The 121,896-nt window shown below is 44.6% G+C and overlaps 2 protein-coding genes and 2 pseudogenes across 4 annotated transcripts; 1 reads left to right on the top strand and 3 right to left on the bottom strand.

Annotated features, from left to right (window-relative positions):
• Positions 1–1,541: 1,541 nt before the first annotated feature.
• Positions 1,542–3,903, bottom strand: LOC128574496 (60S ribosomal protein L7-like 1; annotated as a pseudogene).
• Positions 3,904–19,792: 15,889 nt separating this feature from the next.
• PPT1 (palmitoyl-protein thioesterase 1) lies at positions 19,793–68,220 on the top strand. Its single transcript, XM_053575081.1, has 9 exons — positions 19,793–19,948; positions 29,056–29,165; positions 29,394–29,521; positions 30,245–30,315; positions 34,695–34,797; positions 60,946–61,036; positions 62,734–62,832; positions 65,596–65,667; positions 66,839–68,220. The coding sequence occupies exons 1-9, from the start codon at positions 19,825–19,827 to the stop codon at positions 66,959–66,961; spliced, it is 921 nt and encodes a 306-aa protein (XP_053431056.1). The 5' UTR covers positions 19,793–19,824; the 3' UTR covers positions 66,962–68,220.
• LOC128575437 (mitochondrial import receptor subunit TOM20 homolog) lies at positions 36,774–37,203 on the bottom strand (annotated as a pseudogene).
• A 67-nt stretch (positions 68,221–68,287) lies between the features above and the next one.
• On the bottom strand, positions 68,288–101,359 carry CAP1 (cyclase associated actin cytoskeleton regulatory protein 1). Of its 3 annotated transcripts, none has more exons than XM_053575065.1 (13): positions 100,702–101,359; positions 83,157–83,278; positions 82,210–82,310; positions 79,707–79,784; positions 77,660–77,803; positions 77,474–77,559; positions 74,311–74,416; positions 72,072–72,249; positions 70,936–71,120; positions 70,637–70,760; positions 70,407–70,489; positions 69,927–70,070; positions 68,288–69,493 (listed from the first exon to the last, which is right to left on the bottom strand). In XM_053575065.1, exons 2-13 carry the CDS (start codon positions 83,266–83,268, stop codon positions 69,410–69,412), a joined length of 1,425 nt encoding a protein of 474 aa, XP_053431040.1. In that variant the 5' UTR covers positions 83,269–83,278; positions 100,702–101,359; the 3' UTR covers positions 68,288–69,409. The 3 variants fall into 3 exon arrangements, with proteins under 3 accessions (XP_053431040.1, XP_053431039.1, XP_053431041.1); XM_053575064.1 differs by having other exon boundaries at positions 100,720–101,358; XM_053575066.1 differs by lacking the exon at positions 100,702–101,359 and adding an exon at positions 100,312–100,330.
• Positions 101,360–121,896: the final 20,537 nt, after the last annotated feature.

Here is a 121,896-nt window from a genome sequence, read left to right as displayed (position 1 = left end):
CTGCCACCCTCGGTATATGGGGCCGGTGCCCTACTCACTGAGCCATAGGCGCCGCCCCCTGACCTCAGTTTTAAGGAGAAAGCTGACTGTCAGAGAAACCAGGAAATTCCATCCTGAAGCCTAGGCTGGTGGGGGAATGGTGTAACACAGTCTGCCACTGAGAAGGGAAAAAGCTATCTTGGTCAGCTTTGGTCTTCCACCGGACAATGGAACCAGGAACTAACAAGATCAGGGCTTGTGTGGGCAATCCTGGTAAAAGCAGGACTTCTTCACAATGAAGGGCAAAGGTTCACAGGGAGAAGAGTCTATAATACCCTCAAAACTTAAGGAAAATTTTGTGTACGTGCGTGTAGCTAGCAAAGTGGTCCTTTGTTCTCTGATACTGAACTAGAGAAAGAAACTAAATCCATTTGTAGGCTAGAATACAAAAGCCATCAGGTAACACTTAAAGCCAGCCATGTCTGAGTGCTCTCAAAGCTATCACTGAAAACTTGGAACATGGGTTCACAGAAGAGACAACTAAGGGCTTGCTTTTGTACTCTTCCTCTTTTTATTATTTTATTTTATTATTTTTTGAGACAGAGTCTCACTATGTCACCGTGGGTAGAGTGCTGTGGCATCACAGCTCACAGCAACCTCAAACTCTTGGATTTAAGTGAGTCTCTTGCCTCAGCCTCCCAAGTAGCTGGGAGTAGGTGCCCGCTACAACGCCTGGGTGTTTTTTGTTGCAGTTGTCATTGTTGGTTAGCTGGCCCCGGGGGCCAGGTTCAAATCCGCCAACTTTGGTGTATGTGGCTGGTGCAGTACCCACTGTGCTACGGGTGCCAAGCCTGCACTCTTCTTCTTAATTGTATTTCCAGTCTTTTCAGAACAAGGCCCCGGGTGGCGCCTGTGGCTCAGTGAGTAGGGCGCTGGCCCCATATGCCAAGGGTGGCAGGTTCAAACCCAGCCCCGGCCAAACTGCAACAACAACAACAAAAAAATAGCTGGGTGTTGTGGTGGGTGCCTGTAGTCCCAGCTGGTCGGGAGACTGAGGCAAGAGAATCGCATAAGCCCACGAGTTAGAGGTTGCTGTGAGCCGTGTGACGCCATGGCACTCTACCTGAGGGCGGTACAGTGAGACTCGGTCTCTACAAAAAAAAAAAAAAAAAAGAATGAGGCCCCATGATTATTCAGATTCAAATATGCCCCTGTGCTTGGGCTGCTGTTGCAGGAGTCTTAGGCATCCTCTTACACATGCTTGAATCATTCACTGACATCAAACCCCAGGATACCAGATCTGACAAAGCAGGACTCCTTTCTCCACGGTGTGTGCTAACTTCAGAGCTGGTGGTAGCCAAAGTGAAAAACACTGGGATGTTCCTTGAAACTGGACTGTGATGAGGTTCCTGCCATGAGCATAACTTACTGCATTTTCCATGACCCTTCCCTTTGTTTTTGAAGACAGAGCAGAAAATAATCTTCTCTGAAGATACTTGGTAACAGTTTGAAAACTCAGGAACACATGCTCCCAGTGCACCGTGCTTTCAGATATTCTGGATCTAGTTCAGCTGGTAGATGAGCTGACTGATGCGTTCACACCAATAGCCTGGTGAGCCCATCTTCTTGAGGAAGCCCACTATATTCTTGGTAGCATGATGGGCCACTGAGAGTTGGAAAGGATGTAAGAACTGGAAATACTTCCCTGGGAAGGCAATTTCATGAGTGAGGTCTTCCAAGCAAATGACACCAAATCTCACCAGGTGCTCTTCAATCACTGTGTTATCTGTTAGAGGGATGGTCTTTCTTTCTTTTCTTTTCTTTCTTTCTTTCTTTTTTTTTTTTTTGTATGTGTGTGTAACAAAGAGATTTTGTTTAGGAAGAACAAATAGAAAGTTTAGAGGACTTCCAAAGAGAGTTGGAAGTGGGTATCTCTCATGGAAGAGAAAAGGTGAGAGAGACCCAGTGGGATTGTCTTATTCTTCACTTTGACTTGTCCACATTTCATTCTTTTCTTTTTTTTCTATTTTCTTTTCTTTCTTTCTTTTTTTTTTTGAGAGAGTCTTAAGCTGTTGCACTGGGTGGAGTGCCATGGTGTCATAGCTCACAGCAACCTCCAACTCCTGGGCTCAAGTGATCCTTTTGCCTCAATTTTTCTTTTTCTTTCTATTTTTTTTTGTTGTTCAGACAGAGTCTCACTTTGTCGCCCTGGGTAGAGTGCCGTGGTGTCACAGCTCACAGCAACCTCAAACTCTTGGGCTCAAGTGATTCTCTTGCCTCAGCTTCCCAAGTAGCTAGAACTACAGTTGCCTGCCGTAATGCCCGGCTATTTTTTGTTACAGTTGTCGTTCAGCTGGCCAGAGCCGGGTTCGAAACTGCCACCCTCTGTGTATGTGACTGGCACCATAACTACTGTGCTATGAGTGCCTAATTTTTCTATTTTTAGTAGAGATGGGGTCTCACTCTTGCTCAGGCTGGTCTTAAACTCATGACCTCAAGGTATCCACCCGCCTCAGTGTCCCAGAGTGCTAGGATTGCAGGCATGAGCCATGGCGCCCGGTTGACTTGTCCACATTTCAAGACGAGTTCCTGGACAGACTTGAGATTTGGAAATCTCCCAGGTCACATAAGTCTCCACTATATGCAACATTTTCAGGCTCTGAGGGGTGACTAACAAAGACACCACTGAAATTTTTCTTTAGGCGGTCTTGTGATGGTCTTTTGCTCCAGTAAACTCACCCCATTAATCCTTTGGATGTGTACAACAAAGACCAAGGAATGTTTATACAGCAATTCTAAGGCATGAGGTTTCACTTCCAGTAATCTGAGATGTACCCTGGCCCATTGCTGTGTTATGGGGCGAGATAAGGACCACTGACTCAAATTAGAATTTCAAAAAGGACTCTTTTATTAACCAGGGCTGTCTCAGCAAAGTCTAAAGCAGACTAAGTGAGAGAACATTGAAGGGCTGAAGTTGGGGTTTTTCTAATCTGAAAGTTGGCAAAGGGCCAAACACCAAACAGGTGGGCTGAAAGTTAGCAATTAGAAGTAAAAAGATAGTTGGCAAAAGAAGCAAAAAGCGAGCTCAGGGTCATGATGACTCCTTTATAGAAGCGAGCTGTTTAGCCAACAGGTAACACAAAGGGCAGTTAGATAACAATAAGGTAACATAGTGCAGATCTAGCAACTAATGGATAAGTAAAACAATTTGTCATGGGCAGTGCCTGTGGCTCAAGGAGTAGGGCGCTGGTCCCATATGTCGGAGGTGGTGGGTTCAAACCTAGTCCTGGCCAAAAACCAAAAGAAAAAAAAAAAAAACAAAACGATTTGTCACAACACTTAGCTTGTTAACTTTCATTGTAACAGTACTTGGCCCCCTTTCTTTTTTTAATTTTTTTATTGTTGCAGTTTGGCCAGGGTTGGGTTTGAACCCACCACCCTCAGTATATGGGGCCAGCACCCCACTCACTGAGCCACAGGCACCACCCAGTACTTGGCCCTTTTTTTTTTTTTTTTGGCCCTTTTTTTTATCTTGTCCTGTTCCGGCCTGATCCGGACCGATCTAAGAGTAATGGTGCCAGTTATCATTTCAGAGTTAGGGTATTCTCATCTTTTTGTCCTTTCATTTTTTATCCTACACAGCCCCCTGGTGCATGTCAGTGGCAGGCAGTATCTATCTTATGGGGTTGATGGGGCAGTTGGCACCCGTGAGGCTGCTGGAACCCATCTCAGCTGTTGCCAGAAATCATGTAGAAATTATTGCAGTTCTTTGAATCTGAGCTCTTTTCCTTTCCTCTGCTCCTTATTTGCCAAGAGTTGCCTGCTTTGGATGGGTGGCTTTGGGGCCTGATAAGCCTTCCTCTTTCTTCAAGAGATTTTTGGGAACAAAGGGATCTTTTTCCTTACCTCTTGCTCCACCATCTTTCTACTACTCGGTACCTTCTTCTTAAAAGTTCTTAGGCTTCCTAGCCGGGCATTGTGGCGGGCGCCTGTAGTCCCAGCTACTCGAGAGGCTGAGGCAAGAGAATCGCTTAAGCCCCGGAGTTGGAGATTGCTGTGAGCTGTGTGAGGCCACGGCACTCTACCGAGGGCCATAAAGTGAGACTCTGTCTCTACAAAAAAATAAAGTTCTTAGGCTTCCTGTTTTTTGCTGTGAGCTTGAGTGAGTCAGCCCTCTCTTATCTCTTCTCAAGAGTTTCCACAGTTGCCTTCACTGCCTGGGAACTTCTCTTGCCAGTTTTGTCTCAAAGTAAAATTGTATCTCCCCAACTCTCACTGACCTTTCATTGTGTTATTGAGGACCAGGCAGGGAAACAAGCTATTCTAGATATTTCAAGCAGGAAGCAATGTAAATACATTGCTTCCTGCTTGAAATATCTAGAATAGATACATTTTTTTTTATTGTTGGGGATTCATTGAGGGTACAATAAGCCAGGTTACACTGATTGCAATTGTTAGGTAAAGTCCCTCTTGCAATCAACTCTTTCTTTCTTTCTTTTTTTTTTTTTGTAGAGACAGAGTCTCATTGTACCGCCCTCGGGTAGAGTGCCGTGGCGTCACACGGCTCACAGCAACCTCTAATTCTTGGGCTTAACGCGATTCTCTTGCCTCAGCTTCCCGAGTAGCTGGGACTACAGGCGCCCACCACACGCCTGGCTATTTTTTTGTTGTAGTTTGGCCAGGGCTGGGTTTGAACCCGCCACCCTCGGTATATGGGGCCAGTGCCCTACTCACTAGCCACAGGCACCGCCCTATTTTTTTTTTTTTTTAAAGTTCCTTTTTTTTTTTTTATTGTTGGGGATTCATGAGGGTACAATAAGCCAGGTTACACTGATTGCATTTGTTAGGTAAAGTCCCTCTTGCAATCATGTCTTGCCCCCTTTACAACTATTTCAAGCATGAGAAGGGTTGGTTGGTTGAAAGTCAGTGGAAGTTGCTGACTGTACTACCCAACAAAAAAAAAAAAAAAAAAGAAAGTCAGTGGAAGTCATCCTTCACTCTTAGATTTCATACTAGTCTTCAAAGAGTCAGATGTGTTAGGACTTGAAATATTCACCCCTGCTTGCAAAATCAAAAGCGAGTGATTTGTGGGGAAATATTTGGCGGCCACTGCAAAACCTGTCTTCCTGCTGTTGCTCAAGGAGCCATAATATCAGGCTTCTACTTCTCTTTTACTTTCCAGATATCATCTGCATGCTGTTCTCTGGTGGGCACTAATTCAAACCATATTGATAAGGGATTTTGGAAAGTGTAGATCACAAACTTCCAATCCTTACGATTTTGGATGACACAGAAGTGGGTAAACTGCCAACAGGCAATCTGATACAGCCATCTACCAAAGGAAGAACTCAAACTTTTTTTTAAAGGGTTACCTTTTATTTTTTTTTTTGAGACAGTCTCACTATGTTGCCCTCAATAGAGCACTAGGTCGTCACAGCTCACAGCAACTTCAAACTCTTGGGCTTAAGAGATTCTCTTGCCTCAGCCTCCTGAGCAGCTGGGACTACAGGTGCCTGCCACAGTGCCCGGCTATTTTTTGTTGCAGTTGTTTAACTGGCTTAGGCCGGGTTCGAACCTGCCACCCTTGGTGCATGTGGCTGGCTCTGTAACCACTGTGCTACAGTTGCTGAGCCAAAGGGTTATCTTTTAATCACAGGATAAGTGCAGTCAAGAGAGTCTCAAAGCAACAAAGACAATTTTGGGAGATTGACTCACAGCAATTCACCCAGAGGCCTGTGTGATCTTCAGGCTGTATGTGGCAGCTACCCCCAGTTCTCTCCCCCATGCCCTCCAAACTCTTTACTATTTTACATTCTTCAGCTCCTGGCCTGGACTTGCATGTCTTAGAGGGCTTCCCTTAGGCTGAAAAGCCGTCCTTGACTGCTGAAAAGCCAGAAGTGCCTGGAAATACAGGAACTCCTAGTGGCAGCCCTTCACTGATTAGTGCCAGGATATTAAGATACTCTAGTTTTCTTGCCCCAGTTGGAACAACTCTGAAAGGTTACTATAATAATCTACAGGGGATATCTGTGGGCCTGGGCCAAAGCGATTCTCTGTGGGACTTTCCCCGATATTGCACTCTTGCTTGGCCTCCTTCTATTTCTACTCCTACTTCTTCTTCTTTTCTTTTTTTTTGTAGAGACAGAGTCTCACTGTACCGCCCTCGGGTAGAGTGCCGTGGTGTCACACGGCTCACAGCAACCTCTAACTCTTGGGCTTACGCGATTCTCTTGCCTCAGCCTCCTGAGCAGCTGGGACTACAGGCGCCCGCCACAACGCCCGGCTATTTTTTTGTTGCAGTTTGGCCGGGGCTGGATTCGAACCCGCCACCCACGGCATATGGGGCTGGCGCCCCACTCACTGAGCCACAGGCGCCGCCCATACTTCTCAGGATACTTTCTAATAAACCAGTTTCACATAAATTCTTTTTTTCCTTCTTTCTCTCTCTCTCTCTGTGTGTATGTGTGCATGCATGTGTGAGACAAAGTCTCACCTGTTGCCTGGCTAGAGTGCAGTGGCATCATCAGAGTTCATTGCAGCCTCAAACTCCTGGGTTCAAGTGATCCTCCTGCCTCAGCCTTTCAACCAGCTGGGATGACAGGTGTGTACAGCACTACATCTGCCAATTCTCTATTTTTTATAGAGAATAGAGAGGCTGGTATTGCTCAGGCTGGTATTGAACTCCTGGTGTGATCCTCCTGCCTTGGCCTCCCAGAGTGCTAGGATTACAGGTTTGATCCACCACAACCTGTCCTTTTCGAATTACTAAATAAGAATTTGCTGAGCGTCAACTTTGTGCCAGATCCTCTGAAGCCTCTGCTCTTGAGAACTTGCCAGTCTAAAGGAGAGATAGGGCAGTAAAAGGATAACATTGAATAAGCTGAGCATGGGAGACTAAAGGAGAATACAGGAAACAGGAATGAGCATCTAGGAAAGAAATGCTGCTTGAGATGAAGATTAGAGGACATGGAAGTTCTTCTCAGAGTCAACACATTTTTTAGAAATTTAAGTGAGATTTAAGGCAGGGTGTGGTGGCTCACGCCTGTAATCCTAGCACTCTGGGGAGGCCGAGGCAGATGGATTGCCTGAGCTCACAGGTTCAAGACCAGCCTCAGTAAGAGGGAGACCCCCCGTCTCTAAAAATAGTGGGGCGTTGTGGTGGGTGCCTGTAGTCCCAAGCTACTTGGGAGGCTGAGGCAAGAGAATCGCTTGAGCCCAAGAGTTTGAGGTTGCTGTGAGCTATGAGGCCACAGCACTCTACTGAGGGCGACAAAGTGAGATTCTGTCTCAAAACAAACAAACAAAGGCTCGGCGTCCATAGCTCAGTGGTTAGAGTGCTGGCCATATACACCGAGGCACACAGGTTCGAACCCGGCCCAGGCCTGCTAAACAACGACAGCTGCAAGAAAAAAATAGCCAGGCCTCGTGGGGAGGCAGCTACTGTAGTCCCAGCTACTTGGGAGGCTGAGGCAAGAGAATTGCTTAAGCCCCAGAGTTTCACATTGCTGTGAGCTGTGATGCCATAGTATTCGACAGAGGGCAACATAGTGAAACTCTGTCTCAAAAAAAAAAAAAAAGTGAGATTTAAAGCATTTTTTTGAGACAGAACCTCAAGCTGTCACCCTGGGTAGAGTGCTGTGGCATCACAGCTCACAGCAACCTCCAACTCCTGGGCTCAAGCAATTCTCCTGCCTCAGGCTCCCAAGTAGCTGGGACTACAGGCACCCACCACAATGCCTGGCTATTCTTTTTGTTTTGTTTTTGGTTGCAGCCGTCATTGTTGTTTGGTGGGTCCAGGCTGGATTCGAACCTCAATGCTCAGGTGTATGTTGCTGGCACCTTCACAGCCACTTGAGCCACAGCTGCTGAGCCTAATTTTTTGTTTGTTTGTTTTTTGAGAGAGAGAGTCTCACTTTGTCACCCTCGATAGACTGCCGTTGCATCACAGCTCACAGCAACCTCCAGCTCTTGGGCTTAGGCAATTCTCTTGCCTCAGCCTCCTGAGTAGGTGGGACTACAGGTGCTTGCCTCAAGGCCCAGCTATTTTTTTGTTGTTGTTGCAGTTTGGCCGGGGCCGGGGTTGAACCTACCACCCTCGGTATAAGGGGCTGACACCCTACTCACTGAGCCGCCCATGCCTGGCTATTTTTTATTGCAGTTTGGCCTGGCTATTTTTTGTTGCAGTTTGATCGGGGCTGGGTTTGAACTCACCACCCTCGGTATATAGGGCTAGCGTCCTACTCAGTGAGCCACAGGTGCTGCACGAGATTTAAACTGATTATTAGGCCATAATAAAACAATTAAAAAACAATTGGGGCACTTGGGCCTTTATTCCTCTACCCTTATAAGAATACCTAAAAAAAAAAAAACAAACCTGATACTGGTACTTGATGCCCTAAGGCAAAAGGATAAGAATGGCTCCCTAGGGCGGCGCCTGTGGCTCAAGGAGTAGGGCGCCGGTCCCATATGCCGGAGGTGGCTGGTTCAAACCCAGCCCCGGCCAAAAAAAAAGAATGACTCCCTAAGACAGTGGGGCCTTGCCTGGGAGAGCTCTTAGAAAGAGTATGTAGAGGGCTGTGCCTGTGGCTCAAAGGAGAAGGGGGCTGGCCCCATATACTGGAGGTGGGGGGTTTCAAACCCAGCCTGGCTAAAAACTGCAAAAAAAAGAGTATGTAGCTTAACAGAAAGTAGATCAGATTGAGGTAAAAGGAAGGAAAAGGGTACTGCAAAATAAATAAATAAAAATATTAGGGGCAGCGCCTGTGGCTCAACAGAGTAGGACGCCGACCCCATATGCCAGAGGTGGCGGGTTCAAACCCAGCCCCAGCCAAAAACTGCAAAAAAAAAAAAAATTATAAAAAAATAAAAAGGAGCAGCAGCTTCACTCAGGAGTGATTCATGGAATGTACTTCATCATCATGATGGAGTCAGTTATGGAGGTCAGTAGACTGCCTGCCTACTCCCCACCCTTATCATACAAAGAAGCCTGTCTGATGCTGCTCCTGTTGACATAGAACCCATGGTTAAATGGATGGGCCTCTAACGCAGGTGCAGAGGAAACTCATTCTTTTTTCTTTTTTTTCTTTTTCTTTCAGTTTTTGTGTGAAACGCGGGTTTGAACCCGCCACCTCAGGCATATGGGGCTGGCGCTCTACCCCTTTGAGCCACAGGCGCCACCCTTTTCTTTTCTTTTGAGAGGAAACTCATTCTATTTCTATTTATAGGAATATGAGTTGGCAATCAAATATCCAAAAAGAAACAAAAACAAAATGGGTTTCCTATAAAGGAATGAAACTTGTCAACATTAATGATGAATGTCTTCAGATATGTCAGAGTAAAAGCATTTTGTTAAAATTGTTAAAGCAGGGAGGTGCCTGTGGCTCAAGGAGTAGAGCGCCGGTCCCATATGCCGGAGGTGGCAGGTTCAAATCTAGCCCTGGCCAAAAACCACAAAAAAAAAAATTGTTAAAGCAAAAGATAATCAGACACTAGTTAAAGTAGTAAAGATAGATTTTTTTTTTTTTTTGGTGATTTTTTTGGCCAGGGCTGAGTTTGAACTCGCCACCTCCAGCATATGGGACCGGCGCCCTACTCCATTTTATTCAGTGCTATTGCAATAGAGGAGAGAGTTTCGGTAAAATGGAGCTCAACTTCTAACAGAGCAAAACAGCTGAGGATTCACAGCCAACAAGCAGAATGGATGGGTCAGTGGATGGAAATTTACCAAGAAGGGACATCAGGGAGAGGACGATTCTTGGTAAATGCGGCCTAATAGGATCCTTGCTAAAGGTAGGCCAAAGACTTGGATATCAAGAGTGGGGAATGGGGAACATAATCAGAAATCAATAGTGATCAGATATCAAGGATGAGGGGATTCTCACTAAAACTGACTTAGTGAGATTCTTGCTTTAAACCTGGGCAAAGCAAGCTGAGGACAGGGACAAAGGATGAGGCCTAGTTGAAAAGAGGGCTCAGAGAGGGCTTTCTAAAGTTCAAAGCAAGAGTCTCTTTCTCAGAATTCTACGCCTACCCAAACTGCCAATCAAATATGAGAGCAAAGTAAGAAACATATAGCAAACCAAATATTTAACCACACATATTTTATTTATTTATTTATTTTATTTTACTGTTTTGTTTTTTTCATTTTTTGCAGTTTTTGGCCAGGGCTGGGTTTGAACCCGCCACCTCTGGCATATGGGGCCAGCACCCTACTCCTTTGAACCACAGGCACCACCCTATTTTATTTTATTTGAGACACAGCCTCAAACTGTCACCCTGGGTAGAGTGCTGTGGCATCACAGCTCATAGCAACCTCCAACTCCTGGACTCAAGCGATTCTTCTGCCTCCACCTCTCAAGTAGCTGGGACTACAGGTGCCTGCCACACGCCCGGCTATTTTTTGGTTGCAGTGTCATTGTTGTTTGGAGGGCCTGGGCTGGATTCGAACCCACCAGCTCAGGTGTATGTGGCTGGTGCCTTAGCCGCTTGAGCCATAGGCGCCGAGTCTTATTTATTTATTTTGAAACAGAGTCTCAAGTTGTCACCCTGGTTAGAGTACTGTGGCATCACAGCTCACAGAAACCTCAAACTCTTGGGCTTAAACGATTCTCTTGCCTCAGCCTCCCAAGTAGCTGGGAGTACAGATGCCCACCACAACGCCCTGCTATTTTTTGGTTGTAGTTGTCATTGTTTTTTGGCAGGCCAAGGTTAGATTTGAACCCACAGCTCTGGTGTATGTGGCTGGCAGCCTAGCCGCTGAGCTACAGGTGCCGAGTCTAACCACACATATCCTGTGTGTAAAATCTCTCAAAGGTATATTTTAGCAAAATTAAAATGGAATCTAACAAAGAAAATCATATGAGATATAAGTAAGTAGGTAAGTAATAGAGCTATATGAAAAAAATTGGGGGGAAATCCATTAGGTATTGATGCACAGAAAGCTCCCTTTTAAGTTACAAAGTCTTAATGACATAGGAATATATTTTCATTACTATGAGTCTAATCACCCCAGTTGGTTCTACAATAAATATATATAGAAGTATAAATGGCAAATTCTGAGTTTGGGTTTTTAGTTTTTAGTCTGTCTATATACATATCACAGAAGATTTAATTGAGTCACAGAAGAAATATAAATATTACTTCTTTTTTTTTTGAGGCAGAGTCTCACTATTAGCCCTTGGTAGAGTGCCACAGCTCATAGCAACCTTAAACTCTTGAGCTTAAACAATTCTCTTACCTCAGCCTCCCAAATAGCTGGGATTATAGGTGCTCCCCACAATGCCCAGCTATTTTTTTGTTGTAGTTGTCATTGCTGTTTGTTAGGCCTGGGGTGAGTTTGAACCCACCGGGCCTGAGGTATGTGGCCGGTGCCCTAGGCACTGAGCTACAGGTGCTGAGCCACAATTTTTTTTTACAATGACTAACCAAAATTTAGAGATGGAGAGGAGAGGTAGAAAGAAGGGAAATTTTGTTAATTTATCTTTCACTGTGGAGAGATACAACTTAAAGTTGGTAAATCAATAAATAATTAGATTGATTAAAGAAATCATGATAAATATTAGGACAACAAAAAAGCAGAAATTGGTAACAGAATTGTCTCTAGAACATAAGACTTAGTATGCAATGTAAGAAGAAGACTTTACTATCTTTTATGCCTTTCTTAAAATCTAAACATTTTGGGAGGCGCCTATGGCTCAGAGAGTAGGGCGCTGGCCCCATATACCAAGGGTGGTGGGTTCAAACCCGGCCCCGGCCAATCTACAACAAAAAATAGCCGGGCATTGTGGCCGGCACCCGTAGTGCCAGCTACTCTGGTGGCTGAGGCAAGAGAATCACCTAAGCCCAGGAGTTGGAGGTTGCTGTGAGCTGTGTGATGCCATGGCACTGTACCGAGGGTGATAAAGTGAGATTCTGTCTCTACAAAAAAAAAAAAAAAACTAAACATTTTGTGTGTGCATACATGCGAGAGAGAGAGAGAGAGAGAGAGAGAGAGAGAGAGAGAGAGAGAGAGAGAGAGAGAGTGTGTGTGTATCTGGTAAAAATTTTCAAAAGTTGTCTCAATGCTACAAAAAAAGAATATTATTTTCTATTAGGAAAAAATAGATGAATGTATTTTCCTTTGTATTCTTTTTTTTTTTTTTAGATGGAGTCTCACTCTGTCACCCTGGGTAGTGTGCTGAAGCATCGTAGCTCACAAAACCTCAAAATCCTGAGTTCAAGGCTCGGCGCCCATAGCTCAGCAGCTAGGGCTCTAGCCACATAAACCGGAGCTAGCTGGTTTGAATCCAGCTCTGGCCTGCCAAACAACAATAGCTAGAACTAAAAATAGCCGGGTACTGTGTCAGGCGCCTGTAGTCCCAGCTACTTGGGAGGCTGAGGCAAGAGAATGGCTTGAGCCCAAGAGTTAGAGGTTGCTGTGAGCTGTGATGTCACAGTACTCTACTGAGGGCAACAAAGTGAGACTCTTGTCTCAAAAACAAACAAACAAAAAAACAAATGAGTTCAAGTGATCCCCTTGTCTTAGCCTCCTGACTGGTACCTGCCACAACACTCGGCTAATTTTTCTGTTTTTTTAGTAGAGATGGCATTTCACTCTTGCTCTGGCTGGCCTCAGACTCCTAAACTCAAGCAATTCACCTGCCTTAGCCTCCTAGAGTGCTAGGATTACAGGTGAGAGCCACCATGCCCAGCCTAAAAGTATTTTCTGAAAAGTTTTTAAGATAAATGGCATGTCTAATGTAACTTTTTTTGCTTTTAATATCACATTTGTAGCCCTCAATACTTAACGAATGAAGAAATCTTTTTTTTTTTTTTGAGACAGAGTCTCAAGCTGTTGCCCTGTGTAGAGTGCCGTGGTGTAACAGCTCACAGCAACCTCCAACTCTTGGGTTTAAGCGATTCTCTTGCCTCATACTCCTAAGTAGCTGGATAAGAAATCTTGCTGTTGTTTTTATCCATTGTTGCCAGCAGGAGCTGGTGTCGTTGTTGTCTTTTTTCATGGCCCAGATGATGAAAGTATATTGTTTGTTTCTTTTTCTTTGCTTTTTTCTTTCTTTCTTTTTTTTTTTTTAAGCAGACTCACTTTGTCACTCTTGGTAGAGTGCTGTGGCATCATAGTTTACAGCAACCTCAAACTTTTGGGCTCAAGTGATCCTCTTGCCTCAGCCTCCTGACTGGCTGGGACTACAGGAGCCGGCCTCAGTGCCCAGCTATTTTTACAGACAGGCTGATCTTGAACAGAGCTCAGGCTATCTGCCACCTCGGCCTCCCAGAGTGGTAGGATTATAGGAGTGAGCCACTGTGCCTTGCCCATGAGGCAACACTTTTCTTTTTTTTTTGAGATAGATCCTCAAGCTGTCGCCCTGGGTAGAGTGCCATGGCATTACAGCTCACAGCAACTTCCAACTCCTGGGCTTAAGCGATTCTCTTGCCTCAGCCTCCCAAGTAGCTGGGACTACAGGTGCCTGCCACAACGCCGGCTGTTTTTTGGTTGCAGCCGTCATTGTTGTTTGGCAGGCCTGGGCTGGATTTGAACCTGCCAGCTCAGGTGTGTGTGGCCGGCACCTTAGCTGCTTGAGCCACAGGAGCCCAGCCTTTTATTTATTTTTTTTTTTGAGGCAGAGTCTCACTCTGTTGCCTAGGCTAGAGTGATATGGCATCAGCCTAGTTCACAGTAACCTCAAACTCTTGGGCTCAAATGATCTTCCTGCCTCAGCCTCCCAAGTAGCTAGAACTACAGGTGCCTGCCACAATGCCCAGTTAATTTTTGTATTTTCAGTAGTTATGGGGTCTTGCTCTTGCAAGGCTGGTCTTGAATCCTGAGTTCAAGTAATCCTCCTGTCTCAGCCTCTCAGAGTGCCAGGATTATAAATGTGAGCCACCATGCTCAGCCTAGATTGTTTGTTTGTTTCTCAGTGCAAAAGATTTTAATATCCTTAGTCACTTTCAAATGGATGAAATTTCTACCTATTTTTATTGAAATGTTAGTAGGAGCAACTTAAAATTTTTTTTCTAAAACCCAACTATAACATATTATAAATTTTTAATCTATTAAAAGTTTTATTTCTTGAGCCAAAAATATTAATTGTATTAGTGTAGATGCCCACAAAAAAAAAAAATGAAAAAAAAAAAAAGAAAATTGAAACCTGCGTGCATCCGGGGTACTTCTTTATATTCCCATTGTTTTCTGAATTACAGCTTCTTGAGGGGACTGATATGCACCTTATTAGCTTCCTGTACTCTTTGAAGTTACCTGGAAATTCAGGCTTTGCAAGTTCTCACTTCTTCTTCTTCTTCTTCCTCTTCTCCTTCTTCTTCGTTTTTTTTTTTTTTTTTTGTAGAGATAGTTTCATTTTATTGCCCTCGGTAGAGTGCTGTGGTGTCACAGCTCACACCAACCTCCAACTCCTGGGCTTAGGTGATTCTCTTGCTTCAGCCTCTCGAGTGGATGGGACTACAGGTGCCCACCACAATGCCGGGCTATTTTTTTTGTTGCAGTTTGGCTGGGGCTGGGTTTGAACCTACCACCCTTGGTATATGGGGCCGGCGCCCTACCCACTGAGTCACAGGCACCGCCCAAGTTCTCACTTCTTATTACTTATTTAATACACTCAAGAGGCTCCTTATTAGTAACAATCTATAATTGACTTACATTGAGAGAACTTTCCTTGTCTCCCACTATATGGTTCCTCTTAGAACTAAATACAGAGGAAGTAAGAACTCTCTATATTGGTACTTCTCTACATGGATACTTTTAACCATTTAATTAAGAAATATTGGGGGGGGCAGCGCCTGTGGCTCAGTGAGTAGGGCGCCGGCCCCATATGCCGAGGGTGGCGGGTTCAAACCCAGCCCCGGCCAAACTGCAACCAAAAAATAGCCGGGCGTTGTGGCGGGCGCCTGTAGTCCCAGCTACTCGGGAGGCTGAGGCAAGAGAATCGCGTAAGCCCAGGAGTTAGAGGTTGCTGTGAGCCGTGTGAGGCCACGGCACTCTACCGAGGGCGCTACAGTGAGACTCTGTCTCTACAAAAAAAAAAAAAAAAAAAAAGAAATATTGGGGGTATCTGAGGAGACCAATGAAAGAGATGGTCTGGGAGTTGAGCTTTGTGGGATGGGTTGTATTTGCTTAAGTCGAATAAAAATGGCAAGCCTGGGCGGCACCTGTGGCTCAGTCGGTAAGGCGCCGGCCCCATATGCCGAGGGTGGCGGGTTCAAACCCAGCCCCGGCCAAACTGCAACAAAAAATAAAAATAGCCGGGCGTTGTGGCGGGCGCCTGTATTCCCAGCTACTCGGGAGGCTGAGGCAAGAGAATCGCTTAAGCCCAGGAGTTGGAGGTTGCTGTGAGCTGTGTGAGGCCACGGCACTCTACCAAGGGCCATAAAGTGAGACTCTGTCTCTACAAAAAAAAAAAAAAAAAAAAATGGCAAGCCTGTTCTAGATGGTAAAAATGATTGGGGCAAAAGGAGCAGAGGTAGAAAATTTTCAAGGAATTTTCCTTAAAGAGAGATCAGCCCTGTTAAATGGGAGAGTAAAGGAAGATAGGTTCGGGTTTTTATTTTGAATCCAAAAGCTTGAACTTTATCCTGAAGAGTAGGGAAAGAAGCATTGAAGGTTTGTTTTATGTTTCGTTTTAGGAAATATCAGTTTATTGTTTCCGAAAAATAATACATTTTCACTGTAAATAAGCAATGCAAAAAAAATACCCTCTAAATTTTGTTATTTGACAATTATGCCTCAATAAAACTGATGGAAAATTAAAAAAACAAACAAACAACTAAATCTCACCATCTAAAAATAGACAATATTAACATTTGGATAACATCATTCTAAATATCTTTCTATGCCTTCATATACTCACAATGATAAACAGGTATATAGATAATATGTATTTTAACTGATTTCATAGTATATGTGTTATTTAAAAAGTATTAAAGTTTACTTGAACGTAACAGAATTTAAATTAATTGAATTCAAGAATTCAAGTTCACCCAGCTGCTCAGGAGGCTGACGCAAGAGAATTGCCTAGCTGGGCGTTGTGGCGGACGCCTGTAGTCCCAGCTGCTCGGGAGGCTGAGGCAAGAGAATCGTAAGCCCAAGAGTTAGAGGTTGCTGTGAGCCGTGTGACGCCACGGCGCTCTACCCGAGGGCGGTACAGTGAGACTCTGTCTCTACAAAAAAAAAAAAAAAAGAGAATTGCCTAAGCCCAGGAGTTGGAGGTTGCTGTGAGCTGTGTGATACCACAGCACTCTACCGAGGGCAATAAAGTACAAAAAAAAAAAAAGAATTCAAGTTCTGTGGCAGGCACCTGTAGTCCCAGCTACTCTGGAGGCTGAGGCAAGAGAATTGCTTAAGCCCAGGAGTTGGAGGTTGCTGTGAGCTGTGATGCCACAGCACTTTACCGAGGACCATAAAGTGAGACTCTGTCTCTACAAAAAAAAAAAAAAAGAATTCAAGTTCAAGCTGGGGGTGGTGGCTCATGCTGGTAATCCTAGCACTCTGGGACGCCACGGCAAGTAGATTGAGTGAGCTCAAGAGTTTGAGATCAGGCTAAGCAAGAGTGAGACCCAGTCTTTAAAAATAGCTGGCATTGGGGCGGCGCCTGTGGCTCAAAGGGGAAGGGCACTGGTCCCATATGCTGGAGGTGGAGGGTTCAAACCCAGCCCCGGCCAAACACACACACACACACACACACACACAAATAAAATAAAATCTTAAAAAAAAAATAAAAATAAAAAAATAAAAGCAAAATGGCAAAAATTAAAAAAAAATAGCTGGCATTGTAGAAGTTGCCTGTAGTCTCAGCTACTCTGGAGGCTGAGGCAAGAGATTCACTTGAGTCCAGGAGTTTGAGGTTGCTGTGAGCTATGATACCATGGCACTCTACCCAGGGTGACAGAGTGAGACTCTGTCTCAAAAAAAAAAAAAAGTGAGTTTGGGTGAAAAATCTTTGAGTGCAAACATTAAACACTACAACCATCTAGAATAATCCTGTATTCAGATTGTTTCACAAATCTTTCAGTTACTGCTCTACTGTACAGAAATCTTTAAAGAAATCATAGATGAAAATAAAAAGAAATCATAGATGATTAATTAGAGGCAAGAAACTTGAATCTTACCTTAATTACAGGAAAAACCTGAAGCTACTTCAAAAGACTGGTGAAAGAATCTATATTTTAAAGTTTTAGGTTATAGCTGGGCACTGTGGCGGGCACCTGTAGTCCCAGCTACTTGGGAGGCTGAAGCAAAGAGAATCACTTAAACCTGAGAGTTTGAAGTTGCTGTGAGCTGTGACACCATAGCACTTTACTGAGGGTGACATAGTGAGACTCTGGCTCAAAATAAATAAATAAAGTTTTAGGTTAAATAAAAATGCTTAGGGCGGCGCCTGTGGCTCAGTGAGCAGGGCACCGGCCCCATATACCGAGGGTGGCGGGTTCAAACCCAGCCCCGGCCAAACTGCAACAACAACAACAAAAAATAGCCGGGCGTTGTGGCGGGCACCTGTAGTCCCAGCTACTTGGGAGGCTGAGGCAGGAGAATCACCTAAGCCCAGGAGTTGGAGGTTGCTGTGAGCTGTGTGACGCCACAGCACTCTACTGAGCGCAATAAAGTGAAACTCTGTCTCTACAAAAAAATAAATAAATAAAAATAAAAATGCTTACATACAAGTACTGGGATACTCACAGGTTTCAGTTTTCTTTGAAAAACATATAATAAGCTTATTTTTATGTATTGATAATGCCTATGATTCTGCATTTTAATTGACATTTTCAACTAAGGGAAAGTGTAACCAGTTTTTCTTTTACAATACATTCACATTTCTCATGTGACTATATATAAATCTACTTTATCCTTTAAAAACTGGCCTTGAGGTGGTGCCTGTGGCTCAAGGAGTAGAGCGCTGGTCCCATATGCTGGAGGTGGCGGGTTCAAACCTAGCCCCGGCCAAAAACCACAAAAAAACCAAAACTGGCCTTATATTATTTCATTGTACATGGGCTTCACTCTAATTTCTTTTTTTTTTTTCTCTGTGACAGAGTCTCACGTTGTCACCCTCGGTAGAATGCCATGGCATCAGAGCTCACAGCAACCTCAAACTCTTGAGTTTAAGCCATTCTCTTGCCTCAGCCTCCCGAGTAGCTGGGACTGCAGGTGCTGTCCACAACGCCTGGACATTTTCAGAGGTGGGAGTCTCACTCTGGTTCAGGCTGGTCTGGAACCTGGGAGCTCAGGCAATCTACCTGCCTCGGCCTCTGAGAGTGCTGAGATTACAGATCGCACCTGGCCTTCTAATTTCTTAATAAATTCCCTATTTAAGTTATGTTTGATGTTTTTCTGAAAAAAGATTGAGCAAGGAAGTGAGATGAGGATTGAGAGATTGAATCTGGCAATAGAATATAACATGAATTAAAGAGGAGAGGATGGAAAAGGGGGGAAATGATTGATGAGAGGCTCTTGCAATATTCCAGTTCTGAGACTAGGAAGTGGTCTCAGATTAGACTAGGAAGTGGTTTTCCTGTCACCCTTACGCTTCCAACAGAGGGTCTTGAAATCTCAGGGTTTCTAGAAAATACATGGCACTCCTCTTTTCTACCTTAGCGGGTGTCAATCTTTTGGAATGTCATCTTTGTTGAAATCCTTTCTTTCCTTCAAGATCCAGAATAAATACCACACCCTGCCATCTCCTCTTTGGAGATATCTCCCCTTCCATCTCTAATGGATAGCTGAATCCTTTCTTTTTCTTTTTTTTTGAGACAGAGCCTCAAGCTGTCCCTCTGGGTAGAGTGCCAGGACACAGCTCACAGCAACCTCCAATTCCTGGGCTCAAACGATTCTCTTGCCTCAGCCTCTCAAGTAGCTGGGACTACAGGCGCCTGCCACAATGCCCCGCTATTTTTTGGTTGCAGCTGTCATTGTTGTTTAGCAGGCCTGGGCTGGATTCCAACCCGCCAGCTTGGGTGTATGTGGGCTGGCGCCTTAGCCGCTTGAGCCACAGGTGCCGAGCCTCTTTTCTTTTCTTTTTCTGTTGCAGTTTTGGACTGGGTCAGATTCGAACCCCCCACCCTCAGTATATGGGACTGGTGCCCTACTCCCTGAGCCACAGGCGCCGCCCTTCTTTTTTTCTTTTGAGACAGAGTTTCACTTTGACGCCCTGGGTAGAGTGCGGTGACATCACAGCTCACAGCAACCTCCAACTCTTGGGCTCAAGTGATCTTGCCTCTGTTTTTCTATTTTTAGTAGAGACGGGGGGCGGGGGGGTCTCGCTTTTGCTCAGGCTGGGCTCTAATTCATGAGGTCAAGCAATCAACCCGCCTCTGCCTCCCAGAGTGCTGGGATTACAGGCGTGAGCCACCGCGCCCCGGGACCTCACTTCTTTTCTTTCTTCCACCATTTTTCTTACCAAAGCAGTACAGCGAGTGCAGTGGTAAAGAGCAATGCCTAAGCAATGGACTAATTGCTCTTTACCCCTAATTTGTTATCTCTGTGACCTTGACACCTTACCCAAGTTCTCAGGGCCTCAGTGTTCTTACCCGTAAGGTGGGGAGAAGCCTACCTAGCGTTATTATGAGTCTTAAGTCACCTACGGGATGTAAAGCACTTAGTGTAGCACCGGTATCTGGAAGTGCTGAATAGACGTTGGCAACTGTTTTGACTGACCGTGGCGGGCGGTCTGCTAGGGCGCGGAATAACGGCGCGGTAGCGCAGAAAGCCACAGGGCCGCCGCCCTCCTGAGAAGATGTCCGCACGGGACGCGGAGGACTCGGTCTGCCTCCTCCACGCCCCGCCCCGCCCAGGCGAGCTGGGGGGCCGGAGTCGCGCGCTCGCGGTCATATGACACTGTCAAGATGGCGTCGCCCGGCTTGCTCTGGTTCTTGACTCTCTCTCTCCTACCCTGGTCCTGCGCTGCCCGCGCGCTGGGGCATCTCGACCCGCCGACACCGTGGCCGCTGGTGATCTGGCATGGGATGGGTGAGTGAGTGAGAAGAGGGTCAAAGGCCTCGGCGATCTTTTGTCCTAAATTGGGTTCGCATCTGCAAAATCCGAGTGTGGAGGGCGAGGAACTTGGTCCCACAGCAACTAGACGTCTCAACGTTTTAGGATTTGCAGGGCTACCTTGCATTGGCGAGGAAAGAAGGAGGAGCGTCTTTTAGCGAGCTCTTAGAGCTGTGCGCTGCGTTGAGTTTTTACTTGCTGTCTTTGTTTAATCCTCACAGCAGCATGCACTTGAACGGGCTTGAGTGGGCTGTGGCAATGTGACTGGCGCATCTGTATGTTTATTCCTTCACACGTAGAACAGAGATTTGAACTACAGTTCAGTTACAGTTTAAGTATCTATTTATTTTTTTTTTTTTTTGGTTTTTGGCCGGGGCTGGGTTTGAACCCGCCACCTCCGGCATATGGGACTGGCGCCCTACTCCTTGAGCCACAGGCGCCACCCAGTTTAAGTATCTCTTATCCGAAATGCTTAGGACCAGAATGTTTCAGATTTTGGATTTTTTTCTTTTTAATTTTGGAATATTTGCCTATACATAATGAGATGTCTTGGGTTGGGACTCCAAGTCTAGACCGAAAATTCATTTATGTTTCATATACACATAGCCTGAAGGTAAACTGATTTCAAAAAAAAAAAAAATATATATATATATAGAGAGAGAGAGAGAGAAAGAGAGAGAGAGAGAGAGAGAGTGAGAGTCTCACTATGTCGCCCTCAGTACAGTGCTGTGGCATCATGGCTCACAGCAACATCAAACTCTTGGGCATCAGCGATTCTCTTGCCTCAGCCTCCCAAGTAGCTGGGACTACAGGCACTGGCCACAATGCCCAGCTGTTTTGTTGTTGTTGCAGTCATCATTGTTGTTATAGCAGGCCACCGGCCAGCTGGTGCCCTACCCACTGTGCTATGGGCTTGGAGCCTGATAAAATATTTTAAATAATTTTTTATGCATCCTGTCACATGAGGTCATGTGTGGGATCTTCCACTTGTAGCATCATGTCAGCACTCAGAAACTTTTGGAGTTTGAAATATTTCAAATTTTGGATTAGGGATGCTCACATAGTTTAAACACATAGTTACTGAGCACCTCCTAGGTGCTGAGGCTATAGCAGTGAGCAGAACAGACTAAATTTGCTGCTCTTTTGGAACTTACTCTCCAGTGGGAGAGATGAACTATAAAGAAATAAGTAAAACATAATATGTCAAATAGTGATAAGTGCAAATGAGAAAAATAAAGCTGGGAGGGGGATAAAGAATGGAGCTAGGGGCTTGCATTTTTACAGAGCAAAGTCAAGAAAGAAGCAACTTCTGTGCAAAAATCTGAAGTGGATGAGGGAAATTGCCACTGGAATATCTGACAGAAGGAACAGCAGCTGCAGAGGCCCTGAGGCAGATGTCTGGTGTGTTCACAGAACGACATTCAGATCAATGTGGTTGGAAGTGAGCAAAGGGAAGAAATTAGGGGTTTAGGTTAGAGAGCAGGAGAGGTGCGTACAAATATTGTTGGACCTTCTGAGACTAATGCAGGGATTTTGGCTAGAGTGAGAAGGGAAACTTTTTTTTTGAGACAGAGTCTCAAGCTGTTGCTCTGGGTAGAGTGCTGTGGCATCATAGCTCACAGCAACCTCAAACTCTTGGGCTCAAGTGATCCTCTAGCCTCAGTTTTTCTGTTTTTTAGTAGAGATGGGGGTCTCGCTTTTGCTCAGGCTAGTCTCAAACTTGTGAACTCAAGCAATCCACCCACCTCTGCCTCCCAGAGTGCTAGCATTACAGACGTGAGCTCCCGCGCCCGGCCAAGATGTGAAACTTTTTGAACAGATGAGTGACATGATCTGACTTAACATTTTATTTTATTTTATTTTTTATTATTTTGAGACAGAGTCTCACTATTTTGCCCCTGGTAGAGTGCTATGGCACCGTAGCTCACGGCAACCTCAAAGTCTTAGGCTTAAGCAATTCTCTTGCCTCAGCCTCCCTAGGGGCTGGGACTACAGGCACCTGCTACAACGCCTGGCTACTTTTTTTGTTGTTGCAGTTGTCATTGTTGTTCAGCTGGCTTGGGCCAGATTCTAACCCACGAGCCTTGGTGTATATGGCTGGCACCGCCTGACTTAACATTTTCAAAGGATCACTTCAGTTGCTGTGTTAAGAATAAGTGGTACAGCTCGGTGCCTATGGCTCAAGCAGCTAAGGCGCCAGCCACATACACCTGAGCTGGTGGGTTCGAATCCAGCCCTGGCCCGCCAAACAACAATGATGGCTGCAACCAAAAAATAGCCGGGCATTGTGGCAGGCACCTGTAGTCCCAGCTACTTGGGAGGCGGAGGCAGGAGAATTGCTTGAGCCCAGGAGTTGAAGGTTGCTGTGAGCTGTGATGCCACAGCACTCTACCGAGGGCAACATAGTGAGTCTCTGTCTCAAACAAACAAACAAAAAAAACCCCACAATCCCCCCAGTATCAAATATTGATGGATTAAAGGAGATAGGGTTGAGAATTGATTGCTGGATTTAGCAATAAGAAGATAGTTATCTTTTTTTTTTTCGAGACAGTCCTACTATGTTGCCCTCAGTAATGTGCCATGGTGTCATAGCTTATAGCAGCCTCAAACTATTGGACTCAAGCTATCCTCTTGCCTCAGCCTCCCAAATAGCTGGGACTACAGACACTTGCCACATGCCCAGCTATTTTTAGAGACAGGGTCCGCTCTTGTGTAGGCTGGTCTCGAACTCACTAGATCCACCTGCCTTGGCCTCCCGGAGTGCTAGGATTACAGGCCTGAGCCATTGAGCCTGGCCCTAATTGTCTTAATAAAAGAAGTTTTGGAGGAATGGTGAGAATGAGAGCTTTATTAGAATGGGTTGAAGAAAAAATATTTGGAGAAGAATTAGAGTTAGCAAATATATATTCTTTTGAGGCTCTATTCCACACCCTGGGACAGGGTCTTCATGCTGTCTCAGAACACAGTCCACAGGGGAGGTGTTTAGAACCAGCTGTTATAGGTCTCTGGGATAAATGTTGTTATGAGAGAAATAGTAAACATCCAAGATTCTCTAGACCAGGTGTTCTCAAACTATTTAAACAGGGGGCCAATTCACTGTCCCTCAGACCATTGGAGGGCCAAACTATAGTTTAAAAAAAAAATTATGAACAAATTTCCTATGCACACTGCACATATCTTATTTTGAAGTAAAAAACAAAATGGGAACGAATACAATTTACACTGCTTCATGTGGCCCACGGGCCACAGTTTAGGACGCCTGCTCTAAACTATAGCTTTTCTTTCTTTAAATATTGGTTCTTGGCGCCCATAGTGCAGTGGTTACGGTGTCAGCTGCATACACCGAAGTCAGCGGGTTTGAACCCGGCCCAGACCAGCTAAACAACAATGATGAAAAAAAAATAGCTGGGCGTTGTGGCAGGCGCCTGTAGTCCCTTGGGAGCTGAGGCAAGAGAATCACTTAAGCCCAAGAGTTTGAGGTTGCTGTGTGCTGTGAGGCCATGGCACTCTACCGAGGGTGGCATAGTAAGACTCTGTCTCAAAAAAATAAATAAAATAGGTTCGGCACCCATAGCACAGTGGTTAAGGCGCCAGGCACATATATGAAAGCTGGCGGGTTTGAACCCGGCCCAGGCTAGCTAACCTACAATGACAACTACAACAAAAAAAAAAATAGTCGGACATTGTGGCAGGCACCTCAGCTACTGGGAGGCTGAGGCAAAAGAATTTCTTGAGCCCAAGAGTTAAGAGGTTGCTGTAAGCTGTGATGCCACAGCACTCTACTGAGGGTGACATAGTGAGACTCTGTCTCAGAAAAAAAGAAAATAAATAAATAAATAAATGAAATAAAAATTGGTTCAAGGTGGCTCATGCCTATGATCCCAGCACTTGGGAGGCCACGGCGGGTGGATTGCCAGAGCTCACAGGTTTGAGACCAGCCTGAGCCAGAGGTAGACCCCCATCTCTAAAAAAAAAAAATAAATAAAAATCGCTACAGCTCAGCGCCTGTGGCTCAAGCGGCTAAAGCGCCAGCTACATATACCTGAGCTGATGGGTTCGAATCCAGCCTGAGCCTGCCAAACAACAATGACGGCTGCAACCAAAAAATAGCCAGGCGTTGTGGCGGGTGCCTGTAGTCTCAGCTACTTTGGAGGTGGAGGCAGGAGAATCTCTTGAGCCCAGGAGTTGGAGGTTGCTGTGAGCTGTGATGCCAAAGCACTCTACCCAGGGTGACAGCTTGAGGTTCTGTCTCAAAAAAAAAAATAAATAGCTGGGCATTGTGGCAGGTGCCTATAGTCCCAGCTACTCGGGAGACTGAGGCAAGAGGATCACTTGAACCCAAGAGTTCGAGGTTGCTGTGAGCTAAGATGCCATAGCACTCTACCAAGGGTGACCAGGTGAGACTCTGTCTCGAAATGAATAAATAAATAAATAAAATAAAATAAAATAAAACTAGTTCTTAAGCTCTCTTTCAGGTTGAAATGGGATGATTAAGTCCAATGGGCAGGGGTGGCGCCTGTGGCCCAGTGAGTAGGGCGCCAGCCCCATATACTGAGGGTGGCGGGTTCAAACCCAGCCCTGGCCAAACTGCAACAACAAAAAAAATAGCCGGGCGTTGTGGCAGGCGCCTGTTGTCCCAGTTGCTCGGGAGCCTGAGGCAGGAGAATCACAAAAGCCCAAGAGCTGGAGGTTGCTGTGAGTCCTGTGACGTCATGGCACTCTACTGAGGGCAGTAAAGTGAGACTCTGTCTATACAAAAAAAAAAAAAAAAGTCGGGCAGTGCCTGTGGCTCAAAAGGGTAGGGCTCCAGCCCCATATGTCAGAGGTGTGGGTTCAAACCCAGCCCCGGCCAAAAACTAAAAAAAAAAAAAAAAAAGTCCAATGGGCAGGTGGGTACAGTAATTAGTGTCACATGCCTGTAGTTCCAGCTACTGAGGAGGCTCAGGCAGGAGGATCACTTGAACCCAGGAGTTGGAGGTTATAATGAGCTATGTTGATACCATTGCACTCGTGTCTCACTGACAGAGCAAGACCCTGTCTCAAAAAGGAAAAAAAATGAAAAAGGAAAAAAAGAAGCTCAAAACGAGAATTGGTCCCAGTCTACTTCGCCCACTCAGTGGCCAGTTTGCATCTAATTCCTAGTTCTGGTTCCTTAAAACAGAAAAAGAAATTAGGAAGAGGCAAGGAGGTTCCTGGACTGCAAATTTAAGGAGGCACTCACTCTTTGTATAAACAAATTTGACTATAGGCGCCTGCCACAATTCCCAGGTGCAAGTTTAGCACTTGCACAAACCTGGAAGTGAGTGCTTCCTTAAATTTTGTGCCCTGGGCACTAATCTGCTTGCCCCAAGTATCTCCCATGACAAAGAAGGGGAATGTGCGCTTCTCCTTATTTTCCAGTTGTAAATTGGGTGTCCCAGTTATATTGTATGGGCTGGCTGTAGAAGCTTGTTATTTCTTTTCTTTTTTTTCTTTTTTGAGACAGAGTCTCTCTATGTCACTATGTGGCCATGGGTAGAGTGCTGTGGCGTGACAGCTCAGAGCAACCTCCAACTCTTGGGCTTAAGTGATTCTCTTGCCTCAGCCTCCCAAGTAGCTGGGACCATAGGCGCCTGCCACAACGCTGGGCTATTTTTTGGTTGTAGTTGTTGTTTGGCAGGCCTGGGCTAGATTTGAACCCACCAGCTCCAGAGTATGTAGTTGGCACCTTAGCCGCTGAGCTACAAGAGCTGAGCCAGAAGCTTATTATTTCTTGATGAGAGCTAAGCAAAAAAATGTTCTTTTGTCTTTTTTTTTTTTTTTTTTTTTGTAGAGACAGAGTCTCACTTTATGGCCCTCGGTAGAGTGCTGTGGCCTCACACAGCTCACAGCAACCTCCAGCTCCTGGGCTTAAGCGATTCTCTTGCCTCAGCCTCCCAAGTAGCTGGGACTACAGGCGCCCGCCACAACACCCAGCTATTTTTTGGTGGCAGTTCAGCCGGGGCCGGGTTTGAACCTGCCACCCTCGGTATATGGGGCCGGCACCTTACCGACTGAGCCACAGACACTGCCCTCTTTTGTCTTTTTTTAAGTTGAGGTGATATTCATATAACATAAAGTTAATCTTTTTTTTTTTTTTGAGACAGAGCCTCAAGCTGTCACCCTGGGTAGAGTGCTGTGGCATCACAGCTCCAACTCCTGGGCTTAAGCGATTCTCCTGCCTCTGCCTCCCAAGTAGCTGGGACTACAGGCACCTGCCACAATGCCTGGCTATTTTTTGCTTGCAGCCATCATTGTTTGGCAGGCCCGAGCTGGATTCAAACCCGCCAGCTCAGGTGTATGTGGCTGGCGCCTTAGCTGCTTGAGCCATCGGTGCCGAGCCAATAAAGTTAATCTTTTTACAGTGGCACTTAGCGTATTAACAATGTTGTGCAAATAGCCGGGCATTGTGGCGGGCGCCTGTAGTCCCAGCTACTTGGGAGGCTGAGGCAAGAGAATCACTTAAGCCCAGGAGTTGGAGGTTGCTGTGAGCTGTGTGAGGCCACAGCACTCTACCGAGGGCCATAAAGTGAGATTCTGTCTCTACAAAAAAAAAAAAAAACAATGTTGTGCAACCAACACTTTTCTCTAATTTTAAAACTTTTCAGCACCCCGGGCGGCGCCTGTGGCTCAAGGAGTAGGGCCCCGGTCCCATATGCCAGAGATGGTGGGTTCAAACCCAGCCCTGGCCAAAAAAAAAAAAAGAAGAAAACTTTTCAGCACCCCACAAAAACATACCCATACTCATTAGGTACTCACTCCTCATCTCCCCCTTCAACCATGCGCTAGTAACATTATCCAACCTACTCTTTGTCTCTTAATAGATTTGCCTATTCTGGATTTATCATATAAATGGAATCAGATAATATGAGACCTTTTCAGCCTGGCTTGTTTCATTCATTTAGAGTAATATTTTCATCTTACATTGTCGCACCTGTCAGTACTTTATTCCTTTTTACAACTGATATTCCTACCAGTGATATTCCATTGTGTGGCTGTACTTACATTTTGTTTTTTCATTCATCCATGGATGGACATTTGGATTGTTTCCACCTTTTGGCTATTATAAACAATCCTGATGTTAACATTCATGTGCAATTTTCTGTGTGGATATATATTTTATTTCTTTTCTTTTCTTTTTTTTTTTTTAGAGACAGAGTCTCATTTTATTTATTTATTTATTTATTTATTTATTTTTTGGCCGGGGCTGGGTTTGAACCCACCACCTCCGGCATATGGGACTGGCGCCCTACTCCTTGAGCCCCAGGCATCGCCCCAGAGACAGAGTCTCATTTTATTGCCCTTTTAGAGTGCTGTAGCATCCCAGCTCACAGCAACCTCCAACTCCTGGGCTTAGGTGATTCTCTTGCCTCAGCCTCCCGAGTAGCTGGGAGTACAGGTGCCTGCCACAATGCCCGGCTATTTTTTTGTTGCAGTTTGGCTGGGGCCGGGTTCAAACCTGCTACCCTCAGTATATGAGGCTGGCGCCCTACCCACTGAGCCACAGGCACTGCTCTATATTTTTATTTCTTTTGGGTATATACTTAGGAGTTGAATTGCTGGGTCATATAGTAATTGTATATTTAAGTTTTTGAGGAACCACCAAATTATTTTTCAGGGTCACTGTATATTACATTCCTACCAGTGATATGCAAGGGTTCCAATTTCTCCACATCCTTACCAATACTTTCTATTTTCCGTTAAAAAAATTGTTATCATTAAAGCCATCCTAGTGAGTGTCAAATAGTATCTCACCGTGGTTCTGATTTGGATTTCCTTAATGACTAACGATATTCAACGTTGTTCATGAATTTGTTGGCCATTTGGATATTTTTAGAGAAATATCTGTTTGCATCCTTATCCATTTTTAAATTAGGTTGTAGTCTGTCTTTTTGTTGAATTATAAGTGTTCTTTATATATTGAGGATATTCTGATTATTAAACCCTTATCAGGTACATATATATGTTTTGCAAATATTTTCTCCTAGTCTGTACATTGTTTTTTCACATTCTTGATAATGCCCTTCGAGGTGCAGAAGTTTGGGGGGATGAGGTTTTGATATTTTCATTTGTTTTATTTAACAATGAGGTGATATTTATATGTTTTTTATTTTATTTATTTATTTATTTTTTTTTTTCTGAGACAGAGCCTCAAGCTGTCGCGCTGGGTAGAGTGCCGTGGCATCACAGCTCACAGCAACCTCCAACTCGTGGGCTCGAGTGATTCTCCTGCCTCTGCCTCCCAAGTACCTGGGACTATAGGCACCTGCCACAACGTCTGGCTATTTTTTTGGTTGCAGCCGTCATTGTTGTTTGGTGGGCCCGGGCTGGATTGGAACCTGCCAGCTCAGGTGTATGTGGCTGGCGCGTTAGCTGCTTGAGCCACAGGCGCTGAGCCATATTGTTTTTTATTTTTACTTTATTTTTATTTATTTATTTATTTATTTTGAGACAGAACCTCAAGCTGTCACCCTGGGTTGAGTGCTGTGACATCACAGCTCACAGCAACCTCCAACTCCTGGGCTTAAGCGATTCTCCTGCCTCAGCCTCCCGAGCAGCTGGGACTACAGGCGCCCGCCACAACGCCCAGCTATTTTTTTTTTGCAGTTCAGCTGGGGCCTGGTTTGAACCTGCCACCCTCAGTATATGGGGCCGGTGCCCTACCGACTGAGCCACAGGTGCCGCCCCTTTGGTTTGTATTTTTCTTTGAGACAGAGCCTTAAGCTGTCACCCTGGGTAGAGTGCTGTGGCATCACAGCTCACAGCAACCTACAACTTCTTGGCTCAAGTGATTCTCTTGCCTTCGCCTCCCAAGTAGCTGGGACTACAGGTACCTGGCACAATGCCTGGCTATTTTTTGGTTGCAGCTGTCATTGTTGTTTGGCGGGCCCAGGCTGGATTTGAACCCACCAGCTCAGGTATATGTGGCTGGTGCCTTAGCCACTTTAGCCACAGGCACCGAGCCTGTTCCAAGTTTTTTTGTTTTTTTTTTTCTGTTGCAAGTTTTTAAAAATAAATAATGTTGTTATGACTTATGAGTTTCTGTCATTGTTTTTGTTGGCTAGGTGACAGCTGTTGTAATCCCTTAAGCATGGGTGCTATTAAAAAAATAGTTGAGGAGAAAATTCCTGGAATTTACGTCTTATCTTTAGAGATTGGGAAGACCGTGGTAGAGGTAAGGCTTTCACAGTTCTGTTCCTTTGAAAGTTTGCTGAATATACTATTAGTAGAATGTACTATTAAAATGCTTTACCTTGTGTTTTTAGCAGCAAATTATACAATGACATTTTCCCGCTTGTGTGCCTTATGGGAGGATACCAACCTCAATGAGTTCACCTCTTACAGAAGGCATCATTATTGTTTATAGTCGCATCCTTTCATTTCTTGGTGGCTCCCTTTTTAGGATGTTGAGAACAGCTTCTTCTTGAATGTCAATTCCCAAGTAACAACAGTGTGTCAGATTCTTGCTAAGGATCCGAAATTGCAGCATGGCTACAATGCGATGGGATTCTCCCAGGGAGGCCAATTTCTGTAAGTACCTTTTTGTTATATCTTACCATTTACATGGAATTGATTTTTTTCTCTCTCTTTTTTTTTTTTGAGACAGAGCCTTAAGCTGTTGTCTTCTGTAGAGTGCTGTGGCATCACAGCTCTCAGCAGTCTCCAATTCCTGGGCTCAAGCAATTCTCTTGCTTCAGCCTCCCAAGTAGCTGTGACTACAGGCACCCGCCACAATGCCTGGCCATTTTTTGGTTGTAGCTGTCATTGTTGTTTGGCAGGCCCTGGGCTGGATTCGAACCCACCAGCTCGGGTGGCGCCTGTGGCTCAAGGAGTAGGGCACCGGTGCCATATGCCGGAGGTGGCGGGTTCACACCCAGCCCCGGCCAAAAAAAAAAAAAAAACGAACCCACCAGCTCTGGTGTATGTGGCCGGCGCCCTGGCTGCTTGAGCTACAGGCACTGAGTCAATTTTTTCTCTTTTATTGAGATAAATCCACTCCTCTAATTCTTTCGATATCCTCACCTGTCTTGGAAGGGAAATTTTCTAAAATGGTCCCATGTGAGAAGCGTTAATGAAACTTAATATATTTTCTATAAACATTTAAATATTTGTGTTTGGCCATATCAGAGGAAAATCCTGAAACTCTGTGCCTTTGTGGAACCCCAGAGGATTAGTAGCTTAAACCGTGACTCTGATTGTGGATGATACATTTCCACGTGACAGTTGGAACTGATAATCCCATATTCTCCACAGGAGGGCAGTGGCTCAGCGGTGTCCGTCACCTCCTATGATTAATCTGATCTCAGTTGGGGGACAACATCAAGGTTCGTTGGCCTCTTTGCCTCCTTTTTCTCTATTCTAATCCACATGAGTACTTGATTTTTTTAAATCAAACAGCTTTCTTTGCGTAAGAAATCAGCCATCTTTGTAAGACTTTGTTTCTCTAGCTTATTAAAAACTATCCAGGATTGATGAAGATATAGGAAGAGACTTAGGATTTTAGAGGCCTGGAACACGGTAAATCATTAGGTTGCTATCCATGCCTCTTTAATCATGTCAATTAAAACATGTTTAATTAAATCATTTCAATTAAACATGATTTAATTGACATGATTTCATAGAGGTGAGAGCGTTAAAGCCTTATGGCAGGTGGTGGTTAAGGAGTTAGAAATATCTAATGACCTTTCCTGTTTTCTCTCATTGGTGATATCCTGTTGAGTTTAGGCTTAGGCAAAAAAATGTGTGTAAGCTCTTTTGTCTATTAATTTAACAGTAGAGATTAAACCCTTTGAGAAATAGCAGGTTTTCTGTTTATGCAGAATTATATACTTTGGGAGAAGGATATATTTTGGGGCTGGGCTTGGTGGCTCACGCCTATAATCCTAGCACTCTGGGAGGCAAAGTTGGGTGGATTGCTTGAGTTCACGAGTTCGAGACCAGCCTGAGCAAAAGCAAGACCCCCATCTCTACTAAAAATAGAAAAACTGAGGCAAGAGGATCATTTGAGCCCAGGAGTTGGAAGTTGCTGTGACCTATGACGCCACAGCACTCTACCCAAGATGACAGCTTGAGACTCTGTCTCAAAAAAAACAAAAGGATATATCTTTGCAATAGAATTTTCTATTGTGATGGATATAGCTGTTAGCTGGTATAGTGTATGACTAGAAGGATTCTCCTTATAATGAGGAAACGTAGATTCACCCAATTAACTGTTTCTTTTTCTTTCTTTCTTTTTTTTTTTATTTTCACATATACATGTGTTCATTAGGCTTCCACTTTTTCCCTTCACAAAATTAAAAAGGCTTAAACTTCACCAACAATAACAATGTTTAAGATAGGGACCAGAAACAAAAACCTTGCAAAGAACCAGCGAACAAAAACAAATATATTCAGAAAAGAAATCAGACGATTGCTGCAACAAAGTATTAAGCAATAATAATAGTAATGCAAAGAAAGTAACATTCACATTGTCAAATAAGAGTATGTCTATTATAGAATGCTTTGCCCCTCAGTATGGAGTCATCAATTAACTACTTATTATTTTTTTCCCAAAGTATCAAAGAATAGACAACTAATATTTATAAATAAAGATAATTTCCTTGCCGTGGGGTCTGTCACAGCTCACAGAAACCTCCAAATCCTCGGGCTTAGGTGATTCTCTTGCCTCAGCCTCCCAAGTAGCTGGGATCACAGGTGCCTGCCACGACGCCCGGCTATTTTTTTTGTTGTTGCAATTTGGCCGGGGCTGGGTTTGAACCCACCATCCTCGGTATATGGGACTGGCGCCTTACCCACTGAGCCACAGGCGCTGCCTGATAAAAGATAATTTAAAAAAATAGATCATGCCAAATCTTATAGACAATAGAAAAAGAAGAAATATTTCAAAATCATTCTACTTTTACAGGTAGAATCTATCCAGATTAAAAAGAATGGTTTCTTTGTTTTTTTTTGAGACAGAGTCTCATTATGTCACCCTTGGTAGAGTGCTGTGGCATCACAGCTCAAACTCTTGGGTTCAAGTGATTCTCTTGTCTCAGCCTCCAAAGTAGCTGGGACTACAGGTGCCCACCACAGCGCACAGCTATTTGTTGTAGTTGTTATTGTTGTTCGACAGGCCTGGGCTGGATTTGAACCTGCCAGCCCCAGTGTATGTGGCCAGTGCCTTAGCCATTGAGCTACAGGCGCCAAGCCCCAATTAACTGTTTCTTATGGGGTGTACTTTGGTGTCCTGGGTCCTTCTCCTAGATGAAAGAAATGTAAAATATGGCCCTACCCATTCCAGGAATTTTTCAGAGGATGAAGTGAAATTATAGGTAGGAAAATACTTTTAAACAGTGTGTTGGTTAGGTATGCTGGCTCATGCCGATAATCCTAACACTCTGGGAGGCCAAGGTAGGACAATCCCTTGAGCTCAGGAGTTTGAGACCACCCTGGACAAGTGTAAGACCCCATCTCTAATAAAAATAGAAAAATTAGCCAGGCCTTGTGGCAGGTACCTATAGTCGCAGCTACTTGGGGGACTGAGGTAGAAGGATCACTTGAAGACAGGAGTTTGAGGTTGCTGTGAACTTGGCTGACACTATGGTACTCTAGCCTAAGGCAACAGAGTGAAACTCTGTCCAAAAAAAAGGAGTGTAAGTTGATAAAATACCTTTATTCATTCATTCAACAAATAATTATTGGCTGGGTGTGGTGGCTCACACCTGTAATCCTAGCACTCTGGGAGGCCAGTGCAGGTGGATTGCTTGAGCTCACCAGTTTGAGACCAGCCTGAGCAAGAGTGACCCCCATCTCTACTAAAAATAGAACTGAGGCAAGAGGAGCGGTTGAATCCAAGAGTTGGAGATTGCTGTGATCTATGATGACGCCATGGCACTCTACCCAGGGCAACAGCGTGAGACTCTGTCTCAAAAAAAAATTATTGACCATCTATTATGTGCCAGGAGCAAGATATACAAGGTCTCAGCCTTCATGAAACTTCCCCTTGAGTGGTAGAAAAATAAACATGTAACAAGTAAACAAAAAGCTAGGTACAGATAATGGTAACTCTGATTTAAAAAAAAAAAATCTAGATGCAGTGGCACATGCCTGTAGTCCCAGCTCAGCTACTCAGGAGGCCAAGCCAGGAGGATCACTTCAGCCCAGGAGTTTAGGGCGGCTGCAGAGAGCTATGATTGCAGCTATGAATAGCCATTACACTCCAGCCTGGACAACGTAGCAAGACTCAGACTCTTAAAAAATAAAAATTAAGGCGGCACCTATGGCTCAAAGGAGTAGGGCGCTGTCCCCATATGCCAGAGGTGGCAGGTTTGAACCCAGCCCTAGCCAAAAACTGCAAAAAGAAAAATAAATAAAAATTAAAAAATAATTAAAATTAAAAAAAAAAAAACCCAAAGCAGGTTATTGTTTAAGTATAGATTAGTGGTTATACTGGTTAAAGGTTGCCCCGGCCCGCAGGGAATTCAACGGGGACCTGGGAAACAAAGGGGTCAGTCGAATGAGGGGACAAGAGACACGAAAGAATGAGAGCAAGTCAAGAGTCTGATCAAGCTCCGAAGAGTTTATTTTTTCAGCTGGGCTTATAAGCATTCAAAGAGGAAGTAACTAAGGGCTGTTCCTAGCAGGGCGGGGAGGGGGCTTGTTTCTGGAAAATTACTAGGAGAAGGACTCTAAGGCGGGGGGTGCATTTTTGAGGAGATACGCAAGGGGAAAGTACCGTTGCTGTTTACGGTTGAATTCCTGAGAATAGTTTGCTCCTAAAATCAAGATAGCAAGGGGCATTTTTGTGAGATGTTTTGGCTCCTGGCAAAAGGTGTGGGCTCTGAAGCCAGACTGCCTATGTTCAAATCCTGGCTCTGTCCTTTATTGTCTAACCTTAGACAAGGTATTAAACTCTCTGTTTTAAAGTTTCCTATCGGGCGGCACCTGTGGCTCAGTGGGCAGGGCGCCGGCCCCATATACCAAGGGTGGCGGGTTCAAACCCAGCCCTGGCCACACTGCAGCAAAAAAATAGCTGGGCATTGTGGCGGGCGCCTATAGTCCCAGCTACTCAGGAGGCTGAAGTAAGAGAATCACCTAAGCCCAGGAGTTGGAGGTTGCTGTGAGCTGTGTGACGCCACGGCACTCTACCAAGGGTGATAAAGTGAAACTGTCTCTACAAAAAATAAATAAAGTTTCCTATCAGTGATATAGGCTAAGTAATGATACTCTTCTCCACCAGGTGGCTGTGAGGATTAAATTAATTATTGTCAATATATGCTGAGAACTGTGCCTGGTACTCAGAACAGTCTTACTGATGAGCATGCTGAGAGTGATGTATAACTGGGGGAGGGGGAGGTGGGCACTGTTTGAGAGAGGTGGTCAGATATAACTTCTCTCACCTAAGACTCGAGAGATGGGAGTGGGTCCACCCATATGACACAAAGGCGAGGCAGTAGCTCCCCAGGGGTGGGAGGGTGTGTGGGTCTTCAGGCAGAAGAGAGTGTGGGAGCACCAGGAGGAAGCTGGTTGTAGGGCTGGTTCTCTATGCTTTATTTTCTTTCTTTCTTTCTTTTTTTTTAATCTATGCTTTATTTTCATGAAGAGTAAATGAATGAGATCAGAATTTAGTCTTGTTGGTTTTGTTTCTCATACTACTTTGCACATAGTAGGTACTCAGTACATGATTATTGAAGGAAGGGATATTTGTTGTCTACTACTGCAGGTGTTTTTGGACTCCCTCGATGCCCAGGAGAGAGCTCTCACTTCTGTGACTTTATCAGAAAAACACTGAATGCTGGGGCTTACTCCAAAGTTGTTCAAGAACGGTATGTGTGGTTAGTTGAAAAGGATACAGACCTGTCACCGTGTGAAAATGTCATGCTGACTTTCATACAACAGTGATTCTAGGAGTAGTTGGTAGGAATACTCAGATGAGATTTTTTTTTTTTTGAGACAGTCTCACTTTGTCACCTTGGGTAGGGTGCCATGGCATCGTCATAGTTCACAGCAACCTCAAACTCTTGGGTTCAAGTGATCCTCTTGCCTCGGTCTCCCAAGTAGCTGGGACTACAGGCGCCTGCCACAACACCTGACTGTTTTTTCTTTTAGAGATGGGCAGCTCACTCTGGTTCAGGCTGGTCTCCAACTCCTGAGGTCAAATAATCCACCCTCCTTGGCCTTCCAGAGTGCTAGGATTATAGGCGTGAGCCACTGTGCCTGGCCTGTCAAATGAGACTTTTTTTGTACTATCTGCTCAATTGTATTGTAAACCTATAATTGCTGTAAAAAGTCTATTATTTAAAAAAAAGAAAACAAGGACATTTTCTATGTTGGAAGAGCATAATTAGTACAGAGTAATTTTCCATCCTTATAAAACAAACAAAGCCTTTAGAAAGATAAGCTGAAGGAATTACTGTTAGTATTTATAGGACAGATTATGTTATGAGTAAGGGGTTAGTCACTCCTATATCAGTGTCCCCACTACTCAAATGTAATTGGGTATTTCAAATATACTGGAGTGTATGCTTCTTTAGTTGTTTCCAAACTTAGTTATACATCAGAACCATTAAAAATGGATTCCAGGGGTGGGGGGCGGTGGCTCACGCCTGTAATCTTAGCACTCTGGGAGGCCAAGGCAGGTGGATTGCTTAAATTGAGGAATTTGAGATCAGCCTGAGCAGGGGCAAGACCCTGGGCTCTACTAAAAATAGAACAACTAGCTGGACATTGTGGTGGGGACTTGTAGTCCTAGCTAAGCCTCCAGCTACTTGGGAGGCTGAGGCAAGAGGATTGCTCAAGCCCAAGAATTTGAGGTTAATGTGAATAATAACACCACGGCACCCTATAGAGGGTGACAGGGTAAGACTCTGACTCAAAAAAAAAAAAAATTACAGGGCCCTATCCCTAGAAGTTCTGATTCAGTATGTCTAGAGTATTCTAGGTGATAGCTGGGGTTTGGGATCAACTAATATGGTTATGGTATCTATCCTGTGGGTTTTAAGTGTGTCATTTTTTTTTTTTTTCAAATTTGTCTGGGGGTGGGTTTGAACCCGCCACCCCCATATATGGGGCTGGCACCCTACTTTTTGAGCCACAGGCATGGCCCAAGTGTGTCATTCTTGTCAAATAATAACTCTTTGTTACAACACATCCTTCAAGCTATTTCTTATATTGGGACAACTTAATAGCTTGCTGTTTTCCCTTCCTTCTCATTGGCTACCCAGACAGCTACAAAGCTGTTTTGGGTCAACAGTGCCACCTAATGGTCATTACAGAAAACTAACCTCCTTTTTTTACCCTTAGGCAATTCGGACCACGCCTAGCTTTATTTACCCTTTGCCTGGTTTGTCTAGTACCAACTCTTATTCTTCAATAGAGAATTTACATGTTTTCTGTTCCCATGCATATATATGGTGTTTTAAACTTCATTCTTTCTTCTTTACTCTTTATTCTTCTAACTTTTTAAAAATGTTATGTTGTAAGTACATTTTAATTGCATATTTTAGAAATAAACAAAACCTATGGTATTTCAGTAACTTGTAGTGTATTTATAAAATGAAAAGCTGTCTATCAAAATACACTTTTCACTGGGAAAAATAAATAAATCAGATAAAATGGATCTATACAAAGTAAACATTAACTTTGGTAGATTTCAGTGTAGGACAATCCATAATAAGCATATTTGCCCTTATTCCCCCAGAGCTGCTCAACTTCCGAGTTAAGAATTTTTTAAATATTTTAAACTGAGATTTTATTATGTTGAATGTTTCCCATTCCACATCATCTTCAGCCAAGCTCATCCTCAGCCAATAATAACAATAACAGTTGTTATTATTACAATTGTCTGACTAATTGTCAGGAGCTTAGTCAGAAGCATCTGGAACACTGGTGCTGGCAGTCTGCTACAGTACCTGCAGTAACTGCTGTGGCTGTCCACACACAGCAATTGCATTTGTAAGATGGTCCACACCCTTCTCATATTCACCTTGAGCTAGTAGCTCTTCACCAAGCTGTATTTCTTCAAGGAAGAATTTCTGAACAGCTTCAGCATCTTTAAGGTCAGGTAACTTGGAAAGTCCAGCTCTCTCCTTGGCAAGCTTCTGTTTCTTTCTTGGTTCTCAAAGCCTGTTCTTGAAATTGGGGTCACTCTGTCTCTTGCAACCAAAGTGAATGCAGTACCCGATGAAAAGGGCCCCGCATACCCTGGCGGCGATACTGTTCTGGCCCACCATCTTCTTCTCTCTTTCTCTCTAGAACAGAAGGTAGATGGCAGCAGGGTCTGTGAAGGAGTGGTTGGCCGCGAACCTTCAGAGTGGACCTATTCTTCTAACTTTTGCCCAGATGGCTTTAAAAACCCTATCCTTTTCTTTCTTTCACAATCAGAATTATTCTGTGATGGTAAATGAGCAGTCAGTAGGGGACAAGAAGGGGCATATAAATACTGATTAAGAGTGATAGATTGGGGCAGCGCCTGTGGCTCAGTCAGTGGGGCGCCAGCCCCATATGCCGAGGGTGGCGGGTTCAAACCCGGCCCCGGCCAAACTGCAACCAAAAAATAGCCGGGCATTGTGGCGGGTGCCTGTGGTCCCAGCTACTTGGGAGGCTGAGGTAAGAGAATCGCTTGGGCCCAGGAGTTGGAGGTTGCTGTGAGCTGTGTGAGGCCACGGCACTGTACCGAGGGCCATAAAGTGAGACTCTGTCGCTACAAAAGAAAAAAAAAAAAGAGTGATAGATTGGCTGGGTGTAGTGTCTCACACCTGTAATGCTAGCACTCTGGGAGGCCAAGGTGGGTGGATTGCTTGAGCTCATGAGTTCGAGACAAGCCTGAGCAAAAGTGAGACCCTGTCTCTACTCTAAATAGAAAAACTGAGGCAAGAGGATCACTTGAGCCCAAGAGTTGGAGGTTGCTGTGAGTTTGTTATGATGCCATGGGATTCTACCCAGGGTGACAGCTTGAGAATCTGTCTCTAAAACAAACAAACAAAAAAAGTGCTTGATTGGGCTCAGCGCCCATAGCACAGTAGTTATGACAGTGGCCACATGCACTGAGGCTGGTGGGTTCAAACCCGGCCCAGACCAGCTAAACAACAATGACAACTGCAACAAAAAAATAGCCAGGCATTGTGGCAGGCACCTGTAGTCTCAGCTATTTGGGAGGCTGAGGCAAGAGAATCACATAAGTCCAAGAGTTTGAGTTTGCTGTGAGTTGTGACGCCATGGCACTCTACCCACAGGCATCCACAGACGGGAATATAAAGTAGAGGAAGTCTCCAGGGCGATATAGTGAGATTCTGTCTCAAAAAGAAAAAAGGAAGAGTGGTAGATTGATAATGTTTGCCTTCACTTTCTCCTTAAATTTTAATAGAGTGATAGCAACAGAGTAAAAAGGGATAAGCCCAAAGGCAAAGAGAATAAGAGAGGAGATAAGAGATTTAATAAAAGATGTCACTGTGTTCTTGAAAAAGAGTACAGGAATGAGTACTTCTGCCAAGAAGGGAATAGGTTCACTTTTTACAGTTCCAAAAAGGCTCAGGAATCAGAGATATAAGGTACTTTGGGATGTACTTTTATTTCTTTTAATTTAAAAAAAAATTTGAGACAGAGTCTCACTCTTTCCCCCTGGGTAGAGTGCCATGGCATCATGGCTCACAGCAACTTCAAATTCTTGGGCTTAACTCATCCTCTTGCCTCAGCCTCTGAGTAGCTGGGACGACAGGCACCTGCGACAATGCCTGGCTATTAGGGGTCTTGCTCTTGCTCGGGCTGGTCTTGAACTCCTGAGCTCAAATGTTCCACCCACCTTGGCCTCCCAGAGTTATTATCTGTAGAGAGCTAGAAAGAATGCATCTAAGACACTAGAACAGAACTCAAATAAAATCAACAATCAGAGAATAAAAGAGTGCCCTTAGAAATTAGAAATGTGTGGCTCGGCGCCTGTAGCTCAAGCGGCTAAGGCGCCAGCCACATACACCAGAGCTGGTGGGTTTGAGCCCAACCTGGGCCTGCCAAACAACAATGACAACTACAAACAAACAAACAAAAGAATAGCTGGGCATTGTGGCAGGCGCCTGTAGTCCCAGCTACTTGGGAGGCTGAGCCAAGAGACACTTAAGCCTAGGAGTTGGAGGTTTCTGTGAGCTGTGATGCCACGGCACTCTACCCAGGGCAACAGCTTGAGGCTCTGTCTCGGAAAAAAAGAAAAAGAAAAGAAATTAAAAATGTGGCAACCAAAATTAAAAAATTCATTGCAGACGGGAATATAAAGTTGAGGAAGTCTCTTGACATTTGGTTTTTAAAAATATTTATTTATTTTAATTTCAGAATGTTATGGCATACAGAAGTTTTGGTTATATGCGTTATTTTTATATAGTTTTGAGGCAGGGTTATAACTGTGTCCATCCCCCAGATCGTGTATATTGTGCCTATTAAGGGGTAAATTTACCCATCCCCTTTCTGCCTGCTTGAGAAATCTCTAGAAATCTTTTTCTCTTATAGGTATGGCCTCTGGGCGGCACTTGTAGCTCAGATGGCAGGGCGCTGGCCACATACACCAAGGGTGGCAAGTTCGAACCTGGCTCAGGACACCTAAAAAAAAAAAAGAAAAGGGGCGGCGTCTGTGACTCAGTGAGTAGGGCGCCGGCCCCATATGCCGAGGGTGGTGGGTTCAAACCCAGCCCCGGCCAAACTGCAACAACAACAAAAAATAGCCGGGCGTTGTGGCGGGCACCTGTAGTCCCAGCTGCTCGGGAGGCTGAGGCAAGAGAATCATGTAAGCCCAAGAGCTGGAGGTTGCTATGAGCCATGTGACGCCATGGCACTCTACCGAGGGCAGTAAAGTGAGACTCTGTCTCTACAAAAAAAAAAAAGAAAGAAAAAAAGAAAAAGAAAGAAAAACTGAGGCAAGAGGATCTCTTGAGCCCAAGAGTTGGAGTTGTTGTGAACGATGATGCCACAGCACTTTATCCAGGGTGACAGCTTGAGACTGCCTCAAAAAAAAAACAAAGGTGTGGGCTCTGGAGCCAGAGAAGTTAACATGAAGTTAATAGTACTTTTGGCCAGTACCTTCTTTTTTGAAACAGAATCTCACTCTGTCACCCTGGGTAGAGTGCCACGGCATCATACCTCACAGCAACATCAAACTCCTGGTTTTGGATGATCCTCTTGCCTCAGCCTCCCAAATAGCTGGAAATAACAGATGTACGCCACAACGCCTGGCTAGTTATTTTATTTTTATTTAGTTTTTGAGACAGAGTCTCACTTTCTTGCCCTCAGTAGAGTGCGGTGGTGTCACAGCTCACAGCAACCTCAAACTCTTGGGCTTAAGTGATCCTCTTGCCTCCACCTCCCAAATGGCTGCGACTACAGGTGCCTGCCACAACACTTAGCTATTTTTATTTATTTTTTTGTTTTGTTTTGTTTTATTTTGACACAGTCTTACTATGTCGTCCTTGTATATATATCAAGCAACTCAGAGCAACCTCAAACTCTTGGGCTCAAGTGATCCTCTTGCCTCAGGCTCCCAAGTAGCTGGGACTACAGGCTGTTATTTTTGTTGCAGTTGTTATTGTTGTTTAGCAGGCCTGGGCCGGGTTTGAACCTGCCAGCCTTGGTGTATGTGGCTGGCACACTAACCACTGAGCTACAGGCGCTGAGCCATTGGCTTTTTTTTTCTTTTTTTAAGAGACAGGTTTCACTTTGTTGCCTTTGGTAGAGTGCTGTGGTGTCACAGCTCACAGCAGCCTCTAGCTCTTGGACTTAGGCGAGTCTCTTGCCACAGCCTCCCGAGTAGCACCTGCCACAATGCCCAGCTATTTTGTTGCAGTTTGGCTGGGGCCGGGTTTGAATCTGCCACCCTCGGTATATGGGGCTGGCGCCCTACTCACTGAGCCACAGGCGCCGCCACCATCGGCTATTTTTAGAGATGAGGTCTTGCTCTGGCGGGCTAGTCTTGAACTGGTGAGCTCAAGTGTTCTGCCTTGGCCTCCCAGAGTGCTAGGATTACAGGTGTGAGCCACTGTACCTGGCCTGTTTTTAATTTTTTTAGAGATAGGGTCTTACTCTGTTACCTAGGCTACTGTGCAGTGGCATCATCATAGCTCACCGTAACTTCTGGGCTCAAGTGGTCTTCCTATCAGCCTCCCAAGTAACTGGCACTACAAGTGCACAACACTCTTTGCTCAGCTAATTTTTTTTTTTATTTTTGTGGAAATAGGATCTTGCTGTTGTGCCCAGGGTGGTCTTGAACTTATGACCTTAGGTGTTCCTCCTGCCTTGGCTTTCCAAAGTTTTGGGATTACAGGCATGAGCCATTATACCCAGCAAGAGCCTTATTTTCCTTTCTTTTTTTTTCTTTCTTTTTTATCATGCAACAAAACCTTTATTAACATTGTGAACTTTTTTTTTTTTTTTTGAGACAGAGTCTCACTTTGTCACCCTTGGTAGAGTGCCGTGGTGTCACAGCTCCCAGCAACCTCCAACTCTTGGGCTTAAGCAATTCTCTTGCCTCAGCCTCCTGAGTACCTGGGACTACAGGCGCCCGCCACAACGCCCAGCTTTTTTTTATTGTTATTGCTGTTTTTTAGCTGGCTGGGGCTGGGTTTAAACCTGCCACTCTCAGTATATGGGTCTGGTGCCTTACCCACTGAGCCACAGGCACCGCCTGAACCTTATTTTCTTTAACGTGAAGTTAATGGTACTTTTGGCCAGGCGTAGTGACATGTGACATGCCTGATATACTAGTTATTTGGAAGAAGTGGGTGGATTGCCTGAGCTCACAAGTTCAAGGCCAGCCTGACAAGAGTGAGACCTTGTTTCTGTTTTTGTTTTTTTCCTGAGACAGAGTCTCACTATGTCACCCTCAGTAGAGTGCCGTGGAGTTTACAACTAGAGCCTCCCAAGTAGCTGGGACTACAGGTACCCACACAAGGCCCAGCTATTTTTTTGTTGTAGTTGTCATTGTTGTCTAGCAGGCCCAGGCCAGGTTTGAACCCGCCAGCTGCAGTGTTCTGGCGCCCTAACCACTGAGCTACAGGGGCCCAGCCATGAGACCTTGTTTCTAAAAATAGCCAGGTGTTGTGGCAGGTGCCTATAGTCCCAGCTACTTGGGAGGCTGAGGCAAGAGGATCACTTGAGCCCAAGAATTTGAGATTGCCGTAAGCTGTGACACCGTAGCGCAAAGTAAGGGCAACAAAGTAAGACTCTGTCTCAAAATAATAATAATAATAATAATAATAATTATAGTGGCTTGGCACCTGTAGCACAGTGGTTACAGCGCCAGCCACATACACCGAGAGTGGCAGGTTCAAGCCTGGCCCGGGCCAGCTAAACAACGACAACTGCAGCAAAAAATAGCCAGGCATTGTGGCAGGAACCTGTAGTCCCAGCTACTTGTTTTTTTTTTTTTTTGTTGTTGTTGTTTTTTGCAGTTTTGGTTGAGACCAGGCTCAAACCCACCAACCCCGGTATATGGGGCCAGTGCCCTACTCCTTGAGCCACAGGTGCCGCCCAGTCCCAGCTACTTGGGAGGCTGAGGCAAGAGAATCTCTTAAGCCCACGAGTTTGAGGTTGCTGTGGACTGTGATGTCATAGCACTCTACTGAGGGTGACATAGTGAGACTCTGTCTCAAAAAAAAAAATAGGGGCGGCGCCTGTGGCTCAAGGGGTAGGGCGCCGGACCCATATGCCGGAGGTGGCGGGTTCAAACCCAGCCCCGGCCAAAAACCAAAAAAAACAAAAAAAAATAGTATTTGTGTAGGACTGTTGTAAGGATTCAACAAATTGGATATAAAGCATTTTAGTGTATTGCTTAATTCATATGAAGTAGGCAGGTTTCGGCTGCTTTTACCAGTGATACTGTTTTAAAAATACTCAACTTTAGTTTTCTGTTTTCTTCATAAGTATTGTAATGGTTTTATTTTCTCTCATTTTTAATTGCAGTTATGAAGCATTTTATCAAATATTGAGCTACTGCTAGATGCCAGGTCCTATTGTAGTTTCTCTGGATAGATGGAAACAAGACAATGAGGGTCTCCACTCTCATGAAGTAGCATCCTAGTGGGAGAAGGTGTCTCCAAGTAAACAGTTGCAGCGGGTGTGATATCTAATAGCCATAAAGCCATTGTGGAAAGGGTAAGATGCGGTGATGGGGAGTAACAGAGGAGGTGTCTGTTTTATTTTATTTATTTATTTATTTATTTTTATTTAATTTTTTTTATTAAATCATAATAATACATTGATATAATCATGGGGCATCATTCACTAGCTTCACAGACTGTTTGCCAAGTTTCACATATACCCTTGTGAGGTGTCTGTTTTAGAGAGAATGGGGTTTTTTTGTTTGGTTTTGGTTTTTTGGTTTTGGTGTTGTTTTTTGTTTTCATTTTTGAGAGACAGAGTCTTGTTGTGTTGTCCAGGCCAGAGTGCAGTGGATTGATCATAGCTCACTATAACCTTGAACTCCTGGACTCAAGTGATCCTCCTGCCTCAGCCTCCTGAGCAGCTGAAAACGACAGTCATGTGCTACCATGCCAAGCTAATTTTTTTCTTTTTTTTATAGAGATGTGGTTTCGCTTTGTTGCTGAGACTGGTCTGAAAATTCCTGGCCTCAGCTATGAGTGGTGGCTTATGCCTATAATCCTAGCATTCTGAGAGGCTGAGGTGGTTGGATTACCTAAGCTCAGAAGTTTGTTCCCATGACGCCATGGCACTCTACCCAGGGGGACAGCTTGAAACTCTGTCTCAAAAAAAAAAAGAAAGAAAGAACAGGAAAGTCACTAAGGATAGAGAAGTGAGGCAGTGGGACAGCAGACACAGGGGACGAGTTTTGCTTGTTCTGGGCCAGGGTGACCAGAGTTGAGTGACAGGTGGGGAAAGGTGGGTAGAAAAGTAGGAGCCGCCATGACGCAAGGGCATGTAGGCCATACAGATGGTTGGGATCTGAGATCATGGCAGGTTTTAAGCAGGGGAATAACATGGCCTGATTGGTGTGTTTGGCAAATACCTGCTGTGTGGTGGACAGTGGACTGTAAGGGGTGGTGGAAATGCAGGCCACTTCCAGGCTGTGGCAGTGGAGTAAGTGAGAGGTGCTGGCGACTGGGACACTAGGAGGGGTGGAGTGAGATGTACAGAAGAGGAGTGACTTGAGATACATGTCGTAACAGGGAAGAGGAACTAGCCTTGTCAGCCAGACACAGTTCACCACGTAGAACTGTTTCCATGGGAAGATGCATTCTAAATTCTCAATAGTTTGTTTACAGATTTAACTCTATTTTTTTTTTTTTTTGAGACAGAGCCTCAAACTGTTACCCTGGGTAGAGTGCTGTGGCATCACAGCTCACAGCAACCTCCAACTCCTGGGCTCAAGTGATTTTCCTGCCTCTGCCTCCCAGGTAGCTGGGACTATAGGCGCCGCCACGACGCCTGGCTATTTTTTGGTTGCAGCTGTCGTTGCTGTTTGGTGGGTCCGGGCTAGATTCGAACCCACCAGCTCAGGTGTATGTGGCTGGCACCTTAGCCACTTGAGCCACAGGCACCGAGCCCAGATTTAATTCTTGTCATCTTTCTAATTTTGTAGAGTTCTTTGCTTTTTCTTCTTAAAATTTCTTTGTATAGGTAAAATCTCATTTTGACACATGGCCAGTAGGAGACTTGAAGAGGCAAGTAGTCCAAAGAGGGTGATAGGGAGGGCGCGTGAGAGTTTAAAGTAACAAAGAGCAATCGTGCTCTCTGCTGTACCATCCCAGGTTACCCTTGGTATCAGGGAGGATTCTGGTTGCAAAAAGAAAACTAAATCAAACCAAAGCAAATTTTAAGGTGGTGCCTGTGGCTCAGTGGGTAGGTCGCTGGCCCCATATACCAAGGGTGGCAGGTTCGAACCTGGCCCCAGCCAAACTGCGACAAAAAATAGACAGGCGTGGTGGGTGACTGTAGTCGCAGCTACTTGGGAGACTGAGGCAAGAGAACCACTTAAGCCCAGGAGTTGGAGGTTGCTGTGAGCTGTGATGACACGGTGATAAAGTGAAACTCTGTCTCTTAAAAAAAAAGAGTATATTTTATTTTATTATTTATTTATTACTATTATTATTATTATTATTATTATTATTTTTTGTAGAGACAGAGTTTCACTTTACGGCCCTCGGTAGAGTGCCGTGGCCTCACACAGCTCACAGCAACCTCCAACTCCTGGGCTTAAGCCATTCTCTTGCCTCAGCCTCCTGAGTAGCTGGGACTACAGGCGCCCGCCACAACGCTCAGCTATTTTTTTGGTTGCAGTTTGGCCGGGGCCGGGTTTGAACCCGTCACCCTCGGTATATGGGGCCGGCGCCTACCGACTGAGCCACAGGCGCCGCCCTATTATTATTTTTTTTAATTGGTGGGGATTCACTGAGGGCACAATAAGCCAGGTTACACTGATTGCATTTGTTAGGTAAAGTCCCTCTTGCAATCATGTCTTGCCCCCAAAAGGTGCGGCACACACCAAGGCCCCACCACCACTTCCTCCTTCCCTCGCTCTGTTCTTCCTTTCCCCACCCCTCCCTCCTTCTTTCTCTCTCTGCTCTCCCCTTCCCCCACCCCCACTGTGACTTAATTGTCATTAATTGTCCTCATATCAAAATTGAGTACATAGGATTCATGCTTCTCCATTCTTGTGATGCTTTACTAAGAATAATGTCTTCCCGGTGGCGCCTGTGGCTCAAAGTGGTAGGGTGCCGGTCCCATATGCTGGAGGTGGCAGGTTCAAACCCAGCCCCGGCCAAAACCCACAAAAAAAAAAAAAAAAGAATAATGTCTTCCACTTCCATCCAAGTTAATACAAAGGATGTAAAGTCTTCATTTTTTTTTTAATGGCTGAATAGTATTCCATGGTGTACATATACCACAGCTTGTTAATCCATTCCTGGGTTAGTGGGCATTTAGGCTGTTTCCACATTTTGGTGATTGTAAATTGAGCTGCAATAAACAGTCTAGTACAAGTGTTCTTTTTTCCTTCTGGGTAGACGCCCAGTAATGGGATTGCAGGATCAAATGGGAGGTCTAGCTTGAGTGCTTTGAGGTTTCTTCATACTAAAGGTTGTACTAGTTTGCAGTCCCCCCAGCAGTGTAAAAGTGTTCCCTTCTCTCCACATCCACGCCAGCATCTGCAGTTTTGAGATTTTGTGATGTGGGCCATTCTCGCTGGGGTTAGATGGTATCTCAGGGTTGTTTTGATTTGCATTTCTCTAATATATAGAGATGATGAACATTTTTTCATGTGTTTGTTAGCCATTCGTCTGTCTTTAGAGAAGGTTCTATTCATGTCTCTTGCCCATTGAAGTATGGGATTGTTGGCTTTTTTCATGTGGATTAATTTGAGTTCTCTATAGGTCCTAGTTATCAAGCTTTTGTCTGATTCAAAATATGCAAATATCCTTTCCCATTGTGTAGGTTGTCTCTTTGCTTTGGTTGTTGTCTCCTTAGCTGTACAGAAGCTTTTCAGTTTAATGAAGTCCCATTTGTTTATTTTTGTTGTTGTTGCAATTGCCATGGCAGTCATCTTCATGAAGTCCTTCCCCAGGCCAATATCTTCCAGTGTTTTTCCTATGCTTTCTTTGAGGATTTTTATTGTTTCATGCCTTAAATTTAAGTCCTTTATCCATCTTGAATCAATTTTTGTGAGTGGGGAAAGGTGTGGGTCCAGTTTCAGTCTTTTACGTGTGGATATCCAGTTCTCCCAATACCATTTATTGAATAGGGAGTCTTTCCCCAAGGTATGTTCTTTTTTTTTTTTTTTTTTTTTTTTGTAATTTAAATAAATTTTTTGTGAGAGAAAAACATCTGAACGTCAGGTACAGTTGGCCCACAGTGACCCAGCAGCAGTCCCAGCTCATCGTGGGAGTGTGGTCACGCAGTCTGCAGTAGAGAGTCCCGGGGAACATTAGCTGAACATCCATCAGAATTCATAAAGCTGTCTGAGGTGGGCATCACACGATGCGTAATGAACATGATACAGTCATAAAAACACAATATCAAATACTCACCGCTTTGTGAGTCACAGACTACTATAGAAACAATTTAGGCCCCTTTTTAAAAAACGAAAAAATATTTCTGTTACAGCCTTATTTCAAGGATTTTAGGTTACAGCTTTATACATTTTCACTTACAAAAGACAGCAAGAGAACGCCTTCTCGAGTACCTGTACGTAAAACATGTTACTTGTTTGATGTCTGCACTCCGGAGGATGCTTCGACGTGTATGAATTCAGATAAAAGCATGGAACTGTGTGTGGCAAAATCCTGGCTGGCAGTCAAGACTTGGAGAGTTTTCATATTTAATGAATAAAAAAATTACATCCAGGAGAAAAACAGCGAGAACACAGAGAGAAGCAACATCGTTCTTCCTCGATGAAGCAATCTAAGTCCAGAGAATGGGCTCTGTGTGCTGAGTTCAAGGTGTGTGGTCCCAAAGATGAGTTCCTTAGAGTCCAAGGAACTGAGGCTGTGCGGCAACACTTAATGTTGAAGAGCGTTAGGAGGAAAGTGTTACCTGAACTGGAGATGGTCACTGATAAAACAGGTTCCCAGAAGTCCACAGGCCCACCCAGCGGGGAAGGGCAGCCAGGGCTGCCGACCCAGAGGAGAGCGCACTCGCTGAACAGCACCCAGAGCTTCTAGGAGAGTTGACAGTTCTTGACAGAGGTTCCTGGTTGTAGTTTACAATGTCTGCCTTTACCACCCTCTGTCACTGTTCTATTTCTGCTTTGTTTAATTTGATTCCAAGGATTTCAGCAGCGACTTTCTGAAAACACAGGAAGACAGAGTCTCCTGTCTTGGCAGAGACAAAGTGACTACTGAAACTATTTTCCTGGCAAAACCGTAAGTGTTGTTTAGGTTTTACTGTTCACCGGGCGCCATCTTGCCCACCCCCAAGGTATGTTCTTGTTTGGTTTATCAAAGATTAGGTGGTTGTAAGATGTTAGTTTCATTTCCTGGTTTTGTATTTGATTCCAAGTGTGTATGTCTCTATTTTTGTGCCAGTACCATGCTGTCTTGACCACTATGGCTTTGTAATACAGCCTAAAATCTGGTATGGTTATGCCCCCAGCTTTATTTTTATTACTAAGAACTGCCTTAGCTGGGCGACACCTGTTGCTCAAGGAGTAGGGCGCCGATCCCATATGCCAGAGGTGGCGAGTTCAAACCTAGCCCTGGCCAAAAAACCACACACACACAAAAAAGAACTGCCTTAGCTATACGGGTTTTTTTCTGGTTCCATACAAAACGCAGACTCATTTTTTTCCCAGTCTTGAAAGTACAATGTTGGTATTTTAATAGGAATGGCATTGAATAGATAGATTGCTTTGGGAAGTATAGACATTTTAACAATGTTGATTCTTCCCAGCCATGAGCATGGTATATTCTTCCATTTATTAATATCCTCTGCTATTTCTTTTCTTAAGATTTCATAATTTTCTTTTTTTTTTTTTTTTTGTAGAGACAGAGTCTCACTTTATGGCCCTCGGTAGAGTGCCGTGGCATCACACAGCTCACAGCAACCTCCAACTCCTGGGCTTAAGTGATTCTCTTGCCTCAGCTTCCCGAGTAGCTGGGACTACAGGCGCCTGCCACAACGCCCGGCTATTTTTTGGTTGCAGTTCAGCCGGGCTGGGCTTGAACCCGCCACCCTCGGTATATGGGGCCGGCACCTTACCGACTGAGCCACAGGCGCCGCCCTCATAATTTTCTTTATAGAGGTCCTTCACCTCCTTTGTTAGGTATATTCCTAGGTATTTCATTTTCTTTGAAACTATGGTGAAGGGAGTTGTGTCCTTAATTAGCCTCTCATCTTGACTATTATTGGCATATACAAAGGCTACTGACTTGTGGACATTGATTTTATATCCTGAGACATTACTGTATTTTTTGATGACTTCCAGGAGTCTTGTGGTTGAGTCTTTGGGATTCTCTAAGTATAAGATCATGTCGTCAGCAAAGAGGGAGAGTTTGACCTCCTCTGCTCCCATTTGGATGCCCTTTATTTCCTTGTCTTGCCTAATTGTATTGGCTAGAACTTCCAGCACTATGTTGAATAGTAAAGGTGACAGAGGACAACCTTGTCTGGTTCCAGTTCTAAGAGCAAAAGCTTTCAGTTTCACTCCATTCATTAAAATATTAGCTGTGGGTTTGTCATAGATAGCTTCAATCAGTTTCAGAAATGTGCCACCTATGCCTATACTCTTCAGTGTTCTAATTAGAAAAGGATGCTGGATTTTATCAAATGCTTTTTCTGCATCTATTGAGAGGATCATATGGTCTTTATTTTTGCCTCTGTTAATATGGTGGATAACGTTTATGGACTTGCGTATGTTAAACCAGCCTTGCATCCCTGGGATGAAACCTACTTGATCATGATGTATGACTTTTTTGATGATAAGCTGTAATCTATTGGCTAGGATTTTGTTGAGAATTTTTGCATCTATATTCATGAATGAAATTGGTCTGAAATTCTCCTTTTTAGTTGGGTCTTTTCCTGGTTTTGGTATGAGGGAGGGTGATGTTTGCTTCATAGAACGTGTTGGGGAAGATTCCTTCTTCCTCAATTTTTTGGAATAATTTCTGTACTACAGGAATAAGCTCTTCCTTGAAGGTTTGATAGAATTCTGGTGTGAAGCCATCTGGACCAGGGCATTTTTTGGTTGGAAGCTTTTTTATTGTTTCTTTAATCTCAGTGCTTGAAATTGGTCTATTCAGGAGCTCTATTTCTTCCTGGCTAAGTCTAGGGAGAGGATGTGATTCTAAATATTGATCCATTTCCTTCACATTGTCAAATTTCTGGGCATAGAGTTTCTGATAGTATTCAGAGATGATCTCTTTTATCTCTGTGGGATCAGTTGTTATTTCCCCTGTATCATTTCTGATTGAGGTTACTAGAGATATTAGAAAAGATTCTGCAAGCTGCCAGGAGTGAGCACCAGTTGACCTACAGGGGCAAATCCATCAGAGTGACTGCAGACTTCTTTAATGAAACTTTCCAAGCAAGAAGACAATGGTCATCTACCTTTAATCTACTTAAACAGAACAGAACAATTTCTAGCCCAGAATTCTATATGCTGATAAGCTAAGCTTTAAAATTGACAGAGAAATCAAATCATTTACAGATATACAAACATTGAGGAAATTCACCACAAGACCAGCTCCACCTGTTCTACACACTGACCATCACAATGGATCAGTAGCAAAGTAAGACCTCAGAAATTAAGGGACAGAACCTAATTTTCACACTGATGCAAAAGATAAAACTAAGTAATGGACTCTCACAAAATAAGATGAATAGAATACTACCACATTTATCAATTATCTCAATAAATGTTAATGGCTTGAATTCCCCACTGAAGATATATAGATTGGCTGACTGGATTAAAAAACACAAGCCATCCATTTGCTGTCTGCAGGAAACACACCTAGTTTCAAAGACAAAACTCCGAGTCAATTGTTGGAAGACAATTTTTCAGGCAAATGGAATTCAGAAGAAAAGAGGAGTTGCAATCTTATTTTCAGGTACATGTGGATTTAAAGCAACTAAAGTTGATACTTTCTATTGCATCTTTAAGTTCCCTAATTGACTGCTTCAGTTCCTTCAACTCTGCTATGTCCTTTCTATATTCTTCATATCGTTCATCTCTTATCTGATTCTATTTTTGGATTTCCTTTTGGTTATTTTCCATTTTATTAGCAGTTTCCTTCATTGTTTCCATCATTTCCTTCATTGTTTTCATCGTGTGTATTCTAAATTCCCTTTCTGTCATTCCTAACATTTCTTTATAGGTGGAATCCTCTGCAGTAGCTACCTCATGGTCCCTTGGAGGGGTTGCTCTGGACTGGTTCTTCATGTTGCCAGGCGTTTTCTGCTGATTTCTTCCTCATGAGTGATTTCTTTTATCTGTTTCCTTGCCCTAATTTTCCTTTCACTTCCTCTTGCTCTTTAAGTTGCCATGCCTGTGGATTAGGATTTCGATGAGTCCTTTTGGTACAGGACCAGAAGTATGAGAAGGTTGAAGAGCAAGAAGGGATAAAAGAAATAAAGAAAAGAAAAAAGAGAAAGGAGAGGGGGTGGTTCAAAGGGAATATTGACAAAAAGAAGAGAGGCACAGAAAGAGGGAGACAGAGCAATATAGGTGTATAGTAGGGTACTTTGACACAACCTTAAAAAAACTCCAACCTGCCGGGTTGAGTGGTTCCCTTGAGGTCAGCAGCTCTTTGCTAGCCTGATCAGACACAGTACCCCACCTCCACCAAGTAGAGAGGAAAGACAAAAATGCTATAAATCAAACCAGAACAAGCAAACAAAACTTTACATGTTAAAATTGGAGGAAAAACCAAACAATAGGGGTAGAAACACTAGCAAAAATGAAGTTTTAATTATTGAAAAAGGCAACAATAGAAAATTATATTTAAACTAGAAAAATGGGAGGCGCCTATGGCTCAAAAGAGTAGAGCACCTGCCCCATATGCCGGAGATGGTGGGTTCAAACCCAGCTCCGGCCAAAATGCAAAAAAAGGAAAAAAAAAAGAAGAAGAAGAAGAATAGAAATGTTAAACTAGAAAAATGAAGGAAGAAAAAAAAAATCTATAGGGAAAAGGTTAAAATTAAAAAACAAAACAATAACAACAAGAAAATAAACAAACAAAAAAAAACCCCAAAACAAAGCAGTATATATATATCTTGTTGAATATTGTCTAGGCAACAGATGATCTTCTGGGGTATGAGATGTTAATCACAATGCTGATACTGGAGGCCTCTGCTGATTTCTCAAACCCCACAGGGTGGAGACCCTAAATCTCTTTTCAGCCCTCTTAAAAGGCACTTTAAACTTTTTTTTTTTTTTTGTAGAGACAAGAGTCTCACTGTACCGCCCTTGGGTAGAGTGCCGCGGCATCACACGGCTCATAGCAACCTCTAACTCTTGGGCTTATGCGATTCTCTTGCCTCAGCCTCCTGAGCAGCTGGGACTACAGGCGCCCGCCACAACGCCCAGCTATTTTTTTTGTTGTTGTTGCAGTTTGGCCGGGGCTGGGTTTGAACCCACCACCCTCAGCATATGAGGCCCGCGCCCTACTCACTGAGCCACAGGCGCCGCCCGGCACTTTAAACTTTTAAACTTGGCTAAGCAGAAGCTTTCCCAGGAAAGTGCTTGTCGCTAGGAAAACTGCTGAAGTGGCTGTCCACTTACCCAGTGTGCCAAAACCGGTCTCACTCTGCCCCTGAGGGTTAAGGCTGTAAGGTGGCTCTGTCCCTGCCTTTAGGCTGCTCAGTCCCCCCGCTTTAGGCTGCTCAGTCACTAGATTACTAGCTCCTGCCCCATGCTTGCTCTGCGACTCTGAGGGCAGAGCTTGCCCAGGCAGTTCTCTCACAATGGCTCCCTGCGGCCCTCAGCCGAACACTATTAGCTCATTCCGCTCAGCGGCTCAGTCTGGGGCCCTGGACAACGCCCAAAGTTCTCCACCCTCCTGCCCAAGCTCTCCCCAAGGCAGTTCACCTGAGTGCCAAGTCCAAAAACTCCAAAACAGCTCACAGGTAAGGCATTTCCAGTTTGCAGTCTCACTGCTGCTGTACTTACAGCTGCTGGCGGGATTAGACCGCTTGAACACATGCAACCACTTGCCAGTTTTTCACTGTTTTTGTCCTCCTCTTGGGGTCCAGAAGTCTCTTGCTGACTCCCTGTGTCCTCAAAGGGATAATTATAGGCAGATCCCACCAGCCAAAGATGCCTGGAGTGTTACCTCCCCAGATTCACGGTGCCCAGTTGCAGGGAAGCTGTTACTCGCCGCCATCTTGCTGTCACTCTGTTATTATTATTTTTTTTTTTGTAGAGACAGAGTCTCACTTTATGGCCCTCGGTAGAGTGCCGTGGCCTCACACAGCTCACAGCAACCTCCAACTCCTGGGCTTAAGCAATTCTCTTTCCTCAGCCTCCCGAGTAGCTGGGACTACAGGCGCCCGCCACAACGCCCGGCTATTTTTTGGTTGCAGTTTGGCCGGGGCCGGGTTTGAACCCGTCACCCTCGGCATAATGGGGCCGGCGCCCTACCAACTGAGCCACAGGCGCCGCCCCCTTTTTTTTTTTTTGGCCGGGGCTGGGTTTGAACCCACCACCTCTGGCTTATGGGACTGGCGCCCTACTATTATTTTTTTATAAGACAGAGTCTCACTTTGTCACCCTGGGTAGAGAGCTAGGCATTGCAGCTCACAGCAACCTCAAACTCTTGGACTCAAGTGATTCTCTTGTGTCAGCCTCCCAAGTAGCCGGGCCTACAGGCCTGTGTTACATGGACAAGGTCTCACTCTGGCTCAGGTAGGTCTTTTTTTTTTTTTTTTAAATGAGACAGAGCCTCAAGCTGTCGCCCTGGGTAGAGTGCTGTGGCATCACAGCTCACAGCAACCTCCAACTCCTGGGCTCAAGCAATTCTCTTGCCTCTGCCTCCCTAGTAGCTGGGAATACAGGCGCCCACCACAACGCCCTGCCATTTTTTGGTTGCAACTGTCATTGTTGTTTGGCAGGCCTGGGCTGGATTCAAACCCGCCAGCTCAGGTGTATGTGGCTGGCGCCTTAGCCGCTTGAGCCACAGGTGCTGAGCCTGGCTGGTTTTAAACTCCTGAGCCCAGGCGATCCACCTGCCTTGGCCTCCCAGAGTGCTAGGATTATAGGCTTGAGCCACCACACCCAGCCTCCAAAGTTAATTTTAAAAGAACTTCATAATGTTTGGACGCTCATGGCCTCGGGCCATCAGGAGCCAAGGCAGCCTCTCTGTCTTCTGTCCGGAGATTGTCTTAGTCTAAGGCTAGAATCTCTCCCTCCCAATTCAGATTGGGACCAGCTCTGCTAGGTCCCCAGCTCTGCTCTCTGAGTAGTGGGAGCACACGAGACACCCATGCCCACCTCTGGACACAGTAGGTGGGGCAGGAAGAGTGCAGTTCCAAGGCAAATGAGAATTGTTCTTATTTAGTTACAGACTCCAAAAGATCTACGCTCTTAAGATAATTAACCTTTGCAAAGCAAATGTGATCTATACTCGTGAGGAAGCCCCTGGCTAGCTGTGGTGTGGCAGTGAGGAGGAGTGGCATGAGAGGAACCGTTCTCTCTCTCCTTTCCAGATGTGAAATTTCTCCTTTAGTTCACTTTTGTCGTTGCAGATGCTGTCAGCCCTTTCTAACCTTCTCCTTCCTCCAGTTTTCTCCCTGCCATCCCTGCCCTACCCTCCACCATCCTACTCCCACAGTCCCTGCTACAATGAATCCTCCAGTGTTGTCCTGGCCTTGGCTTTGGCCTCTTCTTCCCCCCGTGCCAGCTCAGGGCTTTACATGACTTAGTTAATTTTCACAACTTGCCCTCCCCTGGTTTCCCTCTGGGCCCTGCTCCCAGCCTGTTTGGCAAGGCTTGTGTCCTCCCTGCCCTCAAAGTCTCTCACAGTGTTTTTCCTTCGTTGTCACCTTTTCCCCACATCTTTGCTCTCAAGCTGGTGACCTTTGAGACAGTCTCACTATGTCGCCCTCGGTAGATGCTGTGGCATCACAGCTCACAGCAACCTCTAACTCTTGGGCTTAAGTAATTGTCTTGCCTCAGCCTCCCAAGTAGCTGGGACTATAGGCACCTGCCACAATGCCTGGCTATTTTTTGTTGCAGTTGCCACTGCTGTTTTAACTGGCTGGGGCCAGGTTCGAACCCACTACCCTCAGCCAGTGCCCAAACCACTGAGCCACAGGCACCGGCTTCAATCAAGTTTTTATAATATCCTAAATCCTCTATTGTCATTTCAACAGTGCTCACAGTATCTTCATCAGTAGATTCTATCTCAAGAAACTACTTTATTTGCTCGTCCCTAAGATCTCAGGTGTTCGGTCTCATCGTCAGGCTCCCCTTCCGATTCTAGTTCTCTTGCTGTTTCCACTCGAGTGGAAGTAGTTACTTCCTCCACTCAGGTCCTGAATCCTTCAGTTACTCATGGAGGTTGGAATCCACTTCTTCCAAACTCTTCTTTCATTTTCTTTTTTTTTTTTTTGTAGAGACAGAGTCTCACTTTATGGCCCTCGGTAGAGTGCCGTGGCCTCACACAGCTCACAGCAACCTCCAACTCCTGGGCTTAAGCGATTCTCTTGCCTCAGCCTCCCAAGTAGCTGGGACTACAGGCGCCCGCCACAATGCCCGGCTATTTTTTGGTTTTGCAGTTTGGCCAGGGCCGGGTTTGAACCCGCCACCCTCGGTATATGGGGCCGGGGCCCTAACGACTGAGCCACAGGCGCCGCCCCCAAACTCTTCTTAATGTTGATATTTTGACCTCCCCAAAATCACAAATATTCTTGCTTTTTTTCTTTGAGACAGAGTTTCACTTTGTCGTGCCTGGTAGAGTGCTGTGATGTCACACTCACAGCAACCTCAAACTCTTGGGCTTAAGCTACTCTGTTGCCTCAGCCTCTCAAGTAGCTGGGACTATAGGTGCCCACCACAACACCCTGCTATTTTTTTTCTTTTTAGAGACAGTGTCTTACTCTTGCTCAGGCTGGTCTTGAACTCCTGAGCTTAGGCAATCTATCTTCCTTGGCCTCTTGGAGTTCTAGGATTACAAGCGTGAGCCACCATGCCTGGCCAGTACAGCAGGTTGTTTGACAGCTTTATTGAGATATAATTCACATACCATATAATTCACTCATTTAAAGTATTCATTAATTTTTATATATTACATTATAATTTTTTAAGTTATGGTAAAATATATAACCTTTTTTTGTTTTTTGAGACTAAGTCTTACTATGTCACCCTTACATTGCTGTGGCATCATAGCTCACAGCAACTTCAAACTCTTGGGCTTAAGCGATTCTCTTGTTTCAGCCTCCCAAGTAGCTGGGACTACAGGTGCCTGCCACAACACCCGGCTATTTTTTGTTGCAGTTTGGCCGGGGCTGGGGCCGGGTTCAAACCTGCCACCCTCGGTATATGGGGCTGGCACCCTACCCACTGAGCCACAGGCATTGCCCAGGGTTTTTTGATTTTTAAAAATCATCTTGGCCATTTTTTAAAAAGATGTTGCCATCACTATGTTGCCCAGTCTAGACTCAAACTACTAGGCTCAAGGGATCCTCCCACCTCAGCCTTCCTAGCTGGGACAACAGGCATGCAGATCTGCTACTGGCTTCATTTCAACAATTTTTAAGTATACTCTCAGTGGCGTCAATTCCATTTCACAGTATTGTACAACCATGACCTGGTACAGCAGCTTTTCATTTAGATTTGGTTAAATTCATTAATCTGCATGATTGATGCTCAAAGCTATTCTTCTGTCCCATATTTTCCTCTAATTTTTAAGAAAGTTTTGTTTTTCCCAGCCCGGGCCCACCAAACAACAATGAGGGCTGCAACCAAAAAATAGCCGGGCATTGTGGTGGGCGCCTATAGTCCCAGCTACTTGGGAGGTGAAGGCAGGAGAATCACTTGAGCCCAGGAGTTGGAGGTTGCTGTGAGCTGTGATGTCACAGCCCTCTACCCAGGGCAACAGCTCGAGGCTCTGTCTCAAAAAAAAAAAAAAGTTTTGTTTTTCATTCGCATGTTTTATCTAGCTGGGGGTGGGGGGTTCTGTGTCTGAGTCTGTTTCTGGACTGTTTTCTTTCGTTGAATTGTTTGTCTGTCTCTACCCCATTCCCATGCTGAACTTGAGGAACTGTATTAAAGGGTCGTGGCATTAGGAAGGTTGAGAACCACTGCCTTAGAGAGATTTGACGTCACCTCAGCACATCTTCCTCTGCTCGTCATTTGCCTTCAGGCTCTTACCTCTCTCAAGCTGGGCCCTAGAGCAGCATATCCCTGTGCAAAGTCTACTGGTAGCTGGACTCAGAATGAGGGAGAGGAGGAAGAAAATAGAAAAATGTAGAAAAATGACAGCTCTCATATCACTGTCTTCTGTTGAATTTATACCATGGGTTGATACAGAACTAGAGCTTCTCATATCTTGCTTAATTTTTTACAGCACAGACTCAGAGAGGTAAAATACATGTGATTCTACCTCCAGGCTGTCTGACATAAAGCTATGCCCTCTACCTCCCCGACTCGGCATGGTGGTTAAGAGCCTGACTTTTAGAGCTTGACTCCCTGAGCTCTTATTCTGTCAGTATGACCTTGGGCTAACTACTTAATCAGTCTGGGTAGCATTGCGTCCTTTGCCTCCTTTGCAAAGGTTTGTGACCATTTCTATGGAATTTTTACAAGGGTTAAGTAGGTTAATATATGTAAAGTGCTTAAAATAGGCCTGGTATGTGAGAAGTGCTATTTTTTTTTTTAATTCACATAAATTTGAAGGAAGAGAAGAGCTATTCTGTGCTATTCTAGGCCACAAGGGCTGGAGAAGGAGGTAAAGTCTATAAGACTTTTCTCACTGTCTGTGGTCTGTGGGTGCAAGTTCCCCTGGGGACCTGTCCTTTGCTACCCTTCAATGTGGTGCCTTGGCCAGACTGTGGACTCTGACAGGGTTAGGCTGCTATCTTACTTTGACTATAACTGACTGGGTAGCTTGGGGAGTTATTTAGCCTCTCTGAATTAATTTGCCCCTTCAGTGATAAACAAAGATGATGATACTACAGTCCCGTGTTTCTCTTCTGCCTCTTGAAGAGACCTCTCCCACCCCCACGGCGACATCCCACCTTGCAGCCCGAGGCTTCTGCTCATGTCAGGTCTTTCCTCTCAGCCATCCCATGGCCACCAGGTTTCTTACAAATCACAGTGTCCTCATTTTTTCCTTTTGCCCCTTACCTTTGCACACAGAGAGATGGCCTGTGGCTTTTATTTCCATTCATTCTTTCATCCCCAGCCATCAGGCCTCCCTGCTGCAATTCAAAGACCTTCGTATTCATCCCCTTACATTTTTGTTTTTTAGAGGTAAATGCCCAGCAATTTTTAGAGATGGAGTCTCGCTCTTGCTCAGGCTGGTCCCTTACTTTTTTTTTTTTTTTTTTTGGTAGAGACAGAATCTCATTTTATGGCCCTCGGTAGAGTGCCGTGGCCTCACACAGCTCATAGCAACCTCCAACTCCTGGGCTTAAGCGATTCTCTTGCCTCACCCTCCCGAGTAGCTGGGACTACAGGCGCCCACCACACGCCCGGCTATTTTTTGGTTGCAGTTCAGCCGGGCCGGGTTTGAACCTGCCACCCTCGGTATATGGGGTCGGCGCCTTACCGACTGAGCCACAGGCGCTGCCCAGGTCCCTTACATTTTTTTGATGAGCTTCGACTGGCCAGCTAGTGACTTCTGGGTATCTGACACTGCTGTGCCCCCACTCTTCTCCTTCTAACTGTATTGCCCACCTTCTCCTCACATGTAAATCCCATTGCTCCTTCAGTGCCAGTTTCTTTCCTAGCTTGACTGACTGCCTGTGTCAGTTTAGTTCATTCAGCAAACCCTCCCTACCAAGCATCTGCTGTGTGCCCGGGAGCTTAGTCCTTAGGGGACGGACAGGGAACCAGCACTCTCACCTGTAAGTAAGTGACAGCAGTACTGACACAAAGTGACAAGACCAGTACTAAAAGCAGTATTTTATCAGTGTTCAGAGTTCATCACATTTTTAAAAGTCCGGGAGACTAAACATTTAAAAGATTTCAAATACAATGACACACATTATACAATGTCACTCTCACTGCTGATAGTCAGACTGCTACTTCCTGTAACCTCAGTCTTATCTGCTGCTGAACATGACAGTTGCCACCTTCTCTGATGTAGCTAGTTTCTTTTGGCTTTAGCGACATCCTGCTCCACTGAATAGAGCTTTCAGGACCACCACCTCTGGGCAGCTCTCCTACTTTGGCTGGGAGCTTCTCAGAAATCAGAGAAATTCTGATTTCTCTCCCTGCCAACCCAGGATAGAGAGCTCCATCCTTGTGCTAATTTCCCCCTTTGGGAGGGATGGGGGCTAGAAGGGAAGGGGAATTGGAGAGAGACTAAAGAGAAAGTAAGTGTGAATAGAATTGCTGATCTGCGTCTGAAGTAATGGTATTATAACCACCAAGTACTTGCCCTTTGTACTTGAAAATGGCACGGCACACCAGACTACTGAAAACTGGTGCCATCACTCACAATGCTTTGTGATTGAGAAATTGAGTCTCTATCCCAGCCTAAGGATAGCACGATGACTGATGGAATAGAAGAGGATGGAGAGGAATAGGCAGCATTAGGTGATGTTTGAGTTGAGTCTTGCAGGGTGAGATGGGGTTGTGGAAGGGGACAGCAGTGCCACCATGACTGGAAGGCCTGATAAGTGTGATAAAGCTAAGTTCCATAGGAGAACCAATCTTTTTTTTTTTTAGAGACAGAGTCTCACTTTGTCATTCTCAGTAGAGTGCTGTACTGTCACAGCTCACAGCAACCTCGAACTCTTTTGGGCTTAAGGGATTGTCTTGCCTCAGCCTCCCAAGTAGCTGGGACTACAGGCACCCGCCACAGCGCAATTGTCGTTGTTTAGCTGGCCCGGGCCGGGTTCGAACCTGCCAGCCTGGGTGTATATGGCTGCTGCCCTACCCCCTGAGCTATGGGTGCTGCCTTTTTAAAACTTTTTTCAGACAGAATCTCACTCTGTCTCCCTAGCTAGAATGCTGTGGAATCATCTTAACTCACTGCAACCTCAAACTCTTGGGCTCTAGCGATTCTTCTGCCTCAGCCTCCCAAGTGGCTGGGATTACAGGTGCCCACTATAGCATCCAGCTAATTTTTCTATTTTTAGCAGAGACAGGATCTCACTTTTGCTCAGGCTGGTCTTGGATTCTTTTTTTTTTTTTTTTTTTGATTCTCAAATTTACTTTTGAAATTTTTCATGTTAATGAAACACAAAACTCCTGATATTAGTACTCTGCCTTTAGAATTTCATGAAGACAGAAGACCATTAAATGCCACCACAGTGGTTGCAAATAGACAGACCACGTTGGGATGCCTGCTGGAAACTTTGCTGCTATAACTTCAGAAATAGATTAGGTAACTGTTGCTGGTGTCCCAGAGGTCATAATTCCTCTTCAGATATTTCAAAAGGATAAGGTAATTAAGTGAATAATCCCTGTTGTTATAAATACTGGATGTGCCATTACTCATTTATTGTCTTCTAATATCCACAATATTGATTTACACAAGAATAACTTGGAGGAAGTTCTGGTCTTGAAGACTCTAGAAAGGAACTAGGATCAAAGACTCCTAGATTAAAGGGTTGATTTAGGATAAATGTTGAAAGGCCTAATGTGATGGTCTTGGATTCTTAACCTCATGCAGTCCTTCCACCTTAGCCTCCCAGAGTGCTAAGATTGTAGGCTTGAGCCACTGCACCTGGCCCCTTTACTGAAGTCTTTTATATACTTTCTGTACTATGCTGAATAGCATGTCCTTATGTCAACAAGGTGTCTCTCCCTTTTTTTTTTCAAGACAGAGTCTCATTCAGTTGTCCAGGCTAGAGTGCCCTGGTGTCGGCCTAGCTCACAGTAACCTCAGACTCCTGAGTCCAAGTGATTCTCCCGCTTCAGCTTCCAAAGTGACTAGGACTATAGGCACCCATCTTAACAGCTGGCTAATTTTTCTATTTTTAGTAAAAACAAAGTCTTTTTTTTTTTTTACAGTTTTTGGCCAGGGCTGGGTTTGAACCTGCCATCTCCGGCATATGGGGTCGGCGCACTACTCCTTTGAGCCACAGGCGCCGCGCAACAGTCTTATTCTTGCTTAGGTTGGTCTCAGACTCCTAAACTCAAAGCAGTCCCCCGTCTCAGCTTCCCGATGTTAGGATCAGAGGCATGAGCCACTGTGCCCAGCCTCAACAAGGTGTTTTGATAAATCATTTTGTAGGTAGAAGTTTGTCTTCCCTATTAGAAGGCAAGGCCTAAGAGTTGGGGACTTGGTCTTTTGTCCTTTTGAAGTCTCTTGGTGGCCTTTGTACTAGGCATGCCACGTGAAATGCAGCTTGATCACCTTCATTCCTTTTTCTTCCTGTAGTTTGGTGCAAGCAGAATACTGGCACGATCCCATAAAGGAGGATGTGTATCGCAACCACAGCATCTTCTTGGCAGATATAAATCAGGAGAGGGTAAGTGTCAAACCAGGCTCTCAAAGTTGTGCTTTTTTATTCTATTCATGTCATCAAAACCAAATCAGCAGTGACATTTGACCCAAACTGTCCTGGGCAGAATCTGGGAAACAGAAGTTCTGTGTTTTTGGGAGGCAGTGCTTCTGAGATTTGGTTCCTTTTAGGGCTGTTGAAATTCACTTGGCTTTCTTCCCTTTAAGTTCTTTCCCTTTCCTAATGTTGAAGCAGCAGGATAAGCCCAGTAATTTGCTGATGGGTTAAGTGAAAAGTCATAGCTACTTTTAAGGAGGAAAGTTTCCCTGACTATTTTGGTCTGTTTTGGTACAGACTTTCTCAAAGGAGAGACTTATCCAGAAGGGAGACAATAGAGGGTGCTGGCTATGTCCCAGATACGAGCATAGTTTGGAAGGTTCTGGTCAACTAGATGGCTCAATTTATATTAGGCTCATCTGAAGAGTGTTTTTTTTTTGAGGGTGGGGAGACATGGTTCTTTTTGTTTGTTTGTTTTTTTGTAGAGACAGAGTCTCACTTTATCACCCTCGGTAGAGTGCCATGGCATCACACAGCTCACAGCAACCTCCAACTCCTGGGCTTAAGCGATTCTCCTGCCTCAGCCTCCCGAGTAGCTGGGACTACAGGCGCCCGCCACGACGCCCAGCTATTTTTTGGTTTGCAGTTCAGCCGGGGCCGGGTTTGAACCCGCCACCCTCAGTATATGGGGCCGGCGCCCTACCGACTGAGCCACAGGCATCACCCGGTTCTTTTTGTTTTTAAACAAGTTTTTGGCTTGGTGCCTGTAGCACAGTGGTAATGGTGCCGGCCACATGGACTGAGGGTGGCGGGTTTGAACCCGGCTAGGGGGCCTGCTAAACAATGACAACTGCAACAAAAAAATAGCTGGGTGTGGTGGCAGGCACCTGTAGTCCCAGCTACTTGGGATTCTTTTTTTTTTTTTTTTTTTTTTGGTAGAGACAGAGTCTCACTGTACCGCCCTCGGGTAGAGTGCCATGGAGTCACACGGCTCACAGCAACCTCTAACTCTTGGGCTTACGCGATTCTCTTGCCTCAGCCTCCCAAGCAGCTGGGACTACAGGCGCCCGCCACAACGCCCGGCTATTTTTTGTTGCAGTTTGGCCGGGGCTGGGCTTGAACCCGCCACCCTCGGCATATGGGGCCAGCGCCCTACTCACTGAGCCACAGGCGCTGCCCAGGATTCTTAAGAGAATCGCTTAAGCCCAAGAATTTGAGGTTGCTGTGAGCTGTGATGCCATATCACTCTACCCAGGGCGACATAGTGAGACTCTGTCTCAAAAAATAATAATAATAATAAAAAATAATTAAAAAATCTAAAGGGAAAAAACAAACAGACAATAACACAGAATAGTATAGCAGAACCACTCAGAATTTGCAGTTTATTTTTGCCTTGGCTTTCCAGAAGCCTTTTGTGGATGCCTATGGAAAGTGGTAACAGAGTCATGGTTGCACCTGTATGCCATGTTTGTGGCATCTTAGTCAGGTAGGATGGTAAGAAAAGGCTGTACAAGGTATATTCTGGGCAGGAAGCTGAAAAACAGCCCAATCTATAGGGAAGAAATATGGTGGCCCAGGGTCAGAGAGACCAGAGCATTGAAAGGCTTTAACCCCCTGCTGGTGCCCAATGGTAATGACCCTGAGGTGCTGCTGGCCTTTTCTTCCAGGGTGTCAATGAGTCCTACAAGAAAAACCTGATGGCCCTAAAGAAGTTTGTGATGGTGAAGTTCCTCAATGATTCCATTGTGGATCCTGTAGAATCTGAGGTAAGATACTACTTAGGCTGAGCAATAACATACCTAGCAGCCAAAAAAGAAAAAAAAAAAAAGATACTACTTAGGCCACAGGCCAAGAGACTGTTGGAGTAAATGGCATTAAAATAACAGGTGCCTGCTGGGGAAAAAATCTTTCAATTCTTTCTACCAACTTTTGTATAGAACAGGATTCTTCACCTGAGGTCCATAAATGGGACACAGGTTGTTATCTCTTACCCCCACCCCAGAATTATATAATTGCACGCTCCAGGGAAGGGTTTATAATTTTAATCAGTCTTCAGAGTTCTAAGATCCAAAAGATCTTTATTTTTTTTTAATAATTAATTTTACTTATTTTTATTTTTTGAGACAGGGGCTCACTATGTTGCCCTGGGTAGAGTGCTATGGGGGTCACAGCTTACAGCAACCTCAAACTCTTGGGCTTAAGCGATTCTCTTGCCTCAGCCTCCCAAGTAGCTGGGACTACAGGTGTCCGCCACAACGTCTGGCTATTTTTTTGTTGTAGTTGTCGTTGTTTAGCAGGTCCCGGGCCGGGTTCGAACCTGCCAGCCTCAGTGTATGTGGCTGGCACCCTAACCACTGAGATACGGCACTGAGCTCTCCCAAATCTTTAGATCCACCAGTCTAATCCATAAATTTCAAAGCTAGGCATTCAAGTTCTGCCTTGATCTGACTTCAGCCTGTCTTTCCAGCCTAATCTCCCTTCACTACCCACCTCATACACTCTGGTCAAGCCATACTGTGCTACTTGTAATCCTCAAACTTGGCATGTGCCTTTTCTCTTACATGCCTTCCTTCCCTGGTTTCCCCATCTGACAAACTTCTATTTATGTCAAGGGCAAAACTCAAATGTCACTTCCTTCAAAATGCCATGTTCCTTTGAAGCAGAATTTGCTCACTTTTGTGGACTCATCAGCCTCTGTTAGAAAACTCATAATGTCAGGAGTTGACAAACTATGGCCAACAGAACAAATACAGCTTGCTGTACGTTTTTAGGTGGCCCACAAGCTAAGCATGGTTTTTATATGAGTCAAAAGACTATTTTGACATATGAAATTTGGGTGGCGCCTGTGGCTTAGTGAGTAGGGTGGAGGGTTCAAACCCGGCTGCAGCCAAACTGCAACAAAAAAATAGCTGGGCATTGTGGTGGGTGCCTATAGTCCTGGCTACATGGGAGGCTGAGGCAAGAGAATCTCCTAAGCCCAGGAACTGGAGGTTGCTGTGAACTGTGTGATGCCACAGCACTCTACCGAGGGCGATAAAGTGAGACTGTCTCTACAAAAAAAGAAAAAAGAAAATTATATGAAATTTATTTATCCCTAAGTAAGGTTTCCTTTTTTTATTTTGAGACAGAGTCTCACTTTGTCACCCTAGGTAGAGTGCTGTGACATCATAGCTCACAGCAACCTCAAACTCTTGGGCTTAAGTGATCCTCTTGCCTCAGCTACCCCAGTTGCTGGGACTACAGGTGCCCGCCACAATACCCAGCTATTTTTGGAGATGAGGTCTCACTCTGGCTCAGGTTGGTCTCAAACTTGTGAGCTCAGGTAATCCACCCACCTCGGCCTCCCAGAGTGCTGGGATTATAGGCATGAGCCACCACACCTGGACTCTAAGTAAGGTTTCATTGGAACATAGTTTTACTCATTTTTTACATATTGTCTGTGGCCACTTTTGTTACAGTGACAGCAGTGAAGACTCACAGCCACATAGCCCTTAAAGCCTAAATATTTTGTTACCTGACCTCTATAAAAATGTTTTCTGACCCTTGAACACTGAATTGTTTCTGTGCCTTCACAGACTGGGAGCACCTTGGAAACAAGATTATATATATCCTTTGATGTCTAGAGTTCAGCATAGGGATTTCTATGTTTATTGCTCCATAAATTTCTATTTCTATGTTTATTGCAGAAATTCTGGAGAGGTGGAAAACTCTCTGGAAAGATTAATTCATCCCTCAGGATCGACCCTTAAAAAGTTAATAACTAAAGGGCGGCGCCTGTGGCTCAACGTGTAGGGCGCCAGTCCCATATGCCGGAGGTGGCGGGTTCAAGCCCAGCCCCGGCCAAAAAAAAAAAAAAAAGTTAATAACTAAAGAAATGGCCTGGCTCAGCACCCGTAGCACAGTGGTTATGGCACCAGCCGCATACACCAGGGCTGGCGTGTTCAAACCCAGCCTGGGCCTGCTAAACAACTGTAACAAAAAGTAGCTGGGCATTGTGGCGAGTGCCTGTAGTCCCAGCTACTTAGGAGGCTGAGGCAAGAGAATCACATAAGCCCAAGAGTTTGAGGTTGCTGTGAGCTGTGACATCATGGCACTCCACCGAGGGCAACATAATGCGACTGTCTCAAAAAAAGGGAAGTGGGGGCACCTGTGGCTCAGTGGGTAGGGCGCTGGCCCAATATACTGAGGATGGCTGGTTCAAACCCAGCCCTGGCCAAACTGCAATAACAAAAAGCCGGGTGTTCTAGCGGGCACCTGTAGTTCCACCTACTCTGGAGGCTGAGGCAAGAGAATCACCTAAGCCCAGGAATTGGAGGTTGCTGTGAGCTCTGTGACGCCACAGTACTGTACAGAGGGCAATAAAGTGAAACTCTTGTCTCTACAGAAAAAAAAAAAAAAAAGACACGTCCTCTCCATTTTTCCTTGCTATAGCTTTGAGGTTGGTAGTCCCAGCTGCTAGCCAATCTCAATTTAGTTTGGCAGTGTGCCATGTGTCTGATCAGACCTTACTTCTTCATCCTCTCCTGCAGTGGTTTGGATTTTATAGAAGTGGACAAGCCAAGGAAACCATTCCCTTACAGGAGACCACCCTGTATACACAGGTAACTGGGGAAGGAGATGTGTCGTGAGAAGTTGGTACTCTTGTCTTTTTCAACTTCTGGTCCTGAAGCTCCTAAGAGCTCTGCCCTGTACATCACATAGCTCGTCTTGATATGGGTGAGGCCTTTTAGGCTGTTTGCAGTAATCTACTGTGTCCTGTAGGTAGGAGGACCTGTTGCTCATGGCTTTCAAGAACTAAAGAAAATCCTCATCTCTGATTCCCTTTTGATAAAAAAAGGTTTACAACTGGCTGCCTTTGCTGAGGTGCAGTCTGCTCCAAATCTAGAAAGTCCTCATGCATGATGAAAACGTAAAGACAGGGGCATTACATTAAAACACTTATAGATGTGAAGTCATTTTTAAGTTAGGCATGGAGAAGGGGAACTCCTCTTGCAGGAGGTTGAATGGGACTCTAGAGTTGTGAATGTTAATAGCAGGGCCAGTTCTGGATCCTTCCACAAGATTTTATTTTGGAGTTAAGACTCTCAAAAAAATGCACAAGTACTATATCTGAACCAATCATGTAACTAGAATGCCTTCAAGTAATTTGGGAGGCCATTTATCTCTTCTCTTGGCTTTTCTCTTATATTTAGTGTCTCAGCTTGCATAAGGCAAAAAGAAAGGGAAGCTAGGGTCCAATTTTTAAAAATTACAACTAAGAACTTATTGTAAAACTCTGATGGCAGCCACAGCAAAAGGACTACTCTGGCACTGTCTTAAATGCTTATCTTTCCAATCTGAGGTCCTGCTGCATTGAGACTACAGGTAATGACATTGTCAATTGCAGGCTATGAGAGTCCCAGTTTTATTATCCAAGGGTTGAATATGTTTTAAGTTATCTAGCTCACGTTCCCCTATCTTTGGCTTAGTACCACTGTGATGCTCTGGAATAGTTTTGTCTATAGCTTGCCCACTAAAAGGTGGTCCTCCAGGTCTAGGAAGCTTTTCAGGAAACAGAATATAAAACTCTGCATAGAATAACCTCAATTGCATATACATTTTTAATACTTAGAAAAAACTAGGGCGAAGTTTCCTTTTTGGCATTTTTGACAATACACCTCAATTTTAATACTTAGGACAAATTGCATTTTGAGAATATATCTCAAGTTAACATTCATGTTTTGCTTCAAAACTTTGATAATCCTCTTGATTAATTAGTCTTTCTTTCTACAGGACCGCCTGGGGTTAAAGGAGATGGACAAGGCAGGACAGCTGGTGTTTCTGGCTGTAGAAGGCGACCATCTTCAGCTGTCTGTACAATGGTTTCATGATCATATCATACCCTTCCTTGAATGAAACCCTTGCAGTTTGCAGCAGAGCTCAGGGAACCCCTAACTCTTCTAAATCACGTGGGAGAGCAGTTTGTTTCATGCCCAAGCCTGCGCCCAGGTCCAGCTTGCAACTAATCCTTTCCTATCATCATCTAATATGCCTTGGAAAGATCTAAGATCCAAATCTTATCCTTTTTGCCTATCACCATATGGTGTTAAATGCAAATTTAATTAGTAACCATAGAGATTGTTTTACAGCCTTTTGTTGTGGTCAATCAAGTTCAGTCCTAGGAAAGGTAGTCTGCTGATCAGTGTCAGAACTGTGCCCAGGCCCAGAAGATACTGAACAAATTAAAGCCAATGAGATAGATTCTAAGGGCAAATGTCTTCCTCAAGAAAGCCTAGTCACACTTCAAGGATAGAGGAGGCTGGCATCCAGGTCTGAGGTTCTGATATAACTGCTTTATCAGTTTTGTTCATGATTTAACCAGTGCTTGGAAAGGAATTGTTCAGATGTTCTGCGTAATTCTTAAGGCTACCCTCCTCTGTTGCCTTTCATCTTGTTTTAGCAATTATTAGACAGATCCCACTGGCCTACCCTCTTACCTTTGCAGCACCATTTTGTTTCCTTAGTGATGAATATGTTGCTCTGTCACAAGGGGGAAGGTGCACCCAGTTACTTAAGTGAGAAACAACATACATCTTTTATAACCTAAATAGGGGGTGAAGAAAATGGAGGAGTGAAGAATGAGGCAGCTAGTTCTTTCCATTCTATCCTTGACCAACCTGCCCTTTCTTAATATGACTTGTAGTCTGCACGCTAGAATTATAATTGTTGGCTTTAACAGAGAATGGCAAGAACAATGTGAAGAGACTTGGGCTTTCTAACTTTCCTCTCCCCCGGAATCATTTACCACCATATTCCACAGTACTTTTGATATGTTCTGTAAGAAAATAAGTGTTTGCTCAAAAAGCTTAGAAAATATTGTACACTCCCTTTCTCCTTTTGGCGATCAACCCCCATTAGACCATCTCCTATACTACTGAGGCATGGCGATCATAGCCCCCACTCTGTGAAAATGTATTAACACCTTTTGGAAGACTGTTTTGTAGAATGCAAACTAGAGAAATCATGAGCTATGCTTTGATGCAAGGACGCTTGGTAGTGCTGCTAAATTTACCCTTTATGGTTTTTTCTTTCTTTTTTAAGCCTTATTCTTCAACTAAAAGATGAAGATTAAGGGTAAGAAGGGGGGAATGCGAAAATAAAGAATAGTTTCTTAATTCTTGGTGTCATTTTTCTTTTCAGTATTTTTATGTCTCTGTATAGCAAGTATCATAAATAACTAAGCAAGTTTGGTATTAACTTTATTCTATTTTCTGTATAACTTTAAGTACATAAAGGTTTATTTCCCCAGGCCTCAGGAAATGGGTATAAATCACAGGACTATCTCTCTTCCCACCAAAAAAAGTTGCATATTTTGGTAATTGTTTGTCCGGGGTGGGGGTGGGGGTGGGGGTGGGGCTGAAATTTATATTAGTAATGCTGTGTAAGATTCTTACATCAACTGAGACCTAAAACCAGTCTGCAGGGGAGGTTTTAGTCCTCTGGTTCAGGTGCCTGAACAGAAGCTGTTAAGTTGTTGAGCATGACAGAGAAAAGGAGGCAGTGAAGATAGATGACAGGCACCTAGCAGGTAAAGAGGAAGGAATGCCAGACATCTTGGAGTGATGTGTTGTTTTTCCCTTAAAGACATCTTTAGGGAAAGGTAGGAAGGTGCTAGGCAGGGAGCCCAGAGAAAGAAAGAGTCCAAGACACCTTTAATGGCCCTGGATGAAGGGCACTGCTACAGTAGCTAGTACCAAAGAACCTCCTATCTCATGGTTGAAACAGACCAGGATGGAATGCAGAATAAAAGGAATGCTTATAGGGAACGATTCGCTTGGAATGCCAGATGGCCAAGCCTCGGCTTTTCATCCGGTTCTACCTTTGCCTTCACTTGTCAACATTGAAAAGTTAGTTTGGTTAGAAGAACTGTCTGGAATCAATGCCAGCTTCTACTACCCTCATGCTCATTGTCAGAAAAAAGATTAACTAGTGTGAACATTCTGATCTGTTAATTCCTAGGACTGTTTTATTCTTCTCAAAGGACTGTCTGTTGGTAGAATAACACCCACAAAGCCAAAAGCTGAAAGGCACCAGTCCTGCTCCGCAGTTCATTAAGAATGGACTGGTGGTGTGATTGAACTGATATGGAAAGGTTGCACCTTCCTGCACAAGATCAACTGACTTGCTATCCCACCTCAAATCTCAGCCTGAGGTATATTTCAGTGAAGGCAGGTAGCTGTGCTTCTCAGAGTAGAGAAGCAGTTTAAGAGCAGAAAGGTAGAGGAAATCTAGAAAAGAACTGTCTTGATACAGATTTATCCCATGGTGTGAAGGGAGAGGGCAAAGAACCCAGTGGCACTTCGCTTAACCAGCAATTTCTGTCACTGTGGTGACCAACTTCTGCCCATTCCATAGGGTCTTGAACTGCTCAGGGACTGGAAACTCATTCTGCAAATAAAGAAGACAAGGGGTTTGAACACTTTTCTCCCAATATTTGCTTCTACTTAATCCTGAGAGCAAGGTAGGATGTACTAAGAGACAACTAAACGCATCAAGTCATGCTGTGTTATATTGTTCACTGTTCGATCTGTGATCCTAGACTGTTAAATCTATGAGGTGTAAATAAGAAGACACATGACTATAGCACCAGCCTGACAGTGAGCCATGACATTCCCATTGTATTCTGCTACCCTGAGCTCAACTTAAAAGGCAGAAGCCTGCTTTGGAGCTTCACTACATCGGACTACCTTACTTTTGGAGTGCACTGTTGGGTTTTACCTCCTCAGTGCAGAATGTTCATCAAATAGCTTTTTCCAATGCAAGAAACCTTTAGTTGCTTTTGTTTTTAGCATCATACTAATAAAGAGCTCAAGAAACTCACAAAGTCACCACTTTCCGTTGGAATGAGGACGTTCATCTCAGACGATTTGGCACTGACTATCTCACAATCCAGGGAATTCTTGCTCAAGTAAGCATGGCAGCCATCTGTTTTGTTGATGGAAATGGTTGGCACTTTACCCATTACCTGCAGAGTAAACAAAGAGAACTCAGTCCCAGCAGTTGGGGAAGACAACAGTAAGCTGGAGGAAGGAATTCTCTGTTTCCCAGGATTCAGCAATGACATGAAAAGCTCACAGGTGTGCAACAGACACCGGATACTTGAAGGGAGGGGGAGGCGGTGGGGTGGGACAGCTGCTGCAAAAGGCTCACTTGAAGAACCAAGCCCTCTTCTGCCATATCCAAAACAGCTCAGCTTACAGCCTTTGTAGAATCAAATTCCCACCAAAGCAACATCTGTGGGTCTGCTGTGTCTCTTTCAATTCCTCAGGGACCAAAAGAAAAAGCCAAGATATCAAGTTACCTGAACTTTGACATCCCTACTATTGATTATCTCCACGATGCCCACCACGTCATCAAATACCAGACCAAGTTTCTTACAGTTATCTAGGAGGAGAAAGAGAGCATGTCAACAATGCAACTTAGAAGTATTATAATAAACTTAAGAATCTTTAGGAACACAGTAGGTAAAATGGTTCTAGCCCGCTCAAGCTCAGGACACAGCCTGCCTAGAAGAATGACACAAAGACTCACCTACTGTAATGGAGTTAATTTTGCCCTTGATTTGCAATGTGGTGTTGACACATTTGTATATGTAAACCACCTGTTTCAGCTCTGTGTCATCAATCACCAGGTTGGAAACATTCTCCTGATTTTCCTGTTAAAGAGATAACCCCAAGATCTCACCATGAAGCATACGTCAACAACAACAACAAAAGGCTCTCCCAAACTTTTGTTCTCACAATACAAGCCAGAACCCTGCACTTGGCTGAGTTCAATTTAACCCCCTGCCCCTACTCCTTGTACCTCCAGTCTTGGTCTTTTTAACTCACCACTCTCCACTTCTTGCCTTCCAGTTCAAGTAGAGCTGGCTCCTTCTTTGTGGTTGGTTTGGGGGATGGGCTGGTTTGGGGTTTGGGTGCAGAGAATGGCTTGGGGCCACTGCGTACCGGACCACTCTGAGCCTTCAAGGCAGGGTTCTTGTGAGTCTTCATGTCATCAGATACATGTTTTAGGGCTGTAAGCAAAACAGCTACCTGTTTCTGTCCTTCAGACCAGGGCTTTAGGCTAAGGCAATAACCACCTTTATCACAAGTAAACTGATCCTTAACAGAAAATTCAGAGCCAAAACCAGAAACTTTGAGATATTATTTTGCAAGCAATTTTGGGGAAGTGCTTTTTAGAATTGCTCTTCTCTGCCAAGGTTAAATTATACGGTTCTGTTTGGTAAAAAGAAAAAAAAAAAACCTCACCCACAGCTAACCTTACTCCCCACCCTCCCCAATAAGTGTTAACATTTGAAACTCTCCAATATCTTTTTATATTCATATCTGTTTTTGTTCAGTTATAACTATACACATTGTAACACATTTGATTCAACCAACTGACACCACACAAAACTTTCTCAGGAGTGTATATTCAGGGCAATTTGAACCTATGCTCTCATTAAAAATATTTTTGAGAAAAACACAGTTTTCACATATGAAACATATGAAAGTTGTGAAAGTTTTCACAAACTTTCATATGTTAGCCTACAGTTGGGAAAAGATTCCATGATCTTCCTCAGCAGGCTGCTGACACACACCTTGCTGTTAAACATGGACCAATCTATGTTGACTGTATAGCCAATACTGAATGGCCACGACTTCCCAGAGACCATGAAGTACCAATGGAAAAAACTGGGGAAAACTGCCAGCACTGTACCTTGGCCATATATAAATAATATACTGATATGCTACTTAAAATTAAGTCACTTTCCCATGGAGCAGAAGGCTTCCTCCTACTATAATCACCCATTTTTAATTTCCATTTAAGCAGGTATGCTGTCTCTTTGGGCAACTGAAAGGAACGTTACCCCCCAAATGCATACAAGCCAGGGTCAGTTTTATTGACTAGCTGTTGAGTTTCCCGTTGGTGAGGTCTGGCTCTGACAATTTGCTGTACTAACTGTGTCACAGTACTCACATACCATGTGTGATGGTCTCCCCCTGATTAATCTGCGCAAACAATGCTGAACGGGATGTAGCTTCATCAGAGCCTGAACTGGTGGGGACTGGGGGAGGAGGTGGTCCTGGCGGTGGGGGAGGAGGGCCTGATCCAACAGAGGGGCCAGATGGTAATCCACTCAGTTCTTTTGCCACAGGCCCCTGGAATAAGTACAAGTCACATAGTCATCCTCTCTCTTTCCTTCTGTACCATTCATAGTAGGGCCTTACATGTGTCCAGTGTACATGGGGTACCCACTAGAGCCATTAAGGCAATGATTAATGGTCCCTACCCATGCCCAACTCGACTTTTTTCCTTTTCAACTCAAAGAATCCAACTCTCAGCTTCATTCCTCAACCTTCACATTTTTCCTTTGACCTCACCTTTTTCAGCTCTAAACACCTATTTCCAAAAACCTATTTGACATCTCTTTTAGTGTGTCATCAGTATTTCAGACTCAACAAATTCAAAACTGATTTCATCAACTGCTTGCTACCCTACCTATATAATCCTTCCCTTGTCCTATTCCAGTGAAAGACATCCCTACACCATGCTTGACTATTCACTAAGATCATCTTCTTTGAGGTTTCCCACTCCTTCAATCTTTTTTTGAGACACAGTTTTGTTTTGTCATCCGCGGTAGAGTGCAGTAGCATCATAGTTCACAGCAACCTCAAACTCTTAAGCTTAAGTGATTCTCTTGCCTCAGCCTCCCATGTAGCTGGGACTACAGGTGCCTGCCACAATGCCTGGCTATTTTTTAGAAATGGGGGTCTTGCTCTGGCTCAAGCTGGTTTCAAACCTGAGCTCAGGCAATCCTCCCGCCTCAGCCTCCCAGAGTGCTAGGATTACAGGTGTGAGCCACCTTGCCCGGCTCCTTCAACCTTATTAAATCTATTATCTTGGTGCTACCTCCTGCAAATTCTCTCTCCCAGCCCTTAGCACCATGACCAACTTCATAGTCTAAGCATAAGCCCTTATCTCTAACTTACTTAGTGAGGCTCTTTTAAAGACAAATCTGATCCTTATCATTCCTTTGCTCAAATATTTAAGTTTCAGCCTATTCTCCCTTCCAGCCTTTTCTCCTAAAATTCTCTGACCATATCTCATTATTGAAGCCGGAGATGTCCAATCTCTGTATTTATTCTGCATTTGCTTTGTTTAAGCTGTGCCTTTTGCTTGTATCCCACCTCTCACTGCCCTATGTTTCTTTCAAGTCTCAGATCAGAAAGTACCTCTTTAACACACTCTCTCCCAGTGAGAATCACTCTTCTATTCCTTATATGCTACAGTCTGTATCTTTATTACAGCATTAGCTTGGTGATTTGCACTGGGTTTTTTGGTCTATATTTTTTTGTTTGTTTTTTTTTGTAGAGACAGAGTTTCACTTTATTGCCCTCGGCAGAGTGCCGTGGCATCACACAGCTCACGCAACCTCCACTCCTGGGTTTAGGCGATTCTCCTGCCTCAGCCTCCCGAGTAGCTGGGACTACAGGCGCCCGCCACAACGCCCGGCTATTTTTTTTGTTGTTGTTGCAGTTTGGCCGGGGCTGGGTTTGAACCCGCCACCCTCGGCATATGGGGCCGGCGCCCTGCTCACTGAGCCACAGGCGCCACCCTTGGTCTATATTTTTAAGCTCCTTAAGGGCTGAGATGGTATAACTCATTCATGTGTCTCCCCTTCAGCACCAATCACGGTCCCTGACCCACATTTATTGAAACAGAATAGAATTGAATATTCCTTCTCCGCTGATCCTTGTTTTCTTTTTTTTTTTTTCTTTGAGACAAAGCCTCAAGCTGTTGACCTGGGTAGAATGCCGTAGCATCACAGCTCACAGCAACCTCCACCTCCTGGGCTCAAGCGATTCTCCTGCCTCTGCCTCCCAAGTAGCTGGGACTATTTTTTTGGTTGCCACATCACCTGGCTATTTTTTTGGTTGCAACCATCGTTGTTGTTAGGCGGGCCCGGGCTGGATTCGAACCCGCCAGCTCAGGTTTATGTGGCTGACGCCTTAGCCACTTGAGCCACAGGCACCGAGCCTGATCCTTGTTTTCTATACTCTTATCTTTTTTCCCTTTCCTTCTCCCTCTTTTCTTTCTACCCTCCACTGAAAAAAACTAGCACCTTTTAATGCATCTAGTGGGGCTGAAGTCTAAGGACTCCACCTGAGAGAGAAATAAAGAAAGGGAGGAAGGGAGGAAAGGAGGAAGGACTCACTAACCGTCTTGCTCCAGGACAGTCCAGTGGTATGGAACTCCTTAATGTAACCCTGCAGCTCTGTCCATATACTCAAGTAAGCTTTGACCCAGTCTACATGCTTCTTATTCCTAGGAGAATAAAAAAACTCATCATAGGTGGTCTAGGTACTACAATAGTGATTCTAGAACCCCTCCTGCCTCTGGGCTCATGCTGTCCCACCTATGATGTTTCTTAGGCTTTGCTTGATGGCAGATTTCTATCATCACCAAAGTTTTTATTTATTTATTTATTTTTTGTAGAGACAGAGTCTCACTTTATGGCCCTCGGTAGAGTGCCGTGGCCTCACACAGCTCACAGCAACCTCCAACTCCAGGGCTTAAGCGATTCTCTTGCCTCAGCCTCCCGAGTAGCTGGGACTACAGGCGCCCGCCATGATGCCCGGATCACCAAACTTTTTTAAAAAATATAACCTATTATTACTCTATTAGCTTTTAAATATAATCTAATCTATCATCCTAATTAGATCAAACTCTATTAAGATAGGAACTCTGGATTATATCTCTATCACTCACAGCAGTGTTTCTTTTTTTTGCAGTTTTTGGCCTGGGCTGGGTTTGAACCCACCACCTCTGGCATATGGGGCTGGCGCCCTACCCCTTTGAGCCACAGGTGCCACCCAACAGCAGTGTTTCTTAAACCTTTTTTATTTTTATTTTTTGAGACAGTGTATCACTGTCACCCTAGGCAGAGTGCAGTAGTATCAGTATCACAGCTCATAGCAACATCAAATTCTTAGGCTCAAGCAATCCTCTTGCCTCAGGCTCCTAAGTAGCTGGGACTATAGACGCCCATCACAATGCCCAGCTAGTTTTCCTACTTTTAGTAGAGATGGTGTTTTGCTCTTGCTCAGGCTGGTCTCAAACTCATGAGCTCAAGCAATCCATTGCCTTACCCTCCCAGAGTGCTAGAATTACAGACAGCCTACAGCAGTGTTTCTTAAACCTTTTTCTTTTCTTTCTTTTTTTTTTTTTTTGAGACAGAGTCTCATTATGTTGTCATCACAGCTCTCAGCACCTCAAACTCTTTGGACTTAAGTGATTCTCTTGCCTCATCTACCCAAGTAGCTGGGACTACAGGCACCCCCCCACAATGCCCAGCTATTTTTTGTTGCTGTAGTTGTCATTGTTTGGCAGGCCGGGGCTGGGTTCGAAGCCACCAGTCCTGGTGTATGTGGCCAGTGCCCTAACCGCTGAGCTACAGGTGCCAAGCCTAAACCTTTTTCTTTCTTTTTTTTGTAGAGACAGAGTTTCACTTTATGGCCCTCAGTAGAGTGCCATGGCATCACACAGCTCACAGCAACCTCCAACTCCTGGGCTTAAGCGATTCTCTTGCCTCAGCCTCCCGAGTAGCTGGGACTACAGGCGCCCGCCACAACATCTGGCTATTTTTTTGTTGTTGTTGCAGTTCAGCCGGGGCCGGGTTTGAACCCGCCACCCTCGGTATATGGGGCCGGCGCCCTACCGACTGAGCCACAGGTGCCGCCCCTAAACCTTTTTCTTTTTTTTTTTGTAGAGACAGAGTCTCACCGTACCGCCCTCGGGTAGAGTGCCTTGGCGTCACACGGCTCACAGCAACCTCTAACTCTTGGGCTTAGGCGATTCTCTTGCCTCAGCCTCCCAAGCAGCTGGGACTACAGGCGCCCGCCACAACGCCTGGCTTTTTTTTTTTTTTTTTTTTTTGTTGCAGTTTGGCCGGGGCTGGGTTTGAACCCGCCACCCTCAGCATATGGGGCCAGCGCCCTACTCACTGAGCCACAGGCGTCGCCCCTAAACCTTTTTCTTAAGTAGCAAAACTGTTTTGTCAAAGTAGACTTTAGACAGAAACTAATATATAAAAATGATAAAAACAGAAATTCTATGCATGAAGCCACGGTAGAGGAAAGCTCTATCGTACCACTATGGAACTCTAGGACTCCAAGAAACTCAAATGCCTTATTAGACAGTGTTTTTCCCCACACAAAATCATAACCTTCCCCTAAATCCTTCCCTTTAGGAGGAAACCATCAGCATTAAATTAGAGATATAGCACTGTACTATGGTTCAAGATCACTCTCTCTTCTTAAATATTAGATGAGAGACTTGAAGGTTATTCAGGCCCAAGACCTAGTTTCTTCAACTATATAGCAAAATGCTCTCTTGCTCAATTCTAGGTTGCTGGAAGGATCAAAGTGGTACCTGGTGTTCTGGGGCACACATCACACACATAGGAAGCTTATTCTTTGCACACGGTAATAACTCAAGAGATGTTTCTTGATCAAGGATGAATGGAAGAAAGGATTTCGGTAGCGATGCAACTTAATAATTGTTGTGTGCAATCTTTCCAGCTCAAAACCAATGGGTGAGTCAGTTAGGTCTGGTACACTTACAATGGTCAAATATACAATGACTTCCCTGTGTATTATCTGCATTGGCTAGGCAGCCTTACTCTCACTTTAACTAAATGCATGAACACTCAGGGCAATTTTCTATTAAGTCCTATTGAACCCTTTTCCAGTAAGGCGATGATAAATTCTCAACAAAGGAATAACATCTTGTATAAACAGGAAATTATATATATATATATATATTTTTTTTTTTTTTTTTTGAGACAGAGTCTCACTATGTTGCCCTCAGTAGAGTGTCATAGCGTCACAGCTCATAGCAACCTCAAACTCTTGGGCTTACACAATTCTCTTGCCTCAGCCTCCCAAATACCAGGAACTACAGGTGCCCACCACAATGCCTGGCTATTTTTTGTTGCAGTTTCCAGCGTTGTTTAGCTGGCCTGGGCTGGGTTCGAACCTGCTAGCCTTGGTGTACATGGCTGGCACCATAACCACTGTGCTATGGGCGCCAAGCCTAAACAGACAAATTAAAGGGCATTAGTCCGTGTTAACTCCAGCAAAACCTAAACGCAGAAGAGAGAGGATTAAAAGACTGAAAGAGCCTTTACCAACTATGGAGAAGTGGAAGCAGAAACACTTCCTGCCTGCAAACACAGGTTCTATCAGCCAATACCAAACTCTCCAGAAAACACCCGAGATAGGAGAACAGCACAGCAGCCAAGGATTGCCTTAATGAACCCCAAAGCGCACCCCAGTAACTAGCTGGGCTTATCCTCTCCCCTTAAGGAAAAACTGGACTTACACATCTTTGTATTCCTTGAGGACTCGGTTTGTATAAAACATGGCAGCATCATTCATTTCTTTCACATAGGGACCAGGCTTGGGAGCCTAGAGAGAGAAAAGCAGTGAGTGACTCAGAGCCTCTCCGACTGTATCTCCTTCCCTCTTGCAGTATACCCCTTCCCTCCCTAGAAGCTGTTTTGCTCACCATAGCCACCCAGCCCAGGGCCTGGATACTTTCACTGACGGCTGACAAGTGATTGAACAACTTGCTGCCTCGGTTCTTCTCCCGAAAAGTTATCACTTCTTGGATCTGCTCTGAGATGGGTGCCAACAAATCAGAAAGCTTGTTCTAGGAAAAGATGCAAGAAAAGATTCAGGTTAATCCTGCAATCCCATTACTGGGCATCTGCCCAGAAGTAAAAAAAAAAAAAAAGAAAGAAAAGATTCAGGTTAAAAGCTTATTACAAAATCTTTATATGTTGGTCAGCTTTGATGCTGAAGGCAAGAATTCTCTATAGACTATAATGAACACTCAAATAAACTTTGCCCTTATTCATAAGGCTAAAACACTGTTCATCATCTCACTTTCCTCATTGAATTCCAACTCCTTAGGCTGGATTTTATGGTTTTTTATGATCAGGACCCATACTTGAGGTACACCACAAAATCCTACTACATCAGCCACTTGTCTTTTATCTTTCCCATGCATAGGAGATACTACATACTAGCTATTTCTGTGCCTCTACTTATGATGTTCTCTTCTTTTTCCATTAATCCAAATGTTCCTTGTGCTTCATGAAAAACAGCCCTCTAACCCTAACCATACCAGCCTTCTACTACCAGCATTTACTGTCACCTTATCCTAATCTTTACTTACACAAACTGTTAACGGAACTATGTGAGAATGTTTCTCTTTCTCATTAATTCTTTAAAGACAAGGACTTTATCTTCACCCTCTTTTATCACCATTATAGCTCTCAACACATTGCTAGCCATATAGCAGCTGCTGAGTAGAGAGCTGATGAATTAAATGCAATTAGGTGGCTTAGCAGTCAAGCAGGCAGCTTAACAAAATGAATGAATTTTGTGTTCTGGTGTATTCATCCTTTTCCCAAAGCTCGCTTTCCTGAATATCTCTATTCTAATATTAAATACTAGGACAGATTAAGAATTAGAATGTAGTACATTTATGGGCGCCGGTCCCATATGCCGGAGGTGGTGGGTTCAAACCCAGCCCCAGCCAAAAAACCAAAAAAAAAAAAAAAAAAAAAAAAAGAATTAGAATGTAGTACATTTAAACATTATCTTGCTCTATTTTTACATTATTTAGGCATGCTGAGGGGCTTTTTTTTTTTTAGTATTCAGTTTATTTATAGACATAAAAAAGCTCTACAAAAGTTAAGACAAGGCTTAACAGTAGAGTGGTGGCAGAAACAGCTCACCCAGGGTCGAGGGATTTAATATAGCATTAACAGGAAGACTTGCTTTATTGCGCCTCTATGCCCCTAGGAAAGCCAAATGCAAAATATGACCAACATTTTTTTCACTACAAGAAAAATCTTTATTTTCTCTAATTCAACTTTTCACACCTTGCAGCATAAAATTCTGAGGTAGGAGTAAGGTTAAAGAGAGGCCCCCAACCAGCAAAGGATGGAAGGAGAAGCAGTACCAGGGTGGGGCTGGGGGTGGGGGTTTAGGGCCTTCACAGCAGCATTACTAAAGCCCATCCCAGTGAAGCAAGGGAACCATCTCTAAAGGGTTCAGGAGACATTATGATAAATTGGGCTCAGCTAAGAGCCTATCTATTGAGACATGCAGTGAAGTCCTTGGGGTAACTACAGTCCTAAACAAAATGACAGAAAAAAAGCCAGTAGAGACCAGTAAGTACTGAATGGCAAATTTCCATAAAGGCACTTAAAGTCTGATGCTACCTCTGGGACTTGGTGTGAATATAAATCATCGTGAGAATACTAGGACTACTTTGGCATTTTTTTTGAGACAGAGTTTCATTTTGTTACCCTTGGTAGAGTGCCGTGGTGTCATAGCTCACAGCAACCTCCAACTCCTGGGCTTAGGCAATTCTCTTGCCTCAGCCTCCTAAGCAGCTGGGACTATAGGCGCCCACCACAATGCCCAGCTATTTTTCTGTTGCAATTTGGCTGGCAGTACTTTTGCATGTTTTGACAGCTTAGCAAAAACATCTCTCACCTTGTCCTGAGCATCAAAACTAAACCAAATAGTAGTGAACTTACACCTGCTGGCTGCTGACACTGAGAGGCTGTAACCAAGAGTGCTCGCTCCAACTTCAGACCTGTGTGGACCATCTCCGCCTGTCAGGAAGGAGAAGAATCAGCTACTGATGACATATTAAAACTGGAGAGGTCTTGATAAGAACAACCTGAGACCTCTACTTCCATGTACTCTGGCAGCAACCCAGAGACTTCGTGTTGTTTCCCTCATGTATTCCAGATTCCAGGGATTGACAGCAGAATTACATATACTACTACTAATCAGGGACACATCTTCAGAATTGGAAATGACGATAAGGAGGGCTCGCCTTAGGTGAAGTAAAATTAGCAACCACATAGTGTGATGGGTTAACATGCACTGAAATATCCCTCCTAGCTCACATTACCAAAAAATACCTACTTTTCTCAAGAATTGGAGACACAAGTAAAGGCAAAGACCTAAATTTATGCCTGAAACTCTCAAAGTATTTGTTTCTTTAGGTTAAAGCTATTTCCCAAAGGCTGGATCAGGACCCATTAATAGATAATTAAATCAATTTAGTGAGCCATAACTATCACTTTATTAAGAGAAATAGAATAAAACAAAAGTGTGAGTGCATTACACCAATGTGAAATAATTTTCAAAGTAAAAATAAGAAAAAAACACAAAAACAAAAAAAGTACAGCAGTAGTATAAGCACTATTTTGTGAAACTTTTATCTGAGTTACAAATATGTTATTATTTCTTTCTGAGGGAGTTTAAGAAACATGAGGCCTGCTTGGTGCCTGTAGCTCAGCGGCTAGGGTGCCAGCCATATATACCAGAGCTGGCGGGTTTGAACCCAGCCTGGGCCTACCAAACAACAATGACAACTATAACCAAAAAATAGCCAGGGGTGGTGCCCATGGCTCAGTGAGTAGGGTTTCGGCCCCACATACTGAGGGTGGTGGGTTCAAATCCAGCCCTAGGCAAGTGAAATAAAAAATAGCTGGGCATTCTGGTGGGCACCTGTAGTCCCAGCTACTCGGGAGGCTGAGGCAAGAGAATCACCTAAGCCCAAGAGCTGGAGATTGCTGTGAGCTGTAAGGCCACAGCACTCTACCGAGGGCGACAAAGTGAGACTGTCTCTAAACAACAACAAAAAACATAGCCAGCCTCGGCACCAATAGCTCAGCAGCTAGGGTGCCAGCCACATACACCAAGTGAATGGCTTGAGCTTAGGAGTTTAAGACCAGCCTGAGCAAGAGCAAGACTCCATCTCTAAAAAAGCAAAACGACAGAAGCCAAAAAAAAAAAAAAAAAAAAAACTAGCCGGGAGTTGTAGAAGGTGCCTATAATTCAACTTCCTGGGGGCTAAGGCAAGAGGATTGCTTGAGCCCAAGAGTTTGAGGTTGATGTGAACTATGATGCCATGGCACTCTACCCAGGGCAACAAAGTGAGACTCTGTCTCAAAAAAAAAAAAAAAGGTGTTTTTTTTTTTTTCAAATGTTATGCAACTGTATAAAGTAAAAATGCAAGCCCCGCCGGGCGCGGTGGCTCACGCCTGTAATCCCAGCACTGTGGGAGGGTGAGGAGGGAGAATCGCTTGAGCTCAGGAGTTCGGGACTCGCCTGAGCGACAGTGAGACCCCGACTCGTGAAAAAAACGGAAAAACCTAGCCGGGCGCCGCGGCGAGCGCCTGTAATCCCAGCGGCTTCCAGAGGCTGAGGCAGCGGGTGCCCGCAGCCTGAGTCTGAGGTTGTGGTGAGCTACCACGCCCACTGCACTCTGCTCAGGGGCATAGGGTGGGACCCTGTCTCAACAAAAAAAAAAAAAAAAAAAAAAAAAAGCAAGCCCCACGCCTTATTAAATTTCCAGTCCCACTCCCTAAAGCTAATACCACTGCCAACAGATGATCTATGAGAGACTCAAAATAGATCTTCCAAAGGACAACCAACAGTCTTGCTTAAGAGTTTAGGCTAAGAAGATCCTAAACATGATTATTGTTTATAAAGAATTATTCAGTGGGCTAGAAGGAAGGTTTCTGGGTCTTGAAAAGAAAGGCAGAATCTATATGTGAGTGTAGGGTGTTGGTAGTGACGATGTGGAGGCACCACATGAAGGGAAGTGGGTGGAGAGGCACCTGTCATTGCCTACTGCATGTTCTTGCTGTGGGCTAAGTGTGAAAATAGCCCACATTAGCATAACTAATCACTATCAAGCATAGTTTTATAAATGCTAAGTCATGATAATGACTCCTTTAAATAAGTCCCCCCAGGTTTGGTTATATAACATGCTGGAATTAGACTGGTAACATATTCTTCACTATAAAGAACAGAGGCATATTTTATGAACCACACAAGCTTTCTGTATAAAAGCAGCCCACACAGAAAATGGGGTAAAAGTAGGGGACTTAGAAAAATATGAGGAATCATTTCTGTGCTTGGACAGAGCTCCTCGGTACTGGTAGAGAAGGAGCCAGGAGCCTTTCAAGGGCTCTTAAACCAAGGATAAGTAGAATTTGAAGAAAAGTCACCAGTCCTTACATGTTTCTGCACGTCTCCCCCAATTTCTTTACTGATCTTCAAGTACTCTCCCACAGGACCAGCAAGCAGTGAGTCAAATGCTTGCACATATGGAATTGCCCCTGTGGAAGACACAAACAACATAAAAATTAGCCATGTATGTTTTTTTAAAATGTACTTCCATGAGAAAGGGGCAAGGTAATACAATAAAAAGAATACTGGAACATGAGTCAAGAATCCTGGATTCTTTTTTTTTTTTTTTGAAGAGACAGAGTCTCACTTTATGGCCCTCGGTAGAGTGCCTTGGCATCACACAGCTCACAGCAACCTCCAGCTCCTGGGCTTAAGCGATTCTCTTGCCTCAGCCTCCCAAGTAGCTGGGACTACAGGTGCCCGCCACAGCACCCGGCTATTTTTTTTGTTGCAGTTTGGCCGGGGCTGGGTTTGAACCCGCCACCCTCGGCGTATGGGCCGGCGGCCTACTCACTGGGCCACAGGCACCGCCCCAAGAATCATGGATTCTAGTTGCAATACCACCACTAAACTGGTTATGTGACCCTAAGTCCCTTTTTCTCTCTTAGCTTAATTTTCTTTATCTATAAAATGAAAATGAACAAATGATCCTCCAAGGTTCCTTTTAACTTTAACATTGTTTCATTGGTGCATACACTAAATGGCCCTGTTTGCCAACCAGGAAGGGGAATTTTAACACCACTTATCATCTGACTTACACTGGAGGTGTTCTGCTAAAGAAAGAACAGGAAGTATCACACAAGCAGGAAGTTCTTGTGTTAAAATAACTTAACCACAGGCCTCCTTGCACAAGTCACTTCCTCCCTCATCTGTTCACAGCAATACAAGTGATAAACCTTCTAGATTAAGTGTTTTGGGAAGTTAGCTCCAAAGGAGAGAATTCACTAGGATAGAAAAATTTCAGGCCCAGATAGTCAAAGCTGCAGAGTGCTTACCTTTTGATGAACTGTCTCCATACCCACAGTGCATGTCAGAGGTATGGGATACTGCCTCCAGGCGGCCCACTGCCCTCTCCAATCTTTCTACCAGATTTTGCATGTCAGCCATAATGTACCACCTGCCGGAATAGATCAAATTATCACTTGTTATTTTAATATTACAAAGCACCTACGGAGAAAAACAGAATACTCCTGGAAGTAAAAAGGATGCCAATTCTGAGGAACAGAATAATAAAATTAGATGGAAAATAGTCTATCATATTTGCAAAATCATAGAAGATCTCATTAAGCAAGAAAACAACTCAGGAAAAGGTGACCAATAAAGCAAATGTTTACTCAAATACTTACTATGATATCCTTAAGTATTTGCATAGAAATTGAGACTTTACAAAGTATAGTCACATATATTATCTCATTTTGAGCCTCCCAACAACTGTTTAGGAATAGAAGGATAATTACTACACTCTTAAACACAGAAAACTTAATTTCAGTGAAGTTAAATGACTTGGCTATAGACACACAAACACAGCCCGTTAGTAGAAAAACCAGTACTCAATTTAAGTCTTTTTGGCTTTAAGCTCAGTGTGTTTTTTTCCCATAACATCCTGCTACCTGCATGTGAAATGAATAGGATATTATTTTGAAGGCAGAGTACTGCCTACAAAAACTTACAGTCTAATGGGGGGAGACTTAATGACTATAAAATAAATAGAAAAGGGCGGCGCCTGTGGCTCAGTGAGCAGGGCGCCGGCCCCATATACGGAGGGTGGCGGGTTCAAACCCGGCCCCGGCCAAACTGCAACAAAAAAATAGCCGGGCGTTGTGGCAGGCGCCTGTAGTCCCAGCTACTCAGGAGGCTGAGGCAGGAGAATCGCCTAGGCCCAGGAGTTGGGAGGTTGCTGTGAGCTGTGTGAGGCCACGGCACTCTACTGAGGGCGATAAAGTGAAACTCTGTCTCTACAAAAAAAAAAAAAGAAAAAAAAATTAAAGTGACATAAGAAAGTTGCAAATAGAGAGGCACGGGATTTCAGAGAGGAGAAGAGTATATCAGCTACAAGCATCAGATAAGGGTATCATGAAGAAGCTGCCATTTGAGCCAGGCTTCAAGGCAGGGAAGGAGACTAGACACATCCACAAGGGCTTGCTATAGGTCTTTCAGAAGCGCTAATTTAATTGAACTAGCCTCATTCAATGTCTAGTATCCTGAAAGTAAGCTCCAAGGAAGAAAGTAAGCTCCAAGAAAAAAAGGACTTTAATTTTATTTAGCTTTTCCCTTATACTCTACCATCAAGACCATTACCTGGTACGTAGTGGGTGTTCAATAAATATTTATGAAGTTACAGCATTCCAAAACTCTAAAGGGTCAGTTCTGAAAGCTGTCCATACTGTACACATAAGTATAAAGTGTTATCAATACACATCTATATAAAGTACTTGAGACCATAAGAGATCTCACAGAAATCAGCTAGTGAAATTTCAATCAAAGCTTTGACTTGGAAAGATTCCATTTCATCAAAGCACTAATTAGTTCAGGTAACTAAAGCTGAATGTTGAAGCTGCCTGGAATGACCATAGCAATTATGATTCCCCCAAAGATGACAACACACCAGCATCTCAACCCACTGTCCTCCCTCACAGCTTGTAAGATAAAGGAAGGCAACAGAATAATTCCTATCCATTCTTTTCTGCATACAGACTCTGGTCTCTCTGGGTCCAGCCACTTGCCAGAGAATGTTGTTTAAAAGAGAATCAAAGGGCCTAACGTGGTGGCTCATATCCTAATGCCAGCACTTTGGGAGGCAAAGGCAGGAAGACTGCTTGAGGCCAGGAGTTCAAGACCAGGCTAGACAACATAGCAAGACCCTGTCTCCTAAAAACAAATATTTTTTAATTAGTTGCATGCCACCTGTAGTATAAGTATAAGATCTCTTATGGGAGGCTAAGGCAGGAGGATCTCTGAGCTCAGGAATTCAAGGCTGCAGTTAGCTATGATTGTGCCACTGCACTCCAGCCTGGTGACAGAGGCAGACCCCGTGTCAGAAAGACAAATAGACAGATAAGATACAAAGAGAAAAAAATGAAAATGAGAACCAAATAAACCTTTCTATTCCCTGGCCTGAGCAGGGACTCCAAGTCTATGCCCTACTCATAAAACAGAGCAGTCTAGAGACAGCCCATATACTTTTTTTTATGTTATGATACCGTCATCTGATATCTGAATTGCTGCCCTGTTCCATTTTGAGTACTGGCCAGGGAAAGACTCACATATAATTCACCAGACTTTATAAATCTGGGAAAAAGGGGAAGAAGGCTATAAAATCCCAAGCTACTTTCCATGAATAGATACCACCTAGTTCTGTTATAAAGTATGTTCCTTCAGCCTTTTTCTTCATTGCAACAATGAGGTCCCACAGCTGTCTATGGTGAATGTACCTTGCCTATAAACCTATCTCTTGCTCTGTAAACATATCTTTCTTTCTCTTCCTCAATAAACTTTGTTTCCCACTTGAAAAACAAAACAAAAAAACCCAAACATGTTCCTTCAGACACAATGGGTGTTTTAGGTTGAGATCAGCATTAACATGGAAACAGCAAAAGTGTCTCTGAAGGCCGCCAGGGTTGGTGAAACACTTACCAATCTTAAAAGCTTAATAAAATAGCTTCATGGGATCTTGGTTCCTTTTCCACATTTCACTTACAGGCTTTCATTGCTAAATAAGCTGCTGTACTGCTATCTGACTTAAGTAGAATGGAAAGGGACAACACCCCTACCATTTATAGTTAATCTCATTCTACCTAAGATAGATAAACAGTATCTGGGCCTTTTCTGAGGTTATTGTTATTGCTGTACCCGCTTCCCCCTCCCCCTCGTTTGGTTTTGGTGGGGGTAGATTGAGATTTGAGATGTTAGGAGAAAGAATGTTCACAATTGAAGAGACCGAAAGAAACACTTTTTCTCATTTTCTGCACACACACTCTTTAGGTGGTCACGTCTACTCCCAAGCCTTCAACTACCACTGCTACAGTAACTCCCAGCATACTTGTCAGATGGCACCACAACCACATCCACCTGTGGACTAAAGACTCCCAAAGCAATCTATCCAATTCAGACCATTCCTCTGGGACTCAGAATTTTAGACCCCACTTCCACATCTCTACTAAGATGACCCAAAGGTACCTCAAACTAAATAAAATGTCCAAAACAGAACTCACTGTCTCCCCTAACATTACTCCCTCACACCTCATATCCACTGTCTCAGTGATCCAGCATGACCAGCAATCACCTGATTGATCAAGCTAGTAACTTGTAAACTGTGAGGCAGTATAGTATAGTAAAAGTGGTCTTTAGATAAATCAGACAGATTGTGGGTTTGAACAAGAGCACTCCATGGCTCTGTGACTATGTGCAGTTACCAAACTTTCTGAGCCTCAGTTTCCTTACTTCTATAATGAGCACAACAACAGTACAAAATCCAAAGGGCTTCACTGAGAAGGATAAGGAAGTCCATGCAGAAGAGCTTGGCACTGCCCAAGAAAATAGTAAGGATTCCATGAACATTAACTAAATTTATATCTTCCTCCTTAGTCCTCCACAGCATCTAATCAGTCATCAAAATTCATAGGCTCTATCTTGTATATCTCATAAACAGATAGCTACCCCTTGCCTCTACTCTTACTGATAAAAGGCTCTATCATGCATATCTCATGAATAGATGCCCTTTGGCTCTATCCTAACTGATAAAAGTTTAGGATATGGAGACTTTGCTTACATTACTACAGTAACTTTCTAGCTAGTCTCCCCTAATTCCACTATATGACTTCTTCATCTACTCTCCATATCATAGCCAGAGTGATATAACTAAAATTCAAATGTAACTATGATACTCTTTTATTTAATCCCATTCAATACTTCCCAGAACATTGAGGATAAAGTTCAAACAAGGGTTTCTATAATCTACTTGGACTTTATCTCCTACTACTCCCCAGTTTTAGCTCTTGCTACCCCTTTCCTCAGCACACTGCAGCAACCAGGACTATTTGGATTTTCCAGAAAGAGCCGGGCTTTTTCTCACTTCTGAGACTTTATAATAATCAGAAAAGTCTTTTCCCTTTCCAGTGTGCCCTCTCCAGAACTGCTACTATCCTTTAAGTCTCAACTAAGGTTTTACCTCTCCAGGAAGTATTTCTAATATGTACTTCTATAGCACTCTGCCCTTATCTTTCTACCATAAAACTTAACATACCGGTTTAAAATCATTTATTTAATAGTCAATAGGCAATTAGCCACTGTTAAGGTAGGAACCTTTATAATTCTAGTACTATAAATGCAGTAGGCACTAAATATACAGTAGGCTAATAATGGTCCTTGAAATAAGTAAATAAATAATACTTTTCCCTCATTAAAAGTCTAGATGTCTCTGTTCTCTGTCAAATCTGTGGAAAAGTGGTTTTTTTTCTCTCTCTCCTTCTCTTTTAATTTTTTACCTGTCTGCTTTTGCAGGAGTTAACAAACACTCCCATTTTCAAATAAATGTTGCCTTCTTGAATACAAATCACACTGATATGGACATCTCCAACACACTGATATGGACATCTCCAAACTAAGTACAAGGAAAATAACCACAGGAGAATCTATATTAATTAAAAATAATCTCTCATAGTCATAAATGCTTTATATCAGTGATTTATCGTTTCTTTTGAGACTTAAAATAATTCTTATGGTGAATAATGTTTATGACTTTGTGTAAAAAATAAATTCTGCAAGGTAAAGTATCTGAGCAGATAAATCTCTTTTTTTTGTTTGTTTTTGTTTTTTTGTTTTTGGACGGGGCTAGGTTTGAACCCACCACCTCCGGCATATGGGACCGGCGCCCTACTCCTTAAGCCACAGGCGCCGCCCAGATAAATCTCTTAAAATGATGCTTTTGTAACAATGTTGTGGTTGCTAGAATAACATTAAAAATGCAAAAAAAAAATTTGCAAGGCATATTATGCAGATATTGATCCTATTTTTAGAATGAAGAAACTTATGTTCATAGAAGTTAAAAAGCTTGACAGAGATCTGCCACTGAGTAGAGAACCCAGGCCTCTAAAACAAAAGTTCTGAATCATAGTCTGAGGCTCTTCTTACCATTCCACAATGGCTTTTAATCAACTAAGTGACCATGGGGTTCACCACAGCATCCAGTCCCCCTCAACTTGTTTGCTGTGCTTAGCACCATGGGTTCAAGTCCTCTTCATGGAATCTTTAGCTACATCATTAGCAGCTTTCATTTTTTCTGCTTTCAATTTACTACGTGGAGGCCAATTTTTAAAAATAATATTCAAGATGGCACAAATTTAGAAGCAAATGTTCAAAATAAGGCTTCTCCCAAAGCATTCAGAATTCACAGAGTAGAAAACTGTAGCTCTGCCTAATCTTGTTCCTTGCCATTTCTAATTAATACAGAAAGAACTATATGTAATCTTTATAAATGAATGTACAGACTTTCGAACAGTAAAACATTCATCATAAAAACTCTAAGAAACACAGTCATATTTATGTCACAATTACATAAATCTAAATAGAACTAGGTCTCAGGAGACCAAGGTCTGAGTCCCAATGTGCATGTATTATTTGTGTAATTTGGACACAGTCACATAATAAATTTTAATCCTCATCTAGCATACAGAGATGTAAGGATAAAAGGAATTGATTTCGTAGATGAGAGTAACCCCTCATGAGTTTAAGGTTCCTCTGAGCTATGATGCCACGGCACTCTACTGAGGGTGATGAAGCTAGACCCTGTCTCAAAAAAATAAAAAAATAAATAAATAAAATGCAATTCAAATGTAAAATGTTAGCACTGAATACTATGTACTAGAATATAGGCTCCAGAAGGATGAGAATTTATCCATTCTTCTTCCTGCACCCACCTCATCTCTCAGCACCTAGAACAACTAGGTATATAGATGTTCATAAAATCAAAGTACTTAAAATCAAAGCACTAAGACATGGAATATGCATTTTGTTAGATTTCCTGATAAGATGTTTTCCTTCTGGCTTGGCGCCTGCGGCTCAGTGGCTAGGGTGCCAGCCACATACACTGGAGCTGGCAGGTTCAAATCCAGCCCGGGCCTGCCAAACAACAATGGCAACTACAACCAAAAAAAAAACAGCTAGGTGTTGTGGCGGGCACCTGTAGTCCCAGCTACTTGGGAGGCTGAGGCAGAAGAATCACTTAAGCAGAGTTTGAGGCTGCCGTCAGCTATGACGCTATAGCACTCTACGGAGGGCTCGAGGGCTACACAGCGAAATTCTGTCTCAAAAAAAAAAAAAAAAAAAAAGGGCAGCGCCTGTGGCTCAGTCGGTAAGGCACCGGCCCCATATACCGAGGGTGGTGGGTTCAAACCCGGCCCCGGCCAAACTGCAACCAAAAAATAGCCGGGCGTTGTGGTGGGCGCCTGTAGTCCCAGCTACTCGGGAGGCTGAGGCAAGAGAATCGCTTAAGCCCAGGAGTTGGAGGTTGCTGTGAGTTGTGTGAGGCCACGGCACTCTACGTAGGGCGATAAAGTGAAACTCTGTCTCTACAAAAAAAAAAAAAAAAAAGATGTTTTCCTTCTTATCAGGAAGGCCAACAAAATGAAATGTGAATGGAATAAATATTGAAGACTGTATTTTTAAAAGCTCTGATAGAGGGCAGCACTGTGGCTCAGTGAGTAGGGTGCCGGCTCCATATACTGAGGGTGGCAGGTTCAAACCTGCCCCCAGCCAAACTGCAAAAAAAAATAGCCGGGCGTTGTGGTGGGCTACTCGGGAGGCTAAGGCAAGAGAATTGCCTAAGCCCAAGAGCTGGAGGTTGCTGTGAGCTGTGACACCACAGCACTCTACCCAAGGTGACATAATGAGACTCTGTCTCAAAAAAAAAAAAAAAGAGTTCTGATAGAACTTCAGTTAGATTAGGGAAATTTAAAGTATCTACCTATATGTTAAGAGATTTTTTTCTTCACAGAATGTGTTGCTATGGATCTGAATAATACAGTATGACCAACTACATACTCTGAAAGTTCAGAAGAAATCAATGAGGACTGAAGGTAGTTTGGTTTCCAAAGCATAGTGGGGCATTTTGCAAGCTAGGTACAGCAAGTGTGAGTAGGTTAGCCTGCATAGAGCACATGGGAAATAAAGGTGAATAAGCTGATTTTTGAGGGGACTGAATAGCCAGACAGTATTTGGATTTGATGTTGATACACATAAAGCCATCCAAGGATTCTGAGGGGAGGAATAATATGAAAGCAAGGTGTTTACAAGTACTGCCTGATAAACAGAATATGATTTGAAGAAAAGTAAAAATACTAGGGTCTAAAGTTAAGTTGAAAGCTGTTATTCATCTAGCTGTAAAAGAAAGCTACTGAAAAAGAATTTCAAAGGGAAAAAAAAAAAAAGAATTTCAAAGGAAAAAACCTGAAATATTTGGTGACTAACCAGAAATTTAAACTAAATGAAAAGCATTAGTTAACCTACAAATAATTACCTTTAGGCAACCATGTGACCACCACCTGCAATAAGTGCTGTGGAGAATATAAAAGAAGGGTAAAATAGTTTGCCTGCTCTAAGGGAGCCTCCAGAGAGAAGCTACTTTCTACTAAATCACTGGATCTCAGGATTAGGAGGGATTCTAGAAAATCATCTTGTAAAAACATCATCTGAAGCCAAAAAATCCTTTCAGCATCCTTTGCAATTAGTCAGGCAGCCTCTGCTCAAACACCTTCAGAGATGGAGAACCTGAGACTTCTGGAGGCAGCCCATTCCTTTCAGAGAGCTCAAAATATTAAAAAGTTCTTCCTTATATGGAGGCAAATGTGCCTCCTCACAACTTCCACCCACTGATCTTGGTTCTGCCCTTGGAGGTCATAAGAAACAAGTGTGCATTAAACTGAGAACAAGTACTAACTGTGTGGTACTGACTGTGAGCATAATAACATTCAGAGAAGGGAGGCAAGATTGATTCCAGAGTTGTAAATATTGGGGCCTTAAGAGAATGATGACATTATAGGCAGAAACAGGTTCTAGCATATTTTAGTTAGGGCAAGAAAATGAGGTCACTTTTGGATGTGCTGAGCTTGAAGAAAAGAAGAAGCTTCTAAGAGGAAACGTCTAGTAAGTATTTAGAAACAAAGCCTGGGAAAGGATCAAGACTAGAGATAATGTTTGCAAATCACTGGCAAAGAAATCTCTTGAAGTCATGAGAAAGCATGGGCTCTTGGAGGGATATTCAACAGTTACTTCTTTAGTGGTTTGAAACCAATAAAAATCTGAAATGGCTAGTGATTCTTGCCAAAGCTGCTTCACACTCTCATCCTTCCACAACACAATTCCTTCTGCTTATTCACGAAGTCAATCAGAAGTAAATGGAATATGGCTCAAGCCTGTAATCCTAGCACTCTGGGAGGCCAAGGCAAGTGGATTGCCTGAGCTCACAGGTTTAAGACCAGCCTGAGCCAGAGCGAGACCCTGTCTCTAAAAATAGCTGGGTGCTGTGGCGGGTTCCTGTAGTCCCAGCTACTTGACAGGCTAAGGCAAGACAATTGCTTGAGCCTAAGAGTTTGAGGTTCCTATGAGCTATGACGCCATGGCACTCTTCCAAGGGTGACAAAGTGAGACTCCGTCTCAAAATACATAAATCAATCAATCAATCAATCAAAGAGAACACAAAATTTACAGTATATGTCTCTTTAGGTTTAGGGTGATGGGGCTTTTGACACTTCCTCTTTTTGTTTTCCAATCTTTAACATAGTTACATAATTTTTCATAATAAAAAACAAAGACCAGGGCGACACCTGTGGCTCAGGGAGTAGGGCGCCGACCTCATATACTGGGGATAGGGGGTTCAAGCCCGGCCCCAGCCAAAAGTGCAAAAAAAAAAAAAAAAAAAGAAGCAAAGACCAAGGCTCGGTACCCATAGCTCAGTGAGTAAGGGCACCAGCCACATACACTGAAGCTGGCGAGTTAGAGCTGGTCCGGGCCTGCTACACAGCAATGACAACTGCAACCAAAAAATAGCTGGGCTTTGTGGCGGGTACCTGTAGTCCCAGCTACTCGGGAGGCTAAGGCAAGAGAATTGCTTAAGTCCAAGAGTTTGAGGTTGCTGTGAGCTGTGATGCCACATCACTCTACCGAGGGCAACACAGTGAGACTCTGTCTCAAAAAAAAAAAAAATTAAGGGCAGCGCCTGTGGCTCAGTCAGTGGGGCGCCGGCCCTGGCCAAACTGCAACCAGAAAATGGCCGGGCGTTGTGGCGGGCGCCTGTGGTCCCAGCTGCTCGGGAGGCTGAGGCAAGAGAATCGCTTAGGCCCAGGAGTTGGAGGTTGCTGCGAGCTGTGCAAGGCCACGGCACTCTACCAAGGGCCATAAAGTGAGACTCTGTCGGGCGGCGCCTGTGGCTCAACGGGTAGGGCGCCGGTCCCATATGCCGGAGGTGGCGGGTTCAAGCCCAGCCCCGGCCAAAAAAAAAAAAAAAAAAAAAAAAAAGTGAGACTCTGTCTCTGCAAAAAAAGAAAAAATAATTAAAAAACCAAGACCAGGCCTGGCTCCAGTGGCTCAAACGGTTAAGGCGCCAGCCATATACACCTGAGCTGGGGGGTTTGAATCCAGCCTGGGCCCGCCAAACAACAATGACAGCTGCAACCAAAAAGTAGCCAGACGTTATGGCAGGTGCTTGTAGTCCCAGCTACTTGGGAGGCGGAGGCAGGAGAATTGCTTGAGCCCAGGAGTTGGAGGTTTCTGTGAGCTGTGATGCCACAGCACTCTACCCCAGACAACAGCTTGAGGCTCTGTCTCAAAATAAAAAAAAAAAGAAAGAAAGAAAAAAGACCAAAAGCCATCTCTAATTGGGCATCTCTTCTATGCTACCACTAAACTATATTAGTTAGTTCTATCCCTAACAATTCAGTATAGAAATTCTCATTACCAAGCGCTAACATGTCACAAAGTAAAATCTAGACATGCTACTCAGAGATACTTGCAAGTTGGTTAATTTAACCCAGAAACCAAAGAACAAACACCACTTTGCCCCAGTAAAGATGCCATCTCAATCTAACCCAAATCAGAAGCCACTGTTCTTCCGTAAGCATTTGGTTTCGCTGATGAAATCAATGACATTTAGTGCCTGAGTCACTGCCACCTGAGGTTTAGATTAAAAGAGAAAGAAAGATCTATCTTCTAAGGAGTATCAGCCCTTGTCTCCTATTCTCTCCTTACCATGGTCCTCTATCTTAAATTCCAGGAGGGAGTCAAATGAGTAATAGTGTATAATCTGAGATTAGACTTGCAAACTAGCTGTTTCAATAGTCTGGAGCAAATGGATAACTTTGTCATGGGTTCCCTTCTCCCATATATTCAAAGAATATTATAAAGACTAATTGCACACAGCATGAGCAGACCTTTTCTACTTCTATATGCTTTCTACTCTGTAAGGAAAACTGCATTGACTAATTTCAGCCTGGATAGTGGTTTTAATAGAAGAGCATTTCCCACACTCATACATAAAGATAGATTCAAGGATGACATTTGTCCTTAGATATGATTCAGCTAAAACTAGAGATATGAAAAGACCTGAGATTTTAAGTCTATAATTAACTTAAGTATAGGAATTTTAATAACCTCTGGAGGAAAAAAAGAAGCAAGTCTGTTCCTTCCATTAAACATTTCAACTATTTTCCAGCCAAATGTTTGGGAGGAAAGCAAACTGGAAAAGTTTGGCACAAGAGGTCTAGTTATACAAGGCAAACAAAGCTGCACTGTAACTGAGGAATATTTTTAGAACTTTGTTTTTATTGGGTTTACGTATATCAAGAAGAAAGTTTCATTGTCACAGGTGCATTAATCTAAAGACAACAAAACCATAGTCACGTGCCCTATGATGACATTTTGGTTAATGATGGACAAAACACACATACGATGGTGATCCCATAAAATTATGATATTGTATTTCTACTGTGCCATTTTTATATTTAGATACAAATACTACTGTGTAACAGTTGCCTACAATATTCAGTACATAACATGCTGTACAGGTTTATAGCCTAGGAGCAATAGATTATACCATCTAGGTTTGTTAAAGTATGTTCTATATGATGTTCCCACAATGATGAAATCACCTAATGACAAATTTCTTAGAACATATCCCTGTTCTTAAGCAATAAATTTCTTTCTTTTTTTTTGAGACAGAGCCTCAAGCTGTTGCCCTGGGTAGAGTGCCGTGGCATCACAGCTCATAGCAACCTCCAACTCCTGGGCTCAAGTGATTCTCCTGCCTCTGCCTCTGCCTCCCATGTAGCTGGGACTACAGACACCTGCCGCAATGCCTGGCTATTTTTTGGTTGCAGCCGTCATTGTTGTTTGGCAGGCCCAGGCTGGATTCGAACCCACCAGCTCAGGTGTATGTGGCTGGCGCCTTAGATGCTTGAGCCACAGGTGCCAAGCCTGGTCTTTGTTTTTTATTTTTTATTTTTTTTTTTGAGACAGAGTCTCATTATGTCACCCTTGGTAGAGTGCCATGGTGTCCCAGCTCCCAGAAACCTCAAACTCTTGGGCTTAAGCGATTCTCTTGCCTCAACCTCCCAAGTAGCTGGGACTATAGGCGCCGGCCACAACACTCGGTTATTTTTTTGTTGTAGTTGCTGTTGTTTGGCAGGCCCGGTCCTGGGTTTGAACCCCAGCCTTGGAGTATGTGGCCGGCATCCTAACCACTGAGCTATAGGTGCCGAACCAAAGCAATAAATTTCTATACAACGTTATCAATTAAAATAAACATGAACACCAACTATATGCAATTTAAAATAAATGATAGTCCCTATCCACTAAAACAGGGATGTCCTTATTGCACATTGGAAGAAGAATGTCTTGGGCCACATGTCAAAAACACAAACAATGGAAAAAAGTGATGAGGGAAAAAAGGGCTGTGCATAGTTTTCACAACATTTGACACCACAAATAAGCAAAACCAGCCTCAAATAATCTGCATGCGGCCCCCAAGCCACAGGTTAACCACCCTTACACTAAAACCAGCCAGTCTAAATGCAGGCAACATTGGCTTGGTGCTCGTAGCACAGTGGTTATGGCACCAGCCACATACCCTAAGGCTGGTGGGTTCAAGCCCAGCCCTGGACAGCTAAACAACAATCACAATTGCAACAGGAAAATAGTCGGGCGTTGTGGCAGGCGCCTGTAGTTCCAGCTACTTGGGAGGCTGAGGCAAGAGAATCACTTAAGCCCAAGAGTTGCGGAGGTTGCTATGAGCTGTGACGCCATAGCACTCTACCAAGGGCAACATAGTGAAACTCTGTCTCAAAAATAAATAAATAAATAAAAAATAAATGCAGACAACATGAACAAAACAGGAATTTACATATTCTTAATCTGAAGGAGAGGGAATTCTGCTGAATAACACTGTCAACTAACATGAAGCTTGCTTCTAGTACTTAATCGATGGCATTTCTCTATTAAAATCACACTCTTTGGGGGGAAAAAAAAGGCAAGTCCTTTAAGGATCATTTAGAAATTACTTGAAGGAATAATAACTTCTTAATGCCTCAATGAAAACAAATGATTTATTAATTAATAAATTTATTTATTTATTTATAGGCACTGAGTGCTTATCATGGGCCATATACTCACTGTGCTAAGTATGGCTTGGAGCCTACCCTCACAGAATCTAGTTGGAGAGATAAGACATTACATAATCACAGTTACGATACTTTCTTTTTTTTTTTTTTTTTGAGACAGAGTCTCAAGCTGTCGCCCTGGGTAGAGTGCTGTAGTATCACAGCTCACAGCAACCTCTGACTCCTGGGCTTAAACAATTCTCTTGCCTCACCCTCCCAAGTAGCTGGGACCACAGGTGCCCGCCACAATGCCTGGCTATTTTGTGGTTGTAGTTGTCATTGCTGTTTGGCAGGCCTAGGCTGGATTTGAACCCACCAGCTCTGATGTATGTGGCTGGCACCTTAGCAGCTTGAGCTACAGGCCCTGAGCCAGGTTTCTATTGTTTTGTTTTGTTTTGTTTTTGAGACAGAGTCTCACTTGGTCACCCTTGGTAGAGTGCCATGGCGTCATAGCTCATAGGAACCTCAAATTCTTGGGCTCAAGTGATTCTCTCGCCTCAGCCTCCCAAGTAGCTGGGGCTAGAGATGCCCTCCACAACACCCAGCTATTTTTAGAGACAAGGTCTCCCTCTGGCTCAGGCTTGTCTCAAACCTATGATCTCAGGCAATCCACCCATCTTGGCCTCCTAGAGTGCTAGGATTACAGGCATAGCCACCATACCTAGCTCTATGATACTTTCTTTTTTTTTTTTTGCAGTTTCTGGCCAGGGCTGGGTTTGAATCCGCCACTTCCGGCATATGGGGCCGATGCCCTACTCCTTTGAGCCACAGGCGCCGCCCTCTATGATACTTTCTGATGCAGGAGTTCTCCACTGGGATAATTCTGTCCTCCAGGAGACAGTTGGCCATGTCTGAAGACACTTTTGGTTGTCACAAATGAGGAAGTGCTACTAGCATCTAATGGGTAGAGGCCAGGGATGCTGCTTAACATTCTACAATGCAGGGCGGCGCCTGTGGCTCAAGGAGTAGGGCGCCGGTCCCATATGCCGGAGGTGGCGGGTTCAAACCCAGCCCCGGCCAAAAACCACAAAAAAAAATAAAAAAAAGAAAAAGTAGCTCTTAAAAAAAAAAAAAAAAAAACATTCTACAATGCATACAGAAACCCCATAACAAAGCATTATCTGGCCCAAAATGTCAACTGTGCCAAGGTTGAGAAAGTTTGTTCTAATTTAATAAGGAGCATGCATAATAAAACAAGTGCAAAAGATTCAAACAAAATGCTAGTTCAGGCCAGGATGGTGGTTCATACTTATATGTTAGCAATTTGGGAGCTGAGGTGGAAGACTACTAAAGGTCAGGAGTTCAAGACCAGCCTGAGCAAGAATGAGACTACAAAAAAAACAGAAAAATTAGCTGGATATGCTGATGCATGCCTGTAGTCCTAGCTATTCCAGAGGCTGAGGCAGGAGGATTGCTTGAGCCCAGGAGTTCAAGGTTAAAGTGAGCTATCTATGATTGTTACCACTGTACTCTAGCTTGGGTGACAGAGTAAGAAAGACCCTGTCTTAAAAAAGTGCTAGGGGTGCCGCCTGTGGCTCAACGGAGTATGGCGCTGGCCCCATATGCCGGAGGTGGCAGTTCAAACCCAGCCCCGGCCAAAAAAAAAAAAAAAAAACCTAAAAAGAAAAAAAAAAGTGCTAGTTTACGACTTTCTGAATTAGAAAGTCAGTGTGCATCATCCAATGAAAATTAATTAAGATAAAGTTGTAACTGTGGAGAATTTTATTTATTTATTTAGGGACAGAGTCTCACTTTGTCACGCTCAGTGGTGTGGCATCAGAGTTCATAGCAACCTCTGGCTCTTGGGCTTAGGTGAATCTCTTGCCTCAGCCTCCCAAGTAGCTGGGATTACAGGAGCCCGCCAGAACGCCCCGCTATTTTTTGTTGCAGTTTGACTGGGGCTGGGTTCAAACCTGCCATCCTCTGTATATGAGCCTGGCACTCTACTCACTGAGCCACAGGCGCCGCCCTGCGGAGAATTTTATTAAGTTGAAACAAAGGAGTTTAGGTTTAATTCTTTGGGAATATGAAGTCAGTGAAGAATTATGAGATGAAAAAGGGTTCTTTTTAAAGAACTTTCAGAAGATGAGGCTGGTTGCAATAGAGAAGTGGAAGTACAGGTATGAAAACTAGTTTAGTAGAAAATAAAGAAAGAAACTGATAAAGATATTTCAAAGGAATAGTCACTTGGATTGTATAAGATATGGCTCAAGGATCCTTAGATTTCAAATCTCAGCATTAAATTTCAAATCAGAGAGCTCAACTTCCAGTGACACTATGCATTTGCTTGTTTAAGTAAAACGAATCCTTGACTCATAATGAAAGGAGGAAGTCACTTTTTAAAGGCACAGTCCTTAGTTTAAAAAAAAATTGCAACTAAACAAATCTATGTATAACCAAGAAAAAGGGTGAAAAAAGTTCATCCCTTAGCTTGGAAACAAAAATCTCATCTTACAAACTCAATAGATAACCTCCTCATAGCAAAAATACACACACTGAATTTTTTTTTTCATGCACTGAATCTTAGTATCAGGTTTGCACAGCAAGTTGTACTTTACAAAGTACTTTCACTGCTACCATTTTACTTAAAACCCTCTGAGACATAAATTATGCCCACCTGACTGATGAAGTATTTCTGGAGAAGGCAGGATATTCCTACAGAAATTTCTTCATGCTAGACCACATCAAAATCAAATCCATTAAAAAGCCCTTCACAACCTGGTAGACAGCTATCTTTTTTGTTCTGGTCTTATTTGTTGCCAAATTCCAGGCCCCAGTACTCCACTGAACAATTTAGGCCCTCTCCTGCTTCCACATCTTTTGCTTCTGCTATTTCCTTTAGCTAGAACATCTTTACCTGGATGTGCTACAAATACTTCAAACTACACTCATGAAAAATTGATTTTCTTTCCATGTTGCCTCCCTAATTTACTTCTCATATATCCTATCTAAATGGGTAGCACTTAGTTCCCTAACCCAAAAAACCAGGCAACTGTCCTACACCACTCCTACTTCGTCATTCTGATAAGTTATCCATCTTCAATTCCATGGATTCCATCTTCTTAACATTGCTCAAATCTGATCCCTCCTCTCCATTCCCACTTCTACTGTCTTAGTTTAGGCCATGAAAACAGCAGTAGCTTCCAAACACTGATCTATACCCCCACAGTGTCTGGTCTCTTCCCACTTGTCAGAGCAAACTTTCTAAAATGTAAATCTGATAACATCATTTTCCTACGTAAAACACTTCAAAGAATCCCCATACCTTTCTGGGTAAAATCCAAATTCCTTCGCATTGCTTACAAGGTACTCCAATTTCACCTTACCACTCTCACAGCTCTACTTCCTCAAGCATTACTGGAATTCTAACACTGAACTAGCCATGGTCTTTCACATGTGTAGGTCTCCATGATCTTGCACCTGTAGTTCTCTTTGCCTGGAAATCTCTTTTTCTAGATTCACCATATAGCTTTTAAATTAACTTTGCAAGATTTTGGCCTCCCATTCTCTTCTGGAAGCCCAAGTACTTGGCTCAGGATTTCTCTTCTATGCTCTATGCACTATGACACTATAAGCCATCTTGGATTTACTCTTCCGCTCCCTTCTCTACTGTAAACTCCACAAGAACTGTATTCCTAGCCATGCAGGCTACGTAAGTACCTCATTTAATATGTGCTTCACACATATTAAGGTCCTCATAAACGTTTGGTAAAGGATCAGTGTGCTGGGCTGCCCTTGGATTTTCACTTAGATCTCTACAAAGAGCTTCAACTGTCAGTTTTGATACTACCTCTGTCAAAAACGTTCTCATCCCCCTTCACCAAACTTACTCCTATTCATCCTTCAAAATTCATCTTAAACTCTGCTTCTTCAGAAATTCTCCTGAATCCCTTGTTTACCTATTTCATATCACCTTATGCCTTCCTAACACTCATTAACATTTACAATTACTTCTTAAACATCCCTGCAAACACTGCTAATTCCATGAGGACAGGATTTATCTCTTTGTTTCAAAGCTGCATTCCCAGCATCTGGTAGAATGATGACATAGAAAAAACACAATCTGTAACACCAAATTTAAACCCAGAGGTGGGCAGAGAGCTCCACTTAAACTACGAGCAAAAAAAGGATCAAATAAGTTAAAGCAAGCATCTGTGGTCACACTTAGTTGTGGGGCCAGACCAAATCCGAGAAGATTTTAGGTCCAAAAGTACACAACCCCTTCAATAAAGTTAGCTTAGCATTTCCGAATGAGAGTAGCAGCCAGGAGAAGAGGGAGGCTATGAGAATGCAAATACAAGAACTTGCTCTTTTAAAAACTCCCCAGGCATTCCAAACAGCTGAATTAAAGGAGAAAAAAATAAAAGTTCCACACAGAAGTTGGTTAACCTAATGCAGCCTGCGAAGCAACACCGACCGGAAGACCACCCCCCGTTAGAGGTTCCAAGGAACATAGAAAGGACCGGGGACTAGTCATCTAAGGAAGGATTCCGATTCTCTTCCTCACTCGTTATATGATCTTAGGCCAGCCTCTTCTAGTCTCCGGGGATCAATGTACCCATCCGTGCAATGGGAGGCAGACTGGGACTAGGGACGAATCTAACGTCTCAGAAGCTCCTTTCACTCAGGGCCCCTCAGGAATCAGGCCTCCGCCGAGGCTGACAGACAGCGACGCGAAATCGAGCTGAGGGCTTCCCCGGGGCAGCCAGGTTCAGCTGGTCACCCCGGCCCCACCTCAAGAGACCGCGCCCCAGAGTCCGGGTCGGCCTCAGGGCTTCAGCCCCGGCCCCCTCAGGAGTGCTCACCATACGCACACAGGCCAGAAGGGCCATTCACAACGCCAGACGCCGATGGGGCCCAAGGAGACCCCAGTCCCTCCCCAGCCTCACACCCTCACCTCAGACTTGAGTCTCACCTCGGGACTGCGATCAGCCGCTCTCCACTTCCGGCAAGAACTGCCCAGCAATCTCCGCGCGACCCACTTCCGGGCCCTCACTGGGCGCGGCACTCCCACCGGAAATGAGCCGCCGGCTGAAGCTCTAGGCCAGCGGTGGACGGGGCAGGGATTCTGGCCGCCCCGCTCGTGACTCCGCCCCCTACTTACCACGCCTGGGAGAGAGAATCCCGACTACCCCGGAGGGCACTGGGGGAAGAGCCCCACCCCCAAGGCGGGAGCGACCCGGGAGGGCGTGCTCACAAGCTAGGCCCCGCCCCTCGGTCAGCAGTACGGAAACCGAGGCTCAGGCCGAGGAAGGGCTGGAGGGCCCTCCACCTACGCAAAGAGGCCCGTTCTCCTATCAGTTTGGTCTCAGTGGCAAAGGCCGGTTCCTTTTTACTGCAGTACGAAAGGGGTCTTAGAAGGACTAGGGGCAGGATTTTCCGAGGGCGAGAATCCGGGCGGCGGTGTACTCTCCGCGGGGATCATGGCCAAGTTCCGCTTCACTCTGAGAGTGCCTACCTCGGTTTCCCCGTTTGTGACTTGGGAAGGCATTGATTTGGGCTCACTAGGCGTGCTCGCCTCCGCCCATGTCTCACTGCCCAGGGTTAGGAAGGTGGAGAAAAATCCTCCCCTCTAGCCTCACTTCCTGTTTTTTCGGTGCGTTCTGTGACCATAGATGGTCAGGTCTTGGGCCGCGGAAGCCTCCGCCCCGCGGCTTTGGAGCCTTCCCCCGGGCGCTCAGGGTGTGGTCTCCAAGAATAAGACGAGCGGACCTGCCCCACTCCGCTAAAATCCGGCTACTAAAGCATCCTCGCCCCGGGCTGGTTGTGACCAGCCGGTTACTACTGAATCCGGGCAGGCTCCGAACGGTGGCTACAGTCTGCGGGGGAGACTTCGCTTCCTTGCTCCTTCGGCCGGGGATCAGATATTTGTTTCCTGAAGACTCAGGCTTTCTAACTGGTCATTATCTTCCCACAAAGATTTATTTCTAGAAAAAATTGGCGCGTGCTCCAGTTCCCACTTTTAGGACTGAACCACTGTGACAGCTCCGTGTTTCAAGTTGAATGTAGGTGTTATATGCCAAAGACAATCATTCAACAAATATAGTTCTTATAATAATAATATTTACTGCATGCTGACTACATGCCAGGTCTGTTTTGAGTGTTTCAAGTGTATTTTCATTTAATCCTAATAGCAGCTCTGAGATAGGTACCATTATGTCCTCGGGTTTTCCAATGAGGAAGCTGAATAACTGGCCAAGGTCACAAAATAATTGTTGAAACTTTCAAGGGAACACGTATATCTGATTCTAAATCCCATGAACTTAATTACCCCTTGTGATGGTGGAAGACTTGGGGCAGGACCCCCCACTCTGCCCTGAGCGATGACGATCCCAATCAACTGCAAGAGACGGCGCTTGATGCAAACAGCAAGAGGATTTTATTCCAGCATGCTGGGGCTTGACTCGCAACTCTTTTAGGAGCCGAGGAGTCAAGCCCTGAACAGCAGGTTTTACAAGCTTATAAAGGCAAAAACCATAAAGTAGGGAGGAGTAGCAGACATAGCAGGGGCTTTAGGGAGGGGTAGCAGACATAGGGGCTTTTCCAGATAAGAAGAACTCTGGTTCATTACTCATCTGTCTTAAGACAAGATCAGCAGTTAAACATTTGCTTAGCTTTTTTCTTTCAGAACCAGTTACCAGTTATCTGCTTCAGCTCGGGGCTATTTCCTAGGACAGTTACAAAAGGTCACATTCTTATGGTAGGGGGCGAGGGGTGCTGCTACATATCTGGTCCCCTCCCTTTTTGGATTTGGTAGTACTTGCCTTCATTCCCCCATTTGTTTTTTGGGAAGTTCTAATCATGGAACTTCTGGCTTTATGTATTCATTCTCATGGCTCTCGTCCCGGTGGAGAGACTGGTAATGCTGTCTGAGCATTAACACTTGTACAGCACTTACTTTCTCCTGGACGAAGGTGACTATACGGTTGAAAATGCAGGGCCCAAAGGTACAGTTATTAAGTCCCAAGAGGAAATGGGGTGCCAGGAGGCCTGCCCAGTCGTTTCACATTCCCATTGCTTACAATAGAAATTTTCTATCCCCCTGCATCTGTTGGCCTGGCTTCTCGTTCTCCCATCCCGGGGACAGATATAGAACTCCTGTTTGTTGCATCCAGCGCTGGGCGGGCGAGTTGCCACAGCCAGGGGCGTCTGCAACGTACTGGCCTTGGGATGTGGAGCATTGGGTAAGCGAGCGCTTTGCTAAATGGTGATCAAGGCTCGATGGAACCTCTGTAAAGGTCTCATCAGGGATATCCCAATTATCTAGCCCTGCTATTAAGGCGCAAATATCTGGGGTGAGGGATGGCTAACAGGTCTAAGGAGGGTTCTCTTTTGTAGTACTCCATACTACATCACCTGTCTGAGAGAGAACCTGCCAGGTTAACCTCTGGGGGGCATGGGGATTGGGACCAGAGCTACTTATCACCGGGAGTTGTATCAGCAGGAGCAGGGCTACTGCGGCGAATGCGGAGCTTGAGGGGGTTGTCTGTCTTTTCCACTTTCCACCTGGAGTCTGGCGGCTGCGCTGGTTTGACATGAGACGCGTGGATCCAGGCTGTGATGCCATCAACTTTTACTGCGGTCGGGGTTGTGAGCAGTACTAGGTATGGTCCTTTCCACCGTGGTTCAAGATTGGCTGTCCGGTGGCGCCGGATGTACACCGAATCTCCAACCTGGAACTGGTGAGGTATTTGCAGATCTCCGGGCTTGTAGGCTTCGATCAGCCGGCTCCACACTTCCTTTTGCACAGTTTCAAGGGCTTTTAATCTGGTGTATAGAGATTGAGAGGAGTAAGATTCTGGGGAAGGGAGGTGCTGCATGGCAACGAGCGGGGGGTGAGCTCCATATAGGATTTCAAAGGGGGTCAGCTTGAGAGTACTAGGGGTGTTGCGCACACAGAACAGGGCAAAGGGAAGGAGGACTGTCCAGTCAGTAATGCCAGTCTCTAAGGATAATTTAGTCATGGCCTCTTTTAGGGTTCTATTCATGCTCTCTACCTGCCCTGAGCTCTGGGGCCGATAAGCACAATGTAATTTCCATTCAAGCCCCAGGATTTTGGCCAAACCCTGACTAACCTAGGCAACGAAAGCGGGACCGCTGTCGGATCCGATTACTTTGGGTAGCCCAAATCTTGGAAAAATCTCTTCTAATATTATTTTGGCCACAACTTGAGCAGTCTCCTCTTTGTAGGAAAAGTTTCGACCCATCCTGAGAAAGTGTCTATGAACACTAGCAAGTACTTGTATCTGTACTTAGCGGGCTTAATCTCTGTAAAATTTGTTTCCCAGTAGCTTCCAGGGCGATCCCCTCAGAGTCGTTTTCCCTGAGGTAGTGTGCTAGGCTGGGTGTTTACTAATTGGCAAGGTCTGCACTCTTTTACAGCTGCATCAATGAGCTTACTTAATTCTATAATATAGTATGGAGAGGACTGAACAATGGTTTTCAGATGCTTGGGGCCCAGATGGGTTAATTTATGAAGTTGCCTGAGAAAGGTGATTGCCTGCTCCTCAGGGAGGATGTTTTTCCCTTCTGGGGTTTCTCGGATCCCCTCTGGGGATTCTAGGTGGAGGCCTAATCTGTCCATTCTCTCGAGATCCTGCTCCAAATATTTAAAGTTTTTGATAAGGGGGGGTGCTATTTCTTTAAGGCTAGGCCTTAAAGTGTTTTCATATAGAGGTAGGATGTTGAGCCCTTGAGCCGCCCGCTTAGCTTCTCGGTTGGCTCTTTGGTTTCCCTCGGCAACTCTGGACCCCCCTTTCTGATGTCCAGGGCAGTGGATTATGGCCACTCTCTTAGGGAGGTGAACAGCCTCCAGTAGACTTAGGATTTCTTCCCTGTGTTTAATTTCTTCTCCTGCTGAAGTCAACAGTCCTCGCTGTCTGTAAATGGCCCCATGGACATGGGCTGTAGCAAAAGCATACCTGCTATCGGTGTATATGTTAACTTTTTTTCCTTCTGCCAAACGTAAGGCCTGGGTCAAGGCGACCAGCTCGGCCTTCTGGGCCGACATCCCTTCAGGCAGACTACTTGCCCAGATGGTCTGCTTACCGTCCACCACCGCCGCCCCGGCCACCCTTTTACCTTCTATTATGGAGCTGCTCCCATCAGTGAACCAGGTCAATTGGGCATCCGGCAGGGGCTGATCACAGAGGTCCCTCTGAGTTCCAGTCTCCTCAGGCAGTACTTCTTGGCATGTGTGTAATACATCCTCCCGGACAGAGGTATCAGGTAGTAGGGTAGCCGGGTTGAGGACGACAGGCGGGCCAAACTGGACTCTGTCTTCATTTAATAGGAGACTTTGGTAATGTGTCATGCGGGCACTGGACAGCGGTGGCTGTCAGGGGGCTGTCTGATGATGCTTTCTAAGGCATGGGGGGCAATGACTGTCAACTTCTGCCCCATAGTCAATTTATCTGCATCTTTTACCAGTACCGCCACTGCCGCCACAGACCTCAGACAGGCTGGCCAACCACCAGCGACAGGGTCTAATTTCTTGGAGAGGTATGCTACCGGTCTTTTCCATGGCCCTAAAGGCTGCGTCAGCACCCCTCGGGCCACTCCTCTCTTCTCATCTACGTATAGGACAAAGGGCTTTGTTACATCTGGTAGAGCCAGGGCCGGGGCTGATAATAATGCCTTTTTAATGTTGTCAAAGGCCCGCTGTTGGCTGGCACCCCACTCGAAGGGAGTGCTTTCCTTGGTCAAAGGGTAGAGGGGGGCTGCCAGAGTAGCAAACCCCGGTATCCATAAGCGGCAGAACCCCGCAGTCCCTAAGAATTCTCGCACCTGGTGGGGCGAGCGGGGAACTGGAATCTGAGTCACAGTATGCTTCCTGGCTTCTGTTAACCATCTCTGCCCTCCTCTTAGGGTGTAACCCAGGTACGTTACCTCTTTCTGGCAGATCTGGGCTTTCTTGGCGGAGGCTCGATATCCTAAGCGGGCTAGCTCTTCCAGTAACAGTTCTGTGCCCCGATGGCACTCTTCCTTTGTCGTTCCAGCTAGTAGTAAGTCATCTACATATTGTAGGAGCATTACCTGAGGGTGGCTGGCGCGAAAGTGAGCTAGGTCTTGGTGGAGGGCTTCATCAAAGATGGTTGGGGAGTTCTTGAACCCCTGTGGAAGTCGGGTCCATGTCAATTGCCCCGTCATTCCAGAGTCCGGGTCTCTCCATTCAAATGCGAAGATGTCCTGGCTAGAGGAGTGTAGTCGGAGGCAGAAGAAGGCGTCCTTCAAATCCAGGACAGTGTAGCAGATATGGTCCGGAGGGAGAGAGCTTAACAGATTATAAGGGTTAGGCACGGTGGGGTGGATGTCTTGTGCCTGCTTGTTTACTTCTCTCAAGTACTGCACAGGGCGATAATCTCCTGTGCCGGGTTTCTTGACGGGTAATAAGGGGGTGTTCCATGGTGACTGGCACTTTACTAGTATGCCCAGCTGTAGGAGACGCTGAATGTGAGGCCTAATCCCTTCCCGAGCTTCCCTCGTCATAGGATACTGGCGCTCTGCCACAGGAGTGGAAGTAGCTTTGAGTTCTTTGACTATAGGCGGCCTTTCTGTGGCCAGTCCCATTCCGGCAGTTTCGGCCCATGCCCCGGGATATTTTTCTAGCCAGTCATGTATGAGACTAGTCCCTTTCTCCCATTGCTTTTCAAAGAGTCTATGTTCATCCTCCAAACGCATGGTCAGGGCTGTTACTCTCTTATTCTGGGTTACCTCTGGGCCATCAGGAGTGAAAGTGATCTGGGCTTCCATTTTGGTGAGTAAATCTCTCCCAAGGAGGGGCGCAGGGCACTCAGGGATAATTAAGAACGAGTGGGTTACCCGTCCCACTCCCAGATCTACTGATCTTCGGGTAGTCCATGAGTACTGCTGATGCCCTGTGGCCCCTACAACCTAAGATTTTTTCTTGGAGACGGGTCCTGATGGTTCGAGTAGGACTGAGTGTTGAGCTCCGGTGTCTACTAGGAACTCAACTGGCTTCCCCTCTACCTTAAGTATTACCCTAGGCTCGGGGAGGGGTTCCGAGCCCCGTCCCGCTAATCTTCTTCTTCCTCTAAGGCCAGTACTTTCTTCCTTTTTTTAGGACATTCCCTGGCCCAGTGCCCCTTCTCCTTACAGTAGGCACATTGGTCCTTATCTAACGGGACGCGGTTGCCCAGGCTACCTGACTTCTTAGTTCTACCTTGGGTCTGTTCCTGGCTCTTCTCCCTTACTACTGCAGCCAAAATCCGTGTTAAGTTTTTCTCCTGTCTTCGGTCTCTCTTATTTTCCCTTTCCTCTCTCTCTTTCTCCTTTCTCTGCTGTTTTTCTTCCTCAATTTCTCTTTTATGGTATACTTTCTCAGCTTCCTTAACTAAATCCTGCAAGGTATAGTCCTGCAATCCTTCAATCCTCTGCAGCTTTCTTTTAATGTCTACAGCTGACTGCCCTATGAAAGTCATAGCCAAGGAAGCCCTCTGTCCTTCAGAGGCAGGGTCAAATGGGGTGTAGCGCCTAAAAGCTTCCATTAGGCGCTCAAGAAATACTGAGGGGGGTTCCGTGGCCCCCTGTATTACTTCTCTTAGCCAAATTAGTGGGGCGTCTTGCCGCCCCACAGAGGCCAGCCACTAGAGCCTGGCGATAGACTGTCAGTCGCTCCCTACCTTCTGCCGTGTTGAAGTCCCAGTCAGGTCTGGAGAGGGGAAAGGCAGCCTCGATGATGTTGGGGAGCTGGGTAGGACGCCCGTCCGCCCCGAGTACATTCTTCCTAGCTTCTAGTAAAATCCTCTCCCTCTCTTCAGTAGTGAAGAGAGTCTGTATGAGCTGCTGGCAGTCATCCCATGTGGGCTGATGAGAGAACATCAGGGACTCTACCAGCCCAGTCAGGCGTTGGGGGTCTTCTGAAAAAGGGGGGTGATTAGTTTTCCAGTTATACAGGTCTTCAGAAGAAAATGGCCAGTACTGGAGGGGCTGGAGAGAAGGTGGTCCCTCATCTGTTGCCACTGGCCGGGGGGCCGTATGCCCTCAGGGGCAGGGCAACAGTAGTGTCGGGAGACACTCCTCCCCGGCGGTGACTCCTGGTACCTTGTGCGGGCCCCAGTGAAGGTTCCCCCGGGGGTGCAGAGGGGGCAATCACCGGATCCGGCGATGCTGGTCCTCCCTGCCCCCTGACAGGAGCCAAGGCGGGAGCGTATGGGGGAGGAGGGGGCGGAGGGTCGAGGAGAAGATGATCAGTCTGAATTTCCAGGTAGATCTTCTTAGGGGGGTCCGAGCTGTCGCCCCCTTTTCTGGACAGCGAGCACCTGAGGATTAGACGGGAGCCTGGATGTGGCAGTCCACGGCCGAACCCAGGGGGGTGGATTCTGCACCAGGTCCTGCCAGACTATGATGTAAGGTTGTTGATCCGGATGGGCTCCCGATCCTCTCTGAAAAACAATCTCTTTGATAGCAAAAATAAGAGATAAGTCAAAGGTTCCTCCTGAGGGCCAGCCGACGTTAAAAGTGGGCCACTCCTAGGAGCAGAAAGTCTGCCATGGGCCTTTTTTAACCTCTACTGACATGTCACGACCTCTTCTCTTCACTTTAGTCCAATGATCTAGAGTCAAACTCAGAGGGGTTGTCACGGTCTGTCCCATCATCAGTAGATATGTCAGATACACAAATAACAGGAATAACAGAAATATTACAGATACAAGGACCTACCTACCACACTTGGTCCCTCACAAGCCTACAACAGAATCAGACGGGCACGTTTCCCGTAATTTTTGATCGAACAACCGGACTCGATCAGCGCCCTTACAGCAGGAGACAACCAGGCGTCCCTGGTTCTCCTCAGTTCCTGGGGCGTCCCCCAGGATTTCAGCCTGTGGTCCTCCGGGCACGTCTACCGACCACTGTCCGGCCACTCTCATGAGGTGCCGAACGGCTGCAAAACCGAAAGCGCGCACACAAAGTCAAACAAAGGACTGAAGACACAGACCAGACAGTTTTCGGGGTACCCCTTTCTTACCTCCAAGGTCGATTCTGCAGGTGAGGGGTGGTCGTCAAATCCCGGGAGAGCCCCCAAATGAAAGACTTGGGGCAGGACCCCCCACTCTGCCCTGAGCGATGATGACCCCAATCAACCTCAAGAGACGGCGCTTGATGCAAACAGCAAGAGGATTTTATTCCAGCATGCTGGGGCTTGACTCGCAACTCTTTTAGGAGCCGAGGAGTCAAGCCCTGAACAGCAGGTTTTACAAGCTTATAAAGGCAAAAACCATAAAGTAGGGAGGAGTAGCAGACATAGCAGGGGCTTTAGGGAGGGGTAGCAGACATAGGGGCTTTTCCAGATAAGAAGAACTCTGGTTCATTACTCATCTGTCTTAAGACAAGATCAGCAGTTAAACATTTGCTTAGCTTTTTTCTTTCAGAACCAGTTACCGGTTATCTGCTTCAGCTCGGGGCTATTTCCTAGGACAGTCACAAAAGGTCACATTCTTATGGTAGGGGGCGAGGGGTGCTGCTACATATCTGGTCCCCTCCCTTTTTGGATTTGGTAGTACTTTCCTTCAATGGATCATATATGCATTATTTGAGGGAGTTTTGAGGTGGTGAATGCCTGTGCATCTGAAGACACGCTGCTGTATTCCGGTCCTGGTTTAGGCCCTTTACCTTGGACAGATTTTTGGGCCTCTTCCCCCAAAATAACAACATAACAAAATACTGTATAAAAATCATAGTATAGCCGAGCGCGGTGGCACACGCCTGTAATCCCAGCACTGTGGGAGGCTGAGGAGGGAGAATTGCTTGAGCTCAGGAGTTCGAGACTCGCCTGAGTGACAGTGAGACCCCGACTCATGAAAAAATGGAAAAACTCAGCTCCCAGCAGCTTCTGGAGGCTGAGGCAGCTGGGTGCCCGCAGCCCAAGTCTGAGGTTGCAGTGAGCTACCACGCCCACTGCACTCTGTTCAGGGCATAGGGTGGGACCCTGTCTCAACAACAACAAAAAAAGTAAAGAAATAAAAATCATAGTATGTGTTAAATAACCACATTTAACAGGAAGAAAGGAAATTTTATGTCTATAAAATGGGGGTAATTCATGGGGTTATAATGAGAAACAATCATGTATGCAAAATCACATTGTAAAATGATTCTTTGTAAAGTGTGTAGGCATGAGTGACAACCCCTCCCCCTAAGGAACTTCCAGTCTTCTTTTTTTTTTTTTTTTTAATTTTTGAGACCGTCTCACTCTGATGCCCTAGGCTAGGGTAGAGTCAGCCTAGTTCACAGCAACCTCCAACTCCTGGGTTCAAGTGACCCTCTTGCCTCAGCCTCCTGAGTAACTGGGCCTACACCTACCTTAACTCCCAGCTAATTTTTCTATTTTTAGTAGAGATGTAGTCTTGCTCTTGGTCAGGCTGGTCTCTCTCTTTTTTTTTTTTTTTTTGGATTTTGGCCAGGGCTAGGTTTGAACCCGCCACCTCTGGCATTTGGGACCGGCGCCCTACTCCTTGAGCCACAGGCGCCGCCCGCAGGCTGGTCTCTTAACTCCTGAGCTCAAGGGATTCTCCCACCTCAGCTTCTCATCTGTCATGCTAGGATTACAGTTGTGAGCCACTGTGCCCAGCTGAACTTCTAGTCTTTTAAGGAGTCTAGACACATGTTCTTGGAACTCTAGTGGAGATAGTTTAAGAGCAACAACTGTCACTTTTATTTATTTGTACACTGAAAGAAATTTGTTATGCTCTTTCTATGTATCAGGCACAACTAGGGATGCAACAATGGATAGAGCAGACCCCATCACTGTCCTTATGGGGTGTACAGTCTATTTCAAAAACAGGTACCCTATCTGCTACATGGGGTGATGATCAGATGTGCCTATTTCTGGCTTCTAGCTTTTTCCTCCTCACTGATTTTGCCCAGTATCCAGTACCTTGTGCCTTATCCATAGTGAGCTCTCATCTAGCACATGTTCAATGAATGCTTTGAGTACAGAATAGTCATTTCCTGTCCTGAAATGACCATTGGATGGTAAATAGATGGGTAGAACATTGCAGAACAAACATGATTCAACAGTAGTGGAGATGGGAATCTGTTCCTATAGGAGAGGAACAAGAGATAAGGCTGAAAAGAGGTTGAACAAACTGTGCCAGACAAGAGAGGTAAAACCTTAATGTGAAAGCAAGGAGGAGATAGCTATATTGTGTTTTAGAAACACAACTCTAAGCTGGGCTGGGTAGTTCATGCCTGTAATCCTAGCACTCTAAGAGGCCAAGGCTTGTGGATTGCTTGAGCTTAGGAGTTCAAGACCAGCCTGAGCAAGATCGAGACCCCTTGAGCTTTTTCTATGTGCCAGGCATATAGAATTTTTTCTAAAAAAAAAAAAAAAAAAAAAAGTAGCTGAGCTTTGTGGCAGTTACCTCTGGAGGCTGAGGCAAGAGGATCATTTCAGCTCAAGAGTTTAAGGTTGCTGTAAGCTATGAAGCCATGGCACTCTACCAAGGGTGATAGCATGATACTCTGTCTCAAAAGAAAGAATAAAAGAGGCTTGGTGCCTGTGGTTCAAGCAGCTAAGGGTTTAAATCCAGCCTGGGCCCACCAAACAACAATGATGGCTGCAACCAAAAAATAGCCGGGCGTTGTGGCGGGCACCTATAGTCCCAGCTACTTAGGAGGCGGAGGCAGGAGAAATGCTTGAGCCCAGGAGTTGGAGGTTGCTGTGAGCTGTGATGCCACATCATTCTACCCAGGGGCTATAGTGTAGGTCATTGGCGTGTGTGGGCAAAAAAATAATAATAAAGAGATAGGAAGACTTGTTAGAGGATAAGTCCAAAGATCTGGTGGGGATCTGAATCAAAGCTATGAAATGAGGATGCAGCAGAGGGGACAGTGCAGAAGACACCATTCTTATAAAGGGGATAATTATAAGAAGAAGACAAATGAAGGGGATGATTTCAGTATGACCCTACAGGCTAGATCTGGTCCAGGTCCTATGGTTTGAATGTTTGTGTCCTCTCCAATATTCATGTTGAAACTTCATCCCTAGTGCAATAGTATTAAGAGGCAGAGCCTTTAGGAGGTGATTAGGCCATAGAAGGCTTCTCCTTCATGAATAAGATTAGTGCCTAATGAAAGGGCTGAGGGATCTAGCTAGGCCCTCTTGTCTTTCTGTCTTCCATGTAACAAGGTGTCATTTGGAAGCAGAAACCAGGCCCTCAGCAGACAATGAACTTGTTGGCACCTTGATCTTGGACTTCTAGCCTCCAAAGCTGTGAGGAATAAATTCATATTCTGGTTTTTTTTTTTAGAGACAGTTTCGCTTTGTCGCCCTCGGTAGAGTGCTGTAGCATCACAGCTCACAGCAACCTTTAGCTCCTGGGCTTAGGCGATTCTCTTGCCTCAGCCTCCCGAGAAGCTGGGACTACAGGTGCCTGCCACAACACCCACCTATTTTTTTTGTTGCAGTTTGGCCGGGGTTGGGTTTGAACCTGCCACCCTCCGTATATGGGGCCAGCGCCCTACTCACTGAGCCACAGGCACTGCCCTAAATTCATATTCTTTATAAATTACCCAGTCTCAGGTATTTTGTCATAATAGCAGGATTATTATAAAGTATATACACTTTAATTCAATACTACAGTTGCTTCCTGGCAGGTATTACAGTCCTAATTAATTATTTGTGCAATTAATCTTTTAACATCTTCCTCTTCTGTAAATTCCTTCCTCCTTATAAATCCTTGTTTGTCTGGCACAACATTCATAATAAATAATTATAGATAAATTTGACTCTATGAAAAGGGTGACGGGCGGCGCCTGTGGCTCAGTGAGTAGGGCGCCGGCCCCATATGCCGAGGGTGGCGGGTTCAAACCCAGCCCTGGCCAAACTGCAACAAAAAAATAGCCGGGCACTGTGGCGGGCGCCTGTAGTCCCAGCTACTCGGGAGGCTGAGGCAAGAGAATCACGTAAGCCCAAGAGTTAGAGGTTGCTGTGAGCTGTGTGACACCACGGCACTCTACCGAGAGCGGTACAGTGAGACTCTGTCTCTACAAAAAGAAAAAAAGAAAAGGGTGAGAGCTTTCAGAGAATCCCTTCTCCCACCTTCCATTCACCCACACGCCAGCACAGCAACCTCTAGGTCCTGGGCTTAGGCGATGCTTGCCTTAGTGGGTGTGGGTGAATGGAAGGTGGGAGGAGGGCTTCTTTGGGTTGGGGGCTTGGGCCTCAGACCTCAAAATCCAGCCTGGGAAAGAAAGGGAGAAAGGGATGTATAATAGCTAATTAGTCTACAAGCAAGAATTCCCAACACAGATTTGATTGATTCTCACACATGCCCCTTTCGTATTCTGCCTGGATTTCAGCACATTCCAAACCTGCAGAATCACTTTGTTTCTGAGGGTGCTACCCAAGCTTCCTCCCTTATCTCTCAGGGTTTCAGACACAGAAGTCTGGCAGTTCATCTGGAGCATTTCCCGGCCCAGCTCAGAGGACTGCCTGCATCTGTGCAGCCTGGCTCAGAGCCTGTCTACATTTGAGCAGATCCTATATCCCCCTGCCAAAAGGGGCTGATGGCAGACAACAGCCTGTGTGAGCTTGTCTTTCTTCCCCTCCCAGGATATGGCCCCAGGCTCCAGCTTGAGATAGGGTCTCAGGTCCAAAGAGTAGAAGTTGGCAAAAGAAATATCAGCAATATAGTATATAGTGATTAAGATCTGGCTCTGGGGTCACTCTGACCTGAAACTGAATCCCAACACTGACACTACTAACTGTGAGATCTTGGAGTTATCCTCATTTAACCTCAGAGAAGATGTTAATACCCATCTTGAATGGTTGGTAGCAATTAGGAGAGAAAATGTATAAAACACTTGGCTCACAGCAAATACTCAATGAGTAGTAACAATTAGTATCCAATACAGAGAATCTATTGTTTGTGTCCCTAAAGGAGACCATCAGAAAGCAAACTAAAGTCTGAAGTGACAGCATACTGGATGGTTCCCTCAGAGCCAATAACATTACTGTCCCCATCACTTGAAAATTTCCCCACAATCCCTGCATCTTTGTCTTTTGATTCAAAGTTGGGTCTGTGCCCTTGACTACAAGTGAGATTAAATAAATCAGTTAGGAATGTGAATGTTTTTGCCTGCACATAACAGAAAACTTGACTGTAGTGACTTGTTTTGTTTTTCAGACAGTATCTCTGTCACTCTGGGTAGAGGGAGGTGGCATCATAGCTCACAGCAACCTCAAACTCCTGGGTTTGAGCAATCTTCTTGCCTCAGCCCCCCGAGGTACTGGGATTACAGGTGCCTCCACGACACCAGGCTAGTTTTTCTATTTTTAGTAGAGACAGTCTTGCTCTTGCTCAGGCTGGTCTGGAACTCCTGAGCTCAAGCAATCCATCCACCTTGGCCTCCCAGAGTGTTAGGATTATAGGCATGAACCACTGCACCGGGCTATGGTGACTATTTATTTATTTATTTATTTGAGACAGAGTCTCACTATGTTGCCCCCGGTAGAGTGCCATGGTGTCACAGCTCACAGTAACCTCAAACTCCTGGGCTTACCTGATTCTCTTGCCTCAACATCCCAAGTAGCTGGAAGTACAGGCACCCACCACAATGCCCAGCTATTTTTTTTTGTTGTTGTTGCAGTTGTCATTGTTGTTTAGCAGGTCTGGGTCAGGTATGAACTCACCTGCCTAAATGTATGTGGCCAGCACCCTAACCACTGAGCTACAGGTGCCAAGCCGATAGTGACCTTTTATAAAAGGTATATGTTTTTAGCCAGGCATGGGGTCCATGTCTGTAATCCTAGCACTCTGGGAGACTGAAGCAGGTGGATTGCTTGAATTGAGGAGCTCGAGACCAGCCTGAGGAACAGTGAGAATTGGTCTTTACTAAAAATAGAAAAACTAGCCAGACATTGTGTCAGGCTCCTGTAGTCCCAGCTACTCAGAAGACTGAGGCAAGAGGATTGTTCAAAGCCAGGAGTTTGAGGTTGCTGTGAACTATGACACCAGGGCGCTCTACCCAGGGTGACAGAGTGAGACTCTGTTTCAAGAAATAAAATAAAAGGTATATTTTTTCTCATATTAGAAAAATGGAGGCAGGCAGTTTTACTAGCCCAGTAATATCAGACCTGATATTTCTGTGATTCACTTGGCACTACCTATACAGTTGCAGGTTTGCTACTGCAGCCCTAACCATCACATCGTGTATAAGAGGAAGGAGAAGGTGCAGCATCTGATATTGAAAAGCTAGTTTTCGGCTTGGCGCCCATAGCCACATACACGGAGGGTGGTGGGTTCGAACCCAGCCTGGGCCTGCTAAACAACAATGACAACTGCAACAAAAAAATAGCCAGACATTATGGCAGGAGCCTATAGTTCCCGCTACTTGGGATGCTGAGGCAAGAGAATTGCTTAAGCCCAAGAGTATGAGATTGCTGTGAGCTGTGACAACATGGCACTCTACCGAGGGTGACATAGTGAGACTCTGTCTCAAAAAAAAAAAAAAGAAAAGCTAGTTTTCTAAGGAACCTACAAAACATACCCTGTCTCAACACCAGATCTAACAGTGAACATATTGTTCAGCTTCCTTACCCTTGAGAGAACCATTTCTAAGGTGCATTTCATAGTGTTTTTGAGGCCCCCCCCCCAGAGCCCAGTTGTTAATATTATTGCTCATTAAAAACCATATATTGGTTTTTCTCCCCTCCCCAACTCACTTGTCTACCAAAGGAAAGAGAATAGAATTAGCTGGGTCTGCAACACTAAGAAACAGACAGTGTAAGGTGCACTTTTTCATGTCTGGGATATTAGGCAAAGCTGCAAAGGAGATGCAGATGCCTTGTGTCCAATAAGAATGATGAGCATCTGCCTCAGCACTTGTAGCTCAAGTGGCTACGGCACCAGCCACATACACTAGAGCTGGTGGGTTCGAATCCAGCCTGGGCCTGCCAAACAACAATGAGAACTAGAACCAAAAAATAGCCAGGTGTTGTGGCAGGCGCCTATACTCCAAGTTACTTGGGATGTTGAGGCAAGAGAATCAATTAAGCCCAAGAGTTGGAGGTTGCTGTGAGCTATGATGCCCCGGCACTCTACCGAGGTTGACAGCTTGAGACTCTGTCTCAAAAAAAAAAAAAAATGATAAGCATCTACTATACCCTTACTATACTTACACTTCAAAACACAAATCTCCAAACTAAAGCAACCCTCCCTTTTATAACCTAAATTGGACTCACTACACTCACCATCTATCCCCTAAAAGGAATCAACTCAGGCTCATCAGTTAGTTCACCCAACAAGTGCAAGATCTCTTAATAAAGGTGGCGCCTATGGCTCAAGGAGTAGGGTACCAGCCCCATATACCAGAGGTGGTGGGTTCAAACCCAGCCCCGGCCAAAAACTGCAACCAAAAAAAAAAAAAAAGATCTCTGAATAATGTTGTTTTTTGCTTGAGTTCCACTATGATCCTACCTCCATGTTCTATATAGCCTATGGATTGAACTTCAGCTAACCATCACCATATGTCACACCCTGCATATATTTGCCAAGAGGGCAGAAAGAAAAGAAGAAGAAAATTAGATATGAGGTAAGTAGTTAACTGACATAGCAAGAAACCTTGGAATAACTGATCACAAGGCTTTGACTTTAATATCCACTACCAGTCCCTATTCTGTCTTCAGCCAGCAATTAAGTTCAACAGGGTCTTAGAGATAGAAAGAGAAAGAGGGCATGAAGGAGACATGCCACTGTGTTAAAGGCCCTTATCCAGGAGTGGTATATCCCTTTCATAAACTAGAACTTAATCATATATTTAATAGTTTCTAGTTGGGACTACTCCTGAGTTTTTTTATAGATAATCAAACCTTCTTTTCTGAGGGATTAGAGATCTTGGTGGTCCAGCATATATAATACTCCCATAATTTGTCATTAATTTTTAGTACTGGACATAGGAGCACTAGGAGATGGCCCTGGTTTCCTCTGGATTATATCCATAATTCTCCCATCCACAGATAGGCGTTGTGATGGGGACTTGTAGCCCCAGCTACTTGGGAGGCTGAGGCAGGAGGATCACTTGAGTCCAAGAGTTTGAGGTTGCTGTGAGCTATGATACGACAGCAATCTACCCAGGATGACAGACTGAGACTCTGCCTCAAAAAAAAAAAAAAATTCTCCTGTCCTTTATTGACAATTCTCTTTTGCCTTGACAATAGGGTCATTCACCCCAGTCGACAGTTATAACCCAGGCAGGTAAAGTTTAACAACAGACTCTCCAGGAGAAGAAGCCCTGATTTGTATAATTTGCCAATTTTTTTTTTTGTGGTGTAAATACTCACCATGGTCAATTTTAAGAATACCAATGTTGTCACTGAATGTAGAGTTGAAAAAATGCACTGTGGTATATAGACTGATAGCTCTCCAAAGATGTTCACATCCTAACATTCAGAACCTGTGAATATGTTATCTCATGTAGCAAAAGGGACTTTGCAGGTGTGATTACATTAAGAATCTTGAGATGGGGGATTATCCTGAATTATCCCAGTAGGCTAAACGTAATCACATGAAGCCGTATACATGTGAGGGGAAGAGAGAAGCAGGAGAGTCAGAGTCAGAAGAAGCAAGGTTACAGTGAAATCAGAGGTCTTAGTGTTGTGACCAAGGAATGTGAGCAGCAGCCTCCAGAAGCTGAAGAAGGTATGGAGCTGATTTTCCCCCTAGAGCCTCCAGAACGAGCACTGTGGAGCTGTGGCAGGGGACAATAGTATAAGGATTACAGTGTTAGCTGGCTTTTGTTAATGGCTTTTAAAAACTTGCAAAAAGAAAACATTACATTAGCTATCATCTCGAATATATAGGTCAACCTGGCTTGAATGACATACTGAACTATATATTGCCTCGTTTCTCCTCCTTCATCAGCCACTTCTTTCTGTCACTTTCTCTGGTTTCCCTGCTGCGTGCGACAGTTAGACTCATTCAATCCTAGGTCCTTTATTCCTTGCTCTTTCCAGTGACGAAGTGTCCTTGCCTCATGTCTTTAGTTATTAACTTCATTCCAATGTCTCTCTGGTGTGCCTGCCATCCTTTATATAGCTCTGGTTTTCCAAATATGTTGCTTCAAACACACTCACCAATATTGGACAGTGTGCCAGTCAGTCACCACAAGGTGGCAGCCTCGCTAACTTTGGCTGCGCTGAACCAGTCATCCACTCCTTCAAATTGGAGGGACTTGGGGAGAGAATTCAGAATGGGACTTTAATTTTCCTTATTTAACATTTCTTGAGGACCTGCTTAATGTTGAGTATGTTAATGTATTAGTGTTGTGTATTTAGGAAAAAATGGCAAGAGCTAGTTATTATCCCCTTTGCTTAACTTGCTCAAAGTCAGGACTTAGATTACTGATTTCAGGACACAGTTTTGTGACTCCAAAGCCAATGTTCTTTCTATTACATAACTGAATCTTAAGCTGAAACAGTATTATTTAATTTTTTAATGGAATTTTCTGGAGACTCTCCTTATTTATTTAATTTGGAGAGTCTCAGGAAACCTAGAACGGAAACAATATCTTAGCTTTAAAAGGGATGGAAAGCCTTCAAGATTTGGGGGAAGAGGAACTAAAAAGGAAAAATGGGGCTGAGAAAGGAAAAGCTGGGAAGGCACAAGAGTTTAAGCTCTGTCCCATCCCCCATTCAACTAGACTGTACCCATTATAATGTATTTTAGGTATCAGGACCCCATGCAAAGTTTTATTTGAAAAATAAGGATTTAGGGTGGTGCCTGTGGCTCAGTGAGTAGGGCGCCGGCCCCATATACCGAGGGTGGCGGGTTCAAACCCAGCCCCGGCTGAACTGCAACCAAAAAATAGCCAGGCGTTGTGGCGGGCGCCTGTAGTCCCAGCTGCTCCGGAGGCTGAGGCAGGAGAATCGCTGAAGCCCAAGAGCTAGAGGTTGCTGTGAGTCCTGGGACATCATGGCACTCTACTGAAGGCGGTAAAGTGAGACTCTGTCTCTACAAAAGAAAAATAAGGATTTAGGCTGTGCCTGTAGCTCAGTAGGTAGGGCACCGGCCACATATACCCAGGCTGGTGGGTTCAAATCCGGCCCTGGCCAGCTAAACAACAATGACAACTGCAACAAAAAAATAGCCGGGGTCGGCACCTGTGGCTCAAAGAGTAGGGCGCCGGCCCCACATACTAGGGGTGGGGAGGTGGGTGTGGGGTGGGTTCAAGCCAGGCCCCAGCCAAAACTGCAAAAAAAAAAAAAAGCCAGGTATTGTGGTGGGCGCCTGTAGTCCCAGCTACTTGGGAGCTGAGATAAGAGACTTGCTCAAGCCCAAGAGTTTGAGGTTGCTGTGAGCTGTGATGGCACAGTACTCTACTGAGGGTGACATAATAAAACTCTGTCTTGGGGAAAAAAAAAAGAAAGAAAAAGAAGGATTTACTATATTAGATAACACTGGTATAATGTATTAAGCCATTCCCCCATTATTGGACATTTAGGGTTTTTTTTCCCCCTAATTTTTCACTCTGATGAGTAAAACTGTGATATTCTTTCATATTGTACTAGGTAGCGCAGGAGCCGAAGAGTACATTCATTTCTCCTGGCCCTTATAGCTTGAGGGAGAAGAGGATGTAGTCTCAGACAGTTATAATCTGTGCCCAAAGTCCAGTGCTACTTAAATTTTCCCTGATTTTCAGCCAGATAAAAAATGCTCTGTAAGCATGTAACTACATACCCAGCACTGTGGATATAAGAGGGAATAAAATAGGCACAGCCTTGTCATCATGGAGCTAACCATCTAGTGATAAAAACAGACACAAAACAGATACTCTACTAAATAATTGTAAGAATTATAAGCAAAGTGCTGCCAAACAGAAGTTGAGTTGGTTAAGGAAACACAGAGTGAGTTGATTTAATCTGGGAGGATTAGGGCTGGCTGCCCTGAGGAAATGCTATTTAATGAGACGTGATAGATGAGTAGGAGTTAGCCAGACAACAGAACGGAGTCGTTTGAGCAGAAAGAAAAAGTGAAAAGGCCCAAAGTTTAGAGAAAGTATGGCAGATTCAAGGAATTAAGAAAAGATCAGTGTGGTTGGGCACAGAAAATAAAGGAAAATGATATAGATTGAGATAAAAGGAATAGCAGAGTCCAGATGGTGCCAAGCCTTACATGCTATATTAAGGATTTTGGAATTCTGTATTCCAAGGGAGATCATTGAACAACTTTTAAACTAAGAAAGTGCACAGTCCTATTTGTAAATTTGAACAAGAACATTCTTTTTTGTTGTTGTAATTTGGCTGGGGCCGGATTCTATCCCACCACCCTTGGTATATGGGGCCGGTGCCCTACTCACTCAGCCACAGGCACTGCCCTGGACAAGAACATTCTAACCACAGCATGGAGAGTGGTCAAAGTAGATGAAAAGGCTCGGCACTGGTGGCTCAAGCGGCTAAGGCACCAGCTACATACACCTGAGCTGGTGGGTTCAAATCCAGCCCGAGCCCGCCAAACAACAATGACAGCTGCAACCAAAAAATAGCCGGGCATTGTGGTGGGTGCCTGTAATCCCAGCAATTTGGGAGGTGGACCCAGGAGAATCGCTTGAGCCCAGGAGTTGGAGGTTGCTGTGAGCTGTGATGCTACAGCACTCTACCCGGGGCGACAGCTTGAGGCTCTGTCTCAAAAAAAAAAAGGTAGATGAAAAGAGGCCAGAGAAGGGCGCTATTGCAGAGGTCCAAGCAAGAGATAATAATGGTTCGTACTACAATAGCAGCAGAAGTGATGAAAAGAAATGGACAGAGCTAGGCATATGCCTGTAATCCTAGAACTATGGGAGGCTGAGGTAGGAGAATCACTTAAGGTCACGAGTTTAAGACCGGCCTGAGCAAGAGCAAGACCATGTCTCTACAAAATTTAGAAAACTTAGCTGGGATTGGTGCAAACCTGTAAGCCTGGGCAACATATCAAACCCCCCTTCATTAAAAAAATATATATATCTATATATAGATATATAGATACATTTTTTTTTTCCAAGCTGTCACCCTATGTAGAGGGCCGTGGCATTGCAGCTCCCAGCAACCTCCAACTCCTGGGCTCAAGCAATTCTGCCTCCGCCTCCCAAGTAGCTGAGACTACAGCCGCCCGCCACAATACCCGGCTATTTTTTGTTTGCAGCCATCATTGTTGTTTGGTGGACCAGGGCTGGATTTAAACCTGTCAGCTCAGGTGTATGTGGCTGGTGCCTTAGCTGCTTGAGCCACAGGCACTGAGCGTATAAAATATTTTTAATTAGCTGGGTGTGGTGGTGCACAACTACAGTCCCAGCTACTTGGGAAGCTGAGTCAGGAGGATCACTTGAGCCCAGGAGTTTGAGGTTGCAGTGAGCTACGATAACACCACTGCCCTCTAGCCTGGGTGACAGAGTAAGACTCTGTCTTAAAAAAATAAAATAATAAAATAAAATAAAGCCAACTGAAGAGACTGAGTAGGAACAACCAGGGGGTCTCAGAAAATCAGAAAATACAAGGTTCATAAAAGCCAAGAGAAGAAAACATTTCAAAAACTCAGTGGATGTCTGTACTAAATAGAGTGATCACATAACAATGATGAGAAAGTGTCTGTTGGATTTAGAAATGTGGTGGCAATCGGTGATATTTTCAACAGCATTTTTTGTAGAGTGGTGGCAGACAAAGACCAGATAGAAGTGGGATGAGAAGTGGGAGGTGAGAAAATGGAGACATGGCAATGTAGGTCACTCTTGAAATTTTTGCTCTAGGGGTGGCAGTGAGTAGGCTCTGTGGCTCAGTGAATAGGGCGCTGGACCCATAAACCGAGGGTGGCATGTTCAAACCCAGCCCTGGCCAAAATGCAACAAAAAATAGCCGGGCATTACGGCATGTGCCTATGCTCCCAGCTACTCGGGAGGCAGAGGCAAGAGAATTGCCTAAGCCCAGGAGTTGGAGGTTGCTGTGAGCTGTGATGCCATAGTACTCTACTGAGGGTGATAAAGTGAGACTCTGTCTCTAAAAACAAAAAAAGAGAAAATTTTGCTCTGAAAGGGGACAGAAAAAAAGAGTTGGAGGGGGACTTTCATTCACACAGTTCTTCAAGGTAAAAATTATGGAATCATA

The sequence above is a fragment of the Nycticebus coucang genome, chromosome 22, assembly GCF_027406575.1.
Source record: "Nycticebus coucang isolate mNycCou1 chromosome 22, mNycCou1.pri, whole genome shotgun sequence".
In the NCBI taxonomy this organism is placed as follows: Eukaryota; Metazoa; Chordata; class Mammalia; order Primates; family Lorisidae; genus Nycticebus; species Nycticebus coucang.
This window is presented reverse-complemented; position numbering and strand designations above follow the sequence as displayed.

Excerpts from the sequence above, each read along its gene's own strand:
- PPT1 (XM_053575081.1), top strand. The coding sequence starts at position 19,825 with ATGGCGTCGCCCGGCTTGCTCTGGTTCTTGACTCTCTCTCTCCTACCC. Across the intron at positions 30,316-34,694 it reads AGTTGGGGGACAACATCAAG|GTGTTTTTGGACTCCCTCGA; the intron begins GTTCGTTGGCCT and ends CTACTACTGCAG. Across the intron at positions 61,037-62,733 it reads CAGATATAAATCAGGAGAGG|GGTGTCAATGAGTCCTACAA; the intron begins GTAAGTGTCAAA and ends CTTTTCTTCCAG.
- CAP1 (XM_053575065.1), bottom strand. The coding sequence starts at position 83,268 with ATGGCTGACATGCAAAATCTGGTAGAAAGATTGGAGAGGGCAGTGGGC. Across the intron at positions 71,121-72,071 it reads GGGGGAGACCATCACACATG|CCCTAAAACATGTATCTGAT; the intron begins GTATGTGAGTAC and ends TTTTGCTTACAG. Across the intron at positions 70,761-70,935 it reads AAGGCAAGAAGTGGAGAGTG|GAAAATCAGGAGAATGTTTC; the intron begins GTGAGTTAAAAA and ends TCTCTTTAACAG.